This window comes from Bos indicus, chromosome 25 (genome assembly GCF_029378745.1).
Source record: "Bos indicus isolate NIAB-ARS_2022 breed Sahiwal x Tharparkar chromosome 25, NIAB-ARS_B.indTharparkar_mat_pri_1.0, whole genome shotgun sequence".
Classification (NCBI taxonomy): domain Eukaryota; kingdom Metazoa; phylum Chordata; class Mammalia; order Artiodactyla; family Bovidae; genus Bos; species Bos indicus.
The window spans coordinates 16,355,472-16,496,022 of record NC_091784.1 but is presented as its reverse complement, the minus strand read 5'-3'; the positions used below and the strand labels follow the sequence as shown (position 1 = coordinate 16,496,022).

The 140,551-nt window shown below is 42.7% G+C and overlaps 1 long non-coding RNA gene and 1 pseudogene across 1 annotated transcript in view; both read left to right on the top strand.

The window, feature by feature from the left end:
* Positions 1 to 590, top strand: part of LOC139179708 (uncharacterized) — a 10,007-nt gene extending 9,417 nt beyond the window's left edge. Inside the window, exon 3 of the long non-coding RNA XR_011564041.1 lies at positions 94 to 590. This is a non-coding gene — a long non-coding RNA (uncharacterized lncRNA). The remainder of the gene's footprint in view (positions 1 to 93) is intronic.
* A 28,942-nt stretch (positions 591 to 29,532) lies between these two features.
* On the top strand, positions 29,533 to 84,166 carry LOC109578117 (small ribosomal subunit protein uS10-like; annotated as a pseudogene).
* Positions 84,167 to 140,551: the final 56,385 nt, after the last annotated feature.

Below are 140,551 nucleotides of genomic sequence, written 5' to 3'. Positions count from 1 at the left end.
GCTCTTTTTATTGAGACTTTCTGTCTTATGCTAGGCACTGTGCTAAGTATTTTGCATACAGACTCTCATTTGTTCTTTTTTTTTTCCCAACAGCTCTGAGAGCTAGAGATGAAACTATTCCTGTGATGAAACTGAAGCTCAGGGAAGCTAAGACATTGATAAGGCTCTCACAAATGGTGTGTGACAGAACTGGGAGCTGAGTGCAGATCTTTCTGACTTTGGGAGATTTTTACTCCCAAAACCTGGAGTAGACTATTGTGCTGTACTGCCTCAAACACACACACACACACACACACACACGCGCGCGCGCACGCACATGGGCACAGGCACATGCAAGAACATATATATGTTTAAGAATATAAAAGATCAGTTATTTAAGCTATCATGTATACTGCAAAGTAAAAATCGAGTGCAATTGCTAGGAGGATAAGTTAGTTATATGTAGGCAGGAGACAGAGAGCTCCTGTTCATTACAATATGGCTACAGTGGATTTTTGAGGATTTGACTTTTATTAAAAATGTTATTTTAAATCAACAAACACTACCAAATAGAATCTAACAGCATATTAAAAAGGTTATATATCATGGCCAAGTGGTCCAGGAATGCAAGGGTGGCTCAACGCAAGAAAGTCAATCAATATAACACAAAACTGATAGAATGAAGAAAAACATGAGATCATCTCAGATGATAAAGAGAAGGCATTTGATAAAATCCAACACCCTTTAATGGTTAAAAAAAATCTCAAAAAACATAGAATAAAGGAAATGTCCTCAACATAATAGAGGGCATTCCTGAAAAACTTACAGTTAACACATTCAATGATGAAAGACTGAAAACTTTTTCTCTAAGACGAGGAATGAGATGAGGATGCCTGTTTTTACCACTGATAATCAACATTGTACTGGAAATTCTCATCAGAGCAATTCGATAAGAAAAAGAAATGAAAAGCATTCAAATTGGAAAAGAAGATGGAAAATTATCTCTGTTCACAGACAACATGACCTCATACACAGAAAATTCCCAGAGTCTACAAAGAAGCTACTGATGAGCTAACATAAAATTTATCAAAGTTGCAGGGAACAAAATTAACACAAATTGAATATATACACCTGCAATGAACAATCCAAAAAGAAAATTAAGAAAGCATGCATGCCTGCTAAATTGCTTCAGTTGTGTCTGACTCTTTGCAACACTATGGACTATAGCCCTGTCCATGGGATTCTCTAGGAAAGAATATTGGAGTGGGTTGCCATGCCCCACTCCAGGGGATCTTCCTGACCCAAGGGTTGAAGCTGAGTGTCCTGTATCACCTGCATTTTAGGTGGATTCTTTACCACTAGTGCCACCTGGGAAGCCCAATCCCTTGTATAATAGCATCTAAAAGAATAAAATATCAAAGGAAAAAAATTAACCAAGGTAAATATTTATGTCTTGAAAACTACAAAAAATGTAATTATTTTAACTACTGAAAGTAATTAAAGAAGATCTAAATAAATAAAAATACATCCTGTGTTCATGGATTGGAAAACTTAATATTGTTAAGAAGTCAATATATAGAAGTGATGTACAGATTCAATAGCCTATAAGTTTTATAATGGCCTTTCCATGGTGGCTCAGATGGTAAAGCATCTGCCTACAGTGTGGGAGACCCAGGTTCAATCCCTGGTTTGGGAAGATCTCCTCGAGAAGGAAATGGCAACCCACTCCAGTATTCTTGCCTGGAAAATTCCATGGACAGAGAAGCCTGGTAGTCTATAGTCCATGGGGTCACAAAGAGTCAGACATGACTGACCAACTTCACTTCACTTTCTTGCAGGAATGAAAAAGTTGTTCCTCAGATTCATATGGATTTGCAAGGAGCCTGAGTAGCCAAAACAATCTTGAAAAATAATTATGTTGGTGAACTCATACTTCCCCATTCCAAAGCTTATTACAAAGCTATAACAATTAAAATAGTGTGCTTCTGACATAGGATAGACATATAGAGCAATGGAATAGAATTGAAAGTCCAGAAATAAATCTATGGCCAATTGATTTTTGACAAGGGTGCCAAGTCTATTCAGTGGAAAAAGAATTGTCTCTTCAACAGCTGGTGCTGCGACAACTGGAATTTCACGTGCAAAAGAATGAGGTTAGATCCCAACCTCACACCACAGACAAAGTTCAGCTCAAAAAGGATCAAAGACCTAAATATAAGAACTAAAACCATAAAACCCTTGGAAGAAAACATAAAGGTAAAACTTCACAATCTCAGCTTTAGCACCAAATTCTTAAATATGATACCAAAAACATTAGCAAGAAAAGAGGTAAATTGTGTGTATGTGTGTGTGTGTGTGTGCGCGCACGCGCGCATGCATACACATATTTCCAGGACAAGGGGAGGACAAATGACAAAAATAATAGCTTTTTGGAGCACCTCACCCAGGAGATGAATCACAGCTCAGATGTTAGACAATGTCAAGAATATGTATAGATCATTTTCAGTATATTGACATCTTAACAGTATTAAATTTTCCAATCAATACACACAAGATGTTTTTGAATATGTTAAGATACTGAAACCCAGACAGAATAAGTGATTTATTCAAGATCAAACAAACACATACGGGAAAATATCAATTGGAACCCGGTTGAGTTTTCTTTCCCAGGGCTCAAATTTGAGTTCTCTCTCCCAGGGAGTGCTGGGATAATTATTAATTTGTAATTTGTTATAATTCAGGCAAACGGTTGGTCTCTGGTTTCCCCATTCTTGAGAAATGTAAACAGCATGGAGGAAAGGCTGCAAAGAGAATGCCTGAACTACTGAGAATCAAATTGCTTTTAAGCATACTTCAGCACTTTAGAATAACCCATTTATATATTAAGAATGAGTATGCTAATTGCAAACCATTCTTATGTGTCCTTGAGGGATCTCTATTGCCATCTTTGTGCGTCCTTGAGGGAATCTCTATCAGGCAAGCCTCATTTGAATTACTCTCGTCCTTTAACAAACATCCATACTTGAGACTTACTGATTTTTGGTATTGAGTCTGAATTACTAAGATTTTTTTTTTTTTTTTTTTTTGTAAAGGCAAAATGATGAAGGTAGAAGGGGAAGGGAACTAACTGTGGGTTGCCATTCCCTTCCTGACCCAGGGATCGAATCCAGGTATCCCACATTGCAGAAAGATTCTTTACTGTCTGAGCTATCAGGGAAGCCCAACTAGCATTTACTGAACCTTGAATGTGCCAGGCAAGGGATCACTTGTCCTCAGCTCATGCCTTAAAGCCCCCTAAAAACAAATGGATCCAACTCCCCAGTGCAGTAATAAGAAAGTCTCATGGGTAGTGAAGAGAGAGATTTTATATCAGATATCACATACAGCATGAAAATCCCTTTCAAATACCTGTTTTTATTTTTTTTTATCAAAATCTTCTCTTCTTGCCAGTTGCTTCATCTTTCTCTCGCCTCTTTCCCTAAAGCATTACAAAGAATGTCATCTGTTGTCCTGAGCAATTCAGCTGTGCCTCTAGACTGTAAACATCACTTGGGAGAACAAAAGCCAGGTTGTTGGCTGAGCACTGACAATCAAAACTGTATTTGCAGGGCATGTGCCTGCACATGTGTTTACATGTTTGCTGGGTGATTCTCACTTCGCCTGGAATCACTTAACATTGTCTCCTTAGCTCTTTAAAAAAAAACCCTAAGGGGTTTTGTTCCATTTTATGAGAAATAATTTGGTAACTTGTCCCTGGTAGCTCAGATGATAAACAATCTGCCTGCAGTGCGGGAGACCCAGGTTTGATCCCTGGGTTAGGAAGATCCCCTGGAGAAGGGACTGGCAACCCACACCAGTATTCTTGCCTGGAGAATCCCATGGACAGAGGAGCCTGGTGGGCCATAGTCCATGGGGTCACAAAGAGTCAGATGCAACTGAGTGACTAACACACACTTATGGCTGCATACCTTGTCTGTGGAGGAAGATGTAATAGATGAAAGGCTTGATTCAAACATTTATGATGTGAAAGACTTCTCTCAGAAAAGGAAGACCATGGAGAGGGCTTTCTTGATTGCCACAGCAGTGGGTAGAGTCTCATCTCTACCGTATTGGACCTTCTTCAGTGGGCCCTTAGTGAGTGGTGGCCAGCCTTGTATCAAGGTTACTCCTGAAACTTGTAGTTTAAACAGGGTTTAGAAAACTATAGCCAGTGGACCAGCTCCAGGTCAATAAAGTTTTACTGTCAATACGAGGCCTGTTCCTTTACATGTTGTTTATGACCTTTTGCATGACAATGGCAGCATAGAGTAGTTGTGACAGAGACTGAAGGCCTCCTGGAAAAGGCAGCATGGGTTCTCTGTCACAACGACTGAATGGGGCAAATGTTTACCATCCAGCCCTTTGCAGGAAAAGTGTACCACTTCCTCATCTAGAGAGTCCACCGACACCCTGGAAATTAACACCAGAGCATAAAGGGAGGGGGCAGAGGAGCTCAGTGAGCTATGGGGCTTCTCGTGAGTGGAGCTTTGTCATAAAACCACTCACAAGGGATCAGCGACCCTCAATTTCCCCGTTCTCCACCATCTTCTTAAGACTCTGACAATAACTGATTAATTGATCAAGTCAACACAGTAAGTACTTGCTATGTGCCTAGCTCTGTCATAGTGCTGCGGATGGACTGTTAGCAAAACAAGACTAAAAAAGGAGAGTGAAATGTGGGAGGGACAAAGGCCCAAGTGATGGGAGCCAAAGGAGAGTTTGGAGCAAGGTACTAGATAAGGAGTTGGTGTGGAGGACAGAGCCAGGTCTTGGAGGCTCTTGGGGATTTTCTGTCAAGTAGAGTGGGAAGGCACGGGGAACTCTAAGCTTAGTGGAAGTTGGCATGATCTGATTTAAAGTGATCACTCTAGCCACTCTGTAGTGAATGGATATTGAAGATTGAGAGTGGGAGCAGGGAGAACAAAGAAGTTGCTTTGTGCTAGCTCTTTAGGCGTGAAGTAGGGGTAGCTTGAGAAGGCTGGAAGTATCGGAGATAGAACTGTTTGAATTTGGGATAGATCTGGAGTTAAAAGCTTAGAGGACTCAAGGATGTTTAAGATACAGAGTGGATTCTAGTAAAGAAGCTGGAAGCTTGCTAAGGCTCTCCAAAGAACTGAGGATGGTGTGACAAGTTATAATGGGATTATGGTGATTCCACCCGCATGGCAGGGCGGAAGCAGCAGGCAGCGCCCAGGGGCCCCTGGGGTAGAGGACGCCATTTTGTTCTCCGCAGGCTCTTCCGGCGCCTGTTCACCTCCCCACAGCAGACCCGGGCAGATGCAGCATCAGAATAAATGAACCGCCTTGTGCCAGGCAGCTGGTCTCTTTGTAAAAGGATGGATAGGACTGGTTAGAGAGAGCTTGACACTTGTGTTGCAGATCCATTAATGTCAGCCACAGGTTAATTCTGAGCAATTTCCAGGTGATCCAATAATTCATTAAAGTGACGAAAACAAATCTTTGGAAAATCGAGCTGGTGACAGATAGAAAGCCAATGATTTATTGTCTGGAGAGGAATAAGTGTCTCCTGTTCCATTCCTCAGTCTGTTGAGTGAATCGAAGTGTGCAGGAAGTACAAGGTAGGTGTGAATTCCACTTAATAGGCATTGTTCCGGCCCAGCGTGGTGTGCCCTTCATAATGCTTGTTTCATTCAGTATTTAGTTGGAGGCAAGCATGATGTAGAAGAAAGACATGGACACTGAGATCAGGCAAAACTGAGTTTGAATGCCTGCTCTGCCAGTTTCTAGCTTCTGCGACCTTGGACAGGCACTTCACATTTCTGAGCCCCTATCTGATTCACCTCTTCACCTGGAGTCATAATATATTCTCTCCTATACTCAGAGGTAATTCTCATAAGTGAAAACTCTGGAGCCCGGGGCCTAGAACATTATCAGGGACTCCATAAATAGCCAATATGATAGATAGTTATTGGTGATCACAAAGATGAGTGAGCTTTTATCCTTTAGTGAACATAACACATTCAATGTGAACATTCATACTGCTGCTGCAAGAATGTTCAGAATGCTGACTTAGACCTGCAAGGACAGGAAAGTTTTCCAAGGAAAGTCACTGGGAAAATGAGGGAAATCAGAAAACTAGGAAGATGAGTGATGGGATTTGGGGTGGTGGTGGAGCTAGTGAATTGGAAGAAAAGGGTCCTTTGTTTGAATAAAATAGTTAATTAGGGACAGCTTGGGAGCTTCTTTCCTAGTGGCAGTGGGGAGAGTGAGTGGTGTAAAGGAAAGTATCATACTTAGAAAATGATTTTGCAGCTGGTTTGAAGTCTGGGTAGAGAAATTAATTTTTAAACTTAGACTTAAAGCATCTTAGATGTGGAAGAAATTTCAGGAACCAGTGGAAGAACTGGTGTTCCTCAATCCTTGTAGTTTTGGCTGTTCACCATCCTTTTTATTATTTGGTGACAGCATTTCTATATTCCTTTGGGGCCTGCTCCTCCCAAGGTGCATACATATTCACTATATGTCCTTTCATCTTTTACTAATGTGAAATCTGCCATAGCCATGAAAGAAAGTGAAAGTGTTAACCACTCAGTTGTTTCTGACTCTTTGGGACCCCATGGACTATAGCTCGCCAAACTCCTCTGTCCATGGAATTCTCCAGGCAAAAAAACTGCAGTGAGTTGCCATTCCCTTCTCCAGGGGATCTTCCTGACTCAGAGATTGAACCTGGGTCTCCTGCATTACAGGCAGATTCTTTTCATAGCCGTAGCAAGTCTAGAAAGAAATTGTAATAGTCCTCTGCTGGAAACGCCTAAAAGCCACAAAGATACCTGAAAAAGATGTTGTCATGGGTTATTGTCCCCATGAACGAATACCTCCCTGCTCTAGCAAAATAAATTTAGAGATTTGCAGGATCTGTTGGAAATCTGTTAGAAAGAGCCTAGTTGGAGTCCATAGACCTTAAGAACCTTCAGGAGGAACTTTGAGAGTGCCCCTTCTCATTGTGTGTATAAGAAGCCTTTCACTTGGTTTGTCGTCTCAAAATTGAAAATTTGTTTGAAATCAGAGAAGGCTTGGAAATGCTTGGAGCATAAGCCACCTCTACCCCACACATAATTCGGAGATGTATCCTTACATATTTACTAGTTCTTTGTGTTGTCTGACCCATTGATGTTAGATTTATCCACATGACTTGCTCTGCCCAATGGCATATGAGTAGATGTAATGCAAAGCATGTTCAAAGAACAGTTTTAAAATTGTGTGTTTCAGTCAGATCTCTTTCTCTTTCCCTTTGCCCCATGATTGTCATGAGGCTTTGTTTGACAGATGCTGTTCCTTCAACCTGTATCCTGAAATGAGAATATACATGGAATAGAGCTGAAGAAGATCTGTGACTCCAAATATAAAGAAATGGTGAAATAAAGCTAAGCTGTAAGCCACTGAGAATTATAGGTTGCTTTTACATAGCATAACCTAGTAAAAGCTTACTGATACAGGAGGTGAAAGGGGTCATTAGCCAAAGAGCTGATAGCTATTTTAAGAGAGGCCTGGGGAAGGAAGATCCCCTGGAGGAGGGCATGACAATCCACTCCAGTATTCTTGCCTGGAGAATCCCATGGACAGAGGAGCCTGCCGGGCTACAATCCATAGGGTTGCAAAGAGTTGGATCCAACTGAATCGACTTAGCACACACACACACACAGATTAGTTTCTCATGCTAAACTTAAACTTACTCCTTTGGAATATTGCTTCTGTTCTTTCCTCTGATTCAGGAGTTTGGTAGCCCAGTGGATCTGATTTTTCCGGCTGACCACATGTGCATGTGAATTGTATGTGGTGAAACTTCCCAGACTGAGCTGGACACTTGATCCTGCTTAAAGCCAGCATGGACTCAGAGGATCTGTGTTTCTCAAAGTGATTATACATAGTCAGATGTTCATTATTCACAGACTGACTATTCTACCTCTTTCCTTCTCTTAATATAAGGACCTCCCTGGTGGCTCAGACGGTAAAGGATCTGTCTGCGATGCGGGAGACCCAGGTTCGATCTCTGGGTCGGGAAGATCTCCTGGAGAAGGAAATGGCAATCCACTCCAGTACTCTTGCCTGGAAAATCCCATGGACAGAGGAGCCTGGTAGGCTACAGTCCATGGGGTCGCAAAGAGTCAGACACGACTGAGAGACTTGTACATGAGCTCTGTTCTTCAATTGTGAGAGCAAGAAGCTAAGCGAGAAGCCCAAAGCCACTTCTCTGCTTACTGACTCATCACTTTGGCAAAAGGGAGCCACCAGTACGTGCCAGGCACTATCTAGATGCTTAATAGTTTAGTTTAATCTTTATGGAAACCCATGAGATAAGTGGTACCACTCCCATTTTAAAGATGATAAAACAGAGGCTGAGACATTAAACCACTTGCCCAGACTCACACAACTAGTGGGAGAGTTGGAATACAAAGTTGGACATTTGTCTGTATTTTTCATTGCTTCAGTCAGTACCCAAAGAACCCCAAACTGATTTAAATGGGAGATGAAGTCAAGTGATATGAACACAGTATATATGTGCCAGGTAGAAGTAGGGCTGGAGAGCTTCTATAACAATGTTGTGGAAAAACTTGAAGCTAAGAGGCATGCTCACAATCCTGAGACCACAGGGAGAAGGAAAAAGATAAGCTGACTCTGAGGACCAGTCTTTTTTGTTTTTTGTTTTTTGTTTTTGTCTGCTGTATGTAAATTGACTTCTTGAGAAGATCTTGCAGAAAGTGGCAGGATTGGAGGGTGAGCAGACTCTGATTCTATTTGGGGAGATTCCTCTTTCCTTCAACATGAAAAGCAACAGCTTTTGTTTAAACCTCTAAACAAACTGTTTACTCTTATACCTCATGTGATATGAAACTGAGAAATGGGTAACAGTATACTCTGAATGGTAATATTGTCCTCAGTCAGTGCTATTAGTGATTCGATGGAGGTATTTAATTAATTACCACTGACATATGTTTGTACTAATTTATAAGACTGGTTAGCTTGCACATTGCATTTGAACTCTTGCCTGCTGAGAGAGCTTCCTGAATATAAAGCAATTCCTAAATTGAAGCTAAAGAAAGAATGAAAGAAATTATCTCAGAATATTTTAAGTTTGGCAAGTCCTGATGGGTGACTGCTCAGTGTTTCTTAACCAGGGAAGAGTCTGTCCTCCACATCTATGGTTATCACAATGGAGATGGGGGTGAGAGGAGGGATGCTCCTGCCATCTAGTGGGCGGAGGCCAGGAATGCTGCTCTACATCCTACGGTGCTCTGGACAGCCCCCGCCACCGGAATGTCAGTAGAGCCAGGGTTGAAAAATCCTGACCTAGCTTATTATTTCTGCTTTAATCAACACCCAGAGAGGGAAGGGGGCTGACTTGAGGTCACACAGCAATGTGGTGGTAGAATTGGGCAGCAGAATGATCAGCAGGCTTGTTAGAAGCAGGCTCTTGAGTCCAAATGTGTGTGGCTCCCAATCGTGGATTTGCCTCTCACTAACTTGGAAAACTTGGACAAGCTACTTAGCTGTGCCTCGGTTACCTTGTCCAGAAAATAGGAAAGGTACCACTAGTAGGCTTTCAAGGGTAATTCAAAGGAGATGAAGCACGTATAGACTTGGCACAGAAAGTGTGTTCTATTTGTTGTTAGAATTCTGTACTTCTTATCAGCAAGATTCATGGTAAGGTGAGACCCATTCTTGTAATGATTACTGATACAAGACAAGAAACTTCCATGCAAACCTTGTTAGCTCCTTTTCTGTCTAGTGGTGGAGAGGGCTGCAAGAAGACTGGAGTGGGTTGCCATTTCCTCCTCCAGGGGATCTTCGCAAGCCAGGGATTGAACCCACATCTCCTGTGTCTCCTGCATTGCAGGTGGATTCTTTACCTGCTGAGTCATTGTGGAAACCCTAGATGTGTGCAACAGCTTGTAAACATTTTTCTTCTTTAGTTTGATGACCTCAGCACTCCCACTCTCTTTTATAAAGTGGTGGAGAGTGTGGTGGGCTGACTGATACCCCTTCACCCACCCAAAGATACCCAAGTCCTAATTCCTGGATCCAGGGAATGTTCCTTTATTTAGCAGGAGGAGCTCTTTAGCCCTGGTAAGGATCTTGCTGGGGACGGCGTGACCCTGGATTATCTAGGTGGGCCCTAAATGTAATCATATGGAAGGGAGGCAAGGAGGTCAGAGGAGGAACAGGTGGGATGATGTTGGAAGCAGAGGGAGAAAAGACCATATGATGCAGGGCCATGAGCCAAGGATTGAGGAAGCTTCTAGAAGCTGAAAACAGCAAGGAAACAGACTCTTCCTTGGCGGCAACAGAAGAAATGAACTCTGTTGACATCTCATCTTTAGCCTACAGGACTCAATTCAGAGGTCTGACCTCCAGAACAATAGAGAATTCATTTGTTTGAGGCCACTCAGAGTGTGGCCACCTGTTACAGAAGCAACAGAAAACTAATACAGAGGGTTTTTACAGGGGGTAGGGCACAGCTGTCCAGGGGGCTGAGACCCCTTCTGGGGAGAAAGAAATTGACACTCTGACCCCTGAGTACCTGAGGGTCAAGGTTATAGGGTATCTCTGCTGACTCATGTGTTGTTTTTTTAAAAGTATTTTATTTATTTTGCTGTGGTGCACAGACTCTCTAGTTGTGGCTCGCAGGCTCAGTAGTTGTAACGTGGGCTTAGTTGTTCCACGGTGTATGTGATCTTAGTTCTCTGATCAAGGATTGAACCCCCATGTCCCCTGTATTTGGAAGGCAGATTCTTAACCACTGGACCACCAGGGAAATCCTAACTCATGTGGTCCTGCCTGATGTCACCACAAATCCCGAGGGATGCCCTGGGGGTGGGCAGTTGGGAGACTCACCGCAGAAGGGGAGAAGCTGGGCTGGGGAGGGGGCTGAGACCAGGTTGTCACAGGGGGCAGGTTGGTTCCAGGCGAGTATGAGGCCATGACTGAGACCTTTCTAGAACCAGATGCCCTGACACTGCAGGGATGAGTTAGGAACCAAGGCCCCGGTCATGAAAAACTTGGAACAGGTGTTGTCCTAACAGGGGTGTGATGACTATAAATGCTGTACTTGAGAAACCCCAGTCTGGGGTGGTTGGGATCAATGACCAGCGGATGTGTGGGGTGGACTTGCAATGGCCATACTTGAACAACGTCACCATGAAGACAGGAGCTGCCATGAGACAGGGAGAAAATGGAATCATACGTGATTTCCAGTGAATTATCGGGTGAAGCTGAGGCTGACAGCAAATTCTTGCCACAGATGCATAGTTAGGCTGGACAACACATCATGAAAACACGAAGATACCCACTCAAACTTAACAGCCCAAGAGGAAACTCACCAGCGGCCAGAAATGAAGACAGAGATGAAGGTAAGGGCAGTGCTTGGGAAGTGGATATTGAGACCTGCTTACAGGAAATGAGTACTGGGCCTGGTGGTCTGAACCAGAATAGAAGAGGTGAACTGAGGCTGATGGAAAGCTGGGAGAATGCTACCTGCAGGTAAGACCAGTGGTGCTCCTAGGAGTAGCACTGCCCCTTGGCCCTTGGGGGACATTTGGAGGACTTGGGGAGCATTTTTTGTTATCCTGATGGTGAAGGAAGGGCCCTAGTCATATTTGGTAGGGAGAGTCCAGGAAACGAGACCGCCAGTGATGCCTGGGACCATCCTGCCATCCTGCTCAACGTTCAGCAATTTGTAAAGGCAAAAAAGCCATTTATTACTAAGTCTATTGCTAAGAGAGCTCTTTTAAATTTAAACATGGTATCTTTTGCACTTTTAATATGTATCAAATTTTCCAGAAAGTTAAACACTCTAAAGATACTGTGAAAATCAAGGCATCTGTGTACTCTATACGTTCAGAACCATAGTAAGAGTTATTCACCATCTCAGAAAGTCATGTTACCACTGGCCACACTGCTCGTGAATTTGAATCACCAGATACAAGCCCCCTGACGCTTGTGTTTGCAGTTGTCACAGTCATGGTGCTGGTGTATGCAGGCTTATGTGTGTCTGTGCATGCTGAGTTGTTTCAGTAGTGTCTGACTCTGCGACCCTATGGACTGTAGCCCCCCAGGCTCCTCTGTCCATGGGATTCTCCAGGCAAGAGTACTGGAGTGGGTTGTCATCTCCTTCTCCAGGGAGTCTTCCTGACCCAGGGACTGAGCCCGTGTCTCTGATGTCTCATGCATTGGCAGGTGGGTTCTTTACCACTAACGCCATGTGGGAAGCCCGTGCAGGTTTACACATTTCATTATTTCCCTAAGCTTTCTAATTGTAATCATGTCTGAGTAGTTACACATCGAAATACAGAGTCTAATAGATTATTTTTATGTACATGACATTTTTAATAGTTATGAGTAGGGATAGGCTCTATTACGTGTGAGTTGCATTTGGGGACAGTAAGGAGTCCATTAATATTACTTATTATAACAAAGGCCTTTGGGTTAGATAAAACTGGCGGTCCTTGGTCCAGAGTCTCAAAGCACTGTCCTATCCATTATGGAGGAAATGGACAGATTCTGTCAACCAGACACGGGAGGAAAGAAGGCAGTTGTCTGTTGTCTGTCTGAATCCTTTAGATGAAATCCTCAAACACAGGAAAGTCAAGCCTCCAGTCACAGATGCTCCGGCAGCTGGAGGAACTGCAGGCTGGGTAAGAACAGACTTAAATGACATTGAAAAATCTTGGTGGGCAAACTGTGGCCAGAGAGGAGGTGGGAGACAGGAGGACCTTGGGGTGCCGTGCCCCTCTGCAGGGCTATCTGGCCTCCTGGAAGGGTTCATGAAACAGGGCACCATCTCTCAGAAACAAGTTGCCAGCCCCAGAGTTCTGTGACAATCAACAGTATCAAAGGCTCAGTAGAAAGGCACGGAAATCAGTAACTCATAAATTCTCACCCTGGGCATGCAAAAGAAGTTCTGGTCATAAATTCACTTCCTAGCAGGTGGGGTGGTTGCTTGACTCTCTAAATGTCATTTATTCATCTGAAAAGTAGCCATGAGAATTACAGCTTTTTAAAGATAATTTGAAGAACTGACTCATCAGAAAAGACCCTGATGCTGGGAAAGATTGAGGGCAGGAGGAGAAGGGGGTGACAGAGGATGAGATGTTTGGATGGCATCACCGACTTGATGGACATGAGTTTGAGCAAGCTCAGGGAGATAGTGAAGGATGGGGAAGCCTGGCATGCTGCAGTCTACGGGGTCGCAAAGAGTCAGACACGACTGAGTGACTGAACAACAACAAAAATGATGTAAAGCAGAGAGATTCTCAATTCGGGGAGACTTTGCCCCCTAGGGGACACGTGGCAGGGTCTGGAGACATCTATGATTGCAATGGCAGTTGGGGAGGATGGGATGCTCCTGGGACCTAATGATTGGAGGCCAGAGATATTGCTCAGCTTCCTAGTGCACAGGACAGATCCCCAGCAAAGAAATATTTGGCACTGATGTCAGTAGGGCTGCAGTTGAGAAAGCCTTGTTATGAAAAGAGCAAATGTTATGAGATCATGCTTGCAAAGAGCTTGCCTGGCTCCTGGCTCATAGAAGGGGCTCAGGAATTAGAACCTTTTTTCTGGAGTTTAGCCATCTACAGGTGGCTGTTTCCAGACCTGGGGCATGAGCTGAGGCTTGGGAAGGAAGGGAACAACACTCTCACATTGCTTTTACTGCCACTGTGGTTATGACTATTGCTAGTGACTGGTGTTTGCTGAGATCCTCCAGAGCCTTGTTTCCGGTGCTTGCCATGTAATGACTGACAACAACTCCACAAAGGACCTGCAGTTGACCTTAATATTACCTCTGCTTCACAGAGAAGGAAGCCAAGTGCCTGTCTGTCTGTCCAGGCTGCTGTAACAGGGAGGAAGCTCCCTGGGGTCGTTATCGTATGTTCAGTGTGCTCAGTCGCTCAGTCGTGTCCAACTCTGCGGCCCCACGGACTGTAGCCCACCAGGCTCCTCTGTCCATGGAATTTCCCAAACAAGAATACTGGAGTGGGGTGCCATTTGTTACTCCAGGGCATCATCGAACCCACATCCCTTACATTTCCTGTATTGTCAGGTGGATTCTTTACCATAGCACCCCCTGGAAAGCCCTGGGGTCCTTATTATAAGGACACTAATCTTATTCATGGGGGCTCCATGCTCATAACACAATCACCTCCCAAAAGCCTCACCTCCTGATGCCATCACCTTGGGGGTTAGGTGTCACCTTATGAATTTTGAGGGGACACCAATATTCAGTATCCATCCAGTCCATTGTGAAGGAGATCAGCCCTGGGATTTCTTTGGAAGGAATGATGCTAAAGCTGAAACTCCAGTACTTTGGCCACCTCATACGAAGAGTTGACTCATTGGAAAATACTCTGATGCTGGGAGGGATTGGGGGCAGGAGGAGAAGGGGACGACAGAGCATGAGATGGCTGGATGGCATCGCTGACTCGATGGATGTGAGTCTCAGTGAACTCTGGGAGATGGTGATGGACAGGGAGGCCTGGCGTGCTGCGATTTATGGGGTCGCAAAGAGTCGGACATGACTGAGTGACTGATCTGATCTTATCCGCACAGTACCTATGTGTTAGGGGCTGGTCACAGAGAGCACGCATGTGTCCACTGCTGATACAGCCATTCACAAGATCTCTTCCAAATCCTTTCTCTGATGATTTCAATGCTCAGGAAACAAGATTCCCCTCCTGATCCATCAGTGCTTTTCCAAAAGATCATGGGGCATTCCTTTGGATGGAGAGTGGAATTTAACATATAAGTTATAGCTCCCAGGGCTTCCCTGGTGGCTCTGCTGGTAAAGAATCTGCCTGCAATGAAGGAGACCTGGGTTTGATCCCTGGGTTGGGAAGATCCCCTGGAGAAGGGAAAGGCTACCCACTCTAGTATTCCGGCCTAGAGAATTCCATGGACTGTATAGACCACGAGGTCGCAAAGAGTCAAACACGACTGAGCGACTTTCACACAGATAGCTCCCAGGGTTCAGAGAAATTAAGCCACGTGCCTAAGGTCACACAGCTGGTGAGAGAGCTCTGCCTATGACCACTGAGACAAATTCCACTCTAGAAGCCGTAAGAAGAACTGCTGACGTTCTGTTTGTCTGGGACCACGTTCCTCGGAGGAGGGAGGCAAGGCTTATGCTAAGACCTGCCTGCATTCCAGCTGTAGTCCTTACTGCCTGAATCAGGCAGGTGGCCGTTAATCACCCACTCCCTGTGGCACCCCTCAGGCTGTAAGGGGCTGCTTATAATTCTCATCTTAATTAATTTTCAGCTGCTGTTTGTGTTTGTTTGTTGTTTTTTATTCCGCTGTTGACAACCTGGGATTGTACATGCTTGTCTCAAATTTCCTTGGTTTCCCAGCCATATCTAGCACACTATTGAGAAAAGAGAAAGAGGGAAACTAAGCATGTATTCAGTTCTGAGTACACACACGCAGATCTACCTATTTCAACACAATCTCATTATTTCCGTATTGTGTATCTGCAAATTTGCCTACTTGCTACAACTTACTTGTTGTTCACTGGCTAAGTCGTGTTTGACTCTTCGCAGCCACATGAACTGCAGCACATCAGGCTTCCCTGTCCTTCACCATCTCTTGGAGTTTGCTCAAACACACATCCATTGAGTCAGTGATGCCATTCAACCGCCTCATCCTCTGTTGCCCCCTTCTCCTCTTGCCCTCAATCTTTCCCAGCATCAGGGTCTTTTCCAATGAGCTGTCTCTTAGCATCAGGTGGCCAAAGGATTGGAGCTTCACAACATTAGTCCTTCCAGTGAATATTCAGGGTTGATTTCCTTCAAGATTGACTGGTTTGATCTTGTCCAAGACAGTGTACCCATCATCCCCAAACCAAAACGTGCAATACTTTGGTGATCCTTCACAGCCATGCACAGAGTTGCAAAGAATTCCAGTCACTCCATGTGCATATTCCAGCTGATGTACGCAGCTTTGATGAAACAGCCAGGTTTTGTTGTTTCAATTCTTATGCTGTAAACAAGTGCTCTTTTTGAAGCCTGTTTAGCACCACTGCTGCTTGCAGTTTTGCACTTTTTATTGGGGATTTTACTGTTTACAGTGATCCCCACGTGTCGAGCTGGGGTGCTATCTGGTGAGCAAGAAGGCGTGGATGTGCCTTACAGAGAGAATGGCTGGATGACGTGCTGGGGTCACAGTGCTGCCAGCCCTGAGAGCAACATTATTGGATCACCATTAATATTCAAGTGTTTTAAACACACACACACTGAAAACAAAGTGATACATTGATGGTTTGATGAAAATGCCATGACCAGAGTCTCACAGGACCCTAATCTGTATTTCCCCTAACAGCAACGGTTCAGTGTTCACTGAATCGGTTTTCTTACAACTTTATGGCACCTGACTCCTGCGAATAATGAGAATCACCTGGAGATGCATACATGCCCCCCCCCCCCTTGGTATCATTTGATGTTCCCAGTAGCCTGTAAGGTGGGCACCATTTTGGGAGACACCAAGTCCTCAGGAGCCAGAGGTTAGCAGCTTGCCTGCGGCCACCCAATACCAGAAGTCCAACGCAGCACTGCCAGAATGAATCATCCATGCTCTTTCTATACAGTTTTGCTGATTCCAGAATTTTCTGGTTGAATTGAATCATGTTGAACACTCGAAAGCACCTCATTTTTAAATTGGGGTCCAGGCATACCTCGGAGATATGGTGGATGTGGTTCCAGAAAAATGTAATAAAGTGAATATTGCAATAAATAGAGTCACATGAATTTTTTGGTTTCCCAGCACATACAAAAGTATGTTCCCGCTGTACTATAGTCTATTAAGTGTGGGAAAGCATTAAGTCTAAAAAAAGTCCTATGCTGTTGCTGCTGCTTCGAAGTCTCTTCAGTCATGTCCGATTCCATGCGACCCATAGACAGCAGCCCACCAGGCTCCCTCATCCCTGGGATTCTCCAGGCAAGAACACTGGAGTGGGTTGCCATTTCCTTTCCCCCCAAAAAATCCCACGTACATGCCTTAATTAAAAAATACTTTATTGCTAAAAAGTGCTAACCATCACCTGAGCCTTCAGTGAGTCATAATAACATCACAGATCACAGGTCACTATAACAAAGATAATAATAACAAAAAAGCTTGAACTACTTTGAGAATTACCAACCTGTGACACAGAGATGTGAAGTGAGCAAATGCTGAGCAAATGGTGCCAATAGACTTGCTCAACGCAGGATTGCCACAAACCTTCAATTTACAAAACAAATAAACAAACCATCTGGGAAGCATGGTAAAATGATGCTCAAGGAAACAAGGGATACCTGCAGCTTTTTCTTGTTTCTATCTCTTCTCATCTCAGAAAGATGTCAACTACAGGATGATGAGCCCAGGCAAAACAAGACACCCTCAGATAAGACTAAGTTCTTATAAAAATCTAAATATATCTTTTTAGGAACTTTCCTGGCAGCCCAGAGACTAAGACTCTGAGCTCCCAATGCAGGGGGCCCAGGTTCGATCCCTGGTCAGGGAACTAGGTCCCATGTACTGCAACCAAAGATCCTGCATGCTGCAACTAAGACCCAAAACAACCATGCTGCTAAGTGGCTTCAGTCATGTCCGACTCTGGGTGACCCCAGAGACAGCAGCCCACCAGGCTCCTCCGTCCATGGGATTTTCCAGGCAAGAGTACTGGAGTGGGGTACCATTGCCTTCTCAATGAACAGCCATATATATATATAAATATTCAAAAAATAAAGCTAAAAATAAATAAATAATACCTTGTGAGTCTTAAATCAGTACAACCAGTGCATTCTTGCCTTTTTATTGATTTCTTTGTTTCAGTTAGCAAGATTTTTTTTTTAACCTAGTTAGGCTCTAAGTTTTTAGGTTGAGATTTTTATGCTTTCACTTACTTTGTTTTCAGCACCTAACATCTTCTTCTATTGTCTTCTATGTCTGACTGCCCCAAAGAATCCTAAGAATGGTCCATAATCTATTTCCTCCTGTGATCCATGTATTGTAGTGTGAAACATTACAAAAGAAAGGAGCATGTGACTCACAATTCATCTGAGAACATCCTGCCCTGTTTTCTTACTACTGAGACAAACCCCCACCCCCACCTCCAACCCCATCCCACACTCAGCTGGAAAATTTAATCTCTGCTCCAAGATTTCTGCAGATTCCAGGGTCATATATTCTTAAGGTTATCTTTGAAAGTGAATGACAGTGTTAATTGCTCAGTTGTGTCCGACTCTTTGTGACCTCATGGACTGTGGCCCACCAGGCTCCTCTGTTCATGGGATTCTCCAGGCAAGAATACTGGAGTGGATAGCCATTCCCTACTCTAAGGGATCTTCCCTACCCAGGAATCAAACCTGGGTCTCCCTCACTGCAGGCAGATTCCTTACCATCTGAGCCACTAGGGAAGCTACCTCTAGTTACCTGTTAATCTCACCACAGTCTCACTCTGAGGATGACTCTGCAGATATGGACACCAGAAACTCTTCCTTAATTTTATGCACCCAGAATTCACAAAAAATGTCTATATGGTGTGTTCAGTTCAGTTCAGTTCAGTCGCTCAGTCGTGTCCAACTCTGCGACCCCATGAACCGCAGCACACCAGGCCTCCTTGTCCATCACCAACTCCCGGAGTCCACCCAAACCCATGTCCATTGAGTCGGTGATCCCATCCAACCATTTTATCTCATTGTCCCCTTCTCCTCCTGCCCTCAATCTTTCCCAGCATCAGGGTCTTTTCCAATGAGTCAGCTCTTCACATCAGGTGACCAAAGTATTGGAGTCTCAGCTTTAACACCAGTCCTTCCAATGAATATTCAGGACTGATCTCCTTTAGGATGGACTGGTTGGATCTCCTTGCAGTCCAAGGGACTCTCAAGAGTCTTCTCCAACACCATAGATCAAAAGCATCACTTCTTTGGCACTCAGCATTCTTTACGGTCTAACTCTCGCATCCATACATGACCACTGGAAAAACCATAGCTTTGACTGTATGGACCTTTGTTGGCAAAGTAATGTCTCTGCTTTTTAATATGGTGTGTAGCCATCTAAAAAGAAAGTTTAAGGTGATGGATGATTTCTACCCAGCACACAACTTGAAAATTGACTCTCAGGCACATGTGATCTAAAAAATCCTTCAGTTATGCCTATTTCTGATTTTGTTTTTTTTAATTGACCATTCCTGGACTCTTTTCAGGATTTCTTCTGTGACTTTTCCCATTTCCTTTCTCTCACTTTTCCCAACTCAAAATGTCTGGGGTACAAACCTGGTCATCTATCTCTCTTTTTTAAACTGTCCTTCTACAGTTAAAGCTTATCAAAATGTTTTTCCAAAAAAGATAGGATCCCCTAAAGAGTATTTTAGTACCTGCTATAAAAATAACATGTCACTCCTTTTTATGGAGTAGAAGGTTCATAGAAGGGAAAATTTGGATGTATTTATCCAAAGAATTTGGGATTCTTTGGGATTTAAAGAATCAAGATTATGAAAGTGAGTCAAAAATACTACCAGTGGAGAGCAAGTGGATTTTGCATCTTTGATATTCTGCCCCCTGCAGGTCAAACACTAACTGTCCAGTTTTCTAAGAAGAATGTAGGTCCTATCCCCAGCCTCAGGTGCTGTTGCTATTAAAGTGAGATGGTCAAATTCACTTCAAAATGATGAGATTACGTAGAAAATGTGAGCAGGTGAGTACTTGAGTGGTTAGCCCATTTGAGGCACGTGGTTTCTTACCATTTCCCAGAGAAGTGGGACAGATTTCAGGGAGAAGACCTGATCCTTCCAAATAACAGTATTTACTCTAATAATCACCAGTACTTATGTAGAGTTTACTGTATGACTGTTTCCCATTATTCAGTGATTTTTTTTTTTCACTCATTTGATCTTCGCCAGGAACCAACAAGGTAGGTGCTATTTTCATCCCCATTTTACAGATGAGAAAACTGAGGCAGAGAAGTCACCCAAGGTGGTAACAAACCAAGGTAGCTTGGCTTCACAATCCATGTTCCTATCTGCCATGCTGTTCCATCTGTCTCTGATTTCACAAATAATCATGCCAAGGAACTGCTGAACCCAGTGGCCCAACACACAATGATTAGAATACCGAGGTCATAGGTTAAACACCACCAGATCCTCCCAGCATCAGCTCAGATGCCACATCCACAGAGCAGTCTTCCCAGCTCCCACACTGGACCATGTACTTTGGTGTCCTGCACCATAACTCTTAAGTCAGTATTTGTGGAGTTACTTTTTCTCCTCAGCTTACAACTACTCTCCATAAGAGTAAGGCTCATCTCTTGGTCACTGCTCCTTTCTGTCATGCAGCAGAGTGTTGGACATGTAGTGTGGTTTCAACAAATATTGGTTTAAAGGATGCATGCGTGAGTAAGAGTGGACACGGGAGTACACATTGCCAACTCCCTCCACAGGAGGGCTTCTCAGATTCCACACTATTGACGTCTCAGCCAGATAGTTCTCTGCTGTGGGGGCTGTTGTACACATTTAACGGTGCCCCTGGCCTCTACCCATCAGATGCTGGTAGAAACCTCACAAGCAGGTGTGACAAACTGTCCCCAGGCATTATGACTGACTGCGCATCCACAGATGATCAAAATACCCTGTCTTATTCTAGGGAAGCAGAGAAAAGAATGGCTCAATTTTACTAATACCACCAGCTTTTTGTTGTTGTTGTCATTGCATTGGATCTTTATTGCTGCAATTGGGCTTTTCTCTAGTTGCGGCGAGTGGGGGCTACTCTTTGCTCCAGTGCTCAGGCTTCTCATTGTGGTGGCTTCTCTTGCTGCAGAGCACAGTCTCTAAAGTGTGTGGGCTTCAGTAGCTGCGGCTCATGGGCTCAATAGTTTGGGGCTCCAGGGCTCTGAGAGCACAGACTCAGTAGTTGTGGCACATGAGCTTAGTTGCCCCGTGGCATGTGGACTCTTCCCAGATCAGGGATTGAACCTATATCTCCTGCACTGGCAGGCAGATTTTTTACCACTGGGCCACAAGGGAAGCCCCTCTTGCTGCCTTATTTTTACACCTTATTTCTTCATTTATATTCATGGAAAGTCATCTGAAGATAGAAACACGGATCATTGCGCCTAGAGCAGTGCCTGCCACTTAAAGATGCTTGTTGAATAGATAGATGGTTAGAAAGGCCTTTCCCACTCCATTGTATGTTGTTAAAAGAAAGTTCCCATTGTTTATTAAAGAGTATGTCTATTCTTTTCTATTTCTTGTCTATTTCTAAACCAAACAGTTGAGCCAAGTCTTCCATCACTGGAGATTTGTAGTCTCATGCCTTCTGCCCTTGCCCTTTAAATCTAAAATATTTACCAAGATATTTTCTCTGAGATGAGACAGTCTTCTCCCAACTAAGGCAAATTCATACATCCCACTCCTCACACATACATTCTTTCGTGCAGTTGAGACCATCTCCCCCATTTTAACAATGGAAGAAATCGAAGCTGGCCCAGTATGTCCCCTAGATTCTTAATAGACATATATATATTGATTTATTTATTGCAGTAAACTCTTTTCTATATTTCTTTTGCAAGCCATGGAAATGGGATATGAAGACATCTCCCAGCAGTACAGGGCTTCCCAAGTGGTGCTATTGATAAAGAACCTGCCTGCCAACGCAGGAGACAGAACAGACATGGATTCCATTTTTGGGTCAGGAAGATTCCCTGAAGGAGGGCATGGCAACCCACTCCAATATTCCTGCTTGGAGAATCATGGACAGAGGAGCCTGGTGGGCTACAGTCGCACACAGAGTCAGACACAGCTGAAGCGAGTGAGCACACACCTAGCCGTACTGCCACGATGTTGCTCTCTGACGCTCTGGGTTTCCTCTTGTGGTGCAGCTGATGCTCTGAGATGTCCCTCCCCGCATGATTGCTGCTTCGAGACAGTGGGCGTGAGCCAGGAAAATCTACTCAGCCATTTGTTAGCTCCAAAAATGGCTTCAGTGAGATAGAAGGCCTCAAGCTACAGGGCCCAAAATGTGGATCTGAACATTCTGGTGCTTCTATTTTCAGAGGTGGAGCGGAGTAAATGGCACCCATGAGGTTCTGGATAGAAAATCTGCAAAAGAACAATGAAAATAGCTCTTGCTGTTGGTCCCCTCCCCCATCCCTAACTCCAGCCAGGGCCGGGGAGGGACATAAGTGAGGGAGGAGAAAACAGAGGAGTCACCAGAGGAAAGGAGCTTTTTACCCTGAGCAGCCGGTGAGGCAAGAAGTGTTCTTTAAGCGACTTACTCCTGTGATGAAATCAGCACAGAAAGACTACCCTTTCCAAAGAGATCTCCTCTTTGAGCTGAATACTTCTAGAAGAAAGTAAGCCACAAAAGAATACAATGACAGTGTCAATTCTCTGCTTCCCGGCAGTAAAATCCTGCATTTGAAAGCTATAAAGTATAGTCTCGGGAGCTTGCACAGAGCGCCTGAGTATCATTTGTAAGTTGCAAGAGTGTCTGATGAGTATAATGTCTGTTTGGGTACTTGTGCCCTTTCTGGAAAACAGGGTCATTGGGAGAAGAGGCTCTGGCTTGCTCATTTTAGAATCCAAGTTGCACTGAACACAAGGGCCAGATAAATAGGATGTGGTCATCAGGGAGGGAGGGTAGAGGCAGGGAGAAGGACCAGGTTTGCAGAATCAGTCTGGGCCTGGCTCCTCTTCAGTTTTCTTTGTTGATTCTTCAGCCATTAAACCAGAAAACTGAGCCTTTTTTTTTTTTTTTTTTTTGGCGGCTTGGACCTCTTTGGCTGGCAGATGAAGCTTGTGGATATCTTTGCAGAATAATGATTTTTAAAAAATCCATAAAAGGCATTGCCTTTGCAAACAAACTAATTTCATTTAAAAATAGTTATCAAAATATTTAATGAAACAAATGTGTGAAATGGTAATATATGGGCTTCTTTATTAACACATTAAAGGAAAAGATTCAGTGGCAAGTCTAAAGACTTCCTAATTTTTAAATAGTGATGTGTGAATGATATTTTGAAATATTGGTAACACTAGTAACATAATTAGCTGTGATTCCTATTGGTGATGTGGTCACTAATACTTAATGCTGCTGTGTTTTATTCCCTCATTCATAATTGAGGGACATATCAAATTTCAGTTAGGAGTTGGTGAAAATGAAGATGCATTTTATTACCCCCTTCTGAGTTCATGGCCTTCCTGGCTAGAAGCCTCTGCTTTTAGCATTGCAGTGGTCCAGGGAGCAATTCCTTAGAGCTTTTTTCTTCTTTGTCTGTCTTCATCCGGTCCAAGGTATCTTCTAGTCTCAAGGGTTGCAGAGTATTTGTTTATACATTGTTGCTGTTCAGTTGCTAAGTCCTAAGTCATGTCCAACTCTTTGCAACCCCATGGACTGCAGCATGCCGGGCTTCCCTATCCTTCATTATCTCATGGAGTTCACTCACACTCAGGTCCATTGAGTTGGTGATGCCATCCAACCATCTCATCCTCTGTCAGCTCCTTCTCCTATTGCGTTCAGTCTTTCCAAGCATCAGGGTCTTTTCCAGTGAGTCAGCTCTTTGCATCAGGTGGCCAAGGTGTATATACATTGATGGTTCTCAAGTTTCTGCTTCCAAATCTGGATGTCTCTGCCGAAACTCCTTCAGTAGCTCTGCAGGTGCCTTGTTGGCAGCTCACACCAAATGGTCCAATGGGTTCCAATCTACCTGCTTCCCACCTGTCCAACTGTAGCCTCTCCCATCTCAGAAAACAGGGCTCCATCCTTCTGGCAGTCCAAGCAAAACACGTGGGTCTCCTTGTCTCCTCCTTTTCTTTGACCCACATCCAACCAATCAGCAAGGCCTCTCAGCTCTACTTTCAAAACCTTCCTATTCTACCTGGCTACCTGCCACCTACTGCGGGACTGACACCTGGACTCAGGCACCCTTATTCCTTGCCCAGATTCTGGCAACAGCTTCATGACCAGTTCTCTTTCTCTTCCTTTGCCTCCCTGAATTCTACTCTCAGCATGGCAACCAGAGTAATCATCTAAAAGCAAGAGCAATGCAATCTGTATCACCCCTTTGTTCAAAACTCTCCAAAATCCCTTCCATTGCACCAAGAATAAAATGCATGTTTTAAGCACAGACTATAAGACTCATCCTCCCTGGTGGTCTCTCTGATGGCATCAGTCAGCTTTAGTCTCTCTTGTCTCCTGTTGTTCTTCAGAGTCACCCAGTCACTTCCTACCCAAAGCCGACCCTGCTGTTACTCTGCTGGAAGACTCTTCCCAATGTCCATGTGACTCCTCGCTTCCCTCAAGTTCCCATCATGTGTAAGCATATGAATGAAGCCTTCCGTAACCTGTTACAGACTGCATGGCATCCATTCCCCTCCTTTCAGATCCGTAGATTGACATTCTAACCCCCAGTCCCGTAGCATGTGACTGTGTTTAGAGATGAAGTCTTTAAATGGGTAATGCAGTTAGAATGAGGCTGTTAGGGTGGGGCCTAATCCAGTCTGACAGGTGTCCTTATAAGAAAAGATTAGGGCACAAAAAGAGACCCCAGGAGGCCTGTGACAGGGCAGCAAAGGGTCACCATCTGCAAGCCAATGAGAGAGGCCTCAGGAGAATGCAACTTTGCCGACACCTTGATTTTGGACTTCTGGCTTCTAGAACTGTGGGAAATAAATGTCTGTGGTTTAGGATCCCCAGGCTGAGGTGCTTTGTTGTAAATACAATATACTATATACGTAATAATTCCACTCTCCCTCCCAAGACTCATCTTTCCCACCTTATCCTGCTCTATTTTCCTCTGTTAGCACCCATCACCATCAAGTCCATTAAATGTTAATGCTGCTCAGTCATATCCGACTCTTTGCGATCCCATGGACCGTAGCCCACCAGGCTCCTCTGTCCGTGGGATTCTCCAGGCAAGGATGCTGGAGCCGGTTGCCATTCCCTTCTCCAGGGGATCTTCCCGACTCAGGGATCAAAACTGGCTCTCCTGCATTGCAGGCAGATTCTTTACCGTTCGACCTGAGACATGTTCTTTCTTACCTGGTCAGATAGCTGAGGAGCTATTGCCAACTGCTAATGATACGATTTTCCTTTTTTTGTGCATGCATTCATATTTACACAGTTCTCTTCTATACTTTCAGTTTAATCCTCTCTCCTGCGTCTCAGAAAAATTGCTTATTAACTCAGTATTTGCATACAATTTTATTCATACTGTGAGCAGAGCACTTTAAGTTAGTTACATGTTTATTACCTCTTCTGCTGGTCTGTGAGTTTCTAGAAGGGAATGTTTGTATTCTCAGTGCTGAGTATAGTATGTGCCAGATAGCAGGTGCTGGTTGACTGTTTGTTGATGGTACCATTATCTAATGTTTGTTGAGTTGTTCCAATTTCCCTATATTAAAATGGGGATATTATCAACACTGCTCAAAGTTTCTGAGTTTATGTAAGTAAACCACTGAGAATATGTCTGGCATCTAGTAAGCACTCAACAAGGGCCAGCCATTGTTGTCCCTGGTGTTGGTAATGATGCCATTTAAGCATCTATTTCACACACTAAAGTGCTTTCTTTGCAACAGTTATGTGAGATGATAAACAAGCCATAATCATGATAACAGTTAACAGTTATTGGGCGTCAAATAAATGCCAAATTTGAGGCAATCTAAACCAAAAAAAGCCTCATCTAATTTTCACAGCATTCCTGTGTCATGGATATTCTTGAGGCTCAATTTAGAAAAGCAGGAGCAGATTCGGAGAGGTTAAATGACCTGCCCAAGGTCACACAGCAGAGAAGTGGCAGAGCTGGGATTTGAGCCTGAACCACACTGACTCCAGGGTCTTAACCTCTACGTTGTGGTGAGTGGTACAGTTCTCACTGCAGAAAAAAGAAACAGAGAAGTGGAGAGCTCAGCTAAGCAAGCTTGTAAGCATCAGAGCAGAGACTTGAGATGGGAGAATTTCCTCTGTGTTGGTGCGTGAGGGTGCTGGCTGGGGTTCAGAGTGCCCTTCACAAGGACATGAGATGATTCAGGGGGTGTCAGGGGTCTGGGTGAGCCCCAGGAGTGAGTTAATTCAGCACTGCTAAATAAGTCTGAACTCTGAAAGCAGCCTGAGCACACCAGCCATGTCTCCCATCCTAATGGGGCATTGCGCAACTGCCTACATGATTAATTATTTAAATACAGAGTGATAAGTGCTAGAAGGTGTACGGGGCTCTGAGAGGTCACACCAGGAAGCCCTGACTGAGGCTGGGTCAGAGGAACCACAGCCACGAGGAGCAGGGCTTGCAGAGGGAGGCTGGGGGTGCTCTGCACAAACCTGGCTCCTGGGGGTGGGGGTGGGAGGCAGAGGAGAAGCATCTTCCCTGGGAAACAGACTTTGGAGAATTGAATGATCCCTTGCATTTCCTCTCAACCATATGATTTAATTACTAGGAAATGCCACATGCATCTTTCTGTACAGACAGATGTGTGGAAAGAAAGGCAGGCAGGTTTAATATTTTTTCTTCTGGTTTATGAGTTTCATTGATTTTTCTAGAAGGAAAGGCGTCCCTTTGACCTTGTTCCCACAAAGCAGGTTTGTTTGCAAGGAGGAGCCTGGCAGCCACTCAGAGACGGATGACCCTGGCTCCGTGTCCCAAGAGAAGTCAGGAGGCAGCCAAGCAGGAGGGTGAAGGTAGAGACAGCGCTGCATGTCTGAAACTGTCTCACCTGCTCCCCAAGCTCCCCATCCAACCTGTCACCAAGTCCTGTCAATTTGACTCCCAAACCTCCCTCCTATCTGCCTAGCCCACTGCGGTCTCCCCAACTCAAGCTGTCATCTTTCCCTGAAATAGACTCCTAACTTGACCTTCAACTTTCACTCTTGTTTCCTTCCAATAACTTCTCAGAGCCAGCAGAGTGACTCTCTTAAATGTAAATTAGATCACTGTCACCCCATCTTCCTGAAACTATCCAGTCACTCCCCATTGCACTTGAGAGAAACATCAAAAATCCTTTGCAGGTGGAAACAACCAAGATGTCCCTCAACAGATGAATGAAGAAAATGTGGTAGAGGCAAACATCACTATACTGTTCAGCCGTAACTCAGGACACTGTGCAATTCTGCAATCACATGAATGACCCCTGAGGATATGGTGTTAAGCAAAATATAAGTCCATCCCAGAAAGACGCACAGAAAGACCACTTATAGGAGGCATCGAAAATAGGCAAATTCATAGACTCAAGGAATGGCATGATGGTTCCAGGGTGTGTGGGGAAGGAAACAGGAAGTTGCTAATCAGCGGCTCGAGGTTTCCGTGAAGTCACATGGATCGGCTCTGGAGACCTGCCGTGCAATGTGGCACCTATGATTGATCATCCTTTGTTGTACAATTCAGTTGTGTTAAGAGGCCAGATCTCACTTTAAGTGGTCTTCCCACCATCAAATACTTTATTTATTCATGTCTATGCTGGGTTTTCACTGCTGCGCTCAGGCTTTCTCTAGATGCGGTGAATGGGGTCTACTTTTCGTTGTGGTGCACAGGCTTCTCGTTGCAGTAGCTTCTCTTAGGGCTCTAGGCGCTCTGGCTCAGTAGTTGTAGCACACGGGCGTAGCTGCCCCACGGCATATGGGATCTTGGTTCCTGGACCAGGGATTGAACCTGTGTCCTCTGCATTGGAAGGTGGATTCTTAACCATGGTCCCATGGACCACCAGGGAAGTCTACCATAAAAACACTTTAAAAAAATCAAGCCACATGTCACCACAGCCCGTTATTTTAAAACTTAAATTTAAGATGAACGACCAAGGTTTTGTGTGCTCCAGTTCATCTGGGAAATAGACGCTAATTCATTCCAATAATAAGATAAGCTGTGTGCACATCGGAGAAGGCAATGGCACCCCACTCCAGTACTCTTGCCTGGAAAATCCCATGGATGGAGGAGCCTGGTAGGCTGCAGTCCATGGGGTCGCTTAGAGTCCGACATGACTGAGCGACTTCCCTTTCACTTTCACTTCCGTGCATTGGAGAAGGAAATGGCAACCCACTCCAGTGTTCTTGCCTGGAGAATCCCAGGGACAGGAGCCTAGTGGGCTGCCGTCTCTGGGGTCGCACAGAGTCGGACACGACTGAAGCGACTTAGCAGCAGCAGCAGCATGTGCACATTATTAAAAAATTCTGGAAAGGTATTATTGAGTTGATAATTTGATGATCAAAGTTTTCTGTATGTCAGGATTATTGGACTAAATTTATTTAAAACATACACCACGTGTGACACAATTGGACATTTTTAACATGAAAAAATTCACTTTTTATATTAAAAAGAAAAAGCCTTCCCACAGTCTTCCAAGCCTCCTGTGGTCTGGCCCCTAGTCACCTCCCTGCAACCTCTCCCATCCCTCCTCCCCTTCCTCACTGTGTTACACCCCCAATGACTCTTTTCCAGCTCTTTGGAAAAACTCAATTTCTTCCCCTTGCGTGGCCTTGAGGGTTTTAATATACATGAGTGTCTTCCTCAGGGAGCCCTAGTCTGACCTCTCCTTCCACCGTCTAAATTAGATCCTGTGTTACACTCCTCACTGCATCTGCTAATTCCCTTTGTAGCATCCCCCACACTTTCCGAGCCTAAATGTCTGCAATCATTTGTTTACTGAGTCTCTTGAGCTGGAGTTGGTAAACCAGAAGCGTAGAAGGGGCCATTCTGTCTTGTTCACTACTTTATCTCCTGTGCCTCGAAGGCTGAGTTTTTTCCATGAATATTTATGGAGTTCTTAGGAGGTGCCAAAGGCTGTGCTAGATGCTAAGTTCACAAAAGGAATAAGAAGTAGTCTCTGACCACAGGCTACCTGGACAAACAGGTCTCTACTGAGATACAGGTACCATAGTGGAAGAGACAAGACTGGATGTGCTTTCTGGTACATAGACTATTTGAGGAAGGAAGGAGAGGAGGAAGGAAGGAGAGAAGGAGGAAGGAGAGAAGGAGGAAGGAAGACTCTGAAATGTATATGGAAATAGTACCACCTGTGGAACAGGAAAAGGGAGCTGTGAATTTTCCTGGGAAAACTGAGATGGATTCTCAAAGGACATGGCGATTGATTTTTGACCCTAAATGCTCCTAAAGGATGAATAAGCATTTGTCAGATGCACAAATTGGGAAGGAACATTATATCACAGAGGCTGCTGAGTGGGAGATAGTCTGGGTGAGAATGGAGGCAGGGAGGCTGGTTAAGTGGCTGGAGCAAAAGCTCAGATGAGAAAGATAAGCAGGTCTGAAGTGGCAAGGAACAGAGTTTGGTGAGGAAGAGATAGCTTCTGGGAACATTACAGGGGGATTGAATTTGAAAGAGTTAGGATTCTGTTTGGCTATAAGTAATAGAATTCTAATCAACAGTTGCCTAAACAATGTAAACATCCCTTATCTCACTAACAAGAAGGCTGGAGGCAGACACTCCTGGTTTGTTTCAGCAACTCAATTATGCCTAAAGATCCAGATCTCTTCCAGTAAGGACTCCAGTCTCTAGATTAATGGTTTTTTTATGCTCCTGTTTGTTGCGAAATGGCTGCCACAGCTCCAAGCACTATGGCTGCCTTCCAAGAGAAGAACAAGAGGTTAAGATGGGTGAGCCAGGGTATTGAGAAAGGATCATTCTTTCTCTTTTTATTAAGGAGGGACTATTTTCCAGTTTCCCAGCAGATATCTGCTGATGTCTCCAGAACAGTGTCTAGGACAGTGTCCTAATGATCACTCCTAGTTGCAAGGTGAGCTGAGAAATCAGGCACCCAGCAAAGGCAAAAAGGGGTATCTGAATGGCTTAGACCAGTCATGATTCATGCCCTAGAGCTTACAGAATGCCTCCTTTCAACAAAATCAAGATTCTGTTACTAGGAGGCCTAGCGTTGAGCAATGTCTGCCATAAGGTGGGAGGTGGGCTTCAGTTTTATATAAACTGTCTCCACCTGGAAATGAAAAATGGCAGCTCCCCCTTGGCTTCAGTGCTGTGGAAACGACCTCTTGTTCCAGCTGAGCCTGCTGTTCTTTACTCATACATCCCCAAGAAGATGATTATGCAGAACAGCGAGAGCTTTCTTGTTTCCCCGAATATTCTCCAGAAATAAGACTGCATTAATAATTTGTTTTCTTGGTATGGGCCATTCGGTTGCAAAACGACATTCCAGTCATAGCAAGATACTTCCCTTCCTCATTTACATTCACTGTTGGTTTAATTATGCTTTTCAGTCAGAATACTTATTAATTTTATAGACCTACCTGAAAATTAAATTGGATAAATTCCTTTTGGTTGGTACCTTGAAAAATACGTTTTTCCAAGCTGCTGCTGAAGCCCACTTTGGCCTGTGCAATTTTGTTCCTCTTTAAGTTCATTTGCAAACAACACTGTGTTGGTTTAAAGGGTATTCATCATTTCTGAGCAGGAGAAACACCGCAAAATGCAGCCCAATTCAAAACAAAGTCAGAAGACAATGGAGAAAATGGTCAAATATTTTATTTTCTCATTGAGGGGGATGCCATGGAGTGAGGCATAAAATCTCCCTTTGGATTCAATGAAGTTGCCTCACTTGTGAGGCAAAAGACCTCTATATGGTTCTGAAAAAAGCCAGTAAGACCCAAAAAGGACCTGGAATGGCCCTTCTCTACTAACTGGGGCTAAAGGGGCAAAATGTGATAACAGCAGGTGGAGCATTAAATGTTTACCAACCTGCACTGTGTCTCTGGTACCACAGTGCTAGAAACACAATGAAGACAAGTTACCTAACGCTCAAGCAACTCGCCTTTCACAAGATGGACTGGTAAACAGATGCTGATGATGAAACACGGGAAGTGTTGTGGTAGACAAAGCACGGAACACTGGGAGAGGCCAGAAGCAGGGAACCAGACCCCTGGAATCAGACCTGAGCTCTAGGGGCTGGGACTCCACTGCCCTGTGTATGAATGCTCAGTGACTTGTTGGGGTGAATTGGATTCAAATAAATCAGACCCAGTGCCGTGTATTGATTAAGGTCATATTAGCTGCTGTAACAACTAAGCCCCCAGATCACAATGGCTGTAACAGAGTAGAAGTGTGTATGTGTGTGTGTGTGTGTGTTTGTGATCTCCAGCTTGCTGACTGCCAGTCTTAAGACTTCTCAGCCTCTGAAACTGCATGAACTAATTTCTTATAACAAATTCCTATATATATATATATATATATATATATATATATATATATATCACCTTGCTGTTGGTTCTATTTCTCTGGAGAACCCTGGCTAATATGAATTGAACAAATGAATTGACTTTTGGGTCGCTGAGAGTCAGATACAACTGAGCGATTTCACTTTGACTTTTCACTTTCATGCATTGGAGAGGGAAATGGCAACCCACTCCAGTATTCTTGCCTGGAGAATCCCAGGGATGGGGGAGCCTGGTGGGCTGCAGTCTATGGGGTCACACAGAGTCGGATACGACTGAAGCAACTTAGCAGGAGCAGCGACTAATCATAAGATGACAAGATTATACTGATCACAAAAAATGCTGTATTTGGGAGAGGATAGCAAGACAAGTGGGGCTTACCTGGTGGATCAGTTTTCAAGAATCTGTCTGCAATGCAGGAGACCCTGGTTCGATCCCTGGGTTGGGAAGATCCCCTGGAGGAGGGCATGGCAACCCACTCCAGTATTCTTGTCTGGAGAGTGCCACGGGCAGAGAAGCCTGGAGGGCTACCGTCCATAGAGTCGCACAGAGTCCGACATGACTGAGCAAGTAAGCAGGAGCAGTAGCAGCAGCAAGACAAGTGAAGTAAAAACCAAAGAAGGTAACTGGTTCCACATCTTGCTGCTGCTGCTGCTGCTAAGTTGCTTCAGTCATGTCCAACTCTGTGCGACCCCATAGACGGCAGCCCACCAGGCTCCCCCGTCCCTGGGATTCTCCAGGCACGAACACTGGAGTGGGTTGCCACTTCCTTCTCCAATGCATGAAAGTGAAAAGTGAAAGTGAAGTTGCTCAGTCGTGTCTGACCCTTAACATGGACTGCAGCCTACCAGGCTCCTCTGTCGATGGGATTTTCCAGGCAAGAGTACTGGAGTGGGGTGCCATTGCCTTCTCATCTTGACTTTCACCCAAACCCTGAAAGTCCCTAAGAAGGTATTCAAATCTATGCAGTCTGAGTTATGCAGCATGAATGAGTTCTGGAAATCTAATGCAGTGCATGGTTACTATAGTTAACAATACTGCATTGTATATACTTTATATTTTAGTTTTCTCACCAAGAAAAGGGTAACTATGTGAAGTCACATGATCAGTCACTCAGTCATGTCCAACTCTGTGACCCCATGGACTGTATAGCCCACTAGATTCCTCTGTCCATGGAATTCTCCAGGCAAGAATGCTAGGCTGAGTAGTGTGAGGTGGTGTATATATAAATTAGCTTCATTGTAACCATGTCTGGAGAAGGCAATGGCACCCCACTCCAGTACTCTTGCCTGGAAAATCCCATGGACAGAGGAGCCTGGAAGGCTGCGGTCCATGGGGTCGCTGAGGGTCGGACACAACTGAGCGACTTCACTTTCACTTTTCACTTTCATGCACTGGAGAAGGAAATGGCAACCCACTCCAGTGTTCTTGCCTGGAGAATCCCAGGGACGGGGGAGCCTGGTGAGCTGCCGTCTATGGGGATGCACAGAGTCGGACACGACTGAAGCGACTTAGCAGCAGCAGTAGCAGTAACCATGTCATATTATATACCTTTATCAAATCATCACATTGTACACCTTAATTATATGCAATTTGCATTTGCCACTTACACCTCAATAAAGCTGAAAAAAGGGAATATTTGTTAACAAATGAAAGACACAAGTAGCCCAAGATTCTAATCCTGGCTGTGCCTCTGTATCATTTGTCCAAGCCCCAAAGGTGATCAGACTTCCATTTCCTCTGCGTAAAATTAAGGAACTAAATCATGTGGTCTCAGATGCCCCTCCAGTTCTGAGACTCTCTCACTCCTAAGGAGTTTATGCTTTTTCACAAAGTGTGGGTGGGTCCTGGCTACAGAATGAAAGAAATCAAGTGAATTCTTGTTTGTGATGGGACTCAGGGGATGGGGTGAATCCTGCCTGGGGTTCCAGCCTGGCTCCATGACTTTGTGGCATTACCTTTGAGCAATTTAGACAACTTCCTTGGGCCTCAGTTCCCTCAAACATGAAATACCTGTAGCACCATTAAGATGATAACAACATCTCCCCCATGATGGGGGTTGTAAGAATTAAGTGAGATGATGTTCATCAAGTATCTATAGCAGTGCCTGGCACAAGGTGTGGGCTCAGTAAATGTGAGCTGTTATCACTGCTACTGTTGGTAATCTCGTGACTAGATCCTGTTTAGAAAGCTTAATGGTTATCAGTTTGGTTTTTAGCCTATTTTTTTGTTTATCCTAAGTATTTTTTTCTTTTTTGAGGTTGGTCATTTTTAAAAAATATTTGTTTTTGGCTCCTTGGTCTTCGTTGCTGTGCACAAGCTTTCTCTAGTTGCATCAAGCAGGACCTACTCTCTAGTTGCAGTGCTCAGGTTTCTTACTGCAGTGTCTTCTCTTTTTGCAGAGCACTGGCTCTGGGGCACTAGGGCTTCGGTAGCTATGGTGCATGGGCTTTGTTGCCCCACGGCATGTGGAATCTTTCTGGACCAGGGATTGACCCCATGTCCCCTGCATTGGTGGGTAAATTCTTAACCACAGGATCACCAGGGAAGTCCCCACTAACTATTCTATACAATACTCAAGCTGGGGAATGATGTTGTACCTGGGGGGTGGTGGTGATGGGGAATAAAATAAAATATAAAAGTACATTTCTAGATACTTTGAAAACAGTAGAAAGGAGGCATAACCACAAGCTAGAATAATAAAAAAAAATAAGGGCACTGTTTGTGTATCATTCTCAAAATGTCAAAATTATTATGATGAAAAGCAAATCAATGGTCACAGGTGATTAAGGTTCAGGGTGTGGCTGGAAAGGGTAGTGAGGGAATCTCTTTGTGCCAGTGAAACAGTTCTGTACCCTGCTTGTGGTGGTCATGTGGACTTATTCACTTGATGAAATTTCATAGGTCTACACACACACACACACACACACACACACACGGATGAAAACATATAAAGACGCTGCTGCTGCTGCTGCTAAGTCGCTTCAGTCGTGTCCGACTCTGTGCGACCCCATAGACGGCAGCCCACCAGGCCCCATCGTCCCTGGGATTCTCCAGGCAAGAACACTGGAGTGGGTTGCCATTTCCTCCTCCAATGCATGAAAGTGAAAAGTGAAAGTGAAGTTGCTCGGTCGAACAAAATCCACATCAAATAATACCTGCGGTCTAGTTGGCAGTATTATACCAGAGTCACTTTCCGGATTTGGATGGTGTAGTCTGCTTATGTGAGATGTTACCACCAGGGAAGCTTGGTGAAGGGTACGCAGCAACTCTTTTTTACTATATTACTGCTTCTTATGAATTGAAAATTGTTTCAAGATAAAAGTTACAAAATTCCAATAGCAGTAGAAAGCTTAAAACTATCCTTTTAACAGTAACAGGTGAGTATCAGATATAATATAAAGTAAATTCTCAATGTTTCCAGTAGATTTGATCACAGACTCAGAATGGGGTGGTTCACAATGGAAAGGAAACAAATTACCTTAGGTTATCGAGTGACAGACTTGGTGGGCATCAGAGTGGCCACAGACACCAGATGCCACCCACGGATTGCCACAATAGGGCAGTCACCCGGGAAGTGAGGCCTGGGGGAGTGGTTCTGTGGGACCTTTCTGGGATGAAGCACATGGTCCTGTTGGAAACGTGAGGCAGATTTGGGCAGAATCAGCACAGGAAGCAGAAAGGAGAGGGCTTCAGATTTTGCATAAGCACCCAAGCCAAAGTGTGGGTGTTGGAGACAGTGGGGTGCTGCAGGACTCTCTCCCGGACCCCTGTGTGCACCACCGGTGCTTGCTGACTCCCTACACCGCATACCAGTATCTTTGAGGGACTGGTTTTGCACTGGGATCAAAGATATGGTGGACGCTCTCACTCCTTTTTTGCGGTGCTTGACTGTTGAAATGATGAGGGGGATGAAACTGATGAGAGCAGCAAATTCAGAAACAGTGTAGGTGTGCCTGGTATAGTTCTAAGCACACTGCACATTCCTACTCATTTAATCCTCACCATCAACCCTGAGAGTAGGTACTGTCATCCCCATTTTAAAAGTAGAATATACACAATGGAGTATTACGCAGCCATTAAAAAGAATACATTTGAATCAGTTCTAATGAGGTGGATGAAACTGGAGCCTATTATACAGAGTGAAGTAAGCCAGAAAGAAAAACACCAATACAGTATACTAACACATATATATGGAATTTAGAAAGATGGTAACAATAACCCTGTGTACAAGACAGCAAAAGAGACACTGATGTATAGAACAGTCTTTTGGACTCTGGGAGAGGCAGAGGGTGGGATGATTTGGGAGAATGGCATTGAAATATGTATAATATCATATATGAAATGAGTCGCCAGTCCAGGTTCAATGCACGATACTGGATGCTTGGGGCTGGTGCACTGGGACGACCCAGAGGGATGGTATGGGGAGGGAGGAGGGAGGAGGGTTTAGGATGGGGAACACATGTATACCTGTGGTGGATTCATTTTGATATATGGCAAAACCAATACAATATTGTGAAGTTAAATAAAATAAAATTAAAAATAAGTAAATAAATAAAAGTAGAATAACTGAGGTTCAGGGAAGCAAAATCCATTGCCCAAGGTCATACAGTTTATCGTCGACACCATTGAGTTTACTCTCATGGAGATCAAACCTTTTTCCTTCCTCCTTGCTTATGAGCTTAGAAGGCAGGGCTGGCGGACCACAAGGATTAGAAACCTAAATGGTTGCCTTTTTGCATTTCAGCCTTTTTATGGGTCTTGCTTCCTGCAACTCTTTTGTGCATGACTTCATGGCAACCCACTCCAGTATTCTTGCCTGGAGAATCCCATGGACAGAGGAGCCTGGTGAGCTACAGTCCACGGGGTCGCAAAGAGTCAGACACGACTGAGCGAGCTCACTTCACTTAAAAGGGAGAGGGGTGTCATTGTATGTAATGGAGAGTAAAATAAAGGAAAATATAATGTATTAATTAATGTAATTATAATGGATTGCATAGTAATATAACATATTACAGAGTCAAGATAAGTGTAAGGGTACTTTAAAAATAAGTAGACATAACTGGGAAACAGGCATAAGCAAAAACTAGCATCAAAGTACAAGCCACCATTTGCAGCAAATGGGTGGATCTAGAGATTATCATACTAAGTGAACTAAGTCAGACAGAGAAAGACAAATACTATGTGATATCACTCATATCGGAATCTAAAATGTGACACAAATAAACCTATTTATGAGACAGAAACAAACTTACGGACCTAGAAAACAGACTTGTGATTGCCAAGGGGGAGGGGATGGGGGAGGGAAGCAACTGGGAGTTTGGGGGTAAATGACAAGGTCCTACTGTAGAGCACAGGGAAATATATTCAATATCCTATGATCAACTATAATGGAAAAGAATATTAAAAAATGAATGTATATGTGTGTATGTATATAAAAAGGAATGTATATACATATATACATGTACAACTGAATCACTTTGCTATACTGCAGAAATTAACACAAAATTGTGAATCAAATATACTTCAATTAAAAAAAGTATAAGGGCACCATGTATATGACATTCTCAAAATGTCAAAATTATGCTGATAAACAACAAAATCAGTGGCTGCCAGGGGCTGATAAACCCGTGTGAACTTCCTGGGTAAAGATGAGAATCTCAATTCCTCTTTCTCTCTCTCTCTCTCAGTCATTTAGGGTAACTAATCTAGTAAGTGCCTAGCCCATATTCTGTAAAAACTGGTTTAAAAAGGAAAAGAACAGAAAACTGAAGCAAATTTAAATCCAGCAACAAGAAAGTAATTAAAACAGAGGACTGACTTTCCAAAGCAAACAAAAACAAAAAGAAACTCAATCCAACCTCTTCACAGAAGTTCATAAAAATTCCAACGTACTCCAAGACTTAGAGGATTTTCAATTATAAATGAGATGTTAAAAGGTAGACAGAAGCCCCAGAGCCCGCACACACCACGAAGCATTGTGTCGGATGGAAGGAAAACTGTCTGCCTGTATCGACAGTGTATTTATAATTGAAGAGTTGGAGAATGCAAATGCGAATGAATCACCGCCAACAGAGATGCCTAAAAGATGTAGGTGAGAATTACGGCAATTAAGAACATTGTCGAAAAGGAAATTAGACTGCCCGTTAATTACAGTGCCTTAAAGGGAAAGAGGGACCAATGAAATGCAATAAACTAAAATATCAAAAAGAAAATTAGTGTGAAGAGAAGATGGAAGTCAGAGGTGGTGATGAGGATGTTTTGTCTTGGATGTGATAATTCCTAAGAGCCAATGACAAACTAGGAGAAAATTAGAATGTGCCTTAGGCCCTCCCTAGCCTGCTGCTGTCTGATCATCTGTCTAAACTTCACCCTTTAAACCAGCTGCCAGGATCACCAAGGTGAACAGAAGTCACCAGTCTGTCCCAGGAGATTGGGTTCCTGATGTCCCTTACTTCAAGTTCTCAGAAATTATGTGTATTTCCTTGTCTCTTCAACTTGGTAATGAAAAGCATGAGCTTATGTTTTTCATATTGATGCTAATTGATAGTGATTGACATTCAGTTTGTTTGTATTAGCCTAGACCCTCTGGATGCGGTGTCCCCTCCACTCTGGACTTTCTCACTCTGACTCCACCCCTTGTAGACTAACTCCCTTTGTCCCAGGCAGGAATTATGAGTCCCGCTGCTGCTGCTAAGTTGCTTCAGTCCTGTCTGACTCTGTGACCCCAGAGACGGCAGCCCACCAGGGTCCCCCGTCCCTGGGATTCTCCAGGCAAGAACACTGGAGTGGGTTGCCATTTCCTCCTCCAAGGCATGAAAGTGAAAAGTGAAAGTGAAGTTGCTCAGTCGTGTCTGACCCTCAGCGACCCCATGGACTGCAGCCTACCAGGCTCCTCCATCCATGGGATTTTCCAGGCAAGAGTACTGGAGTGGGGTGCCATTGCCTTCTCCGATTATGTGTCCTAGTAACCTCTAAACTCCTCAGTCCTCATCTAGGACTCCATAAAACATTCTTAAGTCTCCCCGTGATAGAGATAGTTGCTTTCTGTAATGAAAACTGTCCAAACTTTAATTGTTCATGCTTTTTGCTACAAATACTTATCACCCGCAGGGTGATTTATTAATATGGCTCTAAGAAATTGCATTATATTTTAGAGTATTAAAATACTGTAGCCTCATCTGAGGCAGTATTTAAAATATTTAAATATTTTAGGCTAATCTAAAGTAAAAATGGGCTTCCTAGCTGGCGCTAGTTGTAAAGAACCCACTTGCCAATGGAGGAGACCTAAGAGATGTAGGTTTGATCCCTGGGTCAGGAAGATCCCCTGGAGGAGGGCATGGCAACCCACTCCAGTATTCTTGCCTGGAGAATCCTATGAACTAGAGGAGCCTGGATGCTACAGCCCATAGGGTCACAACAGAGTCGAACATGACTGAAGCTACTTAGCACGCACACACGAAGCAAAAATATCTGAAACCAAGGCTTTGTTATACTAACCATGTGTACTTTTTCTTATAAATATTAATATAAACCCATGATGACTCAGCCTTAAAATGCCCATCCAGGTGCTACTTGCCTCTCTCTATAGGAAACAAAGTTGGGATGAGAAGGCATGGGCTTTGAACTCATCACAATCAGATTTGGCTTCACTTTGGGACCTTGGGAAAAGTTCATATTCTCTCTGAAGCCACTGTTTTTCCATCTGTACATAGGGTGTAATTACATCTATCTTTCTAAGGGTTGCTTTGAGGCCCTGAAGGATGTATTAGGCTGTATGTTTATTGCCTTGATCGGAGCTTCTGTCTCTCTACCCTCTGTGTTCAATTCTTTGAGAAGCTTGGATAAACTTTGACACAATTTTTATTATAAATATTGATCAAATGTCTCTCTCCATATATCATGCTTACTTCTGGTGGCTCATTTGGTAAAGAATTCACCTGCAATACTGGAGACTGGAGTTCAATCCCTGGGTCAGGGAGATCTCCTGGAGAAGGGAATGGCAACCCATTCCAGTATTCTTGCCTGGAAATTTCCATGGACAGAGAAGTCTGGTGAGTTACAATCCATTGGGTTGCAAAGAGTTGGACACGACTGAGTGACTAACATATAACACACACACACACACACACACATATAGTGGAAGAGATGAGGACATTGGACTTTCTTTCATAGTAGAACATAAGCTTCTTGATACATGGGCAATATTTCATAATTCTTTGCATAACCTGGTGCCATGCATATGGCAGTGTTCCATCAATACCCGCTGACCATGTTGACTGATTTCTCATCCTGGCCAGAACCCTGAGTATTACCAAGGTGGGGCTCTGCTGGAGGTGTGGCAGTGAGATGGTCCAGCTCACGTGTTCCTTGTAACAGTTCTGGCTTTAAGACAGGGCCATAAGCAGATTCCCCAGCTCTCTCCCAGGCTTGCCAACTCCGGTACCATTTCCCATCTGTGTTTCTATTTTTCCTTCGAGAGTAGCTTTATTGATTTCATTAATTCTCTTTTCCATCTTTGGCATCAGGAGATGATCCTATCCATGCTTTAATGCCCCCTGTGTTCTGCAAATTACAAGATTATGATGAATAGAATGACAAGAAGTACTGTTTTCACCAAATCACAGTGAAAACCATGAACTGCCCTTCATTTAAATGGTGGGAAATAATCTGTCTTAGGGGGCAGAGGGTGGTCTGTTTCACCAAAGCTCGAGGGCTACAAACACAGATGTAGAATTTCTTCTCAGCTGAGATATTTCCAGGCAAAGCTAAGCAACAATTCCTTCACTTGAGAATTTTTATTTTTGAATTCTTAAGGCATTTATAGATTTCCTAATAAGGGGATTTCTTTTCTTTTATAGCAATTACATTTGGGTTTTTTTTTTTTTTTTTTTTCTTCCTTAGATTGAAAATTAGTTTGAGGATGTCTTAAAAGGAATTATCTGAGGGATGCTGGGGCTCACAATTTAGAACTCAATATGTACTTTATAAAAAAGATTTCTCTGCTCTGCTGTAAAGACAAGAAAATCTCTCTTATGCAAGTCCTTTTAGTTCGATAACTAATTAAAATCACAGCTACCACCAACAGAAAAGTTTCTCCTGATCTTATCGGGTTACTTAGAACTCTTTGCAAAAGAAGGAGAAAGAAGAAAATCAGCAGCTTCTCCATAGACTTGGAGCCCCAAGACCAGGGGTTCCTTCAGCTATATGGGTCTCCCCAGAGCTTAGTATGTAGGAGGAAATGGCAACCCACTCCAGCATTCTTGCCTGGAAATTCCATGGACAGAGGAGCCTGGCGGGCTACAATCCATAGGGTTGTAAAACTCAGACACGACTGAGCACAAATGCATGCAGAGCTTAGTAGCACATCCAGAATACAGTTGGCTCGTAGTAGATGTTGACTATAGAACAAAATGAATAAACTTTCTTTAAAAATGTTTTATTGAAGTATACTATTGTACATACTCAAACAGGCATGCATCCTAAATGTACAGTTAGATGAATTTCTACAAACTTTGAATTCACCTGCATAACCAGAGCCCAAATCAAGACACAGAAGAGTTCTGTGACCCCAGAAGTCTCCTTTATGTCCCTCTCTAATTGTTTTTCTCCAGATATGACCACCATCTTGACATCTAATAGCATAGATACATTTTGCTTATTGTGAACTTTATATAAATGGATCATAGAGTATGTTTTCTTTTATGATTTCCTTCATTCAACATTATGATTCTAAGATTCATTCCTATGGATGTATGCAGTTACTACTTGCTTATTCTGTGATGGCATGTTCTATATGGATGCTATGGAATCAATATGTGGTTTATGCCCCCACTGTATATGTTGAAGCCCTAATCCCCAGTTTTATGGTAATTGAAGGTGGGGCTTTGGGGAAGTAATCAGGGTTGGATGAGGTAATGAGAGTGGAGCCTTCAGGATGAGACTAATGTCTTATAAAAAGGCCTCAAGCCTGAACAAGGAAAGACCATATGAAAATATAAGAGAAGACGGCTGCCTGCAAACCAGGAAGAAGGCCCTCACCAGACACCAAAGCTATCTGCATCTTGATCTTGGACTTCTCAGCCTCCAGAATTGTGAGAGGTAAATTCTTGTTGATTAAGACACCCAGATTATGGTGGTTTGTTAACGCAGCCCACACTGAGACATGGGGATATACCACAACTCACCTATCTGTTCCACCCTCAATCCACTGGGCAGTTTCCAGTTTGGAGCTATTATGAAATGTACTGCTTCAAATCATCTAATATGTATGTTTTTCTTTTGGATTATATCCCCAAGAAGGGAAATGCTGGTTACATATATTTCAGCCTAGGTAGAAACTACCAAAAAATTTTCAGAGTGTTTATATCAATCCATACACCCAGCAAGAGTGTGATTCCAGTTGCTCTGTATCCTTGTCAACACTTAATGTTGTCTGTCTTTTTAACTTTAGTCATTTTGGCAAGTGTGTAGTGGGATCTCATTGCGTGCATGTGTGTGTGTGTGTGTGTGTGTGTTTCTTTTATTTTGAGAAAATTGAAGATTCACTTGCAGTTGCAAGAAAGAATACAGAGATCCCACATATTCTTTACTCATTTCCCCCCAGTGGTGACATTTGTGTGACAATAGCACAATATCACAGCCAGAAAACTGACGCTGGTACAATTTTACATTGATACATTTGTCAGATGCCATCAGTTTTACTTGTACTTATCTGTGTGTGTGTTGTCTAGTTTTATGTAATTTTACCATATGCATAGACTCATTGAGCATCACCATAGTCAGAACACAGAATAGTCTATCACAAGGGTCTCTCCTGCTGCCTTTTATATCCACTGCTGCCTCCCTCCCTTTCTCACACTCTCTCCTCTGCAACCATTAATTTGGTCTCCATCTCTTTATTTGCTATTTCAAGAATGTTACATATACCATGAAATTAAAAGACACTTGCTCCTTGGAAGGAGAGCTATGACTAGATAATATATTAAAAATGAGAGACATCACTTTGCCCACAAAGGTCCACATGGCCAAAGCTATGGTTTTTCCAGTAGTCATGTATGGATGTGAGAGTTTGACCACAAAGAAGGCTGAACACCGAAGTACTGATGCTTTCAAATTGTGGTGTTGGAGAAGACTCTAGAGAGTCCCTTGGACTAGGAGAGCAAACCAGTCAATCCTAAAGGAAGTCAGCCCTGAATATTCATTGAAAGGACTGATGCTGAAGCTGAAGCTCCAATACTTTGGCCACCTGATGCGAATAGCTGACTCTGATGCTGGGAAAGATTGAAGGCAGGAGGAGAAGGGGATGACAGAGGATGAGATGGTTGGATGGCAGCATCAATTCAAGGGGCATGAGTTTGAGCAAACTCTGGGACACAGTTAAGGACAGAGGAGCCTGGTGTGCTGCAGTCCATGGGGTTACAAAGAGTCAGACATGATTTAGAGAATGAACAACAATATACATAGAGTTATACAGTATCTAACATTTTGAGATTTAAAAAAAGTACTTATTTATTTTTGACTGCATTGGGGTTTAGTTTCAGCATTTGGAATCTTTTGTTGCAGCGCATAGGTTTCTTCTCTATTTGCGGTGCACTGACTCCAGAGTGTGTGGGCTCAGTGGTTGCGACATGTAGGCTTAGTTGCCCCGTAGCACATGGGCTCTTAGTTCCCCAACCAGGGATTGAACCCATGTCCCCTGCGTTAGAAGGTGGATTCTTAACCACAGGTGGTTGTTATTGTTCAGTGACCCCATGGACTGTAGCCACCAGGCTCCTCTGTCCATGGAATTTTCCAGGCAAGAATATTGGAGTCGGTAGTCATTCCCTTCTCCAGGGGATCTTCCCAACCCAGGAATTGAACCCGAGTCCCCTGCATCGCAGCCAGACTCAACCTTTTGAGCCACGAAGGAAGCCCCTTAACCACTGGACCACCAGTTTTTATACTTAGCATAATTCTCTTGAGGGCCATCCAAAGTATTACATGTGTCAGAATCATTCCTTTTAATTGCTGAGTAGCATTCCACGAAAGAGCTTTTGAAAAGAGAATAAGCATTCTTTCCCAAACAATCATAGTGGCTTAATTGAATTCTTTTATATTCAAGAGGCAATAAGCTAGGCTTTCACATGTTCTTTCATTTGTTTATTAATTCAACCAATATTTTTTGAAATATCAACTGCATGCCTAGCATTGTTCTAGGTCCTGGGCATACAAGAGTCACTAAAGGGCTCCACCTTGTAGGGGATTTTCTAGAGTCTGCATGGGGAGATAGACATACATTTAATGAGACAATACAGTATTACAGATACCAAGACAGCTATATATATATATATATATATATATATATATATATATATATATATATATATTTCACCTAGGAATGAAGAAGGAAATCACTGACTTTATGAGGGTGGGGATGGAAGATGAGTCTAGGAGACATTTTGAGGGGCATGACACATAAGCTAAGTCTTGGAAGGTAAATGGTTTCCCTGATGGCTGTTGATAAAGGAGGAGAGAAGAGAAAAAAGGCTGTCAGAGCAGAAAGAGCAGCTTGGGTATAAAATGGAGGTAATATACTCACTTCCTATTTCAGCACACCATGACTAGCTAAGCCTGAAAAGTGGGTGAGGGTGTTGAAGAGATGGAGAGTTGAGGAGTATTATCATCTTTCAGGAGCACAGTCTTAAGGCAGACAGTCCCAAGCTGATGCCCAGAAACCATCAGAAGAATCCTGGTACTTCAAGATCTGTCAACTCCGGCCATGCTGACTTTGCAGTCCCTCTAGACGTGGCCAAAGACAATTGCTTGAGTTACACACCTTTCACACCTTTGTCTTGGGAACGTTTACCTCTCAGTTGTGCATAGCAGCACGAAACACACACACACACATCCATCCACCTACCCTGATGTTAAACAGCAAGCTTCTTTTTATCCCTTTGCCTGAAATGGAAGTGAGGAAGATTCTCTGAGTAATAATCATATAGGTCTTCTTGCTGCTCCTCCTACAGGACGGGCGCTGCCCCATGCCTCCCATCTAGTCCCTCCTCCAAGTAGCCCTCTACTCTAAGGTAGGCATTATCATTATGCCCAATTTTTAGACAAGAAAACAGGGGCATGGTGAGGTTAAGTGAATCAGTCAAGGTTACAGAACTTATAAAAAGCAGGAAGTGAAAGCCGCTCAGTCATGTCTGACTCTTTGCGACCCCATAGACTATACAGTCCATGGAATTCTCCAGGCCAGAATGCTGGAGTGGGTAGCCTTTCCCTTCTCCAGGGAATCTTCCCAACCCAGGGATCGAACCCAGGTCTCCCGCATTGCAGGCAGATTCTTTACCAGCTGAGCCACCAGGGAAGCCCATACATGATTAGTCTCTGGAGTTCAGGCTATAGCCAGCCTTGTGGAAAAAGGGCATGGGAGTTCTTCCTGAGAACTGAGAGGTCTCTAGGGCTCTGGATTCAGCCAAGGTGGGGACAGCTCACCTGGCAGGAAGTGCTGCCAGGATGAGAGATCTGGAGATGCATACTGTTGCATGAAAGCAAGCTCAGTCCTCCTTTTAAGAGGCTAATAGGGTGAAAACACAGCTCTCACTAGTCTATGCATCTAAACCAAGACACTTGAACCAATCCTCCTGCTCTCATGACAGTATCCAGGCCACAATTATTTCTCAGTCATTTAAACAGAGTCCATTACTTGTATATAAGAGTGAGGCAAAATCATACCCAAGGGGCATTTCTGAATATTGGCACATGCTGGCCCTACCTGGATTGTTCAGAGGAAACAATATGACCTCCTCTGACCTCCTTAGGATCCCATCCCAGGCCCACTGCCCCACCCCCGCCCCCGATATTTACCTTGATTCCCCAGGCTTGTTCAGAGATCCTTTTTATGTGTTTGCAGAGTATTTTGTGTTTTTCCGTCTGAGTTCTGATCATAATTTATAACATTATTATCTACTTAATAAACATCTTTTCCAGTAAAATATAACTGTAGTAATACTGAGACGATGTTTAGTTTTGCTTATCATTTTATATCTGCGGTGCAGACCTGGCACATAGTAGGTACTCAATAAATGTCTCCTGAGTGGATGAATGAAAAACTGAGGGAATGAATGAGTCGGCAACAGCTTCAGGAAAAAGGACCAGGTGTCGTGTAATGACGTCAGTTCCCCACAACATCTTGGCCCCTCTGATGCTCTGGCCTGCCTGGACACCCAAGGCACGATATTTCAGACCAACTCACGAGGTTCCCAGGCTTCTGGGAGCCCAGCCAAGCCCAGCCCCGCCAGCCTGGCAAGCCTGTATTTCAGTTCCTCGGTTTGATTTCCATCATCATCCATTGCAAGTGGGAGTTGTTGATTTTCTTTAATTAAGGCTGGAGGGATGGCTTCCTGAGTGGGTAATATATTTCCGGAGTTCAGCATTTCATCCACACAGCCCACATTTCACTCAGAAATGGGGCAGATTCATTAAAAGAATGGCCAGACGGCTTCCTCTTTGGTTGCTTGTTTGCCTACGTTTAATGAATGAATAAATAACGTGCCTATTCATTACCAACTTTTGAGTGGAAATAATTGCTGGGTTCCCTCATCTGCTTGGAATAATGTTCTTCGCGTTTGGAGCAACTTCTGCCTCGGTCACTGCAGTATTTCCCCATCAATGGGCCACAGGCATCCTCCAGGGGCTGACGTTCACCTCCAGCTCACCTCTGTGAGAAGCAATCGCTCTTCCAGCCCTCCAGGGTCCCATTTGGTGCACTGGGAATGCTCATTTGTGGAAGGAGACCCTAGGACCCTAAGGAGTAAATGAGACTGGTAGGTCCATTGATTCTCTGAGCACACCCTGGGGGTCCCTGGGACATGATAGTGTAATTACTACTAAGAAAGTCTAAATTCCTGTGTACTTTGCCAAAAAGCATTTTCCAGACAAGAAAGCACTCATTTGTCCTGCCTGTGACCGTGTGCTTAACTTAGGCTACAGGAAGCCTAGAGAGTGGTCATGGTGACCCTTGGTTGATAAAAGGGGCAAGTGACCCCTGAGACTTCATCATGCATCTCAATCACTGAAAATTATTAGCCAAGTGCCTATGCCAGGCATGGATTAAAGATTACTGGATACAAATGGTACTGAAGAATTTATTTACAGGGCAACAATGGAGAAACAGACATAGAGAATAGACTTATGGGCATGGGGAGAGGGGAGGAGAGGTGAGATGTATGGGAAGAGTAACATGGAAACTCGCATTACCATATGTAAAGTAGATAGCCAATGGGAACTCTCTGTATGTCTCAGGAAACTCAAACAGGGGCTCTGAATCAACCTAGAGGGGTGGGATGGGGAGGAGGATGGGAGAGAGTTTCAAAAGGGAGGGGATGCATGTACACCTATGGCTGATTCACGCTGAGGTTTGACAGAAAACAGCAAAATTCTGTAAAGCAATTATTCATCAATAAAAAAATAAATTAATTAAAAAAAATAAAAAGATTACCGGATCCCTCATCTCTATCTGGGTCTGTGCTAATGCTGCTCAAATGGTCTCCCAGCCTCTTCATGACTCTGCCAGTTTTATTCTCTTCATGGTTGCACGGTGGTCTTTCAAAAACACAGGTATCATCATCACAATCCCCTGCTGAGAATCCAGAGTTTCCCCAGTGATTTCAGGATTCAGGACAAAATCCTTTGCATGACCCACAGGGCCCTCCATGAGTAATTCAGCCCTCACCTGTTCTCCAGCTTCTTGTCTGCCTCCTCTCTGTCTCACTTCATCATCTGCCTGCCACTGCCATGAAATGATATGCAGTGCCTTGAAGGGACTCCATGTTTCCCACCTCTAAGTTTCTGCCTACACATTCTTCTCCACCTCTGCCCTGTGCCCATCATGTATGCTTTGAGATGCTTGATCAGAGACTACTGATTCAAATCCCTAGAAAGGATAGGCAAATTACATAACGTTATGATGGGGGCCATGCATAAGGTGATAGGGAGTGGTGGGGTGTGCAACAAATTGGAGAATGCCTGCCCTTTCTAAAAGGCACAGCTACCACTCTGCCACACCTAACTGCAGCACACTGGGGTGCGGACCCAGTGTTTTCAGATTCACAGTTTTTCAAGAGAAGTTGGGAATCTGAATTTTTATTTGAAATCTTCCAATTTTTTAAATGTGGGAAACTACTTCTTATTAATTTAATTTTTAAGATTGTGGTGGGGTGAGGGGCAACCATAGTGGATCGGGGCTCTAAGCATAGATCGCAGATGTTGATCCTTGACTCTTACCCAAAACTCTTCCTTGTCATGGAAAGTTAGTAACAGGGAGCCTCCTTAGTGAAGCCATTGCTTCTCTGTGTCTGCCTTACAATTTATAGCTCAGTTGAGTACTCCATGGGCCAATCTTTGTGTCTCTGGAAGTTAGCATCATATATGGTGTATGTCATGCTCAGTAAATGTAGGATGGATAGACAAACAATTAAAAGAACAAATGAATAAAGACATATTTTTTCTCATCTGTAAGCTTATAAGTTACACCCACTTCAGAAAGACTAAGGGATATTGTCATATCTTTTTTAATGGTCAGGAAAAGAACAGTCTTATACAACCAACCTTCAACTCTGGTCATAAAAGGAGTTGGCACCCATCTGTGAAAAGCTATTTGAGAGAGAACACTCAGTTCCCAGTCCCACTGCCTAAAAATATCCACCATCTTTTGGATCTGAAATCTCACTATTAACACCTAAATGATTGCACCATAGAATATTACCTTCAGAGGCCTCCTTGGGCAAGTAGACCTTCCCTGGCAGGAAATGTAGGAACTATGGTCTGCTCCTGAGAGCTAATATAAAAATGTTCGTGGTCCTTTTCCCATTTATGTCTCAACTCGTGGTGTGACCTTAAACAACTTTCTTCCCTTCTTATGACCAAGTTGCCCATCTGTAAGGAGAAAATTGAGAACAGGTATTGTCTGAGGTCTCTATTATTCTTGACGTTTGATGTGAAATGAGATAAGTGCTAAATTAGAAACTCAAAGTCAAGAAGGAATTGGGTGAGTGAATGACATGGGCTGGGCGTGGAAGCCAACAATCCACGATTTTACATAAAATATATCCATTGTTTAGATGTCAGCAACTAAACATTTAAACAAGCCAACAAATCAAAACAGTTGTAGCAAAACAAAACATCTATATTAACAATATTGGCTCCATCTCTGAACCAATCACTGGGGGCGGGGAGGATGAAAGCTGATTGGCTAAACCTGTGCTGCAGGTCTACTTCTCTTGAGATGATTCTCTAAGTCCAAATCAGGAAAAATTAGACAAAAGCTACAGGTACTTTCTATAAGCCACAAACTGAAAAGAACAATATTATCAGGCTTCCTGCTGGTTTTTTTCTTCCTAGAGGCATGGCTTGTTTGGCTCAAAATGGCTTGATTTGAAGAAATCCATATACCTATTTTTAAGTGGATCTTTCTTTCCCCACAGAGGATTTCTGCAGCCTCTTCTCAAGGAGGCGGTGGTCCTTAATGATCCATGTACTTTCACTTCTAGAACTGCCAGTCACGGAGCAAGTCTGTTCTGGGAGACTCTGGTTCACTTCTCAGTTATTCCGGGGACTAGCTTTTGTTTATTTTCTTCTCTCCAAAGCATCTATATTTCATTCCTGCAGCGTCTCCATATCAGCACAATCGGTGGTTCTAGCAACCGGGTTCCTCTCGTGCACTGCCTCCTTCCTGATCAACTCTATTTATACTGATATAATTTACTTTGGTTGCCTGTTTTCCATTTGGGAGATCAATACACATTTAAATGAGAAGTGAGAGTATTTGCAGCCACATCAACTGTTGATCAGACACAGGGCAGGCTGCTTGGTTCTGTCTTGTTGATGAGCCCTCAGTGGGATTGTCCGGATCGCATTTTCCCACAAAAGGGGAGAGATGGAGAGAGAGGAAGAGAGAGAGAAAGGGAGGAAAGAAAAGAAGGAAGTGGACAGGAAAGAGAAAAGGAAAAAGGAGGGGGAAGGTGGGGGTTAAGGAGGGAAAAGAACAAAAAGGATAAGGAAAGAAAAAGGTGGCCAAACTAGCTTTCCAGTTTTGTTGGCAAATGCTGAGCACTTCTAGCCTTTTAACTTCTTCGTAGGTTGCTGTATGTTGAGACCTGACAGAGGATGAAATGGTTGGATGGCATCCCTGACTTAATGGACATAAATTTGAGCAAGCTCCGGGAGTTGGTGATGGACAGGGAAGTCTGATGTGCTGCAGACCAAGGGGTCACAAAGAGTAGAACACGACTTAGTGACTGAACAACATTCAGTAAATGCCTATGTGCTTGTCCCCTGTCCCAGACATTGGTTTTCCTAATAACTATTGAACCAATGAGACATCGATTCCCCCATAAATGGTAACCTCCTTCTCTCCCCAGTAGTGAAGATTGCTGCCATGTCCTTATGCTGTCTGCCATGCATGGTGAGGTGTCTCTCCAGGAACTGTGATTTCGACATGTAAGATTTAGATGTGTAAGACATGTAATACTTGTTCAATAAACTGTTCATGTCTCTGTTGCCGTCTCCTGGCTCCTCCTTCAGATTCAAGGCTGGGCAACTCCAAGGCTTATAGGTCTTTGGGGTGCAGTCCTTCAGATGCTCTCAACAGTGATGGGTTTGAGGCCCAAGTACTTCTGACTTGGGCCAGATCCTGTGTACCTGGGGGTTGTGGGGAGAGACAGTCCTTTGGTTTAGACTCCATGGCCCTCTTTCACTTAGTTCTCACTCTAGACACTGCCTGCTTTTTAAAGAGGAGCAGATGGTTGTAGCAGGCATTTTTCCAAAGAGAAGCCAGCCAGGTCTAGCGCATGTGGCCCATCAGAGGAGTGAGGAATTAAGAGTCATAGTTGACTCTGCTTCTCCAAGCTTCCACCCAGGCCTGTGATTCTGTCCTCAGAGCCGGCTGTGGCATTTCGATTGATGGGGAAGTTATGGTTAATTTAATCAACGGAACTGTATATTTGGTTCTCCATCTGGATGAAAACACTGCTTCACACATCAAATCAGATATAGAAATCAATTCTGAATAATTGAATATGTAAATATATAAAAGAAATCAGAAAGAAAATAAGAGACCATATGTATAAACTTGTGATGGGAGAGACCTTCTTAAGCTAGACAGAAAGTCCAGAAGCTGAAAAATAGATGATAGAAAAACAGATTACAATTTTTTTAAACCTGTTCAACCAAAGACCACATGAAAACAAAAGGCAATATTAGAGACAAATTGCACGTTTGCAATACATGTGACTGACAAAAGGTGAATATTCCTAACAGCTAAAGGGCTTCTATAACCCAATAAGAAAGGAAATAAACAACCCAGTTTAAAACTGGGCAAAACACATGAGCAGGAACAAGCAAATTGTGAGCAGGAGGCTATTAAACCTACGAACATTGGCTCAATCCCACTGATAATCAGAAAAAGGTAAATTAAGACAACCATGTGGCATCACCCATCTCCTATCTGTGGTATAATTGATAGACTGTCATGTGCCAGTGTTGGTAAGGGTGTGTGTGCGTGTATAGCCACTCAGTCATGTCCGACTTTTTGCAACCCCATGGACGGCAGCCCACCAGGCTTCTCTGTGCATGGGGATTCTCTAGGCAAGAATACTGAAGTGGGTTGCCATCACTTCCTCCAGGGGATCATCCCAACCCAGGGATTGAACCCAGGTCTCCTGCATTGCAGGCGGATTCTTTACCAACTGTGCCACCAGCTGGTAAGGGTGTGGAGGAATGCAATTACACAACTCCATGTACAACTCATTGGAAAAGACTCTGATGCTGGGAAAGACTGAAGGTGGGAGGAGAAGGGGAACGACAGAGGATGAGATGGTTGGATGATATCACCGACTCAATGGGCATGAGCTTGAGTAAGCTCCAGGAGTTGGTGATGGAAAAGGAAACCTGGCATGCTGCAGTCCATCGGGTTGCAAAGAGTCGGACACAATTGAGTGACTGAACTGAACTGATGTGCAGCGGGGGGCTTCTCTGGCGGCTCAGATGGTAAAGAATCCACCTGCCTTGTGAGAGACTAGGTTCAATCCCTGGGTTGGGAAGGTCCCCTGAAGGAGGGCACAGCAACCCACTCCAGTATTCTTACATGGAGAATCTCCCTGGACAGGAACCTGGTGGGCTACAGTCCACGTGGTCACAAGAGTCGGACACAACTGAGCGACTAAGCATAGCACATGTACAACTGATTTAAACTGCATAGGTCTTTTGCAATATAATTCTAGCAATATTTATTAGAATTCAATATTTTTTTACCATTAGGGCCAGCAATTCTTTTCTGGAAGTACCTATTTCAGAAATAAAAGTTGTACAAAGGTTCATTTGTAGAAGGACACAGAAGCAGATGAGAGAATGAGACAGAGAGAGGCTGAGAACCATTCTGAATGCCTATCAAAAGGAAGAAGACTTAATAAAATATAGTAAACCCTACAAAACAATATGATAGTAGTCATTTAGAAGAATGAGTCAGACTATAACAAAGAGCAAAGAGGAAACGATTTATTTAGCTTAGTTCCTGATACTGAAGATGGAGGTTCGGAGCCAGCCCACCTGGATTTGCTTCTCTCCTTCAGCATTGATGGCTCAGATGGTAAAGAATCTGCCTGCAATGCAGGAGACTGGGTTCAATCCCTGGGTTGGGAAGATTCCCTGGAGAAGGGAGTGGCAACCCACTCCAGCATTTTTGCCTGGAGAATCCCAGGGACAGAGGAGCCTGGTGGGCTCAGTCCATGAGGTCACCAAAGAGTTGGACACGACTGAGCAACTAACGCTTTCACTTTGTCATTTATTAGCTTGTAAGGTAATTAGCGTCACTGTGCCTAGGTTCCCTCTGTCAGCTGGGAAAACTACTGAGGAGATTAGAAGACTTATTATGTAAATTGCTTAGAACTGTGTCTGGTACCCAGTAAGCTTTAACAATTGTTAGGTGTTATTATTCATGACGCATAACTCCACTTTTTGTGATGCAGTTAAAAAGAAAAAAAAAAAAAACCTACCCATAGATATAGATGTTCCTAGTGTTTGAATGAGGGGCAATGTACCAGATTTAGGACAAATGAGATTTAAAGGGGAAGATGAATCACTTTATCACTATAGTCTCACTATTGAAATGTTACAACTAAGACAGTTGATATTCAGCAGTTAGGCAACCTTTGGGCTATAGCAGTTGAGAAAATACTGATTTTTGTACCAGTCAGGAAAGAACGTCCTTGCTATCCTGACCATCCAGGGCCCTTTCTTTCCCTGCAGCCTTCCCCACGATCCAGCAGGGAAAGGGTTACTGCTTTGTCTGCCAGATCCTTGTTCCAGTCTCAGGCTTTGAGCCCTTGTCTATCATAGTTGTGTATTCTGAATATCGCCCCTAAAGACAGAGATGTGTTTAATAATGTAATTTAAAAATAAATCAATAAACTGTAACATGGGATATGGTGCAAGCCTCATTTCTGCATCTTGGTGATCTTCACCAAAGCCCAGGCTGACTTGTGTGATTTGCAAACTGCTCCCCTCTCCACCCTCAGTTCCTCCTGACAGTGATATTCAAATTACTCTCCACCTGAAGCTAGCACAGTAAATAATTGAACCTCTGAAAGAATATTAAAGAACTTAAAAAAAACACCCTAACTATTACCTTCACACGCTTTTACTGCAACCTACAGGGTGTCTTCCTGAGATTCACTGCTCAAAATCTCTTGAGCCCCAGAAGTCTTTCAGAATAATACCAGGAAATGAATACCTACCTGGTAATGCATTATAATTTCTAGGTCTGGCTGTGGATGGAAGCCAAGCCCAGGTTTGTACAAGTTGGAAAAGGATGAAATGTCCCTGGCTCCAAGTAAACAGCAGTGCCAATAAGAGATTTTAATGTGCTTTATCCCCAGAAGCCTGGAAGAAGTGAGCAGAAAGATTAGATCATCAGTCTGAGAGGGCAAAGCAAGCCCCTGTAAGCTGTCTTTTTGTACGGGGGTGGGGAGCAGTGGGAAAGAGGGGGAAGCTTCTGTTTAAAAGCACTGGTGACAGCATTTCAATCCTGGAAACTATGTGTCAGGACTTTTGAGGATACTCTGAGGGCACCCATTTCACAGATGTTGAAACTGAGGTAGAAGGAAGGTAACTCTTTTGCCAACAGGTCCCCAAAGCAATACACCCTGGTAGGCAGGATGTGAAAGCAGTTGCCTCTGTCACTGAAGCCTGTCACTCGTCCTCTAGAAAGGTGTTTTCATCTCCAGGAAACAGAGAGTCACAGAAATGATGGTGAGACAGGTAGGTCTCTGAGATGTTTTAGGATCAGGTTCATTTGCTTCAGTCCCTGGATTAAATCTGTCCAGTCAAAGCAATGGTTTTTCCAGTAGTCATGTATGAATGTGAGAGTTGGGCTATAAAGTAAACTGAGCGCCAAAGAATCGATGCTTTTGAACTGTGGTGTTGGAGAAGATTCTTGAGTCCCTTGGACTGAAACAAGATCAAGCCAGTCAGTCCTAAAGGAAATCAGTCCTGAATATTCATTGGAAGGACTGATGCTGAAGCTGAAGCTCCAATACTTGGGCCACCTGATGCAAAGAACTGACTCATTGGAAAAGACCCTGATGCTGGAAAAGTTTGAAGGCAGGAGGAGAAGGGGAGGACTGAGGATGAGATGGCTGAATGGCATCACCAAGTCGAAGGACATGAATTTGAGCAAGCTCCAGGAGTTGGCGATGGACAGGGAAGCCTGGCGTGCTGCAGTCCGTGGGGTCCCAAGGAGATGGACAAGACTGAACGACTGAACTGAACTGCATTAAAAATTAGTCCACTTCTGGGTGAAGCAATTTCTAGCTCATGATGTGTCTCAGTTCACTCATTTGTTTATTCATTATTGTTAATGAATCTAGCTGATTCATTTGTTCATTTGGCAAAGCCTGGTCTTCCCCCAGCAGCACACACACACACACCTGCCTTCTTCTGGCCATATTTACCTGCCCTTTGCCACTGCTTGTGTGGCAGAGTGACTTTGGAATGAAGATACCACAAGGATCCCAGGAGTTCCCACCATGCCCTCAAGTGTGAGATTGAAGTGAGAGGAGAGGAGGAAAGATCCCGTGGGCACCTGGTGCTCCTTGGAAGAGATGTACCATGATTATATTTACATAGGACAGTAATTCTTCACCTCCTGAAATGCAATACAATGTTAGGCAAAAGTTCATTTGTATGCTCCAATTTCTTAGGAGAGATTTTTCCTGGGGCTATATTTCCTCCAATTCTCAAGGTGATCTGTAGCCCCTAAGAGGTTAAAAACCAACTGTTGTGGGGTCTCTCAATCAAATGTTAGGACATTCATGTCCATTCAGTCCTTTTTTACCTTAGTAGATACTAATTCTTCCTATGGGGGAGTCCAGGTCAGGTGAAAGGACTATTATGGGGCATCAGACTGATGCTCCCTCTTTTATGGAGCTTGCATGTGAGTTAGAGACACAGACATTAAATGATTCACCTGGTGGCTCATTAATATGATGGTGTGAAGAGCTTCAAAATATAAGGACAGGGAGCAATGGGGATGTTTCCTGGTCTAGTCTGGTTAGGGATGGATTCCTTGAGGCGGTGATATTTAAGCTGAGCTCTGAAGCATGAATAGTCAGGAGATGAAGGGAGAGCTGAGTAAACAGTGTTGTAAATTCTGGCGACTCCAAATGTGGTCTTCAGACCAGCAGCATCACCTGGGAATTGGTTAGAAACGCAAAATCGCAAGCCCTTTTCTGGAGGCAGTAAATAAGAATCTGAAGTTTTTAACAAGATCCCCAGGTGATTTATATTTGCACTGAAGGCTGAGAAGTGCTTCTCTGAAGAGAATGAACAGCATCTGAGGGACTGCCAGGAAGGTTGGGTGTTCCTAGAACTTGGAGAGAAAGAATTGGTGGTGATGGTAGAGATGAGGTTGGAGAGAAGAGGCAGGGGCAGACTCCATCAGATTCTCATAGCCACCGTGAGCAAAAAAGAAATATTTGAAGGCAAATAAATAATTAGGCTTTGGGCAAGAACTTTTGAAACCCTAATTTGGCAGCTTGAGTGATGGGATTGTATATACACAATAAGTGTAGAAAATAGCAAATACTGTGGTTATCCATCTTCCTTACTATACTTACCACACATCACCTGTTTCCTCATCTGTAAAACGGGGATAACAAAGCCTCCATTTCAGGGTTATTGGCTTCCCTGGTGGTTCAAACAGTAAAGAATATGCCTACAATGCGGGAGATCAGAGTTCAATCTCCCCGTTGGGAAGATCCCCTGGAGAAGGAAATGGCTACCAACTCCAGTATTCTTGCCTGGAGAATTTCATGGACAGAGGAGCCTGGCGCGCTACAGTCTATGGGGTCACAAAGAGTCGGACATGACAGAGCGACTAACTCTTTCACTTCACTTCACTTTGGGATAGTTTAATGGATCGTTGCCTACCACACTCATAGACGAAGGTTTGATGTACAGAAAGTATTTCACAAACGAGTTTGTTTCTCATTGATTCAACAGATATTTGTCCTGGTTCTTCATCTTAAGCCCTTGAAATAGGAGCTGAAGATGCTTCAAGGAATAAGACGTGACCTATAGCCTCAGGGAGCCAGCATCACGGTAGAGTAACTGGGACTCAAACAGGCAATTAGGATAGAGTGATAGGCATGAAGCAGGAGAGTAGAGGGGGCTGGAGGAGTGAACACGAGATGGATAACATGGACTCCAGGGAGCTTGGGCACTGCCTCGTGGAGGAAGGGATGTCCAGGCTGAGCCTGGAGAATCCTGGAAAGTGGAGTCAGGTAGCCCCAGGAAGAGGGAGGTGAGCATGAGGCCTGGAGAGGCACTGACAACATCAGAATCAAAAGGGAACCCAATGGAAAGATGCAAACAAAGAAATAAAGCCCATGAACAGAGGCTTCAGACAATGAGAAACCTGAATAGCTCTGTGATTGGAAGCAGAGCTCAGACACTTTCCTATCCAAAGAAATGCAAAGTGAAGCCCTGAGCTGCCACCTATCCATCAGAACAGCAGCGCAGTAAGACAGGAGGCAAATGCCAAGGGGCATGGAGCTGGGAACCCTCCTTCCTTCCTGGTGGGGATGTAAACTGGCAAAACCATTCAGCAAAGCTGTCTGGTTCTCTCCTATATGTACACCCTGGGAGAGTTCTCACATAGATTCATAAAGGGATGAGTTTATAGCATCAGGTTTGTTTGTACTATTAAGAAATTGGAGGGAACCCAGGTGTCCATCATTAGGAGTTTGGGTAAATAAAATGTGATAAATGCATGTTACAAAAAAAGCATACAACATAAGGAATTCTCAAGCTAAATATATAGAAAGCAATACAGATAGATCTTAAAACAGTGTTGAGTGAAGAAAGCCTCAGGATATGGGTTATAACACAATGCTATTTATGCTAATTAAAAACACATTCACAATCAAAATAACTCTGCATATTTTAGAATATTTACCAATATCTATCAAACAGATGAGAGAGGCAAATGATATTGGGGACTAGGTGTGCAAGGGAAGAAATAAATGAATAATACAATAAGACAGGGGCCATCCATTGACCAAGTATGATAATGTGCCATGGGCTAGAGAATATGATTAATTCAGCTCTGTGCTCCTGGGATCCAATAAACAAACAATCAGTCAATAAAAGGGGGGGAAAAAAGGATGGGAATAAAGTGTTGCAGGCAGAGAGAATAACAAGAATAATACAAGTACAGTTTCCAGAGGTGGAAGAGAATGTGATGCATTCTGGACACAAAAGAGTTCAGTCAGGCTGGAACAAACACTGTAAGGAGAGATCAGACTATTGAGGGTCCCTGCTGCTGCTGCTAAGTCGCTTCAGTCGTGTCCGACTCTGTGCGACCCCATAGACGGCAGCCCAGTAGGCTCCCCTGTCCCTGGGATTCTCCAGGCAAGAACACTGGAGTGGGTTGCCATTTCCTTCTCCAATGCATGAAAGTGAAAAATGAAAGGGAAGTCACTCAGTCGTGTCCGACTCTGTGTAACCCCATGGACTGCAGCCTACCAGGCTCCTCTGTCCATGGGATTTTCCAGGCAAGAGTACTGGAGTGGGGTGCCATTGCCTTCTCCGGAGGGTCCCTGAAACCATGCTAAATAATCGAGATTTATCTTAAGGTCATAGAGTATCACTGAAGGATTATAATTGATATGATTCTGTTTTCAGTCCAAACTCTAGCAACAAGAGGACAAGGCATTCAGCTTGAGTCAGAGTCTCAGAGCATTTATTTGTATTCACGTGGTATATTTATCAAGTGTTAATGAAACAGGCTTTGGGAATCTTAGCATCCAAATTATGGACTTAATTTTTTCCCACTTTTAAACAAATTATGAGATAGTTGTTGACATTTACATCAGTAGCAACACATAAGAGGCAATGCACAGAGTCATACTTATTATGTGACCTTGAGCATAAATAAGTTGCTTAGAGTCCTTATCAGTAACAAGAGCAGCAGAACACAAGCACTTCCTACAATCCAGTCACTACTGACATTAAGCAGACATTAACCCTAAATCTTCACAAGAACCTTATGAGATGGATATTATTTCCATTTTACATGAACAAGAAACCAAAATGGAGACAGAGGTAATAAGTGATTTGCCCAAGGTCATTACCATGAGCTAGGTTAGGCTGAAACAAGCAATTCCATTATTAGGTTGTTTAATATCTCATTATACTGCCCCTTACATGGCTCACTTCAGGGTTTGAGCCTTGAAGCAGTTCCTGCATATAGGCTAGCTGGCACAGTAGAATCCAGAATTCTAGAACGAATGATCTCTGGGCTCTAAGGGAACTGTACACATGTTTTATTCACCCTGAATAGTTTTTTAAAATGTTTTTTTATTAATGGTCTATATTTGAAATCAGATTTTACACAATAATCCAGAATTTTATTTTCTTGTAAAAAGTTAGAAAATTTGGAAGGATTGATCTCCCATACCCTTCTGGAAATAATCAGTGAGAGCTGAGTAGCAGCTACTTATTTATCAGGACATATACTTTCCAATTTTCCACATTCCTCACTCTTCTCTAGTGCACCAGTAATATTTTTCTTATTCTCTTTAACCACCTTAGCAGTAATAGACTTTGATGTTATGATGTAGGCAATAAATGATCTAATCATAGAGCAGATAAAGTAGTCCATGATTTAAAAAAACAAAGATTGACCTATCTCAAAACACGAAAATGGAAATCTTCCTGGAGACTTACTTCCCTTGTCTCAACCCTTATTGGTCATTTTCTCTTTGGCCTTAATTTCCTCTTTTATAAAATAGCCAAGTGATACAACAGTAAGTATCATCAAAGCATGAGCATCAGAATTGTTCCTTTAGAAGCTGAATGCTAGGCTCAACTTTCCCACTAACTCCCTGTTCATTCAAATCTAATTACAAAATGATTTTTAATCATTGTAAAATAAATTCACTCTTCATGTCTGGAAATGTTAAAGCCCTAATTTAACAGCAACAACCAAAAAAATACCTTCTAATGGATTTGCACTAAGAAACAGAACATGGCCAGTGTTGTCAGATGTTCAATAATTTAACTGCAAATGAAGTGTGCAAAATACAATATTTGTATCATAAACCACCCGGCTTGTCACATAATAGATTTTTGAAGAGTCACATTTCATGACACTGAACCATGTTATGCTGGAACAGTGGAGTAGCCAAATTGAGGTTTATAGGTTCCATTTGTTTATGTAGAAAAGGATTGAGACTCATTTCATCCAGTGGCAAGGAGCATGGAAATGCAATATTTCTCTGGATCCTGGCATTTGAAAGCAGTGGCTGGAATCTTTCCAAACAAATTGGAAAATGTAACTCATGTTCAAGCTTTCCTATATGATGAGATGTGGTTTGGGTTACCTTTACAAGTCTAGAAGGATTTTGTGGTTTCTTTGGTATCACTGACTCTGGTTGGCAGAGTAACAGTCCTCCCAAAGATGCCCTAGTTTTAATTGCTAGAACCTGTAATTATGTGAGGAAGTGGAAGTGAAAGTCACTCAGTCGTGTCTGACTCTTTGCAACCCCAAAGAATTCTCCAGGCCAGAATACTGGAGTGGGTAGCCTTTCCTTTCTCCAGGGGATCTTCCCAACCCAGGGGTCGAACCCAGGTCTCTCACATTGCAGGCAGATTTTTTACCAGCTGAGCCACAGGGAAGCCCAAGAATACTGGAGTGGGTAGCCTATCCCTTCTCCAGTGGATCTTCCCAACCTAGGAATTGAACTACGGTCTCCTGCATTGCAAGTGGATTCTTTACCAGCTGAGCTGCCAGGGAAGCATGAAATTTATGTGAGGAAACATGGCAAAAGGGTATCAGGGTTGTAGAGGAATTAAGTTGCTTATCAGCTGGCCTTATGACCAACAGATTATCCTGAATTCTCCAAATGGCCCCAATATAATCACAAGTGTCCTTAAAAGTAGAAGGCAGGCAAAGGAGCAGAGCCAGAGAGAGATGTGATTATGAAGAAGGGCAGAGTGAATGTGTTGTGCAAGGAACTTGACCTTCCATTGCTGGCTTTGAAGTAGGAGGAAGAGGACCATAGCCATGGAATGCTGGCAGCCTCTATAAGCTGGAAAAGACCAGGAAAATTGAATCTCCCTGAAAGAATGGAAGGCAGCCCTGTAGATACCTTCCTTTTAGCCTGATGACGTTTTCTGGGCTCTTAGCCTACAGAACTGTAAGATCATAAATTTGTGTTAAGCCTGTGGTAGTAGCGGTGGTGGTGGTTTAGTCACTAAGTCTTGTAAGACTTGTAAGACTCTTACAACCCCACGGACTGTAGCCTGCCAGGCTCCTCTGTCCATGGAAGACATTGAAGTGGGTTGCCTTTTCCTTCTCCAGGGGATCTTCCCAACTCAAGGATCAAACCAGGTCTTCCGCATTGCAAGCAGATTCTTTACTAACTGAGCTACGAGGGAAGCCCTGCTAAGTCTATAGCTGGGGGTATTGTCACAGCAGCAGTAGAAAACTAGTACACTGACATTAAAACCATATCCATAGGAAGAATAATAGAGGAGCACAGAGTCTCCTTTCACTCAAAATTAGTAGATTAGTCCCTGGTGGGTCAGTACTTAAAGAACCCGCCTGCCAAAGCAGGAGACGTGGTTCCATCCCTGGGTCAGGAAGATTCCTCTGGAGAAAGAAATGGCAACCCACTCCAGTGTTCTTGCCTGGGAAATCCCATGGACAGAGGAGCCTGGCGGGCTAGGGTCCATGGGGTTGCAAGGAGTCTGCCACGACTCAGCAACTAAACAACAACATACAAATATTACCGTTTATTTCTTCAATTTTGCAATGCCTGTTTTTTCAAATTTTAGCATTTTTCAAATCAGGATGTATCTTACAATGGAAAAAAACAGTTAATAGAGGTTTTTTCCCCAAATCTTTCTAACAAAATCGAAAGATGTTATTAAATAGATTGTACATTTTAAAATCTTTAGCACCTTAAAATCATAACAAAGAGTAGTCGTTGCATGAAGCAAGCAGGTGGAATTCAATTCAACAAGCATTGATTGAGTATCTTTTCTGTGCAAAGCATGTTGCTAGGCACCTGAGTGGGCTGGACCTGAAAAGAGGACCACTCCTTTCTCCAAGATTTTCTCACAAAAATGGAAAAATTGACCTCTGCATGATAAATTATACTAAAATGCAGACTCATATTGATTATGGCTTCAAAGACAAAATGTTAGGCTCAGGGACCAGGCCTGGCCAGTTTATCTCCAAGTTCCCTGGATCTAGCCTGGGGTCCTAGCACAGAGAAGGTGCTCCTTTGACTGACTACATAAGTGTTTTAGAGCAGCAGTCCCCAACCTTATGGTGCCAGGGACCGATTTTGTGGAATATAATTTTTCCACGATCTGGGGCTTGGGGGTATGGCTATGGGATAATTCGTGTGCGTTACATTTGTCGTGCACTTTATTTCTAATCTAATGTCACCACTGACCTTACAGCAGGTACTGGTCCGCAGCCTGAAATCTGGGGACCCCTGCTTAAGATGCATCATCTCATTTTTCTACCAAGTGGATGCACTGTGTCCCCATTTTACCACTAAGGAAATCAAGGCTTAGAATGAGCAACTAATTAGCCCAGACACGCAGCTGCTAACAGCTTATTCCAGGGTTTCTTAGCCTCAGTACTACTGATACTTTGGGCTAGAGAATTCTTTGTGGTGGGGAGGGGCTGCCCTCTACACTGTAGTATGTTTAACAGCATCCTGCCAGTAGCGCACTCCCCTCCACTTGTGACAACCAAAAACGTTTCCAGACACTGACACATGTCCCCTGGCAAAAGTCTCCCAACTGGGGACTTAAAGAAAAGGACACCAACATGAAAGTAGGTGAAGCCTTAAGATGTTCCCCAGATCTTTCATGCTCTTCCTTTAAAGAGTTGGAGCCTAATTCCTACCCTCCTGAGAATGGGGAGAACTTAGTGACTTGCTTCTCAGAAACGGAAATATGGTGGACATCATAGGGACATATGAGGTTAGTTACAGAAGGCACTTTGGGATCCTCTTTCTTCTCTCAAAGTGCGTGCTCTAGGGGAGGTTGCCTGCTATGTCAGGATAACACACAGGCAGCCCTATGGCCAGTGAGGAATGGGACCTGCAGCCTACAGCTAGTGAGGAGTTGAGGACCTAGTTAATTGCTTTGGAGTGAACCATCTTGGAATTAGGTCCTTCAGCCCCAGTCAAGCCTTCAGATAACTGAATCCTCAGCTGACATCTTGACGACACTCTCTTGAAAGACCCTGGGCCAGATTCACCCAACTAAGTCAGCCCGGGATTCCCGACCTTTGGAAATTCACTGGGGTAATAAATGTTTGTGTTTTAAGCTTTGCTAAGCTTTAGACTATTTGCTATGTGGCAAAAATTAACTAATACAAAACCAATGACATGTTGAGGGAAGGAGGAGATGGTCCAGAAGGTCTAGTATTTGGGGTGCCTAGCAGAGGGGGATGGAAAGAAGGCAAAGAAGATAAATTGGAAAGGCAGAGAGAAGTCAGGTTGTAAAGGATCTTGAAAGGCATGCTTAGGCACTGACCTTCCTTCTGATGGCAACTGGGGCCACAGGTCTTGTGCATTTTTCATCTGTGGTAACGCAAATCTGGACACTCTTCTGTTTGTCTCCCAAAGGCATCTCCTTGCTTTAAGCATAAAAGATAAACACTAAATAAAGCCGGGAGGGCCTTTCATTTTCTTTCTCCTAACAAGTCAGCCTCATCGTCTGCCGCTCTGTTGCAGTATCGTTCCCATCTGAACATAAACACACACACACACACACACACACACCCCACAGACACTCCTCTGTCTTCTACCCCTTCCACACTTTCAGTTCTCTTATGCATTGGTTTCTTTTTTGCTCTTATATGCTTGGCCTGGATACCTCTCACTATCTCTGCCTTCTGGATTCCCTGGACCAACTGTCCCTTTTTTGAAACCCTTTTCTGTCCTTCCCGGTCTGGGAAGGTGTCCCCCCAACCCCCTGCCTACATATCCCCGTACCCTCCCATTTTAGTCTGGGCAGATCTTTCTCCCAGTACTTTTGCAACTTTTCTGGACTAAATGGGCTGCAACTTATCCATTTCTGTAATTCTCTCCCCTACCTTGACTTGACATGGTCACTGGCTTCATTTTTTTTTTTTTTTAATCTCTGAAGAGGGTAGGTGTTTAATAAATATTTGTTGAACAAGTGAGTGAATAGATGACAGCTGAGTTTTTTTGACTGCTGCATCTGGAGAAATCTGTGTCCTTTGGTAGCCGGGTGATTTGTCTTTGATGGCTTCTGAAGAAAAATAAGTCTGGTATTAAGGAGTCTTATCTTGCCCAGTGGATGTATGTACCCTATGTTTGTGCTGGACATAAACACGGATATAGCAATTGCAGGCTCCTTCTCCACAAATCACTGGGCCAGTTCCCCTCCGAGCAGACCAAGAGGCATTACCCTCGCTTTGAAACACGACCTAATTTCACTGACTCACGGGCAGAAATCCTGAGATTCTGGTCCCTTTTCACCAATGTCCCCAATTTTTTCTCATATGACAGGGGGAAAAAAAATAAAACAATCTACCCATAACCTGATCATTTTCAAACAAGTTTGTTCCTATTAAGTCTTTGTTTAGTTGCTGAGTCATGTCTGACTCTTTTGCGACCCCCATGGCCTGTAGCCAGCTATCTCTCTTCATGGGGTTTCCCAGGCGAGAATACTGAATGAGTTGCCAGCTCCTGCTCCGTGTTAACTCTTTAGAGTCCATTAACTGTCGTGGCGTCTGTAAACTGGATTTGTTTCTGTAAACTTGGTTTGGCTTCAGGATATGAACTGGGAGAGGCTCTGAAGTGCTGCTGCTGCTGCCAAGTCGCTTCAGTCGTGTCCGACTCTGTGCGACCCTATAGACGGCAGCCCACCAGGCTCCCCCGTCCCTGGGATTCTCCAGGCAAGAACACTGGAGTGGGTTGCCATTTCCTTCTCTGAAGTGCTACCGAACTATTAAGGCAAATCAGTGAGCCTGAAATTTGAGAATTATGTAGGACAGAGGTCAGCAGACTAGTCCGCAGGCCAAATCCAGCTCTATTTTCATGACCTGGAGCTATGAATGAGTTTTGCATTTTTTTAATGGTTACATTTCAATGATTATATAAGTACCCATGACATAGCTTCGATTTTACCTCTTTGCTTGCAAAGCCTATTTACTATGGATGGTCATTGAAGAAGAAGCTTATTGATCCCTGATGTAGGAGAGAGAAAGATTCCATCAGAGACAGAATTTGGGGAGTAGACATATATATCATGGGTTTTGAAGTTGTCTACAATAGGTGTACCGTGTAACACCCTCTCTGTCCCCTAGGGAATCTGTGTTATTTCTGTACAGTAAGCCCCTTACATGTGAACAAGGCCCACTCCAACAGCATGTCTGTGAGTCCAATTTGTTAGTAAGTCCAATAAAGTTAGCCCAGGTGCCCAACTAACACGATCAGCTTTATAGTGCTGTACTACAATAGGTTTATAATACTTTGCACACAAACAATACATTAAAAACAAACACAAAAAACAAAGAAAACAGTTTTAATCTTACAATACCTTCAGAAGTACACTAGTGTGGTACAATAGCTGGCACGCAGGGGCTGGCATGTTTGTATCTTTAAGAGTTCACAGCTTGAGTGTTCATATGTAGGGGATTTATTGTGTTGGCCATTGAGACTTTTGAGTTATGGGTTCTTTGGTGGAGGGGTGGGGGGCACTCAATGAATGCATCTGAAAACAGAGATAGGGGATGCAGAAGTGGAGGCTTGGGTACCAGAGGGTGGCAGTCATCTGGTCACTTACAGCCTCCCTGTTTAGTGTCTGCAGGGTCTCCGATCAGGCTTGGAAGGAATGACACAGACTCAACACCTTTCTCTTCTTCCTACTGCCTATGTGGGCTCCAGCTTGCTGGGTCTCCCTGGCACTGTCCTTTGAGAGGGCGTGTCTGGCCTCCACTTAATCACGGGGCCCTCTCCTCTCCCAGCAGCCGATCATCCAAGCACACTGCCACTTCTCACAGAGAGCCCTCTTACCCATCAGGGGACCATAATGCCTGGCAATCATTTTGGCTTTTCCAGACTTAATGTTCTCTCTCCTCAGGTCCTTCCTGCCCCAGTGGAAAGCGTAAGCATGCTATTTTAAGACATCCTTTAGTACCAAAATACCACTTTGAGACACTCGTGTCCTTCCTTCCAATAATGTCTTTTGTTTAAAGCATAAAGAACTTATCAGGCAGGGGCGAGTCTTGGCTTCCTATGGGAAGCTAGCCAAAGGGCAGGTGGAGCCTCTAACCGGATTTCTGCTGCTCCAGGGCATCCAGGCTTCCCATCACAATGCTCGGGGCAGTGGAGATCCTTTGTCTTCTTCAATTACTCATTCTCAGCTTCACAGACTGAGGACTAAGGGAAGGGGGTCCCTGGGGACCAGGCTTCCCGTGGATGGAGCATCAAGGTGAAAAAAGGCAGACTGGTGATAATGTGCCAAGTGGGCACTCAGCCTGGCCATAGGGAAAGAACTGGAAAACATGAAAAATAAGAGAGGCTAGGCCATGTAAAGAGGTTTTTCCTACAACAGCAAAGATAATTGAGACTATCTGAAGGTAGTGCGAGTAGAGGGTGTCCAGTGACATCATACAAACTAACAGCTATTTGGGAGAATGAATTACAAGTAGAGCTCCCCACAGTTTTAAGTCTTACTTCCAACACTGTATTCCCCCCTCTTCATGGTAGCTAATATTTATTGAATGCTAACTATGTGTCTAACTATTGATGTTTTTGAACTTTGGTGCTAGAGAAGACTCTTGAGAGTCCCTTGGATTGCAAGGAGATCAAACCAGTCAATCCTAAAGGAAATCAACCCTGAATCTTCACTGGGAGGATTGATGCTGAAGCTGAAGCGCCCATACTTTGGTCATCTGATCTGAAGAGCTGACTCATTGGAAAAGACCCTGACTCTGGGAAAGATTGAAGGCAGGAGGAGAAGGGTACAACAGAGGATGAGATGGTTGGATGGAATCATCGACTCAATGGATATGAATTTGAGCGAGCTCCAGGAGATGGTGAAAGACAGGGGAGCCTGGTGTGCTGCAGTTCATGTAGTCGCAAAGAGTTGGACATGACTGAGGAAATGAACAACAACTCTGTGCCAGTTACTATGCTAATCCATTTATAAGATTCAGCTTACTTATTGCAAACAACAATCCTACTGTGTAAGATTTATTGTTTCCTGTATTTATAGAAGAGGAAACCAAATCTCACAGAGGTTAAGCCACTTGCCCACCATCACACAGCTCATGAGTGGCAGAGCTCAGGCTCACATCTGGCCTCGACCTCAGAACCTGAGCTCAGGATTTCTCCATGAGATCGGGTTTCCCAGGGAGTTTGCCTCTAGGATCTCATCTCCTGTGTGAGCCAGGCACCAGCATATGCTTTGGAGGAACCAACTCCCATAGACAGCTGTCTAGATGGTGTTGATATTATAAATGGTGTTGTAAAAAATCAGGATATGGCTTATAAATCAGGCAAAGGGAAGTTATGATTCTTCTGGACACTCTAATCTATCTCCCTATAATTGCTTGTATATGAAACGCCTGCATGAAGTTATCGGAGCCTTCCCTGAATCGTCTGCGAAGGTAAGATTGCAATTTCAGCAACCCTTGTTACACAAACTAAAGCAATCTGTTCTCCTTTGACACTCTGACACCACTGACTTGCAAAAGGGTTGGAGCCAGGGATGGAGAGGAATTTGTTCACGCTCCTGTTTCCAGTGAAAGTATGAAGGGTTAACTATAGAGCATCCTCTCTGCAGGTGAGGGCTCTGGCTTCTCAACAAACTAAGGAAGCAATCTTGGGGGTATGTAAGGAGAAAGTCACAGCTCCATTTCTTTAAACCATCTTTAACCTTTAGTTCTAGGAACTCTAATCAAAAATCAATTCTGTTTTTTGTAGTCGATTTGACAGTAATTCTATCTCTAATAGCAATGGCAAGAGGAATAGTATGTCAGATAAACTCAGCAGCAAAATGACATATTCATTAGCAATTTACTAGGTGTGAAATTTATATCATGAGAAAGCATTCCTGAACAATACAGGGTCACCGTCCCCCTAGGGCGGGCAACCCATTCTACTAATTAATGGGGAACACTGGTGGGATTAAATGTCTGCTACCCAAATTATTTGAGTATTTACAGCAGAGTTCTTTTGTAGATACCTTGCACTCCGAAAATAAGTCAGGATCCAAAACAATAAACAAGCTGACATAACAAGATGATTGCAGCCTATTGTAGCCCAGAAAAATCTAATCTGGTCTCCTAACAGCATCGCAATCTTTATTGAGACTGTATGTGCCCCAATTCATCAGCCCACTTCGGCAAACTCTCCCTGCCCATAATCATTCACTTTCAGGGTAGGCTCTGAACAGGTATCGACTTTAGAGCCTGGCAATTCATCCCTGCTTCTGCATCCCTCCATCAACATTCTTTGACAGTCTCTGAAGCAAGTTGGGAGAGAAAAATGTGGCCTCTGCAGGCAGGACCTCCAGAGACACTCTGGGAGCAGGCAGAAAGAGGGCAAGCAAAATTCTCCAGCTCAGTGCAAAGGGAGGACAAAACACTGGTGTCATATCTCGTCCCTGTTTGGATGTTAAAATCCAAACAACATTCCCTGTGATCTACAGATCAAGTGGAATCATGAAATATCAGGACAAAAAGTATAGAGGGGAGAGATGCTTACGTTTAATGAAGGCCTTCAAAATCACTGTCTCATTTCAATCTTACATCCAACCCAAGATATAGGCACAATTATTAACCCCTTTTTCAGATGAGGAAACTGAGACTGAGGGAGGTAAAGAGATTCACACAGGCTAACAAATGACTTCTAAACAAGATTATTTAAACTAGCAGTTTTCCAGCTCTTTTTATTGAGGTAAAATTGGCATGACATAAACTTAACCGTTAACCATTGGGAAGATCCCCTGGAGGAGGGCATGGCAACCCACTCCAGTATTCTTGCCTGGAGAATCCCATGGACAGAGGAGCATGGTGGGCTACAGTCTATGGGGTTGCAAAGAGTCAAATACGAATGGGCAACTAAGCACAACACACACAGGGTCCATCCAGCAGCAATTGGTGCATTCACAGTGTTGTGTAGCCGTCACTCCTATAGGGCTTAAAATATTTTCATCGCTCCCAAAGGAAACCTCATGCCCATCCCCCACTCCCAGTCCCTGGATCCATTAATCTGTTTTGTGTCTCTATAGATTAAAAAACAAAAACTCAATCTACAAAACAAAAGTTGTTGCTGTCCAGTCAATAAGTCATATCTGACTCTTTGTGACCCCCACAAACTGCAGCATGTCAGGCTTCCCTGTCCTTCCCTATCTCCAGGAATTTGCTCAGGTTCATGTCCATTGAGTCAGCGATGCCATCCAACCATCTCATCCTCTGTCATCTCCTCCTCTTGCCCTCAATCTTTCCCAGCATCAGGATCTTTTCCAATGAGTCAGCTGTTGGCATCAGGTGGCCAAAGTATGGGAGCTTCAGCTTCAACATCAGTCCTTCCAATGAATATTCAGGACTGATTTCCTTTAGGATTGACTGGTTTGATCTCCTTGCTGTCCAAGCGACTCTCAAGAGTCTTCTCCAGCACCACAATTTGAAAACATCAATTCTTCGGTACTCACCCTTCTTTATGGTCCAACTCTCACAACCATACATGACTACTGAGAAAACCATAGCTTTGATTATATGGACAAAATAAAAGCAGAGCTGCTAATTGGAATTGGGGGCAGCATCTTGGAGATTTGTGCCTTTAACCTTCCCAGACTCTAGTGGGGTCCCACTCAGCTCTAGAGGACTATTATGGGGGACTCTTGGGAAAATCTGCTATAAGGGCTTCTGTCACAGTGCCATAATTATTTTTCCCTCGAGGGAACAGATGAGACTATTAGACTGTGTGAAGTGTTGTTAAGCTGAGACAGGACAAGGTTTGCTGAACCCCTGCCGAGCAGGAGCCCACATATCTCCACTGGGGACAGATGAGTGATACACCAGGGTGTAGACCTCAGTCAAAGCACCGTTTTTAGGAATCCTGCTTGTCTGCTTTGCTTGTTATACACATCTCAATGGACAGATGGGGAAGGAACTTTGGGTCCTTCCCAAGATAAGACAAAAGGAAGATATCATTGGATTTTGCCATGGACTCAACATTTGGGCCACAAAAAATGTCAGAATACAGCCCTCTTTCTTGCTAGAAAGGTCACCTGATATTCCAACCTGTCAGGTTTGGAGTTGAAGTTGGTGCAACTCTGTGTGATTTCCTTCCCACCTGTACTTATTAATGGTGAATTGGAGTCACTCATGTAAACTTAATGCTGACCACTCGGTGTGCTGTACCTCCCCAACTCCGTCTCTTTGTGAGCTTCCATACAGCCTGCCTAGTGGAAAATGACCCTTGCATCCTGCCCCTTGATTACAGATTGGGCCAAGTGTAGATGTAAATCTAAGTCTAAATTTGGATAATGGCAGCATCGCTTGGGGATTGAGAATGCAGCTCAGTCTAAGTAATAAAACAAACAAATGTACATAACAAAACAGAAACAGACTCACAGATACAGGAAACAAACTGGTGGTACCAGTGTAGGGGAGTGAAAGGGGAAGATAAAGTAGGGGATTAAGAGATACCAACTACTATGTATAAAGTAGATAAACAATAACAATCTATTGTGCAGCACAGGGAAATACAACTATTATTTTGTAATAACTTTAAATTGAGTGTAATCTATAAAATATTGAATCACTCTGCTGTACACCTGAAACTAATATAATAGTGTAAATCAACTATATTTCATTAAAAAAAAAAAAAACAAAACAGCATGTGGCTCAGGAGCTCTGCATCGTTGCTGTCATTCACTTGAATGAAGAGCCACACAATTCTGAAACCTGCCTCAGAAAGACACAGCTGCTACCAGAGAGAGAAGGAGAAGAATGAAGCAGACAAGCCTGCAGAAAGACACAGGGTGAGAAACTTGGGTCCCCATCCAGGAAAGACAGGTACCTGGTCCCAGTTCCAGGCCCCTGGGAGACACGGCTGAAATTCCTGCTCTTAGTCCAGAACGATGCCCTGCCATTCTAGTCAGGGTTGCTTTGCTTGCAAGTGCCAGAAACACAACTCAAACTCACTCACGCATCCAAGGAGGCTATTAGCTTACGGAGCTGCAAAGACCAGGCATGAGGGCTGCGGTTACCAGGTCGATGTCATCAGGGTCCTCCTTACCCAGCTTTCAGCTCTGCTTTCCTTGAGGTAGGCTTCATTCTCTGGTGGGCTCACCAAAAGCTCCCAGATGTTCTGGCTGAGAAATGGTAATGGAGGAACTACTCACATTCCCAGGAGGTTTAGAAAAACTGGGAAGCTGATGCCCATTGGATGGTTTTGGTCATAAAACCACCAGGAAACCAAGACACTGACACTGAGTTATATGTTAACTCATCAACCCATCCTTAGAACTCACCATGAGGTGGAATCAGACCCACACAAACCATGAGGACTAAGGGAAAGAATGCAAAGGAATGCCACTCAAAATGATATTAGGGTGCTGTTCCAGAACATGGGTTCTGGGCAGCAAAAAGAGGGAACCTCTGCCATATCCTAGTCTCCCTACCAAAAAAAAAAAAAAACCTGTTTTAAGTTAGTCCAATAAGTTTCTGTTTCTTGTCATCAAACAGCCCTTGACTAAATATCTAGAAAAATGTGGGAAATAAAAATTATTAAGACAGATTTCAGCTGTCAAGGACCTTATCTTTTTATAAGGAAGTTAAAACCCAGTGTATGCAAATTGTACATCACAAGTAAAAGTTGATTCCAGAGGCACAGAGAACCCCAGAATTTCAAAGGCAGTGATATCGGCTGAGATAAGCAGGAAGTTCCTTACGGTATTTATTTGGCTTGGGGTTTAAGTGAAGACCATAAGGTTTCAAATAGACGGTGTATTTCTCGTTAAAGACAATGGTGTCATCAAACACCTAGAGGCTGACAAGTACAAGGTGTAAAGAGAGATGGTCAAGTTTATCTCCTAAAAATCTCTTAGATCTATTTCTCTCCAGTTCTCTCACCTCCCGCTTAGCCTAATGTCTCACCAGATTCCTGGGGCAACCACTTTTGCTCCATTCTAAGCCTTTCACCACTTGTCTGCTAGAATGATCTTTTTCATCTGTTGATGACATACCCTACTTGCCTTCCAATAAGTCTCCCATTGCTCTAGGCTAAAATTCTTCTCCTGCCTCCTCTCTTTGCACTCCAGTCCACCATGTTCTCTGAGTTATATGAATTCTCCAAAACTTCAGATGTGCTGGGGAGGCCACCGTGTTGGGGAAATGCTTTCATCCCCACCCTTCGTGTGGTGATTAATTTACACCCTACCTTTAGATCTCTAGCTAAGGAAGACCGCTTGAGCCAGGCCATTCAGATTGCCCTGTGATGCACACTCAATGTCACTGAGTATTTATCATTATTGGCCTTATTTCAATTAGTAAATAAAACTTCATTTGAGTGATTATTTCATCAATGCCTCTGCACTCTACAGCAAGTTTCTCAGTCTTGGTTCTATTGACATTTTGGACCAGATAATTCCTTGCTATGTGCAGGGGAAGAGGCTGCCATGAGTGTTGCAGGATCTTCAGCAGCATCCCTGCTTCTGCCAGCATCCCTCAACCTTGAATACTCATTGGAAGGACCGATGCTGAAGCTGAAACTCCAGCATTTTTGTCATCTGATGCAAATAGCCAACTCATTGGAAAAGTCCCCGATGCTGGAAAAGATTGAAAGTAAAAGGATAAGAGGGTGTCAGGGGATGAGATGGCTGGATGGCATCACCAACCCAATTGACATGAACTTGGGCAAACTTTGGGAGATGGTGAGGGACAGGGAGGCCTGGCGTGCTGCAGTCCATGGGGTCTCAAAGAGTCAGATATGACTGGGCAACTGAAAAACAGCCTAGGTGACAGGAGCACACCCTTCCCACTTTAGTTGGAACAACCAAAAATATCTCCAGACATCACTCCAGGTCTCCTGGGTGGGTGGGGACCAAAATAGTCCCCCATTGAAAACCGCCACTGTACAGTCTAGTCCTATAGACTCCATGAGGAAAGAACCAATCCAATGCCTGGTAAATGTATCTATTTGGTTTTCAATACCAGCATTTCACTTAGAGAGCTCTAAAAATTATTAATATGATGCATGATCTGACCCCCATACTAAGTAAATAGGAATCTCTGAGGGAATGAGGTGAAGGGATTGAGATCTGGGCATCCATAAAAAACAGAAAACTTCCCAACTGAATCTCTTGTGAAATTGGGGTTGATAATCACAGAAGCAGGTGACCATTGCTGAAATCTTTGCTTACTGAATGGAAGGGAGGGATGGAAATAGAGAGGAAGCAATAGAAGGGAAGGGGAATAAGGGGAGAGATGAAAAGAATACAAGGAGAAGAAGCAAAGGAAATAGAGAAAAGAAAGGAAAGGGAAAGAAACTCTTGTTAGTTTGGGGTCACAAGAAAAATCGGGCTTATTGAGGCTGGAAATCTAATTTGGACCATATGTGAAGAGCTACAAATATTATTTTGCTGTTTTGGTGTGTAGGCGATAGGAAGCCAACGAACATTTCAGAGCAAGGATGCTTTAAGTTCAAAGCAACGTGTTAAGAAGTTGAATGGGCCATGCAGCACAAGAGGAACTGGAGTGAGGAGACCCAGGAACCAACTGTATTGTATTAAAACATTTGGGATAATGATAAATGGAAAGGAAATAAAGAACACCAAGGAAGGTGATGTTCTCCACAGGAAGAAGAACTAGATGATTATAGGTGCCAAGTATTGGGCTGTATTTGAGAATATGACAGCCACGTGCCCATCATTCTGCAGTCTAGTGAGGAAGATGGACATGGAAAACCAGTCCTAACGTAACGTTAAAAAGGGAAGAAGAGGATGCCCCTTGGACCACAGAGAAGGTGCCTAATCTGGTCTCAAGGATCAGAATACACTTCTCAGCAGGAAAGCCCTTGATGCTCAGATCTCTGGAGTAAAGGGGATTGGGGTGGATGAGTGAGGGTAAGAAGGAAGGGAATTAAGAAAATATAACTGGGTTGGGGTGGGCAAGAGCAAAGCTTAAGAGTGTCAGGTGAGGCAAGAGAAGATGTGGATGATCCTGGAGGGCTTTGTAAATCATGTCTCAGGATTTTAGACTTTATTCTTAGGGTCAAGATAAGCCATAGAGGTAAGTGTTTCTTAAATTTTTATTTATTTTATTTTTTATTGGAATATAATTGCTTTACAATGTTGTGTTACTGTCTGCTGTATAATGATGTGAATCAACCAATTGTTGTTCAGTCACTCAGTCGAGTCCAACTCTTTACATCCCCATAGACTGCAGCATTCCAGGCTTCCCTGTCCTTCTCTGTCTCCCAGAGTTTGCTCAAACTTATCTCCACTGAGTCAGTCATGCCATCCAACCATCTCTTCCTCTGTCACCCCCTTCTCCTTTTGCCTTCAATCTTTCCAGTGTTAGAGTCTTTTCCAATGAGTCAGCTCTTCAAATCAAGTGGCCGAATTATTGGAGTTTCAGCTTCAGCATCAGTCCTTCCAATGAATATTCAGGGTTGATTTCCTTCAGGACTGCTGGTCTGATCTCCTTGCTGTCCAATGGATTCTTAAGAGTCTTCTCCAGCACTACAGTCCAAAAGAATCAATCAACCATACATCTATCCCCTTTCTCTTGGACCTCCCTTCCACTCCCTCCATCCCACCCCTCGAGGTCTTCACAGAACACCAAGCTTCCTGTGCTTTATAGCAGGTTCCTACCAGCTATCTATTTTACACATGCTAGTGTGTATCTGTCAATCCCAATCTCCCAATTCGTCCCACTCTCCCATTCCCCAGCTGTGTCCACAGATCCATTCTCTGTCTGCATTTCTATTCCTGCCTTCGAAATAGGTTCATCTGTATCATTTTTCTAGATTCCACATTTTTGCATTAATATATATTTGTTTTTCTGGCTTACTTCACTCTGTATGACAGACTCTAAGTTCATCCATGTATCTACACATGACCTTATTCCATTCCTTTTAGAGACTAGGTAATATTCCACTGTGTATATGTACCACATCCTCGTTATCCATTTATCTGTCCTTGAGCATTTAGATTCTTTCCATGTCCTGGCTATTGTAAATAATGCTGCAATGAACATTGGGGTGTATTTGTACTTTTGAATTATGGTTTTCTCAGGGTATATTCCCAGTAGTGGGAATGCTGGGTCATATGGTAGCTCTTCTGTTGTCGCTGTTCAGTTGCTAAGTCACGTTCAACTTTTCATGACCGTATGGACTGTGGTAGTTCTACGTTTACTTTTTTAAAAAAAACGTTTATTTTTTTTTAATTGAAAGGTAACTGCTTTACAGAATTTTTCTGTTTTCTGTCAAACCTCAACATGAATCAACCATAGATGTGTGTGTGTATATATATATATATATATATATATATATGTATATATATGCAGACTGTTGCAGACTGTTGTTGGGGCCAAATCTTGGTAAGAAAATGACAATCTCCAGCAGGGCTCACACCAATGCATACTCCTCAGAACTGCTACCAACAATGTCTTTGACCCTGCAGTGCACCACAACTTCCCCCTGTCTCAGCAGGTGACCCCCCCCCCAATACTATCAGACAGTCTTGTTCAGTCTCTCATGAGGTCACTGCTTTTTACCCTGGGTCTTAGTGAACACAAGACCTGTGGAATTCCTGTGATCAAACCTCACTGGCTTTTAAAGCCAGATTCTCTGAGGGCTCCTCTTCGCATTGCCAGACACCCAGGCTAGTTAGCCTGACATGAGGCTTAGAACATCTACTCCTGTGGGAGAACTTCTGGGGTATAATTATTTTCTAGTTTGCCCACCCAGCAGGTATAGGATTTTATTTTGTCATGATTGCCCCCTATACAGTCTCACTGTAGCTTTTTCTTTATCTTTTGATGTAGGTTATCTTTTTGATAGATTCCAGAATTTTTTGACAATGGTTATTCAGCAGTTAGTTATGAGTTTGATGTTTTCATAAGAAGCACTGAACTCACATCCTTCTACCCTCCACTTTTGTCTCCATCTCTATATATTTCTTTAAATAATTCACAGAACATAAATATTGCACTGGAACTAAGAATGGTAAGTTGTTCTATGGGGTGGTTTATAGCTCATGCTACTCACAGATTGCCAGGAGAAATATCAATAACCTCAGATATGCAGATGACACCACCCTTATGGCAGAAAGTGAAGAAGAACTGAAGAAACTCTTGATGAAAGTGAAAGAAGAGAGTGAAAAGTTTGGCTTAAAACTCAACATTCATAAAACTAAGATCATGGCATCTGGTCCCATCACGTCATGGCAAATAGATGGGGAAACAGTGGAAACAATGACAGACTTTATTTTGGGGGGTCTCCAAGATCACTGCAGATGGTGACTGTAGCCATGAAATTAAAAGACACTTGCTCCTTGGAAGAAAAGCTATGACAACCATTCAGAGCATATTAAAAAGCAGAGACATCACTTTGCCAACAAAGTTCTGTCTAGTCAAAGATATGATTTTTCCAGTAGTCATGTATGGATATGAGAGTTGGACTATAAAGAAAGCTGAGTGCTGAAGAATTGATGCTTTTGAACTGTGGTGTTGGAGAAGACTCTTGGGAGTCCCTTGGACTGCAAGGAGATCCAACCAGTCCATTCTGAAGGAGATCAGCCCTGGGATTTCTTTGGAAGGAATGATGCTAAAGCTGAAACTCCAGTACTTTGGCCACCTCATGTGAAGAGTTGACTCATTGGAAAAGACTCTGATGCTGGGAGGGATTGGGGGCAGGAGGAGAAGGGGACGACAGACGATGAGATGGCTGGATGGCATCACTGACTCAATGGACGTGAGTCTGGGTGAACTCCAGGAGTTGGTGATGGACAGGGAGGCCTGGCGTGCTGCGATTCATGGGGTCGTAAAGAATCGGACATGATTGAGCGACTGAACTGAACTGAACTGAAAGATGAGTGTTGTTGAGCATCTTTTCATGTGTTTGTTAGCCATCTGTATGTCTTCTTTGGAGAAATGTCTGTTTAGGTCTTTTTCTCACTTTTTGATTGGGTTGTTTGTTTTCCTGGTACTGAGTTGTATGAGCTGCTTGTATATTTTGGAAATTAACCCTTTGTCAGTTGTTTCATTTGCTATTATTTTCTCCGATTCTGAGTGTTGTCTTTTCACCATACTTACCGTTTCCTTTGCTGTGCAAAAGCTTTTAAGTTTAATCAGGTCCCACTTGTTTCCTTTTGTTTTTATTTCCATTACTCTAGGAGGTGGGTCATAGACGATTTCACTTTGATTTATGTCATTGAGTGTTCTTCCTATGTTTTCCTCTAAGAGTTGTATAGTTTCTGGTCTTACATTTAGGTCTTTAATCCATTTTTAGTATATCTTTGTGTATAGTGTTAGGAAATGTTCAAATTTAATTCTTTTACATGTACCTGTCCAGTTTTCCCAGCACCATTTATTGAAGAGGCTGTTTTTGCCCCATTGTATATTCTTGCCTCCTTTGTCAAATATAAGGTGCCCATAGGTGCATGGGTTTCTTTCTGGGCTTTCTATCTTGTTCCATTGATTTATATTTCAGTTTTTGTGCCAGTACCATACTGTCTTGATGACTGTAGCTTTGTAGTATAATCTGAAATCAGGAAGGTTGATTCTTCCAGCTCCATTCTTCTTTCTCAAGACTGCTTTGGCTTTTCAGGGTCTTTTGTGTTTCCATATAAATTGTGAAATTTTTTGTTCTAGTTCTGTGAAAAATGTCATCGGTAATTTGCTAGGGATTGTATTGAATCTGTAGATTGCATTTGGTAGTATAGTCATTTTCACAATACTGATTCTTCCTACCCAGGAACATGGAATATCTCTCCATCTGTTTATGTTGTCTTTGATTTCTTTCATTAGTGTCTTATAATTTTCTGTGTACAGTTCCTTTGTCTTCTTAGGTAAGTTTATTCCTAGATATTTAATTCTTTTTGTTGCAATGGTGAATAGGATTGATTCCTTAATTTCTCTTTCTGATTTTTCATTGTTAGTATACAGAAATGCAAGTGATTTCTATGAATTGGTTTTGTATCCTGCAACTTTGCTAAATTCACTGATTAGCTCTAGTAATTTTCCAATACTATCTTTAGGGTTTTCTATGTACAGTTTCATGTCATCTGCAAACAGTGAGAACTTTACTTCTTTTCTGATCTGGATTCTTTTTATTTCTTTTTCTTCTCTGATTGCTGAAGCTAGGACTTCCAGAATTATGTTGAATAATAGTGGAGAAAGTGGTCATTCTTGTCTTGTTCCTGATCTTAGGGCAACACTTTTGGTTTTTCACCATTGAGATTAATGTTTGCTGTAGGCTTATCATATATGGCCTTTACTATGTTGAGGTAGGTTCCTTCTATGCTCATTTTTTGAAGAGTTTTAATCACAAATGGGTGCTGAATTTTGTCAAAGTATTTTTCTGCATCTATTGAGATTATCAGTTCAGTTGCTCAGTCACATCTGACTCTTTGTGACCCCATCGACTGCAGCACGCCAGGCTTCCCTGTCCATCACCAACTCCCGAAGCTTACTCAAACTCATGTCCATTAAGTTGGTGATGCCATCCAACCATCTCATCCTCTGTTGTCCCCTTCTCCTCCCACCTTCAATCTTTCCCAGCATCAGGGTCTTTTCAAATGAGTCAGTTCTTCACATCAGGTGGCAAAAGTATTGAGATTATCATTTGGTTTTTATCTTTCAATTTGTTAATATGATGTATCACATTGATTGATTTGGGTATACTGAAGAATCCTTGCATCCCTGGAATAAACCCAACTTGATCAGCTTTTTGATGTGTTGTTGAATTATGTTTGCTAAAATTTTGTTGAGGATTTTTGCATCTATGTTCATCAGTGATATTGGCCTGTAGTTTTCTTTTTTGTGTTGTCTTTGTCTGGTTTTGGTATCAGGGTGGTGGTGACCTCATGGAATGAGTTTGGAAGTGTTCCTTCCTCTGCAAATTTTTGAAACAGTTTTAGAAGGACAGGCATTAGCTCTTCTCTAAATGTTTGATAGAAGTGTCCTGTGAAGACATCTGGTCCTGGGCTTTTGTTTTCTGAGAGATTTTTGATCACAGCTTCAGTTTCATTACTTGTAATTGGATTGTTCATAATTTCTATTTCTTCCTGGTTCAGTCTTGGAAGATTTAACTTTTCTAAGAATCTGTCTATTTCTTCCAGGTTATCCATTTTATCCATATAGTTATTCATAATAGTCTCTTATGATCCTTTGTATTTCTGCATTGTCTGTTGTAACCTCTCCTTTTTCATTTCTAATTTTGTTTATTTGATTTTTCTCTCTTTTTTTCTTGATGAGTCTGTCGAAAGGTTTGTCAATTTTGTTTATCTTCTCAAAGAACCAGCTTTTAGTTTTGTTAATCTTTACTATTGTTTCATTCATTTCTTTTTCATTTATTTCTGCTTGGATCTTTATGATTTCTTTCCTTCTATTAATTTTGGGTTTTATTTGTTCCCCTTTTTCCAGTTGTTTTAGGTGTGAAGTTAGGTTCTCTATTTGATGTTTTCCTTGTTTCTTGAGGTAGGATTGTATTACTATAAACTTCCCCCTTAGAACTGATTTTGCTGCATCCCATAGGTTTTTGAGTTGTCGTGTTTTCATTGTTATTTGTTTCTAGAAATTTTTTGAGTTCCCTTTTGATTTCTTCAGTAACCTGTTGGTTATTTAGAAACGTATTGTTTAATCTCCATGTGTTTGTGTTTCTTACAGTTTTTTCTTGTAATTGATATCTAGTCTCATAACATTGTGGTCAGAGAAGATGCTTGATATGATTTCAACTTTCTTAAATTTACTGAGGTTTGATTTGTGATCCAAGATGGTGTTTATCCTGGAGAATGTTCCATGTGCACTTGAGAAGGTGTATTCTTCTGCAATTGGATGGAATGTCCCGAAGATATCAATGAGATCCATCTCATCTAATGTATCATTTAAGATACATTTTAATGTATTTAATGTGTTTCCTTATTAATGTTCTGGTTTGATGATCTGCCCATTGGTGTGAGTGGGGTTTCAAAGTCTTCTGCTATTATTGTGTTGCTGCCAATTTCTCTTTTTATGTCTGTTAGTGTTTGTCTTATGTATTGAGGTGCTCCTATGTTGGGCGCCTATGCACCCAACAATATTTACAATTGTTATGTCTTCCTCTTGGATTGATCCCTTGAACATTGCATACTGTCCTTCTTTATCTCTTGTAATATTCTTTATTTTAAGGTTTATTTTGTCTGATATGAGGATTGCTACTCCAGCTTTCTTTTGCTTCCCATTTACATGGAATGTATTTTTCCATCCTCTCACTTTCAGTCTATATGTGCCTTTAGGTCTGAAGTGGGTTTCTTGTAGACAGCATATATATGGGTCTTGTTTTTGTATCCATTCAGCCAGTCTGTGTCTTCTGGTTGGAGCATTTAATCCATTTACATTTAAAGTAATTACTGATATATATGTTCCTATTGCCATTTTCTTAATTGTTTGGGGTTGATTTTGTAGATCTTTTTCCTTCTCTTGTGTTTCTTGACTATATATGTCCATTTAATATTTGCTGTAAAGCTGGTTTGGTGGTGCTGAATTCTCTTAGCTTTTGCTTGTCTTAAAAGTTTTTTATTTCTCCATCAATTTTGAATAAGATCCCTGCCAGGTATAGTAATTTTGGTTGTAGATTTTTTCCTTGCTGTACTTTGAATATATCCTGCCATTCTCTTCTGGCCTGCAGAGTTTCTGCTGAAAGATCAACTGTTAAACGTATAGAGTTTCCCTTGTTTGTTACTTGTTGCTTTTCCCTTGCTGCTTTTAATATTCTTTCTTTGTGTTTAGTCTTTGTTAGTTTGATTTGTATGTGTCTTGGCATGTTTCTTGTTGGGTTTATCTTGTATGGGACTCTTTGCACCTCTTGGACTTGATTTAATATTTCCTTTTCCATGTTGGGGGAATTTTCAACTATAATCTGTTTAAAATTTTTCTTTTTTTTAAATTTAATTTTATTTTTAACTTTACAATATTGTATTGGTTTTGCCATATATCAACATGAATCTGCCACAGGTATACACATCTTCCCCATCCTGAACCCTCCTCCCACCTCTCTCCCTGTACCATCCCTCTGGGTCATCCCAGTGCACCAGCTCCAAGCATCCAGAATCGTGTATCGAACCTGGACTGGCGACTCGTTTCATATATGATATTATACATGTCTCAATGCCATTCTCCCAAATCATCCCACCCTCTCCCTCTCCCACAGAGTTCAAAAGACTGTTCTGTATATCAGTGTCTCTTTTGCTGTCTCGTATACAGGGTTATTGTTACCATTTTTCTAAATTCCATATATATGCGTTAGTATACTGTATTGGTGTTTTTCTTTCTGGCTTATTTCACTCTGTATAATAGGCTCCAGTTTCATCCACCTCCTTAGAACTGGTTCAAACGTATTCTTTTTAATGGCTGAGTAATACTCCATTGTATATGTGTACCACAGCTTTCTTATCCATTCATCTGCTGATGGACATCTAGGTTGCTTCCATGCCCTGGCTATTATAAACAGTGCTGCGATGAACATTGGAGTACACGTGTCTCTTTCAATTCTGGTTTCCTCGGTGTGTATGCCCAGCAGTGGGATTGCTGTGTGATAAGGCAGTTCTATTTCCAGTTTTTTAAGGAATCTCCACACTGTTCTCCATAGTGGCTGTACTAGTTTGCATTCCCACCAACAGTGTAAGAGGGTTCCCTTTTCTCCACACTTTCTCCAGCATTTATAATTTTTCTTATACCCTTTCTTTTTCTCTTCTTCTGGGACCCCTATACTTTGAATGTTGGTGCGTTTGGTATTGTTTCAGAGGTTTTTGAGGCTATTCTCAGTTCTTTTCATTCTTTTTACTTTATTCTGCTCTTCAGAAGTTATTTCCACCATTTTATCTTCCAGCTCATTGATTCGTTTTTCTGCTTCAGATATTCTGCTATTGATTCCTTCCAGAAAGTGAAAGTTACTCAGTCGTGTCAGACTCTTTGCAACCCCATGGACTATACAGTCCATGGGATTCTCCAGGCCAGAATACTGGTGTGGGTAGCCTTTCCCTTCTACAGGGGATCTTCCCAACCCAGGGATCAAACCCAGGTCTCCCACATTGCAGGTGGATTCTTTACCAGCTGAGTCACAAGGGAAGCCCAAGAATACTGGAGTGTGTGGCCTATCCCTTCTCAGAGGATCTTCCTGACGCAGGAATTGAACTGGGGTTTCCTGCATTGCAGGTTGATTCTTTAACAACTGAGCTATGAGGGAAGCCCGATTCCTTCTATAGTATTTTTAATTTCAGTAATTGTGTTGTTTCTATAATTCTTCTAAGTCTTGGTTAATTGATTCTTGCATTTTCTCTATTTTGTTTTCAAGGTTTCTGATCATCTTTACTATCATCATTCTGAATTCTTTTCCAGGTAGTTTGCTTACTTCCTCTTCACTTATTTGGACTTCTGTGTTTCTAATTTGTTCTTTCATTTGTGTAATATTTCGCTGCCTTTTCATTATTTTTTAAAACTTATTGTGTTTGACGTCTCCTTTCCAAAGGCTTCAAGGTTGAATTCTTTCTTCCTTTTGGTTTCTGGCCTCCTAAGCTTGGTCCAGTGGTTGTGTAAACTTTGTATAAGGTGAGATTTGTGCTGAGTGTTTTGTATATTTGTTTTTCCTCTGAAGGGCAAGGCTGAGTGAGGTGGTAATCCTGTCTGCTGGTGACTGGGTTTATATTTTTGTTTTGTTTGTTGTTTAGATGAGGCATCCTGCACAGGGTGCTACTGGTGGTTGGGCGATGCTGGGTCTTGTGTTCAAGTGGGTTCCTTTGTGTGAGTTCTCACTATTTGATACTCCCTAGGGATAGTTCTCTGGTAGTCTAGGGTCTTAGAGTCAGTACTCCCACTCCAAAGGCTCAGGGCGTGATGTCTCTCTCTCTCTCTCTTTTTTTTTTCTTTAATGCTTAGTCTGGTTTCACTTGCTCAAGCAGAGGCCTTGCACCCAGCTCTTCAGACCAGAGCTCCTTCTGGAAAATGGCCAAGTGGACACCCCAGCTCATACGTTTACTTTTTTAAAGGAATCTCCATACTATTCTCCACAGTGACTGTATCAATTTACATTCCCACCAACAGCGCAAGAAGCAAAGTAGGGACATCAGGCAGATTCACAGTTTCTCAGATCTCATTTTTGCTCTGGGGTACAAAATAGAAATTTGGTAAAGAAAGCAGTCAGCAAACTATTTCCGAGGCTTTGGACCCAGCTGAGTGGGAAGGAGAGTGTCCATATTAGCAGCAGAGGGGAGAATAAGCCAGGAACAAGAATTTCGGGACAAAAGGTAGTTGAGCATTTTCTTCTGTTATTGTACAAAAATGGTAGGTTTCCGACATGGAGTTTCCATGTTAAAAAGAGGGAAGTGTCCTGGGGTGCAGTAGGTCCTATAGACTGCAGGCGCTCATGTTTCAGTAAGGAGAGCCTGGTTTGAATGAGCCACGACTTCCTTCAACTCTGGGCAGTCAGGAATTTCTCCTGGGCAGTCTCTCTGTGTCCCTCAAAGATCTCAACAAAGAGGGAACACGGGCTATAAAGACAGAAAAACCAGAAAAATCCAAATTTCAAGCCCTGCCCCATAGCTGATCAGTTGGACCACTTCCTTAACTAATCTGAGCCTCAGCTTCCTCTAAAATAGGGTATCAATCCTTGCTGTGTGGCTGTGAGCATCACATTTGCTATGTTATGACAGATAATAAGAAGTGGACAGTGCCTAGAAAAGTGGTCAGCAGTGGATAAAGGGTGATTTTCCTTCCTCTCTGAATGGAGGCTTCCAGATTATGTGGTTTCATTGGCAGCTTGGGCTATTTGCTGCCACAAACTGTTACACCATGGCCTGCCATTTCCACAGAGGAGCATTAATTCAAAGTCATACAGGTAGGAAAGGCTTAGGAGAAAGACTCCCTCATGTTCAGAAGACAGAGAAAAAAATTCAGGAGTCCAGGCAATAGAAATATTTGAATAATGACAGAGCCAGAACATTTGTAGCAGGTCAATAGACTGCTCTTCTCTCTCCAGTAAATTCTCCATCTTGAGTTTCTATAATATTGGCATCTTTGTTACAAAGCGACTTCTGAGCTATTACTCTTATGAAGGTGTATTGAATGCATTTGAAGGAGAATGCTGCTTTATTACAGACCAAGGGCCTTGTGTTGATGATTTACAGTGTGGAGGTGTACGCCTGCCTGATACCATCCACAGAAGTGACAAATCAGGCAAAGGGAATGAACTTATCTTGATGCCTGGCCTGTGTGTTCAGCCAGGACTCTGTTGACTGCAACTGACAGACACACAACTCAAAATAGTTTAAGGAAAAATGGAATTATAAGGACCTGGAGGGATCTCGTGAAGAACGGATGAATCAAGCCCAGGAAAAGGCAGGGATACAGGGAGACCTCAGGAACCATAAAACCAAGATTCAGATACACTGAGATTCTTCTTCCATTTCCTATAGCATCTGTCTGCTTGTTTCCTTTTTTCTTCTCTCTCATTGTACATGGTTTGTAGCTACACAGCAAAAAACACAGCTCCTGCTCTTTGAGGAAAATGCAGGTCGCTGCTGCAGTGGAGCCCCAGGCCACCCGCTTCTGTTCCTGACCCACCACTGTTCACTCTCCCCAGGAACAAGTTGGTCAGGAAGCCTCACCTTACCTGTGGCTTTTAAAGATACTGTAAGTTGGTGCAGTGGTAAGGAATCCACCTGCCAATGAAGGAGACACAGGTTCAATCCTTGGGTTGGGAAGATCCCTGGAGGTGGAATTGGCAACCCACTCCAGTATTCTTGCCTGGAAAATTCCATGGACAGAGGAGCCTGGCAGGCTACAGCCCATGGGGTATAAAGAGTCGGACATGACTGAGCAACTGAACACACACACACACACACACACACACACACACACTACTCCGTGGAGCCAGTGGTGGTGATTCACCAGATTAGAATCACCCTCAGCCGCAACATGAAGTCTTTGGAGAAGGTTAGTGCTGAGCTGACCATAGGTGTGAAGGAAAAGAACCTCAAACTGCAAGCATGGGTTCAGATGCCTACTGAGACTCTGAGAACAACTACAAGGATACAAGGAGGACTTGGAAAAGGTGGTTCTAAGACTTGGAATTATTTCCAGGCAAGGATGCACAAGCAACATTGACTTGCACATTCTGAGATTGTCAAACAGATCACTTCTATCATCACTGAGTCAGGAGTTGAGGTTGAAGTCACCATTGCAGATGCTTAAACCTTTTTAATAAATTGATAAAGTGAAAGTGAGAAGTGAAAGTGTTAGTCGCTCACTTATGTCTGGCTCTTCATGATGCTGTGCACTGTAGCCTGCCATTCTCGCCCCTCTGTCCATGGAATTCTCCAGGCAGGAATACTGGAATGGGTGGCCACTGCCTTCTCCAAGGATCTTCCCAACCCAGGGATGAAACCCAGGTCTCCCATGTTGCAGGCAGATTCTTTTACCATCTGAGCCACCAGAGAAGCCCCCAATAAATTGATAATCAGTTGTTTAAAAAAATGGCTCCTGCTAACTCCTGATTTTTCTACTTATGATGTCAGTCATTCTAGAGATACTGAACTCATTTCCTCAATGCCAGTCTAAACAGCCTCATGAATGGACTCACTGGCTTAGCAGGGGTCAGGGACACCTTCTTTGGTCACTCAGTTCTTCCGGTGCAGAGAAGTATGCTCTGATGGGCCCATTCTGGATCAGATGTCTGCTCCTGGACCAGCTACCAGTGACAGGAGATGCAGGGTCATGTGAGAACACGGTCCCTCTAAAGGAAAACAAATGGATGTTGTAGGTGGAGGGACAATTTGGAGAAAAAGAGGCAGGCTGGCCAGACAAAACCAAAGATGGAATTTACCCTTCTCTTCTGGAAGTAAACACAGGAAGAACTTACTTGCTTCAAGTTTTACTCACTTATTTACTTCTCTTCCCTTATGCATTAATTCATTCAAACACTGAACACTTGTTAGAGCACTACCTGTCAGGTCATGATCATTTTCTTGGTTTAGAATAAAGGAAAGATTCCTCCTCCTACTGCGGCTACGTTCCCCTCACACTTTTCTGTTTCCGCTAGAGAAACTCTTACCCCACTTGCCAGTGAATGGCAGCTTCTAGACCATTTCAAGTCCATGACCACCCTTGTCGAGCAGTCTGTTCTCTTTGAAACAGCCAGCAATGGGCAAATATCACAACAGATATTGCCAATGTCTCAATAGTCACATAGACGCACATACATATACACAGACAGACACACACACACATAAACACACACAGAGGCCAGGATGCAGTACTAGAAACTGAGAAATCACTGTATTTTCCTCTGGTGAATAGAGCATTTTGTCAGCCACATTCAGTTTATTGGATTTATTTGCCTCCTATAGGAGGCCTAAAGGCTTCCCAGGTTGTGCTAGTGGTAAAGAACTCGCCTGCCAATGCAGGAGACAAAAGACATGGGTTTGATTCTTGGGTTGGGAAGATCCCCTGGACGAAGGCATGGCAAACCACTCCAGTATTCTTGCCTGGAGAATCCCATGGACAGAGGAACTTGGCAGGCTACGGTCCAGAGGGTCGCAACGAGTTGGACATGACTGAAGAGACTTAGCCTACACACACACACACACACACACACACACACACACACACACGAGACCTATAACATAAAGAAACTCTGAACTCAGGGAAGACTCACTGGGTTTCTTTGAACAAGAGTTACTATCTCTTTGTCCTCAAATTTTCTAGTCTGAAAAGTAAAAAGATTGAATATGAAATAGATCCTTACAGCCAGTTTTGGGAGAGGAAAAACTAGGTCCTAAATTTTCAAAACTCTGAGTCTCACAAAGGAGTCTTTCCGATATTCCAGGTTGTGTTGGGTGGTCAAGTTCTACTCTGGCCTTTCCTTCCTTCCTTCCTTTTCTTCTTTCTATCTTTTTCTTTGCTTCTTTTTTTCTATCATTCTCTGCCATATTCATTTTTTCTCTCTGTGTGTATTTTCTGCCACACTGTAACTTCTAGAAGACCAAGATGAACACTTATCCATTGTATCCCAAATGCCCATAATAGACACTGAATAAATGTTTATTGGGCTTCCCAGCTGGCACTAGTTTTAAAAAACCTACCTGTCACTGCAGGAGACTTAAGAGATGTGGGTTTGATCCCTGGGTGGGGAAGATCTCATGGAGGAGGGCATGGCAACACACCCCAGTATTCTTGCCTGAAGAATCCCATGGATGGAGGAGCCAGAAGGCTGTAATCCATGGGTTGCACACAATCAGACACAACTGAAGTGACTTAGTATGCATGCAAATGTTTATTTAAAAAAAGGATGGGTAGATATGAGACATACTCTGCTGGTCAGCCTCACTTGTCCACAAAAGTATCTTATCCTGCTGTGAGCAAGATATGTGATTACACTGACTATTGTGAGTGTGCAGATTAGGGAATTTAGGCTGTCGGGTCACACAAAAGCCACCAGAATTCACATCTCCTTAGATGTTCTCCTAACCTGGATCCACAGACAATCCTGGTCTAGCGGGTATAACAGAGACCCATGAGCACACATTCAATCCACTATTAATGAGAAGGGTCCAGGCTACTCAGATACTTTTTAAAAAGAAATCTTAATAACAGTTACTGAGCCCTTACTATGAGTCTGGCACCAGCTAAGAGCCTTGACATTATCAAACCAGTGGGTCTTATTCAGAGTGACTTTGCTTCCAGGGACGATGGGCAAGGTCTGGACACAATTTTGATCGTCACTCTGGAGGGGTTTAATGCTTGTATGTAGTGGGAAAGGCCAGGGATCCTGCTAAACATCCCGTAATACGCCAGACAAACCCCCGCAACAATGAGTCCATCCCCAAGTCAATAGTGCCAAGGGTGAGAAATTCTGATCTAAATGAATCCCATCGACAGCATTATTATTATTATTTTCCTGATTAGACTAAAGAGAAATCTGATAAATATGTTATTTGCCCAAGTACCACTGAAGTTTTGGGTCGAAACCCCCTGCTCTTACTACTGAGCCTATAACTCTTGGCAGGTCTTACCTACAAGGAAGAACTAAACAGGGAACTTGACAGTGACAATCCCGAACCTACTTAGCATGCTGGGCCTTGAAGATCACCCGCTGCTCCAACAGCAGATTTTTTACCTAGTTTCGTGTAAGGAACTGAAGATGTTACAGTGGCCAGACCTGGGAGTATCTTTAAATTGAATCCAGTTCCTCCTATTGAAACATAATAACTTTCAAACTAATCTAGTCTCTTCATTACCAGTGCTATAGCCAGTTGTCGAAATCTCTTTTGAGTTAGTAGTTAAAAGGCCCAGCCACACATCCGTAACGTTATTGTTGCTGGCTAAAATCCTTTGCAACAACACAAACATCACTCAGAATCAAATTATCAGATGTGCCGACAAGATGCTTCTCGATTTAATAGTGTGGTAAATGATGGCTGGGAGATGTTCTTTGAAGCTGTGGAGGCAAATGTGAAAGCTAATTCAATTCTCAAATGAATAAAAGTGAGAAACTGTTCTTATAAACCTGATATTACCAGAGATAGGGCCAGAGCCTGCTGCTGTCTTGCATGGGGGAGGAGAGAAGTGTAGAATTTACTTTATTTCTGATAATAAAGAGTTGGGATCTGCGACCACATAGGTTTGACCTTGGTCCCCGGCAGAGGACTTGAGCAGGAGTGAGGGCTCATTTCCAACTCAGTTGAGAGGCGGGCATCGTCTGTCATCAGTTCCCCTGGGGGCCTCTTAAGAGAGGAAGGGGTCCCCTGAAGCGGCATCCAAGGCCTCGGGGAAATCACATTCCTGCTTATTAGACTTGGAGAGTATATAATAGGATTTCCTGAGAGCAAAGGGGATCTCAGATTACCTAGGCCACTGACTCTCCAATTACTCACCAGGACCCCAGGTTTTCACATAGGCATCTCAGGAATAAGGAGAAGGAAGCTTTGGAAGACACTTGGGGCCTGGAATTTGCTTTAATTTATTATACATACAGCTGACCCTTGAGCAACATAGGCTTAAGGCACACAGGTGCACTTAAATGCGGGTTTTTTTCCTGCAGGAAATAAATTCTAAAACACTATGTGATCTGTGTTTGGTTGAATCGGTGGACATGGAACCATGGGTGTATGTGGACTAGAAAGCTGTATGTGGATTTTTGACTGTGTGGGGGTCAGCACCTCTATGGCCTGCTTTGTTTGAGGATTGGGTGTATACATATTGGGCTTTGTTTCTAAGTCACTCAGTCGTGTCCAACTCTTTATGACCCCACAGACTGTAGCATGTCAGGCTTCTCTATCCTCTGTCATCTCCTGGAGTTTGGGCAAACTCATGTCCATTGAGTCGGTGATGCCATCTAACCATCTTATCCTCTGTCGTCCCCTTCTCCTCCTGCCTTCAATCTTTCCCAGCATCAGGGTCTTTCCCAATGAGTCAGCTCTTCGCATCAGGTGGCCCAAGTACTGGAGTTTCAGCTTCAGCATCAGTCCTTCTAATGAATATTCAGGACTGATTTCCTTTACAATTGACTGCTTTGATCTCTTTGCTGTACAAGGAACTCTCAAGAGCCTTCTCCAACACCACAGTTCAAAAGCATCAACTCTTTGGCGCTCAGCCTACTTTATGGTTCAACTCTCACATCCATACATGACTATTGGAAAAACCATAGTTTTAACTATATGGACCTTTGTTGACAAATAATGTCACTGCTTTTTAATACACTGTCTAGGTTTGTCATAGCTTTCCTTCCAAGAGCAAATGTCTTTTAATTACATGGAAGCAATCACCGTCCACAGTGATATTGGAGCCCAAGAAAATAAAATCTGTCACTGTTTTCATTGTTTCCCCATCTATTTGCCATGAAGTGATGGGACCAGATATCATGATCTTTGCTTTTTAAATGTTGAGTTTTAAGCCAGCTTTTTCACTCGTCTCTTTAACCTTCAACAAGAGGCTCTTAAGTTCCTGTTCCCTTTCTGCCATAAGGGTGGTGTCATCTGCATATCTGAAGTTATTGATGTTTCTCCCCTGCAATCTCAATTCCAGCTTATGCTTCATCTGAATTAGATCTGATAGAATGTCTGAAGAACTATGGACAGAGGTTCATGACACTGTAGAGGAGGCAGTGATGAAGACCATCTCCAAGAAAAACAAATGAAAAAGGCAAAATGGTTGTCTGAGGAAGCCTTACAGACAGCTGAGAAAATAAGAGAAGCTAAAGGCAAAGGACAAAAGGAAAGAAATACCCATCTGAATGCAGAGTTCCAAAGAAGAGCAAGGAGAGATAAGAAAGCCTTCCTCAGTGATCAATGCAAAGAAATAGAGGAAAACAATAGAGTGGGAAAGACTGGAGATCTTGTCAAGAAAATCAGAAATACCAAGGGAACATTCCATGCAATAATGGGCACAATAAAGGATAGAAATGGTATGGACCTAATAAAGGCAGAAGATATTAAGAAAAGGTTGCAAGAATACATGGAAGAACTATACAAAAAAGATCTTAATGACCCAGATAACCACGATGGTGTGATCATTTACCTAGAGCCAGACATTCTGAAGTCCAAAGTTAAGTGCGCATTAGGAAGCATCACTACAAACAAAGCTAGTGGAGGTGATGGCATTCCTGCTGAGCCATTTCAAATCCTAAAAGATGATGCTATGAAAGTGCTGCACTCAATATGCCAGCAAATTTGGAAAACTCGGCAGTGGCCACAGGACTGGAAAAGGTCAGTTTTCTTTCTTTTTTTTTTAACTTTATTTTATTTTTAAACTTTACAATATTGTATTGGTTTTGCCAAACATCGAAATGAATCCACCACAGGTATACCTGTGTTCCCCATCCTGAACCCTCCTCCCTCCTCCCCCCCCCCCACACCCTCCCTCTGGGTCGTCCCAGTGCACCAGCCCCAAGCATCCAGTATCGTGCATCAAACCTGGACTGGTGACTCGATTTATACATGATATTATACATGTTTCAATGCCATTCTCCAAAATCTCCCCACACTCTGCCTCTCCCACAGAGTCCATAAGACTGATCTATACATCAATGTCTCTTTTGCTGTCTCGTACACAGGGTTATTGTTACCATCTTTCTAAATTCCATATATATGCATTAGTATACTGTATTGGTGTTTTTCTTTCTGGCTTATTTCACTCTGTATAATAGGCTCCAGTTGCATCCACCTCATTAGAACTGATTCAAATGTATTCTTTTTAATGGCTGAGTAATACTCCATTGTGTATATGTACCACAGCTTTCTTATCCATTCATCTGCTGATGGACATCTAGGTTGCTTCCATGTCCTGGCTATTATAAACAGTGCTGCGATGAACATTGGGGTACACGTGTCTCTTTCCCTTCTGGTTTCCTCAGTGTGTATGCCCAGCAATGGGATTGCTGGATCATAAGGCAGTTCTATTTCCAGTTTTTAAAGGAATCTCCACACTGTTCTCCATAGTGGCTGTACTAGTTTGCATTCCCACCAACAGTGTTAGAGAGTTCCCTTTTCTCCACACCCTCTCCAGCATTTATTGCTTGTAGACTTATGGATTGCAGCCATTCTGACTGGCATGAAATGGTACCTCATAGTGGTTTTGATTTGCATTTCTCTGATAATGAGTGATGTTGAGCATCTTTTCATGTGTTTGTTAGCCATCTGTATGTCTTCTTTGGAGAAATGTCTATTTAGTTCTTTGGCCCATTTTTTGATTGGGTCATTTATTTTTCTGGAGTTGAGCTGTAGGAGTTGCTTGTATATTTTTGAGATTAGTTGTTTGTCAGTTGCTTCATTTGCTATTATTTTCTCCCATTCTGAAGGATGCCTTTTCACCTTGCTAATAGTTTCCTTTGTTGTGCAGAAGCTTTTAAGTTTAATTAGGTCCCATTTGTTTATTTTTGCTTGTATTTCCAATATTCTGGGAGGTGGGTCATAGAGGATCCTGCTGTGATGTATGTCGGAGAGTGTTTTGCCTATGTTCTCCTCTAGGAGTTTCATAGTTTCTGGTCTCACGTTGAGATCTTTAATCCATTTTGAGTTTATTTTTGTGTATGGTGTTAGAAAGTGTTCTAGTTTCATTCTTTTACAAGTGGTTGACCAGTTTTCCCAGCACCACTTGTTAAAGAGATTGTCTTTAATCCATTGTATATTCTTGCCTCCTTTGTCAAAGATAAGGTGTCCATATGTGCGTGTATTTATCTCTGGGCTTTCTATTTTATTCCATTGATCAATATTTCTGTCTTTGTGCCAGTACCATACTGTCTTGATAACTGTGGCTTTGTAGTAGAGCCTGAAGACAGGTAGGTTGATTCCTCCAGTTCCATTCTTCTTTCTCAAGATCGCTTTGGCTATTCGAGGTTTTTTGTATTTGCATACAAATTGTGAAATTATTTGTTCTAGCTCTGTGAAGAATACCGTTGGTAGCTTGATAGGGATTGCATTGAATCTATAAATTGCTTTGGGTAGTATACTCATTTTCACTATATTGATTCTTCCAATCTATGAACATGGTATATTTCGCCATCTATTAGTGTCCTCTTTGATTTCTTTCACCAGTGTTTTATAGTTTTCTACATATAGGTCTTTAGTTTCTTTAGGTAGATATATTCCTAAGTATTTTATTCTTTCCGTTGCAATGGTGAATGGAATTGTTTCCTTAATTTCTCTTTCAGTTTTCTCATTATTAGTGTATAGGAATGCAAGGGATTTCTGTGTGTTGATTTTATATCCTGAAACTTTACTATAATCATTGATTAGTTCTAGTAATTTTTTGGTGGAGTCTTTAGGGTTTTCTATGTAGAGGATCATATCATCTGCAAATAGTGAGAGTTTTACTTCTTCTTTTCCAATCTGGATTCCTTTTATTTCTTTTTCTGCTCTGATTGCTGTGGCCAAAACTTCCAAAACTATGTTGAATAGTAATGGTGAAAGTGGGCACCCTTGTCTTGTTCCTGACTTTAGAAGAAATGCTTTCAATTTTTCACCATTGAGGATAATGTTTGCTGTGGGTTTGTCATATATAGCTTTTATTATGTTGAGGTATGTTCCTTCTATTCCTGCTTTCTGGAGAGTTCTTATCATAAATGGATGTTGAATTTTGTCAAAGGCTTTCTCTGCATCTATTGAGATAATCATATGGTTTTTATTTTTCAATTTGTTAATGTGGTGTATTACATTGATTGATTTGCGGATATTGAAGAATCCTTGCATCCCTGGGATAAAGCCCACTTGGTCCTGGTGTATGATCTTTTTAATGTGTTGTTGGATTCTTTTTTTTTTTTTTTGGACCGGAGCTTCTTGAACTCCTCACAGGCCAGCCAGAACTCCAGGTTCTCCTCGCTGAACTCTGTCTTCAGGAAGGCGTGGAAGGGGGCCACTCCATTTTTACTGCTCAGCAGCAAGTCAAATGACTCTTTCCATCCCAGCACGTCTTCTGAGAAGTATTTGCCTTCTTGCTGTGTTTACTGCCCCACTCGAACTTGCCAACACTCCCGGTATCAGAGCCCAGTTCTGACTTATGAAGAAAGATCCCCAGCCGTGTCTTGAATTCTTTGGCTCTCTCCAGGCAGGAGGTGGGGAAGGCGGCCAGGGTCCGACACATGGCTACGGATGCAGGGCAGCACGTCTTGGGGACGATGGTAGCGGGCTCCAGCAGGCACCGCAGAACGCGAATACAGATGAAAGGCGGCCAGCGCTTGTCTGGGTTTACTCTGTTGTTGGATTCTGATTGCTAGAATTTTGTTGAGGATTTTTGCATCTATGTTCATCAGTGATATTGGCCTGTAGTTTTCTTTTTTTGTGGCATCTTTGTCAGGTTTTGGTATTAGGGTGATGGTGGCCTCATAGAATGAGTTTGGAAGTTTACCTTCCTCTGCAATTTTCTGGAAGAGTTTGAGCAGGTTAGGTGTTAGATCTTCTCTAAATTTTTGGTAGAATTCAGCTGTGAAGCCATCTGGACCTGGGCTTTTGTTTGCTGGAAGATTTCTGATTACAGTTTCAATTTCCGTGCTTGTGATGGATCTGTTAAGATTTTCTATTTCTTCCTGGTCCAGTTTTGGAAAGTTGTACTTTTCTAAGAATTTGTCCATTTCTTCCACGTTGTCCACTTTATTGGCATATAATTGTTGATAGTAGTCTCTTATGATCCTTTGTATTTCTGTGTTGTCTGTTGTGATCTCTCCATTTTCATTACTAATTTTATTGATTTGATTTTTCTCCCTTTGTTTCTTGATGAGTCTGGCTAATGGTTTGTCAATTTTATTTATCCTTTCAAAGAACCAGCTTTTGGCTTTGTTGATTTTTGCTATGGTCTCTTTTGTTTCTTTTGCATTTATTTCTGCCCTAATTTTTAAGATTTCTTTCCTTCTACTAACCCTTGGGTTCTTCATTTCTTCCTTTTCTAGTTGCTTTAGGTGTAGGGTTTGGAAAAGGTCAGTTTTCATTCCAATCCCAAAGAAAGGCAATGCCAAAGATGTTCAAACTACTGCACAATTGCACTCATCTCACACACTAGCAAAGTAATGCTCAAAATTCTTCAAGCCAGGCTTCAACAGTATATGAATCATGAACTTCCAGGTGTTTAAGCTGGATTTAGAAAAGGCAGAGGAACCAGAGATCAAATTGCCAATATCTGTTGGATCATATAAAAAGCAAGAGAGTTCCAGAAAAAACATCTGCTTTATAGACTATGCCAAAGCCTTTGACTGTGTGGATCACAACAAACTGTGGAAAATTCTGAAAGAGATGGGAATACCAGACCACTTTACCCCTCTCCTGAGAAATCCGTATGCAGGTCAAGAAGCAACACGTAGAACCAGATATGGAACAATGGACTGGTTCCAAATTGGGAAAGGAGTACGTCAATGCTGTATATTGTCACCCTGCGTCTTTAACTTATATGCAGAGTACATCATGTGAAATGCCAGACTGGATGAAGCACAAGCTGGAATCAAGATTGCCAGGAGAAATATCAATAACCTCAGATATGCAGATAACACCACCCTTATGGCAGAAAGCGAACAGGAACTGAGGAGCCTCTTTATGAAAGTGAAAAAGTTGGCTTAAAACTCAATATTCAAAAAACAAAGATAATGGCATCTGGTCCCATCACTTCGTGGCAAATCGATGGGGAAACAATGACAGACTTTATTTTATTGGGCTCCAAAATCACTGTAAATGGTGACTGCAGCCATGAAATTAAAAGATGCTTGTTCCTTGGAAGAAAAGCTATGACCGATATAGACAGCATATTAAAAAGCAGAGACATTACTTTGCTGACAAAGGTCCATCTAGTCAAAGCTATGGTTTTCTCAGTAGTCATTTATGGATGTGAGAGTTGGACCATAAAGCAGGCTGAGCACTGAAGAATTGATGCTTTTGAACTGTGGTGTTGGAGAAGACTCTTGAGAGTCCCTTGGACAACAAGGAAATCAAAGCAGTCAATCGTAAAGGAAATCAGTCTTGAATATTCATTGGAAGGGCTGATGCGGTATTTGAAGGTCCAATACTTTGGCCACCTGATGTGAAGAACTGACTCACTGGAAAAGACTCTGATGCTGGGAAAGGTTGAAGGCAGAAAGAGAAGGGGACAACAGAGGATGAGATGGCTGTATGGCATCACCAACTCAATGGACATAAATTTGAGTAGGCTCCTGTAGTTGGTGATGGATAGGGAAGCCTGGTGTGTGGTAGTCCATGGGGTTGCAAAGAGTCGGACACAATTGACCAACTTAACTGAACTGAAACGGGGTGACAATATCCAACCTTTACATACTCCTTTTCCAGTTTTGAACCAGTCCATTGTTCTATGCCTAGTTCTAACTGTTGCTTCTTGACCTGCATACAAATCTCTCAAGAGGCAGGTAAGGTAGTCTGGTATTCCCATCTCTTTAAGAATTTTCCACAGTTTGTCATGATCCACACAGTCAAAGGCTTTAGTTTAGTCAATGAAGCAGAAGTAGATGTTCTTCTGGAACTCTCTTGGTTTTTCTATGATCCAATGGATGTTAGCAATTTGACCTCTGGTTCCTCTGCTTTTTCTAAATCTAGCTTGTACATTTGGAATTTCTCCATTCATGTACCGTTGAAGCCTAGCTTGAAGGATTTTGAGCATTACCTTGCTAGCATGTGGGCTTCGGGATAAGATATTATCTAGAGAAAAAGATATTTTGCTGCTCAAAGTCATAAACTCCACTAATCTCTTCACTTAGATGAGGAAAACTAGGCCCAAGGCCACCCAACCAGTCAAGGGCTACACTCCAACACCAATTCTCTGACAGCAACTGGGTACCCAATGATTCAGCTCAAGTCTGATACTAACTGCTTGGAGTTTGCTCAAACTGCTGATGCTGGCCACAAGTCCCAAGAGCCACCCACATGTCTCCCTGACCAACGTGGCTATAAATTTGGTGGTCCCTATGATCCCCTGGGAAGGACAGGGAATCCTGTGTGCTGCAGTCCACGAAGTCACAAAGAGTTGGGCACGACTTAGCAACGGAACAGCAACAATAATGATCCCCCTTCAGGTGTGATGATTACCTATTAATAGAAGGACTCAAAGAACTCAGGGAGTACACATTTGTGATTATTATTTTAATATAAAGGATAAAAATGTATGGCCAGATGAAGAGATTCATAAGATAACAAAGTTTGGGAAGACCCCAAGAACAGCAGGTTCTGAATCTGTGAAGTCTGGGGATGTACCATCCTACCTGTGCAGCCACAGGTCACCAACCAGGGAACCTCTGTGTCTTCTTGGTCAGAGTTTTTGTCCAGTTTTATTAGTTAGGTGCAATTGATTAAGTCATTGACCTTGTGACTGAACTCAACCTTCAGCAGATCTCCCCTCCCAAGGAGGTCTGAGCAGAATGGGCTGAAATTCTTGAGCACACATTTGGAGAAAACTCTAATTTGACAAGATAAATGTGCTCCAGTGTTTATAACAGATTTATTCATAATAACCAAGACATGAAGATAACCTCAATATCCATTGGCAGATGAATGAATATAGAAGATGTGGGGTGTGTGTGTGTGTGTGTGTGTGTGTGTGTGTGTGTGTGTGTGTGTATAAATGGGTGCTCAGTCACTCAGTCATGTCTGACTCTGTGTGACCCCATGGACTGTAGCCCGCCAGGCTCCTCTGTCCATGGAATTTTTCTGGCAAGAGTACTATAGTGGATTGTCATTTCCTACTCCAGGGGATCTTCCTGACCTAGGGATCCAACCAATGTCTCTTGGGTCTCCTTCATTGGCAAGCAGATTGTTTACCAGCTGGGAAGCCTATACACACACACACACACACACACACAATGCAATATTATCCAGCCACAAAAAAGAATGAAAAAAAATTCCATTTGCAGCAACATGGATAGACCTGGAGATTATCATCCCAAGTGAATTAAGTCAGATAGATAAAGACAAATATCATTTAATATCACGTATGGGCATGCATGCTAAGTCACTTCAGTCATGTCCAACTCTTTGTGACCCCGTGGACTATAGCCCACCAGGTTCCTCTGTCCATGGGACTCTCCAGGCAAGAATACTGAAGTGGGTTGCCATGCCTTCCTTCAGGGGATCTTCCCAACCCGGAGACTGAACCCGCGTCTCTTATGTCTTCAATGTTGGCATGAGGGTTCTTTACCACTAGTGCCACCTGGGAAACCCGATATCACTTATATGTGGAGTCTAAAAAAAATGATACAAACTAACTTATTTGCAAAACAGAAATAGACTTACAGACCTAGAAAGCAAATTTATGGTTACGAAAGGCAAGTGGTGGGGGAAGAGATGAATTACGAATTTGGGATTAACAGATGCAAACTACTATACTAAAATAGTAAACAACAAGAAAACAAACAAGGGCCTCCGATGAAGAACAGAAAACTGTGCTCAATGTCTTATAATAACCTATAATGGAAAAGAATCTGGTAACAAATACACACACACACACACACACATATAACTGAATCTCTTTGCTGTACACTTGAAACTAACCCAGCATTTTAAATTAAATTCAGTTCAGTTCAGTCGCTCAGTCGTGTCCAACTCTTTGCGACCCCATGAATCGAAGCACGCCAGGCCTCCCTGTCCGTCACCAACTCCCAGAGTTCACCCAAACTCATGTGCATTGAGTCGGTGATGCCATGCAGCCATCTCATCCTCTGTTGTCCCCTTCTCCTCCTGCCCTCAATCCCTCCCAGCATCAGGGTCTTTTCCAATGAGTCAACTCTTCACATGAGGTGGCCAAAGTATTGGAGTTTTAAGGCAATGGCACCCCACTCCGGTACTCTTGCCTGGAAAATCCCGTGGATGGAGGAGCCTGGTGGGCTGCAGTCCATGGGGTTGCTAAGAGTCGGACACGGCTGAGCAACTTCCCTTTCACTTTTCACTTTCATGCATTGGAGAAGGAAATGGCAAGCCACTCCAGTGTTCTTGCCTGGAGAATCCAAGGGGCGAGGGAGCCTGGTGGGCTGCCGTCTATGGGGTCGCACAGAGTCGGACACGACTGCAGCACCCTTTATGTTTTATGTTATAACTAAACTTTAATAAAAGAAAAATAACAGAGTGGGGCTAGAAGTTCCAATCCTCTAATCTCACACACAGTGTTTCTTATGTGGCCAGATCCTCCCTTGAAACTTAGTTTCAAGGGAAACTAACTATCCTCCATGAATCACCTCTTTACATAAACTCAGGTGCACTCAAAAGGGGCTCCTTAGGAACAACAAGGTTCTCCTAGCACTTAGGAAATTCCAAAGGTATTTGAAGCTCTGTGCCAGGAATCAGAGACAAAGACCAGATTTTTCTTCTTTATAATCATACCCCCAGGGCAGAGTTTGACACCATCACTCTTCCTTTCTCTCACCCCAGATTTCCTCCAGAGAACTACCTGAATGTTTTCAGAGTGTAGTGATCTGTTGTTTTACAGAGGAGTAAAAGAGACTGAGAGACGCTGAGACCTCCGTGGCTAAGCTGCTGTGAAACTTTGGTCTCTAAATCTGAATTCCCTGAGATTCTCTGGAGGGTTCCATGTTTGTGTCCTGTGGTTACTCTAGCCAGTTATCACAAACTTAGTGACTTTAAAACACATTTATTAGCTTACAGATCTGAAGGCTGGAAGTCTGAAATGAGTCCTCAGGGCTATGTTCCTTCTGGAGGCTTGGTGAGAACCTGTTTCCTTGACCTTTTTGTCTTCCAAGGCTCTTTTGCATCTTTTTATTTATGATCTTCTTCCTCTGTCTTCAAGCCTGCAGTGTAGCATCTTCAAATCCTTTCTTTCTCTCTCCCTCTGTTTCCATCATGACATGACTTTCTGACTAACTCTGACTCTTCTGTACCTCTCTTTTAAAGACCCTATAATTGTATCAGGCTCACCAGAGCTTCCCTGGTGGCTCAGATGGTAAAGAAAATACCTGCAATGCAGGAGACCTGGGTTCAACCCTGGGTTGGGAAGATCCCCTGGAGAAAGGAATGGCAACCCACTCCGGTATTCTTGCCTGGAGAATCCCATGGACAGAGGAGCCTGGTGGGCTACAGTCCATGGGGTCTCAAAAGAGTCAGATGTGATCGTCTAACACTTTCACTTTTCACTTTCACCAGGATGATCTTCCATCTCAAGATCCTTTACTTGATCCCATTTGTCTTATAAGGTAAGATGCAGTTTCTGGGCAAGAGGACATAAATAACTTTAGGAGGACCCTGTTCAGTGGACCATGGTTCTGTGGTTCTACCATCATGGGCTTGGATTTTTTTTTGGCCTCAGCCCATTTTTTTTTACATCACAGATGAATGGTAACCACTGTTGCAGAGGAGGAGACCTTGTCTCCTTTCTCCAAGTTTGTTTTTCTGGTTGGCTCATTCCAAGTTTTGCTAAGGGGTGAGGATCTCTCACTTGAAAGGAGAGAACTTCTTTCAAGGCTAATGTGCTCTTCCTTTAACTCCCCCAGACTCTGTGTTGCTGGTCTGGGTTGCATTCCTGGATATCCCACATTGTAGCTGGGATAGGATGCTAAGAAATATTGTCCAGTCATCCTGAATCTGCTAGCTCAGCCCTCACTGGAGAATCCTGCAAAACAGTTTTGGTATTTTTCTGACTAAATCAATTGGTGATTTATTTCCTACTTGGACAAAGTCTGGCCCAAATGGTTAACTGCCCAAGCAGCATTTACAAACCCATTTTTTCCCTCTCTTGTCATCCATTGATTTGCTGTGTGAAATTCAGGAATTTGCTTCCTTCTCCCATTTTTCTAGGAGAAAGCTGTAGTGAGAGCTCATGAGAAATGCTTTTACTCCCACGGTTCTGCAGAGGTCAGTGGTTTTCGACCCCCAGGGGGTTTTGCACGCCCTCCCTGCCCAGGGGATATTCAGCATTGTTTGGACGCATTTTGGTTGTGATGACGTGGGGCGGGGGTACTCTTGGCATCTTGTGGGTAGAGGCCAATCTGACAGTGGCAGAACAGACCCCACAACAAAAGAATTATCTGGTCCAAAATGCCAGCAATGCTGCAGGAGGAAAAAGACATATCCTGATAATTTCAGTTTCTTTGTGTGGATTTACTTGTCCTCTCCATGGCAGGGAGTGAGTAACCCTGTTTGTCAGATTATGGGACAATTATTGAGGCATATTAATAAGCAGGCAGGATCTTTGGGCTCCAGAAGCTTCAAAATCAAGAGCCAGGCTGTCTACTTCCTCTGATCTCGTCTGCCCCCAGACGCAGTAAGTCTTCTTTCTCCAGTCCCGTTGCTGACCCCTGCAGTGAAAACAAGAAGCAGGGCATTGCTGCGGAAGACGGTGGATGAGGGAGGAGCCTGCCTTTCACTGGTGTCTGTGAGTGTGGACTCCAAGTCTGTTCGGTAAGTTTTGCTTCCATACACAGAAGTCACGTCCCTTTCAGGGTTTAGATTTGGGGAGGGGGGGTCCATGAGCCCCTGTCTAAGCCACTTTCTATAATACGGTTTTATCGAATGATGAGGATTGGGTGATGATGGGAGTGGGAGAGTGCAAACCATCAATAAAGCTCATGGAAACTATACTGTGTATAAAGCTCATGGTCCCAACTCTTCATGTCAGTTTTCATTAACCTGGAGCAGAGGGAGGAAGGCATTTGAATCCCTTGCATTTGGGTGTCTTGGTGACTTTGAGGTGAGGCATAAAGAAGGATAAGTACTCGGGGTTATTTATTTGTTTTTATTCCCCAGGCCCCGGGGAAGGCAAGGCTTTGAGCAGAGCCAGTTAAAGCTCTCCTCCAAACAAGCTTTTTCTCAAGCAAGGCTGTAATCCTCATGGGCTAGGGGAAGCCAGCAGATTCCAGCCAGGCAGACTTCCTTGGTCTTGTCTCGACTTGAACTGTGACTGCTATCCGGGGAAGTCAAGTCCTTCCTCAGCTAGCAGGAAAATAGATGGTCAAAAGGAATTTTTACATTAGATTGGAGCAGAAAATCCTTCCTTCTACTGATGACAGAAAGAAAAAAAGGGAGGAAAAAAAGATGGGCCACTGCTATTTAGGAGATAAGTTATGTTGTCATATAAGCTATATAGTTATAGAGGATTCTAATTCTTCCTTTAAATGCAAAGGAAAACAATAATTTTGAAATGGCTTCATTGATCAGAAAATAACTACCGGCTGCAAACATTTATTCCCACTACAAAAGGCACTAGCCTCCTTTATCTTAACAAGAATATTATCTTGTTACAGTTAATAGTTATTGAACTGCCGGCTATGTCCCAGGCACTGTTTGAGGGTGCTGGGAAAATAATATCTAGTTGAATTTTCACTCTAATCCTTAGCCATAGGTCCTCTTATTACCTTGATTTTATAGATAAGGAAACTGAGGATCAGAGATGTGAAGCAACTTGTCCAGGGTCACATAGATGGAAAAGTGTCAGAGAAGGACTTTTGAACTTAGACTGGGCTGACAGAATGATCCCTCTTAATCATTGTCTTATAGAATTTTTATCCAGATTGCTGTTGTTTTTCAGTCACTAATTCATATGTGACTCTGTGGCCCCATTGACTGCAGCATGCCAGGCTCCCTTGTCCCTTATCATCTCCCATAGTTCATGTCCATGTCAGTGATGCCATTCAACCATCTCAGCCTCTGTGATCCCCCTTCTCCTCCTAAGTTCTCTTTCCTAGCATCACGGTCTTTTCCAGTGAGTCAGCTCTTCATATCAGGTGGCCAAAATACTGGAGCTTCAGCTTCAGCATCAGTCCTTCCAATGAGTATTCAGGGTTGATTTACTTTAAGATTGACTGGTTTGATCTCCTTGCTGTCCAAGGGACTCTTACAGGTCTTCTTCAACACCACAGTTCAAAAGTGTCAATTTTTGGGTGTTCTGCCTACTTTTACGGTCCAGCTCTCACATCTGTACATGACTACTGGAAAGATCATATACAGACCTTTGTTGGCAAAGTGATTGATGTCTTTGCTTTTTAATGCACTGTCTAGGTTTGTCATAGCTTTCCCGCCAAGAAGCAATCGTTTCTAATTTCACGGCTGCAGTCACCAGTTATCCAGGTTGGTCTTCCATATTTTCACATTCGGACTTTCTTGAGAGTGACTAGAACTTCACTATGTGATTTTGTTTTCCTGTAATGTCTTTGATAAAGTTTTGGTGTCAGGGTAATATTGGACTCTTACAATGAATTAAGAAGTGTTCTTAAACTTTTCAGAAGACTTTGTGTAGAATTGATATTGCTGCTGCTGCTGCTGCTAAGTCACTTCAGTCGTGTCCGACTCTGTGCGACCCCATAGGCGGCAGCCCACCAGGCTGGGATTCTCCAGGCAAGAACACTGGAGTTGGTTGCCATTTCCTTCTCCAATGCATGAAAGTGAAAAGTGAAAGCTAAGTCGCTCAGTCCTGTCTGACCCTTAGCGACGCCATGGACTGCAGCCTACCAGGCTCCTCCGTCCATGGGATTCTCCAGGCAAGAGTATTGGAGTGGGGTGCCATTGCCTTCTCCAGAATTGATATTATTACCTTCTAAAATGTGTAGGAGAGTTCACCAGTGAGGACATCGAGTCTAGAGTTTTCTTTGTGGAAATTTTTTTAATTAATTAATTAGTTTTATTTTTGGTTGTGCCAGGTCTTTGTTGCTGTGCATGGGATTTCTCTAGTTGTGGGGAGCGGGCTTCCCGTCGTGGCGGCTTCTCTTGCTGTGAAGCACAGGTTCTAGGGAGCTGGGGCTTCAGTCGCAGCATGAGGGCTCTAGAGAGTGGGCTCAGTGGTTGTGGCCCACAGCTGGCTTAGTTGCTCCCCAGCATGTGGAATCTTCCTGGGCCAGGGATCAAACTCATGTCCCCCGCCTTGGCAGGCAGACTCCTATCTACTGTACAACCAGGGAAGTCCTGTGAAAAAGTTTTAAGCTATGATTTCATTTCAATAGATATCACTATTTACGTTATCAATGTCATCTTGAATGAGCTTTTCTAGTCTGCGTCCTTCAGGAAATTTGTCCATTTCAACCAACTTGTTGACCGTATGGACATAAGACTGTTCATAATATTCACCTTCTTATAGAATCTGTAACAAGATCACTTTTCTCATTCCTGATAGTGGTATTTGTGTCTTGTTTCTTTTTCTTGATCAATCTGGCTAGATGTTTATCAAATATTTGATGGCCTCAAAGAATCAGGTTTTGTTGTATTAGTCTTCTCCCTTTTTTTTTTTTTTTCCTGTTTTCTATTTAATTTGTCTCTGCTCTTGTATTATTATATCCTTTCTTCTGCTTACTTTGTGTCTAACTTGCTCTTCATTTTTATTTTAAGGTGGAAAATGAGTTCATTGATTAAGACTGTCATAGCTTGCTGATGAAGGCATTTAAATACTTCAAATTTCTCCCTAACTACTGCCTTAACAATATTCAATATCTTACCATATGTTGTTTTCACTTTCATTCAGTTCCAATACTTTCTAATTCCTTGTTTTCATTTCTTCTTTGACCCATGGGTTATTTAGATGTATGCTACCAAATTTCCAAGTGCTTGCAGTTTTCCAGAGATCTTTCTGTTATTCTGTTAATATCTAATTTAATTCCAAGAGAGTCAGAAAACATATTTTGAATAACTTGAATCCTTTTAACCATATTGGGACTTGTGTTTTGGTTCAGGGTATAGTCTATATTGCTAAAGGTTCTGTGTGGACATTGAAAACAATGAAAAGAACATGAGCTCTGCTACTATTGAATGTTCTGGAAATGTTAATTCAGTAATGCTAGTTCTGTGCTGTTCAAATCTTCTATTTCCTTGCTGATTTTCCCTTTACTTGCTCTATCAATTATTGAGAGAGAGTTTTATTTTTTGAGCTGTAATTGTGGAATACTTTGTTTCTCTTTGCATTTTCCTATTTTTGCTTTGAGTCTTTTCAAGGTCTGTTTATTGGATGCATAAACACATATGTCCTCTGAAGTAATCGACTCCCTTGTTACTACAAAGTAAACTTCTGTATTCTTTGCTCTATTTTTATCTGATAATAATATTGCCCTGGCTTTTTGTAAAGATAGGGTTAACATGTTATATCTTTTTCTATATTTTTACTTTTAACCTATTTATGTATCTACATTTAAAGAACATTTCTTGTATTTGCAGCATAAATTAGGTCTTAAAAAAAAAAAAATCCAAACTGATCTTCTTGCCTTTTAATAAGGATTCTTAAGCCACTTAAATTTAATATAATTATTAATATAGTTAAGTTCATGTCTAGCGTCTTGCCATTTTTTATTAGATCCATTTGTATCTATTTCCTTTCTGCTTCTTCCCTTTGTTGGGTTAATTGAGTGTTCTTTATGATTTCATTTTTTAAATCACAGCTTTATTGAGATGTAATTCACATATCATAAAACTCAGTCTTTTAAAGTGTGCAACTCAGTAGGTCTTAGTAAATTTAGAATTGTTCAACCATCATGACTGTCTAATTCCAGAACATTGTCATCATCCCCAAAAGAAAGCCAAAACCCATGATGTAGTCACTCCAATCCCCAGCCTGAGGCAACCCCTACTCTACTTTCTGTCTCTATGGATTTGTTTGTTCTGAACATTTCACATAAATGAAATCACAAAATATGCATTCTTTGGTGATGGGTTCTTTCACTTTGCATAATGTTTTCAAGGTTCACTCATGGGATAGGATATGTCTATACTTCAGTCCTTTCTATAACAGAATAATATTACACTGTATAGATATGCCACATTTTACTTCTGCTTTCATAAATTAATAGATACTCGGATTATTTCAATTTTTTGGCTAATGTGAATAGTGCTGCTATCATTGTTTATATTATATATATTATATACACATTTTCACATGACTGTATGCTTTCAAATCTCTTGGAGATATACCTAAGAGTGGAAGTGCTATCATAGAGTAAATATGTTTAACACTTTGTGAAATTACCAAACTGTCTTCTAAAGTGGCTGGATCATTCTACACTCTCACCAACAATATGTTAAGGTCCATTACTCCAGATCCTCACCTACTCATTATTGTCTGTCTCTTTGATTATAACCATTGATGTAGGTATGAAGAGGTATCTCATTATGGTTTTGATTTGCATTCCCTAATGATTAATGCCATTTAGCATCTACCCATCCATGTACCTAGTGGCCGCTTGCTTATCTTTGCTGGAGAAGTGTCTGTTGAAATCCTTTCCTCATTTTTAATTTTTTTTTTTTGTTGTTGTTGAATTGTAAGACTTCTTTATGTATTTTGGACACAAGGTCCCTATGTGACATAAGATTTGCAAATATTTCTTAATCCGAGTACTGCCTTTTAACCTTTTTTCATGCTGTCTTACAAAGCATAAAGTTTTTTTATTTCAATGAAGTTTGATTTCTCTAATTATTTTTTGGTCTCTTTTGTTTAATGTCATATCTAAAAGGCTTTGCCAACGTAAGATTACAAAGATATACCCCTTTTTTTCTAGTGGTTTTATACTTACAACTCTTACATGTAATTTGAAATGTTGTGAGTTAATTTTTGGTGTGAGGTAGGGACAGAGCTTCATTCTCTTACTTGTGAATATCCAGGTATTCAGTATCATCTGATGAAAAGACTGTTCTTTCCCACATTGAATTGTCTTGGTACCTTTGTCAAAAATCAATGGACCACAAATGTGAGGGCTTATTTTTGGACTCTCAATTCTATTTTCTTGATCTATATGTCTAACCTTATGTAATACCACACTGCCTTGATTCTGTAGCTTTGAAGTATGTTTTGAAATCAAGAACAGTAAATCCAACTTAGTTCTTCTTTTCAAAATTGTTTTGGCTATTCTAGGATACACAGATTTTCATATTAGCTTGAAAGTTCCTGAAAAAAGTCCAGCTTTGATAGTGATAAGTAATGAATTAACACTGTAGATCATTTAAGAGAGTGTGATAGGTATAATAATGACCCTCCAAGAAGTCAGCCATGTTCTAATCTTAACCTGTGAATATGTTACCTTACACAGCAAAAGGGACTTTGTAGATGTGATTAAGTTAAGGATCTTAAGATAAGTAATATTGGATTATTCTGGTGGGTCCAATGTCCTTAGGGAGGAAGGAGGGTCAGAGTCAGACAAGATGTATTGTTGGAGCAATGGAGTCACAAGCCAAAGTCTGTGGGAAACCACCAGAAGTTGCCTAAAAAGTCTTAAATTGGGCTGGAAATGGAGGATATGGAGGTGAGCAAAAATAAACAACAAAACAATCTGCACTCTAGTGGAGCTTAATCAAATACACTTATCTATTTACAAAGTGCTTGCAGGGGGAGATAAGAGTTTATAACAACTGTCTTGGATTTAATATGTTGGGAGAAGGCGGTTGGCATCAGAATTAGTTGCCCAGAGGAAATATGAAAGAAAGAGGAGGGGCTAACTGATGAAACAGGTGAGGGGAGTACTCCAGGCAGAAGAAACTAAACATGCAAAGAGGCCAGGAAGCAAAAAGCAGACTTCAGCTCTGCCTCCAGGCTTTCATCTCAGAGCGTGTTGTAGCAAGAGCTACTCCTTGGCTTCATTTTGCCTCATCACCTTGGAGGCCCCAGCAATGCTGGAGTGAGCTAGGGGCTGGCTTGCTTGCTTTTGGAAGACAAATGTCTCTTTCCCTACTCTCTTGTGACACCCCCTACCCTAAATCACTTTCTACTGCTCACAGGGTCCCACAAGCACCTGGCTTCCAACACGCTGTGTGAACTGACGGAGGGTCCTGCATGTTAATTTTCTAATTAGCTAGTGCACCTGTGCTCCCGGAGACTTCTCCTGAGCCCATAAGGCCACCAGAGGTCGCATTAACAAGCTCACTATAATAAGTCTTTGCCATGAAAGCTCAGGGTAATTAATTCTAACACTGGGAAGGGCTCACGACTAATTCTACTAAACTGTATTGTGAAATTAGGGCACACACACTCACACACAAATCATACTGTCACTTAGCAACTTCTTCTGATGCTTTTCGTTACATGGCTTCCTTTTCTTCCCATAATCAGCCCATCCATTAGGTACAATGGTATTCATGGCTCTTCTTGCTTTACAGACTCTAAGAAACTAAGGCCCAGAGAGGTCTCTAAAGTCACACAGCTTCAGTGCTGGAGTTGGGATTTCATCTCAGTGCTAAGTTATTACCAAACTCATGTTCTTTCTAATATCCTTCATGAGCTATGGTTTTGGTACTTTGAACTATGTTTTACATTCAGAACTTAACTAACCCTTCCTATTACCAGAGAATTGATGCAGCAGGCTCTTGCAGTTGTGTGTGTGTATATATATATATTTAATTGGATGATCTCTGTTTAAATAAAACGTTTTGGCCTGGCGCATGTCCTGGCACTGTTGAATGTCTGATCCAGGGACAGACCCTTAAAGTCTCTGTCCAAAGCCTTCTGCCTCTCAGAAGACCTAACTAGGAAAAAAGGGTACAGAAAGTAACTTGCTGATCCTAATTGCTTTGCCTGCTCTACATGTCTCAGATCAAATACCATTTTGTCCTCTTTTTCCCCTTTAGGGGGGAATTAATTAAGCTCTAATTACACCGACAGAAAAAAATAGAAGCTACAATAAAATTATTATTTTTTTTTAAAAAAAGCTATTAACAAGGTCTGTGCACAGAGCTTGTTATAACCCAGGGAATGAACCTCATTTGAATTTTATGGCCTTTCCATTTACATTTTTTTATTAAACCTTTTCTTACAATCCTTAATATGTCTTCCATGGTATAATCATCCTTGGGAATTTTCAGGTGTTAAATTAGATACTCGGGGGCTCCCTGACTCCTCCTGCCTTTGGTCAGAGCGTGCTGTATTCCATGAGGCAGATTAATAATAATTTTTTAAAAACTGATTTAAGAGTTCACACCAATTTTTTGTTTTCCATCTGGAAGGAAGTCTGACTTGCAGAGCCCCTCTGGTCCAGGCAAATTAAATGGGAGTGAATGTTTTCCTTGTCAGAGAGAAGTGGATTGCAATCAGGACATGCCACTTTAAGGGAGAAACACAATCCTTTCTCCCCATCAAAGGAAAGCCAGCCATGCAGACAGGCCTGGGCTGCTGTGAAGGTGGGAAGGACCTTCCCACCAGCAGGGATGGGAGAGGACTGCTTGCCCTGCCATGCTTCACAGCACTTTCTTGAATGTCAGAGCTTCAGACATAAACCATTCCAGAAGGAGATGTGACCCACCAACTGACCCTATGAAGGGTAGAACTGTGACTCAACCTAGACTTGGACCTGTCCTGTGGTTTCACTGTCACATGTGGCTGGGTCACTGGGATAAGGTCTTTAGAATTCAGACTGTCAATCCCAAGTCTCCGTCTGCTGAATTAGAGCATCTAGGAATGGGGTCTTGGAATCAGTATTTTTTCAAATGCCTCCAGGCAGATTCTGATACTAGTCAGACATGGGAGTCATCTGATTAAAATGTCAAGTGTTAATCACTCAGTTGTGTACAACTGTTTTTGACCCCATGGACTGTAGCCCACCAAGGTCCTCTGTCCATGGAATTCTCCAAGCAAGAATACTGGAGTGGGTAGCCATTTCCTTCTCCAGGGGGTCTTCTGGACCCAGGGACTGAACTCAGGTCTCCCACATTGCATGCAGATTCTATACTGTCTGAGCCACCAGGGAAGCCCTCTAAAATGCCAAGAGTAGATGAAAAACACAAGCTTTCAGGGAAGAGAAACACATTATATGTCTCAAATAGCAGAGAAGAATGAAACATACTCCCAAGAGGTTGGAACTTTGAGCCTAGACATTCCCACAGGGGAATTTCTTTGAAACTTTCTCGTTTATCCTAAAAATGATACAATTTTGGATTCTACTTTAATAATAAGAATTATATACATATATGCATATATTCATATCCCAGATATTAGCTGGCTCCAAAATATGCTACCTTTCCTAGAATAGCCCATGCTGTAGCCAATGCACGCACACAGACTTTTCTCAGATTTCTAAAAATCCCTGGTGGGATAAGGGTGGGTGCTTATAGCCTCAGGTTCATCTCCAGGCTCTAAATTCCTTCTTCCACTAAATTCACTTCTGGACCCTCTCACCATTCCGTTGTCACCATCTCTACTTTTTGATGCATGGAAAGTGATCCATATTTGATTTCCACTAAAATTAATTCTCAGAAGATACTGGTATGTACAGTACATTCTAATAATGATCATTTAGGAAAGAACAGGGGCAAAATAGAAGGGAGGAGGAATAGTGATGTGCAGGAGCAGGCTCATTTGGCTCACAAGAGCCAGCTATTAAATTTTCAGGATTTTTGCAATCTGGTTGGTAAACATAGTTATTATTAAAAATTAAATTCTCCCAAATCATCCCCCGCTCCCTCTCCCACAGAGTCCTAAAGACTGTTCTATACATCTGTGTCTCTTTTGCTGTCTCTCATGCAGGGTTGTTGTTACCATCTTTCTAAATTCCATATATATGCGTTAGTATACTGTATTGGTGTTTTTCTTTCTGGCTTACTTCACTCTGTATAATAAGCTCCAGTTTTATCCACCTCATTGGAGAATGGCATTAAAACGAATCACCAGTCCAGGTTCGATGCAGGATACAGGAAGCTTGGGGCTGGTGCACTGGGATGATCCAGAGGGATGGTATGGGGAGGGATATGGGAGAAGGGTTCAGGATGGGGAACACATGTACACCCGTGGCGGATGCATGTTGATGTATGGTAAAACCAATACAATATTGTAAAGTAAAAAAAAAAAATTAAATTATATAAACTTATAATTAAATAGAAGAATTGATGCTTTTGAACTGTGGTGTTGGAGAAGACTCTTGAGAGTCCCTTGGACTGCAAAGAGATCCAACCAGTCCATTCTGAAGGAGATCAGCCCTGGGGTTTCTTTGGAAGGAATGATGCTAAAGCTGAAACTCCAGTACTTTGGCCACCTCCTGCGAAGAGTTGGCTCATTGGAAAAGACTCTGATGCTGGGAAGGATTGGGGGCAGAAGGAGAAGGGGACGACAGAGGATGAGATGGCTGGATGGCATCACCGACTCGATGGACGTGAGTCTGAGTGAACTCCAGGAGATGGTGATGGACAGGGAGGCCTGGTGTGCTGCGATTCATGGGGTCACAAAGAGTTGGACACGACTGAGCGACTGAACTGAACTGATAATTAAATAAACTATCCCAACCACATTACTTATCATTCATTTCACTACATCTCATTATTATCTATACCACTGAAGTTGTCTACTACACTTGGGTGGCAGAAATATTATAAAATGAGCTGCTATCACATCTCTTCCCAATTCTATGTTTAGTGGTTACATTGGTAGAAAGAAATCAGCCATGGTAGAGTCTTTATATCACATAAATTGATAAATTCAATAAATCAAATCTTGTTCTTTATCTAGACTTAAAAATTAATGAAGATGATATTATAAGGTCAATTAAACTTAAAATGTGTTGTATGTGTGACTCACATAAAAGGCTGAAGAAATTTTTGTCAATATTTGAAAACTATTACCTGTGTCAACGAAGTAGTCACTCATGTCATTGACAAATGAATGAAGTTCCGACAGGGCTGTTACCCTTGTTTCACTTCCATCTTATTCATCAACATAAATGAAAATGTCAACCAACATTCATGTCAGAACTACACTTGTAATCAAGTATTTATTTTTAGCCTCATTTTGTCAAATCATGGTTGAATTGCAACCATTGATCAGATAGAGATACAAGAATTCTACAAAATCCGTGAATGCATTTTGTGAGAATCAAGTGGTTAGATGGGAAAGAATAGCCTATATTTTGTTCTCATTTGTAAATTGTGCGCTACACATCCTTCATATCAGTAAAGATATGAATAAGCTTACGTGTTTCTCCAGAGAGCTAGTTGTTAAACATTTAGCAGCCCACCATAATAATATAAACACATTGAATAGTGAGTTTGTGTGTGTGTGTGTGTATATATATATATATATGTATACTTTCTCACCTCAAAAATAGTTAATTTTTCTTCTCCCTCCCTCTCTATCCGGTGCGAAAACTAATTGCTTTCTTTATCTTCTGCAGAGCTATTTAATCATATCTTTTACTGGGGTTTCCAGATGGCTCAGATGGTAAAGATGGTACTTCCTGCTTGCAATGCAGGAAATGTGGATTCGATCCCTGGGTTGTGAAGACCCCCTGGAGAATGGAATGGCAACGCACTCCAGTATTCTTGCCTGGAGAATCCCATGGACAGAGGAGCCTGGTGGACTACAATCCATGGGGTCGCAGAGAGTCCCACACGACTGAGCAACTAATACTTTACTTTATTAGATATTCGGTGTTTGTGGGTTATCACCCAAACATCCATGTCCCTTTCTCCATCAACAGACTATTACATTTTCAATGTAGAATGCACCCCTCCTCCGGTCTCAGTTTTATGTGAGCAGAATGAACCCTTCCCCAGCTACAGGGATTAGCTCTGAGAGACTTAGCCAATCAGCATGTCCCAGCTTCCTGGCTACAGTGATTGGCTCAGAGTTGAACATGACCCAGTGCAGGCAAATGACAGAGAAGGAAAGCCAGGTCTTAAGGAGGTGATATTAGAAGAGATAAATTCCTTTTCTCTGGACAATGTATTTTGAGATAGGAACTACTTCAGCCTCTTTATTATCCCAAGGAGAGAACTCAGAACTGGGGTATGGGAAACTACCAGAACTTGAGGATGAAGCCAGACACCATGGAAAGTAAAGTGTGTGTGTGTGTGTGTGTGTGTGTGTGTGTGTGTGTGTGCGCGCGTGCGCATGCGCACACACACGCGAATGCAAACTCAGTCCCTCAGTCATGTCAGACTTTGTGCAACCCTATGGGCTGTAGCGGCTCGTCTATCCATGGAACTTTCCATGCAAGAATACTGGAGTGGGTTGCCATTTCCTCCTCCAGGGGAATCTTCCCAATCCAGGGATGGAACCTGAGCCTCTTGTGTCTCTTGCATTGACAGGCAGATTCTTCACCACTGTGCCACCTGGGAAGTCCCCACACTACACTTGATCTTAGCCAAAAGGCAAGAAAGCAAAGAAGATACACAAAATCTGGGTGCTTGGTAAAATTATTTGAAGATAAAGTCTTACCCAAAACCAAATTTTCCTGACTGTTAGGTATAAGAACTAATAAATTCCCTCTGTTTTTAATGCCAATTTGAGTTCATTTTTCTGTCACTTGAAACCAAAAATATCCTTCATTTTTACATTTGTTTTGACTCTTTACGTCAGGGTCCTCACTTTCTACCCCAGGAATTTCTTCTCTAAGAGAAATTCTATTCAAGCTAATAAGATTAAAAAAAAATAACTTCAGTACATAAAAGTTGTGTTTCTAATAACATTGTCAAGCAAAATTCACATTTGAGAAAGTTGCACCATATTTATTCCATGGCTTCTGAGTGCTTGTTAGCAGAATTGTATACTAAGGGACATGCGCACTTCAATTTGAGAAGCCTGGTGCTAAAGCATTAAGACACCACTTACATCTCAGAGAGTCAACTCTTGGTTGACTGTTTATGTGTATCATGTCAGTCACAGAGTAGGATGTTGAGAGTTGGATGTAAAATGCAGTAATTTGAGGAAGATGAAGGGTAATGATTATGATAATAAGAGCAAAAGATATGATAATAAGATCTTGGGATAATAAGAGCACATAGCTCTTCCTTTGTGCCAGGTTCTGAGTTAAGTTCTTTCCAGGAATGAATCCTCACTGCCATCCTAGGAGGCAGGCATTTCCCTCCTCAGTTTGTAGGTAAAGACATAAAAATGGTCGCCCAAGTTCACACGCTTTGGCTCCTGGGCCTGTACTCTAACCAGTAGCTTACACTGTTTCTCCACTGCACACTTGGAAGAAAATGAAAACGTGTGTAGACCCAACTCACAGGAATAGGTGAGCCCAGTAGGGATCTGCCTTTGAGGCTCTGAGTGTCGTTGTGAAGTCCCACACTCACAAATGATGCATAACCAAAGCCAACACTGAGACCTATGTAATTCCTGCCAGAAGGGAGCGGAAGGCAAATCAGAGAGGCAGCCAAGAGCACAATTTCCGTGGAGCAGATAAGGCCATCAACAGTCAAGGAACAAAGGTGGGGAAGATGAAGAACATGTCAGCAAGGAGAGCAAGCAGGTTGAAGACACTATTTCAGAATGGAGACCATAAACAATGAAATGGCAGCAAAGGATGATTTTTCTGTATCAAAGCAGAAAGTGAAGAGGCAGTAAGGAGCCTCTTAATGAGGGTGAAAGAAAAGAGTGAAAGAGCTGGCTTGAAACTCAACAATTCCAAAAGCTAAGATCATGGCATCTGGTTCCATTACCTCATGGCAAACAGAAGGGGGAAAAAGCAGAAGCAGTGACAAGTTTTATTTTCTTGGGCTCCAAAATCACTGTGGATGGTGACCACAGCCATGAGATTAAAAGACACTTGCTCCTTGGAAGAAAAGCTATGACAAACCTAGACAATGTATTAAAAGCAGAGACTTCACTTTGCTGACAAAGGTTCTTATAGTCAAAGCTATAGATTCCCTGATAGCTCAGATGGTAAAGAATCGGCCTGCAATGCAAGAGACCCGGTTTGATCCCTGGAGAGGGGAATGACAATCCACTTCAGTATTCTCACCTGGAGAATTCTTTGGACAGGCCACGGGGTCACAAAATGTCAGACACAGCTGAGTGACTTTCACACATGGTTTTTCCAATAGTCATGTACAGTTGTGACAGGTGGACCATAAAGAAGGTTGAGTGCTTAAGAATGAGAATTAGAATTGTGGTGCTGGAAAAGACTCTTGAGAGTCCCTTGGACTGCAAGGAGATCCAGCCAGTCAATCCAAAAGGAAATCAACCCTGAATATTCACTGGAAGGACTGATGCTGAAGCTGAAGCTCCAATACTTTGGCCACCTGATGTGAAGAGCTGACTCACTGGAAAAGACCCTGATGCTGGGAAAGACTGAAGGCATGAGGAGAAGGAGGCAGCAGAGGACCAGATGGTTGAATAGCATCACCAACTCAGTGGACATGAATTTGAGCAGACTCTGGGAGGTAGCAGAGGATAGGGGAACTTGGTGTGCTGCAGTCCATGGGGTTGCAAAGAGTCAGACACGACTCAGAAACTGGACAACAATGGAAAAGGTCCAAAGTTGAAGGCCATGCACTTAATATATAGTTAATGTCAAAATAACAATGCGTCCCAAGCAATGCTAAAATTCAGTTGCATACAGTAACAAGTATTTATTTCTGATGCAGAGATTTGTGGGCCAGCTAGCTATACCCGTTACAAAGTAGTAAAGGTGTAATGTTAGTGGTGATTGATAGATGAACTAGGCCAGGGGTCCCCAACCTCTGGGATCGAATTCCTGATGATCTGAGGAGCTGATATAATAGTAATAGAAATAAAGTGCTCAGTTAAACATAATGTGCTTGAATCATCCCGAAACCATCTCCCCACCCCCTTTCTGTGGAAAAACTGTCTTCAGCAAAACCAGTCCCTGATGCATAAAAGGCTGGGGACCACTGCTCTAGGTTACACTCTGCTCCAAGCTGGAAGCTGGGTTCAGGTCAGTTCCACACAGCTCTCATTCTCTTTGGACCAGCAGATGAGCCAGGGCAGGTGTATGTCATGACAATGACAAACGCACAAGACAGCAAGTGTAATCAATCACAAAAGCACATTTCAAGTCTCTGCTGGCACTTTTTATCACCCCACTGGCCAAGGCAAGTCACACGACCAAGCCTGAAGACAGATGGTAGGGCAACACTGTCCACCAGGAAATCGTGGCAAGGAGGTGGGTGTCTAAATACTGTTCCAAAGGAGCACATGATTAAGACCAATAATTAAATCTACTATAAGCCCCAAAGATAAAACTTGCCTTATAGTGATGTAAGGATCTGCCCCCCATGAGAGAAACAAGTTGTGATACAATGTCCTTGTCACTGGATAAGAACAATGGGGACGGGCCCATAGAGTGGCCATGTGTATGAGAGACTAGAGGAGGGGCTGGGGAGCAGAGGTTGCTTTTCTCAGACCCTGATGAACATAGGCAGATGAGCCTTGGCTAGTTGGAAGGTTTCCCAGTGTAAAGACCCACTCCTTATCGATCAAAACTGTGCTCAGGACACTTAAAAAATTAATAGTTTAAGGTGTAATGTTAGTGGTGATTGATAGATGGTTTTTGTTTCTGAGGATTCGCCGGTCACCTTACTATGGACCAAGCACAGCCAGCACAACAGATGGTTAAGTCTGTGCTCAGAGGGTTTCTCTCTGTCACGCTGGCTGCATTAGGTCTGTTTCTTAGAGGAAGCATGCAGTGATACAGAGTGGTTGCATTTCCTTGCCAGTTTCACCTCTTCCTTGTTGAATAAGTCTCTTTCAGTCTTTTCATCCCATCAGAGAATGCAGCTATGGCCAATGGCAGGTTCCCCATTAGAAACCTTCTCCCAGTGAATCTGCATTTGTTAAATGAGCTTTATGATGATTTTATTTTGTCTCTTTGAATCTGAGACCACATCCAGTATCCCTTGGGGATCAGGACACCTTAGCTAGCTTTTCCTGGAACTCAGAGTCAAAAAGGGTAAGGTGTCTACATTTACATAAACATCAATCTCTGATGTTTATTTTGCGCTGGCAGCCACAAAAAGCCCCAAAGGAAACAATTTTAGAGCAGTGGTACCAAATCTGAAGTTCATGTTAAAGTCTCTGTGGGAGCCGTGAAGCCCATAGATGTCTAGGCTTCCCTAGTGGCTCAGATGATAAAGAATCTGCCTGTAATGGCTTTGATCCCTGGGCCGGGAAGATCCTCTGGAGAAGGAAATGGCAACCCATTCCAGTATTCTTGTCTAGAGAATTCCATGGACAGAGGAGCCTGGTGGGTTTGGTGGCCTACAGTCCATGGGATCACAAAGAGTCAGACACAACTGAGCAACTAACACTTCCACTTTCACACTTCCCAGACCACATAAGTCACCATCTCAGGGTTGGGAGAGTGCCTGGACATTGTGTGTGTGGGGGTAGTTATTCATTTTTAAGCTCTCCAGATGTTTCTAATGTGTAGCCAGGTGTGAAAGATCACTCTTTTAAAGTCTCCAGTTTAATCAGCATAGTGTTGTGTTGGTCTGATAATTCCTGTTATAAAATTCACTGTGAAAATATGTTCGTATTCATTCTGTGTTCAGTCTTGGGAAAAAAGCTAACTTTTTCTGAAGAAGGTCATTTTCTTTGTTCTGAAAGTTCTGCTCCAGTCTTCAGCCAAAAGCAAGGTGGAGGAATGTCTTTTTAACCATAATGTTAATAATCAGGAATCACGGTGTTCGCAAGTGGGTTTTATAAAGTGTTGGGGTGTTTTGGCCAACCATGTTCAGACAGAATGTTGTTTTTCTTTCTCCTTAGAAATTTATGTTCACCTGTTGATTTACATGGGCTTCCCAGGTGGCACTAGTGGTAAAGAACCCACCTACCAATGTAGGAGATGCAAGAGATGTGGGTTAGATCCCTGGGTTGGGAAGATCTCCTGGAGGGGGACACAGTAACCTACTCTAGTATTCTTACCTGAAGAATCCCATGGACAGAGGAGCCTGGCAGGCTACAGCCCATAGGGTTGCAAAGAGTTGAACAAGACTGAAGTGACTTAGCACACACGCACGCATTGATATACATGGAGGCTTTTGTTTTATAATCAGGGAAGAACTGGGGGCCAGTATTTTGTTCCATCAAAGGGAGAAAGGGAACAACCATGGAAGGGCCTGCGTGGTATCTCCCTTTCCCTGGCTCTGGGACTGCTCTTCTATGAGCTCAAAGTTTAAAAACTGCCTTATCTTTAGACTTTGTGGGTTCTGAGTTCTTTGGGAGCAGATGACAAAGTATAAAGTAAAGCTGGAGGAGGGCCATCTTCCCTTCCTCTGAACTGAGCTCTCTAGAGCATCCTCAGTCAGCAATGATCATTCCCATTTTACAGTTGAGACTGGAGGCACAGAAAAAAGTAAGAAATTTGCTCAGCTTCATTCAAGAGAGAGGAGCTGAGATCTGAACTCAGATGTTCCAAACTCCAAACTCTTTGCTGATTCTAAGATAGAAAACCGTAGTACTTGAGGGACAGAAAAAAGAAATATATATATGATGTTTTTCAATCACCCAGTTGGGTCTGACTCATTGCGACCCCATGAACTGTAACACACCAGGCTTCCCTGTCCCTCACCATCTCCTGGAATTTTCTCAAGTTCATGTCCATTGCATCGGTGATGCCATCAGCCATCTCATCCTCTGACACCTTCTTCTCCTTCTTCCCTCAATTTTTCCCAGCATCAGGGATTTTTCCAATGAGTCTGCTGTTGGCATCAGGTGATGAAAATACTGGAGCTTCATCTTCAGCATCAGTCCTTCCAATGAGTATTCAGGGTTGATTTCCCTTAAGATTGACTGGCTTGATCTCCTTGCTGTCCAAGAGACTCTCAAGAGTCTTTTCTAACAGTTTGAAACCATCAGTTCTCTGGTGCTCAGCCTTCTTTATGCTCCAGCTCTCAAAACCATACATGACCACTGGGAAGACCATAGCCTTGACTATACAGACCTTTGTCGACAGGGTAATGTCTCTGCTTTTCAACACACTGTCTAGATTTGTCATAGTTTTCCTGCCAAGAAGCAATTGTCTTCTGATTTCATGACTTCAGTCACTGTCCACAATGAATTTAGAGCCCAGGAAGAGGAAATCTGTCACTGCTTCCGACTTTTCCCCTTCTATTTGCCATGAAGTAATAGGGCTGGATGCCGTGATCTTAGTTTTTTTAATATTTAGTTTTAAGCTGGCTTTTTCACTCTCTTTCACCCTCATCAAGAAGTTCTTTAGTTCCTCTTCACTTTATGCCATTAGAGTGGTATCATTCACATATCTGAGGTTTTTGATGTTTCTCCCGCCCATCTTGATTCCAGCTTGTAACTCATCCACCCTGGCATTTCTCATGACGTGCTCAGCCTATAGGTTAAATAAACAGGTGACAATAGACAGCACTGTCATAGTCCTTTCTCAATCCTGAACCAGTCCTTTGTTCCATACAGTGTTCTAACTGTGGCTTCTTGATCTACACACAGGTTTCTCAGGAGACAGTTAAGATGCTCTGGAATTCCCATTTCTTTAAGAGCTTTCCACAGTTTGTTACGATCCACAAAGCCAAAGTCTTTGTCAATGAAACAGAGGTAGATGTTTTTCTGGAATTCCCTTGCTTTCTCTATGATCCAACAAATGTTGACAATTTGATATCTGGTTCTTCTGCCTTTTCTAAACCCAGCTTGGACATCTTGAAGTTTTTGGTTCGAATAATGCTGAATGCCAGATTTTAAGCATGACCTTGCTAGCATGGGAGATAAGTGCAATTGTCCGATGGTTTGAACATTCTTTAGTACTGCCCTTCTTGGGGATTGGGATGAGTATTGACCTATGCCAGTCCTGTGGCCACTGTTGGGTCTTCCAGATCTGTTGACATACTGAGTGCAACACTTTTATAGCATCATCTTTTAGACTTTTGAACAGCTCTACTGGAATTCCATCACATCCACTAGCTTTATTGACAGCAGTGCTTCCTAAAGCCCACTTGACTTCAAACTCCAGAATGTCTAGCTCTGGGTGACTGACCACACCATAGTAATTATCCAGTTCATTAAGATGTTTTTTTGTACAGTTCTTTTGTATATTATTTCCCTCTGTTCTTGATCTCTTTGGCATGTATAAATATATGTATGCTTCTACATATATATGTATTTATTTATATATATATGCTGTACTATGCTCAGTCTGGTGGCTCAGATGGTAAAGCGTCTGCCTACAATGTGGGAGACCCAAGTTCGATCCCTGGGTGGGGATGATCCTCTGGAGAAAGAAATGGCAACCCACTCCAGTACTCTTGCCTGGAAAATCCCATGGGAGGACCCTGGTAAGCTTCAGTCCATGGGGTCACAAAGAGTCGGACACAACTGAGCAACTTAACTTCACTTCATGCTCAGTCATGTCTGGCTCTTTTTGACCCCATAGATTGTGGCCCACCAGGCTCCTCAGTCCATAGAATTCTTTAGGTAACAATACTGGAGGCATGCCATTTTCTCCTCCAGGGCATCTTTCAGACCCAGGGATCAAACTCATGTCTAATAAATATATAATATATTTTATCTTTAATTAATAGCTCCCTGACATCAGTTACTCTGGACACTTATGGTGACTTCTTGTTGACAAATCCCTTTGAGTGATTTCTAAAACATCAGCAAATCTTATGACTTCATTTTCTACCAAAAACTCACTGCTGTGGAAAGAATGAAAATATTGGGTTCACTATCGTGTGAAAATATTGGGTTCACAAGGAATGGAAAGGCTTCCTTACTGTAAAATATTTTTGTCTTTTAGTTTTCTCCACCAGGAAGTGAAAGCAGAAACACAGGAAGCAGAGACGTAGGGGATCAATGACTTTTCTCTACCAAGACTGCTGTTCCTTAGGGTCTAGAGGCTGCCTTGGGGGCCACCTCCACAATAAAGATGTCTACAGTGTACGAGGGCTTCCTGGGTAGCTGAAATGGTAAAGAATCTGCCTGCAATGTAGGAGACCTGGGTTTGATCCCTGGGTTGGGATGATCCCCTGGAGAAGGGCATGGCAACCCACTCCAGTATTCATACTTGGAGAATCCCATGAACAGAAGAGCTCGGTGAGTTAGCGTCATGGGGTCGAAAAGAGTCAGACTGAACTGATAGACTAACACTTTCACTTTCACTGTTTTTCCCCTACAACAAAGAATAGCCATCGTATCCATTTTCCAACCAGGAGGCTCCTGGATGGTTTGAAATTTGCCCTGAATAGCCAAGTCGAAGAAATTATTTTCAAAGCTGACCTCAACTTGGAAATCTTGCAGCCGAGATTCTGGGAATAGTTTGGTTGCTTGCATCTGCATTCTTCGCTGATCTCTCTCTCTCATGCTCTGAGCTGGCTTGGTTACAGTTTGACTTTTTATTTTTCCTCTACATTTCCCAAATGAAGCCTTGGCACACTCTCCTCTAATAAAAACCCCATTTTGCCATAATCAGGGGTCAATTAGTTAGACAGTCTTAGATTGTGCTGCAACACCCCAGTCAATGGACTTGACCGGGTGCCAAGGAAGCTAGTGGGTGTGCCAGTGGTACAGAAATGCAGCTCTCTGCTACAAACACATTTAGTGTATTACCCTGGGTTTCTTATTGCTTTCCTGAAGCACGAGAGCAGCATGGGAGATGATACAGACATTCCAGAAAGGAAAGGTGGGGGTGGGGGGAGAGCCAGCCTTCCCGTGATGAAGCAAATTGTTCCACCTTGCTGATTTACCCGAGAGATTATTCTGCATTATCTATTATTGGAATGGAGTGTCAAAAATATTTCTTTTCCTCAAACATGTTAGAGGTTTCAAAACTCATTTCCATTGAAAATACCCGGCCATGATTTCTCAACTAAGGAAATAACCCATCTCTAAAGTTATCTGTGGAAGTCAGGGAGCCAATAATGTTTGGCTACTGTGACGTTTATTTCGCTTAATGGGTTCCTTCCTGAGAATTTAATGTCTTATCCACATGTGGCGGCTACAATGGAATTGAAACTGACATACTTCTACCCGCAGGTCCTTTCTTCTCCTTAGATTATGTGAAAAATGAGCCCAATTGCAATTCTTTCATTATGTTCACTCACCTAACATTGAACAAATGTCTCTTAGAGGACCCAGTCTGCTGAGCACCCCGTTTTCTCTTTCTGCAATGGCACTGATTTCTTGTCTTCCTGAGTCCCTGGAAGTTGGTCCCAGGCTTCCCAAAGTCCACCCTGCTGCACCACCTCCAGGAATTGGTTCTGGGTCATATCTGCTCTGTCTCCTGTCTGTGCAGCTCCTTCTTCCAACACATATGAGAATAAAACTCATACAGTTGGGATTAAAAAAAAAAATCAATTCAATGAATATTTGACTATGCGTAGGGTCCCGTTTAGAATGGAAAGACGTGCCAGTCATCTTTGCTGACTTCCAGGGTAGGTGATCTCAAGAGGGAGATGTACTCATGTACATGGTGATATTCAAAATCCTTGATAACAGATATGTTCGATCAACCACAAATTAGGACATGCAATGGCTTCAGCATTGGAGCAGACCCTTGAAGACCCTGAGTGAGCTGGGAACAGCCCTCTACTAGCTGGAGTTCTTGTTGAGTGGCTGGAATGGTGCAGGAGGAGGCTGGGGCACCAGAGATTGGGGTGAGCACATTTCTACCAATCAGGATGGAGAGGTGCTGATGTTTCACCGACTTAGGTAAGTGTGCCAGGGTACAGCAGCAGCCCTGCATGGACAGAAATAGAGGGTGTAAGCCTGTCTGCACATCACATACCTCCTGGAACACTTATTAAAAATTCAGAATCTGGGCCCTTAATTCAGATTCTGATTCAGTGATTCTAGGGTGAACCTGGGAATATGTATTTTAACAAAAATCTTAGTGACCATGATGGGACCAGCTGGTAGACCTGGATCTGGAAATGGTTGCTAGTATGCTGGACAAGAGGGAGGGCGCTGGGGGCTGTTTTTTGTTGCATTTGTCTGCCTCTTTGTGACCCCCTGCACTGCAGCATACCAGGCTTCCCTGTCCTTCACTATCTCCTGGAGCTTGCTCAAACTCATGTCCATTGAGTTGGTGATGCCATCCAACCATCTCATCCTTTGTCACCCCATTCTTCGCCTGCCCTCAGTCTTTCCCAGCATCAGGGCCTTTTCCAGTGAGTCAGCTCAGGGGGCCAAAGTATTGGGGACTGATAAGTCTGGGTTAAACTCTCTGAGTCTCAGCTTACTCATTTGTAAAATGGTGCTAAAGACGGTGGTTATGAGGATGAAATGAGAACGTGTTTTTGAAATGCTTAGTCCAGACCTGGCCCAGAGAAAGTGTCCTGTGGCCATACCCACTTCCCACCCAAAGCAAAGTGGAAGGAATGCTCTCAGCTGCACCTTCTAAAATATATCTTGGGGATAAAGGATCCTGGAATTGCTCTTGCTGGTATAAAGTAATATTTCTTAGTAGGAGAATCTACACTTTTAACAAGTACCCCCACATAATTCTCATGCTCAGTAAATTAAAAACAAATGTTGTTCTAGTTGGAAAAAGGATAAACAGTAGTTTCAGATCACAGAAGTGGCTTGTACCTGCTCTGCCTGTATATGAGGGGCATCTGAACAAGGTCAACATGAATGATTTAGGCCCTAGAGGATTGGGGCTCCAGCATCCTGGCTGGCTGTCACTACATTCTCTGCATCCACTTCCCTCTGGGATGTTTAATCTCACTCCAATATGGATATAAGCTCCCCCTCCCATACAGTGTGAAAACAAGATGAGCTAATGAGGATGCAGTATCTGTGCTGAAGAAAGCATTTTAATTAATGACACAAATCCATAGTCCCTTTGGTTGAGTGGGAAGCATCAATGTATCTTCTCCTTTAAATTTAACTAGCACTTGTTTTTATTTACCACTCTTTGTCCAATTATAAAAAAACAAAAACAAACAAACAAACAAAAAAAACTAGAACAACTGTGGAAAACTGGAAAATACAGAAAAGCATAGAGTGGTTAAAAAACTTATTTATTGGGGCACAGTGATTACATCACCAAAAAGCCTTACCTGCTAAATCAAAGAAGATGGGCGTGTCCCTCTACAGAGCCTTGAGCAGAATGGAATGGGATGACGGGAACAGTCTGGCAGAGGGTCATGGGAACAAGCTGTGGTGTGAGGTTCAATGCTGGAGGTGTGCCTTTGGCCAACTTGTTTAATTTCTCCTTGCCTTGGTTTCCTCATCTGTAATGTGGGGATAATGCTATTCCCTGCTACATAGGTTTATCACAAGTATTAAATAAAATGAAATGTGTAACACTTTTAGCCTACTCAAAAATTGCTGAGCTATTATTTGAATTATACATTTTGATCAAGTGGGAAAAATCAGGTCAAATAATGACAAAATCTGATTTTCCATTCAGTTCAGTTCAGTTCAGTCACTCAGTCGTGTCCGACTCTTTGCGACCTCATGGACTGCAGCATGCCAGGGCTCCCAGTCCATTACCAACTCCCGGAGCTTACTCAAACTTATATCCATCGAGTCGGTGATGCCATCCAACCATTTCATCCTGTCATCCCCTTTTCCTCCTGCCTTCAATCTTTCTCAGCATCAGGGTCTTTCCCAAAGAGTCAGTTCTTCACATCAGGTGAACAAAGTATTGGAGTTTCAGCTGTAGCATCAGTCCTTCCAGTGAATATCCAGGACTGATTTCCTTCAGAATGGACTGGTTGGATCTCCTTGCAGTCCAAGGAACTCTCAAGAGTCTTCTCCAACACCACAGTTCAAAAGCATGAATTCTTTGATACTCAGCTTTCTTTATAGTCCAACTCTCACATCCATACATGACTACTGGAAAGACCATAGCTTTGACTAGATGGACCTTTGTCAGCAAAGTAATGTCTCTGCTTTTTAATATGCTGTCTAGGTTGGTCATAGCTTTTCTTTCAAGGAGCAAGCAAACACTTCATGGCTGCAGTCACCATCTGCAGTGATTTTGAAGCCCCCCCAAAATAAAGTGTGTCTCTGTTTCCATTGTTTCCCCATTTATTTGCCATGAAGTGATGGGACAGATGCCATGATCTTAGTTTTCTGAATGTTGAGTTTTAAGCCAACTTTTTCACTCTCCTCTTTGACTTTCATCAAGAGGCCCTTTAGTTCTTCTTCACTTTCTGCCATAGGGGTGGTATCATCTGCATGTGTGAGGTTATTGATATTTCTCCCGGCAATCTTGATTCCAGCTTGTGCTTCATTCAGTCCAGCATTTCTCATGATGTACTCTGCATATAAGTTAAATAAGCAGGGTAACAATATACAGCCTTGACATACTCCTTTCGCAATTTGGAACTAGTCTGTTATTCCATGTCCTGTTCTGACTGTTGTTTCTTGACCTGCATACAGGTTTCTCAGGAGGCAGGTAAGGCGGTCTGGTATTCCTATATCTTTAAGAATTTTCCACAGTTTATTGTGATTCACACAGTCAAAGGCTTTGGCGTAGCCAATAAAGCAAAAGTAAATATTTTTCTGCAACTCTCTTGCCTTTTTGATGACCCAATGGATGTTGGCAATTTGATCTCTGTTTCCTCTGACTTTTCTAAAACCAGCTTAAACATCTGGAAGTTCATGATTCATGTATTTTTGAAGTCTGGTGTTGGGGGCCGGCATGAGGCACTCCACCCATGGCAAAGGTCATGAGGAAGGAGGCTCGACATACACAAAGGCGGGATCGAGCCTCAGGAGTACCCCTGGAAATTCTTGAGCATCTACCCCCATAACCAGAGCCTGCCTATTTTACTACTTTGTGCTCTCCCCTACACCTCTGACTTTACGGGGGGCTGTCCCCCACCACCTCTTTTGGAGAAGGAGTTAACTTAGAGCTCCAGTTAATAATAATTCCTGGGCGTGACAGGAGTGTTTCAACTTACAAACTCCTCTGAAGGTTCTCTAGCCTGCCTGATATTCTTGTCCGGCCACATGTGATTGCTCACAGCCTCCCAACCGTGAGAGGCATGAGATTCTTTAAATCTTCTAAAAACAGGTTCCTTAGAAAAGTTAGAAAACCTTTAGTATAAGTATAGTGGGCTGATTAGAAATTGTATTGGTGAAGGATTTTTAATTTGTTGAGCCAATGTTTGTTGCTAAGACTCCACATCCCCTGCCCTTACACACATTAATGAATATATAGAAGAAATAAGTATTAACCTTTGATATAAATCACATTAGACCTTAGGCTAAGTAAATTCTTTCTTTAACTAAAACCCACTACACCCTCACCCTATAGGAATGTAACTTTATTTGGGTGGCGTCTGTTTTAAGAATAATCACCCTTGGAGGAAAAAGTGTTCTGGTTGACTGAACACTGTCACAAGGAGAAAGTCATAAATTGTCAGCAGGCCCCCCTGGCCAGAAGATGATGTAACACCCCTAAGACCTCTGTATACATTTGTATGAAGCACCTGACTTTAATAAAAGTCAGGACTGCTGTCCCCACGTGACTTTTGTATAACATCTCAGTGTATAAAAACAGACTCTGGAAAATAAAGAATTGGGATCAGTTTCTCGAAATACTGGTCTCCCCATGTCGCTCTCTCTATCACTCTGGCTGAGTCTCCATCTGGAGCGTGGAACCCGCCATGCTTACTAATTATGCCTGGGCTTCTAAGATCCGACCAGGGAGGCCTCAGTGTCTCCTCTCCTTCGGGAGAACAGAAGGACGCCTGCGGCCTACGTAAGTGGTGCAAACTTCTTGTCTTGAAGTTTTATTGGTCTCCCGCATAAACCAAGCTACTCAGCCTCTTTTCTCCACTGAATTTTCCTACTGAGCTATCCTCATTCTATTACTCTTTACATCTCTAATTAATGTCTAAATGAAGCTATTGTATCCTGATCCTCGCCGAAGCCGTCTCCCCTTCGAATACCCTGGATCAGCCGGGGCTGGACCCCGGCAGTCTGGCTTGAAGAATTTTGAGGATTACTTTGCTAGTGTATGAGATGAGTGCAATTGTGTGGTAATTCGAACATTCTTTGCATTGCCTTTCTTTGGAATTGGAATGAAAACTAACCTTTTCCAGTCCTGTAGCTACTGCTGAATTTTCCAAATTTGCTGGCATATTGAGTGCAGCACTTTCACAGCATCATCTTTCAGGATTTGAAATAGCTCAACTGGAATTCCATCACCTCCACTAACTTTGTTTGTAGTGATGCTTCCTAGGCCCAATTGACTTCGCATTCCAGGATGTCTGGCTCTAGGTGAGTGATCACACCATTGTGATTATCTGGATCGTTAAGATCTTTTTTTTTTTTTTTTGTATAGTTCTTCTGTGTATTCTTGCCACCTCTTCTTAATATCTTCTGCTTCTGTTAGGTCCATACCATTTCTGTCCTTTATCAAGCCCATCTTTGCATGAAATGTCCTCTTGGTATCTCTAATTGTCTTGAAGAGATCTCTAGTCTTCCTCATTCTGTTGTTTTCCTGTTTCTTTGCACTGATCACTGAGGAAGGCTTTCTTATCTCTCCTTGCTATTCTTTGGAACTCTGCATTCAGATGGGTATATCTTTCCTTTTGTCCTTTGCCTTTAACTTCTCTTCTTATTTGTAAGGCCTCCTCAGACAACCATTTTGCCTTTTTGCATTTCTTTTTCTTGGGGATGGTCTTGATCACCGGCTCTTGTACAATGTCACAAACTATGGACAGAGGTCCATAGTTCTTCAGGGACTCTGTCTATCAGATCTAATCCCTTAAATCTATTTCTCACTTCCACGGCATAATCATAAGGGATTTGGTTTAGGTCATACCTGAATGATCTATTGGCTTTCCCTACTTTCTTCAATTTAAGTTTGAATTTGGCAATAAGGAGTTCATAATCTGAGCCATAGTCAGCTCCCAGTCTTGTTTTTACTGCCTGTATAGAGCTTCTCCATCTTTGATTGCAAAGAATATAATTAATCTGATTTCACTGTTGACCATCTGGTGATGTCCATTTGTAGTCTTCTCTTGTGTTGTTGGAAGAGGGTGTTTGCTATGACCAGTGCATTCTCTTGGCAAAACTCTGTTAGCCTTTAACCTGCTTCATTTTGTACTTCAAGGCCAAATTTGCCTGTCCAAGTCCAAATTTGATTGTCCATAGGTATCATCCATTCTGATTGGTCCATTTACAAGTATGTTGGCTGTCACCTCGAATAATGACAGTTGTGACTCACATTATTGAGTATTTACCATGGTTAGCCACTATTCTAAATGCATCACCACATTTAACTCTCAACCAAGATCCCCTTCATGGATCATAGCCTTGTGGCTAAGGGGCTTTTGTAACTCAGTGAAGCTATGAATCATGCTGTGCAGGGCCACCAAGACAGACAGGTCATAGTGAAGAGCTCTGACAAACCGTGGTCCACTGGAGGAGTGAATAGCAACCCACTCCAGTATTCTTGCCACAAGGACCCCATGAACAGTAAGAAAAAGCAAAAAGATATGACACTGGAAGATGAGCAGCACCCCCCATTCTGAAGGTGTCCAATATGCTACTGGGGAAGAGTGGAGGGCAATTCCTAATAGCTCCAGAAAGAATGAAGCACCTGTGCCAAAGTAGAACCGATTCTCAGTCATGGGTGTGTATGAAATGGTCAACTAGCATCTCTGACTCAATGGACGTGAATTTGAGCAAACTCTGGGAGACAGTGGAAGACAGAGGAGCCTGGTGTGCTGCCGTTCAGGGGTTACAAAGAGTTGGACATGATTTAGTGGCTGATCAACAACATAGCCATTGGAGTATAAAGGAGTTGGTGTTTTATTTATTTTATGGTTTTTATTTTATGTCATTTTATTTCATTTTATTTTCCCTTTCATACCTGAAAATGTCACCTGTCATAGAAATTTATCCCGGTTTAAGTCACACCACCGCCATCCAGATGAGCACACCTAGAGGTATATTTCAATGCCTGCTGTTGCTTTGAAGGAGTGACGTCTGTAAAGGCAGCTTCTGATTGTTTGCTGCATGGCTAATTTTAAATATTTGTTTAATATGCAAATGATACCTCCCAGTGACAGCTTGGGGAAAACTGCAGATGTCTTTCCCTCAAAATGACACAGCCCTGCCGCTGTTTCCACTCAATTACTGACACTGCGCTACTTCAGTCCCGGGCTTTGACTTACACAACTTGATCGCCAATGTCCTGACTTGAAGCGAGGCCACTGCTAACAAGTACCTTTGTGAGAATGAGAAAATGGAGCCCCTTGAGACTGATGAGTTAAAAGAACACACCACAACAGTTTCCACCCACCCATCGTCCCCACCCAAGGAGAACAATGCATGATACAGGATGCTTGGGGCTGGTGCACTGGGATGACCCAGAGGGATGGTCAGGGAGGAAGGTGGAAGGGGGGTTCAGGATAGGGAACACGTGTACGTCCATGGCAGACTCATGTTGATGTGTGGCAAAACCAATACAATATTGTAAAGTAATTAGCCTCCAATTAAAATAAATAAATTTATATTAAAATAATAATAAAATAAAATCTAATGTAAAAAAAAAAAGAAAAAGCAATTTCTACCTCAGTGGTTGACCTAGGGAGAAGTACCCTAACATGAAGGGACACACATCTTGGAGAGTGAACTGGCTACCTTTTGGCCCCTACTTACTTTCTCAGCCAGACACCTTTGTGCACTGCACAACTCACAAAACCTTATATGGTGGGCTTGACCTGGAGTCCGAAAGACCTTTGTACTTCTGAGTTTCCCCCACTTTGTGGAATAAAAAACGTTTTTTTAACAGTGGGCACCAGAGACCCTCATATGCTGGAACCATGTTTGATTAGGAAAATATTTTGTGTGGGAAGGTCCTCCATGTGGGATGAGAGAGATGAAAAGGAAGAGGAAAAGAGGGAGAAGCAAAGGGTACTGAGTGACAGGTGGGAAAATGGAGCCTGCTGAGAAACATGTGAAAGTGAAAGTCGCTCAGTCGTGTCTGAATCTTTGTGACCCCCATGGACTATACAGTTCTATATACAGGACTATAAAATTCTCCAGGTCACAATACTGGAGTGGGTAGCCTTTCCCTTCTCCAGGGCGTCTTCCCAACCCAGGGATCAAACCAAGGTCTCCTGCATTGCAGGCATATTCTTTAGCAGCTGAGCCACAAGGGAAGACCAAGAATACTGGAGTGGGTAGCCTATCCCTTTTCCAGTAGATCTTCCCAACCCAGGAATCGAACTGGGGTCTCCTGCATTGCAGGCAGATTCTTTACCAACTGAGCTATCAGAGAAGCTGAGAAACATAATCAGTGATATGTTCCCAATGGCAAGGGGTCAGAGAGCATTATTTAGGAGCAGGGATGTCTAACTTTCCAGCATGGATTTGGGAAAATTGCCACACGAACCTCCTCGGCTGCCTTAAAGCTTCACCAACAATCTGATGAACACAACCTTGTCTCAGGGATTGGAGGAAGTGAAAAAAAAAAAGCAAAAAAACTGAGGTTTTACTTTTTGTGGACAGAGCTTGCAAGACAGTGAGGTACTCCCTGTGTGTTCAGTCACTTCAGTCATGTCCAACTCTTTGTGGAACATAACCCACCAGGCTCCTCTGTCCATGGAATTCTCCAGGCAAGAATACTGGAGTGGGTTGCCAGGCCCTTCTTCAGGGGGTCTTCCTGACCCAGGGATCGAACCCTAGGTCTCTTGCACATCTCCTGTACTGAAGGCAGATTCTTTACCCTTGAGCCACCAGAGGTACTCCCTAAGCTAATCTAATTCCACAAAGAAAGAAACACAGGAGAGTGACCAGAGAAGCATAGAGCTGATCCAAATCAGGCCTGTGAGAGTCCTTGAGAGAGACAGGAAGGGGCAGGGGCCCTTCCACCATGTGTGGGATGAAGGAGAAGCCAGTGTCTTTGGAATTTCAAAGGACAAAACAACCCCAGTAGACATCAAGGACACACATGTGGGTGATGATCATGGAATTTTGGCTCTGTTTGCCCTCTCTGTTCAAATCATGATGAATAATTAGAGTTCATGGCTACTGTGTCTAATAGGTACCAGGGGCTGAATATACATGATTTCAAACTTAGCCAAGTAAGTATTTAGGTCCACCTTTTAGAAATCAAGGGCTTCCCTGGTGGCTCAGACAGTAAAGAATCTACCTGCAGTGCAGGAGATGCAGGTTCAATCCCTGGGTCAGAAAGATCCCCTGGAGGAGGAAATGGCAAGCCACTCTAGTATTCTTGCCTGAAGAATCTGATGGATGAAGGAGCCTGGAAGGCTACAGTCCATGGGGTCGCAGAGTCAGACACGACTGAACGACTTCACTCACTTCACTTTAGAGATCAAGGAACATGATAATCAGATTCAGGTAAGGACTGAAGGGAAATTCTTCCTCTAGTGACAATGGAGGGCTTGCTGAGTCAAGATCCTTTCCCAGAACCTGCATTCCCTCAACTCTAGGAGCACATGACTCAGTGCTTTGAAGAGAGGAATTGGAATCACTTTTATTTATGAGATGAGCATGTGTTTTATGCCTAACTGCCCTGCAGCATGGCAACAGTGATACGAGGTGTGGGATCACCTTGGTTAGAAGTTGATGTCAACATGAAGTTCCATTCATGTGTGCTCAGAGGTCATAATTTTAAATCACGTTGTAGTGTAGTTGCAATTAAAATAAAGGCTAGTGGTAAATATGCTACTCAGCAATGCCAAGGAATGGGAGAAGGAAAATACTGTTTTCTGTGTGCCCATCATCCTGTGATAAAGAAAACAAAAAACAAAAAACCTGTGGTTTTCATTTGAGTTGCCAAAAATATGGCAACATTTTTAATCACTGCACTCTCTAGAAGATGCTATTCCCCCTCCCTATGAGTATTATTGTATGTATTGCATGAGGGTCTTCAGGGAGAGGGCCAAAGGGAATCTGGGCACATCCTAATACGTTGCAAAGAGAAGACCAAGGAGATGCTGAGAATGTGGTTCATAATGACATTTCAGAGAGAGAAAGTAGAGGGAGGTTCTGATAATATGACATTCCTAAGAAAGAGAGCATCAGATTAGATTCTGGGAGCACGGCAAGCTGAATGAGGCATCTTTCTGGTCTACCCATGAGTCTAAAGAATAGACATCTGAAAGTGAAAGTGAAGTCGCTCAGTCATGTCTGACTCTTTGCAACCCCATGGACTGTAGCCTACCAGGCTCCTCTGTCCATGGGATTTTCCAGGCAAGAGTACTTCAGTGGGTTGCCATTTCCTTCTCCAGGAGATCTTCCCAACCCAGGGTATGAACCCAGGTCTCCTGCATTGTAGGCAGACACTTTACCATCTGAACCACCAGGGAAGTCCAGTAGACATCCAGGTGTAGGTAGAAGCAAATGAAGCCTTGGGATCTGCTTCAATCCTTCTAGACAGAACCGGGGAAGAGATTTCTTATCCAAAGGATGGGCGAGCCCTAAAGCTGCAGGACTGGGAGTCCTAGAGAGTTATGGCTTTCTGGGAGGCCACCATTGCCGGGGACCAGCCCCGGCTGATCCAAGGTATTCGAAGCGGGGATGGCATCGGCGACCTATTTATTTAAATATTCTATCAAAGATATAAAGAGTAATAGGATGAGGATAGCTCAGTAGGAAAATTCAGTGGAGAAAAGAGGCTGAGTAGCTTGGTTTACGCCAGAGACCAATAAAACTTCAAGACAAGAAGTTTGCACCACTTACGTAGGCCACAGGCGTCCTTCCGTTCTCCCAAAGGAGAGGAGACACTGAGGCCTCCCCGGTCGGATCTTAGAAGCCCAGGCATAATTAGCAAGCATGGCAGGTTCCGCGCTCCAGATGGAGACTCAGCCAGAATTTGAGAGAGCGAGCGACATGGGGAGACCAAGTTTCAGTGAACAAGGCCCACACTTTATTTTCCAAAGTAGTTTTTATACCTTAAGTTGTGCATAGAGGATAATGAGGGAAGGGGTGGAGTCATGCAAGGACAGCAGTTCCTGGTCCTAATCGAAGCCAGGCTTTCAAACTTATCATATGCAAAATTCAGGTGAATTACATCATCTTCTGGCCAGGAGGCCTGTTAACATTTTAAGAAACTTATCTTTCTCTAAAGGTGATTATTCCAAAGTCAGGCACCAGCCTCCAAAAAAGCACTGGACAAAGCTGCATTCCTATAGGGCAAAGGTGAGGTGGGCCCAATCAAGAAAAGAATTAACTCAAGGGTCCAAGGTTACAAACATTGAGCTAATACTTACATGTCTATACACCCATTATATCAATCAATACACTGCCAAGGACACAGTAGGTAAGGGGTATGGAGACTTAGCAGCAAACTCTGGCCCAATAAGTGAAAAACCCTTCACCAATACAATTTCTAATCAATCTTTTAACTACTCAAAGGAATCTGTGTTTAGACAGTTTAGAACATCTCCTGCCTCTCACAGTTGGGAGGCTCTGAACAATCACATGTGGCCAAAAAAACCTATTCAGGCAGGCTAGAGGATTTCCAAAGGAGTTTGTAGTTGAAACACTGTCACACAAAGGAATTATTAACTGGAGCTGTAAGCTAACTCTTTTTTCAGAGCGAGGTAGTGGGGGACAGCCCCCCGTAAAGTCAGAGGTGTAGGTGAAAGCCCAAAGCAGAAAGTAGGCAGACTCTGGTTTTGGGGGTAGATGCTCGAGAATTTCCAGGGGGACTCCTGAGGCTCGATCCCACCCTTGCGTATGCCGAGCCTCCTTCCTCATGACCTTTGTCATGGGCGGAGTTCCTCACGCTGGCTACCGGCAGTGATAGAAATCCAGTTGAGCTATTCCAGATCCTGAAAGATGATGCTGTGGAAAGTGCTGCACTCAGTATGCAACATGCCAGCTCCCGGCACACCATTAGTCTGCAGTGATATGCAAAGCCCCCTGGAGGCCAAGAAAGAGATGAGCAGAAGGGATGGGCTCTCTTGATCCCAAGACAGGGAAGGTCATGGATATTAGAGAGTCTTTCTCTAGGTACCGCCACAGGGACTGGCCCACTTAATCCCCTCCTTGTCTTCATCCTACAAGGGTAGATTATTTCTCTATTATCGATGGGATTGGAACACAGTATATCTGAAAAATTAACATACTATCACTACTAATAATAGCAAATGCTTAATATCTCTGGCTTTGTGCCAATCACTGTTCTGAGTACTTAATGTATATTAGCATTTTTACAAAATTAAACTTTTTATTTTTAGATAATTGTAGATTCACATGCAGTTGTAACAAATAATAGAGAAATCCATGTGCCTTTTACTCACTTGCCCCCAGTGGCAATTCTTCACAAAACTATTGCATGGTATCACAACCAGGAAACTGACATTCATACAGAACATTTCCATCACAAACAGGAACCCTCATATTGTCCTTTAATAGTCATGCCCACTTCCCACCTGCCCCATCCCCTCTTTATCTTCTGGTCATTACTAATCTGTTTCCTGTTTCTATAATTTTTCCATTTCAAGAATGTTATATAAAGGGAATCATATAGGATGTAACCTCTTGAGATTGAATTTTTTGCATCAGCATATTTCTCTGGAGATTCATTCTGGTGGATTCATGAATCAGTTTTTTGATCCTTTACATTGCTGAGTTATATTCCATGGTATGGATGTATCCCATGGTATAGACTGTTTAACCATGTGTCCCTGAAGGATATCTGAGTTGTTTCCAATTCGGGGCTTTTAGAATAAAAGTATTATATGCATTTGTGGACTTATGTGTAAACATACATTTCTCTGGGATCCATGCCTAGGAGTGTAACGGCTGTGTCATAATGTAGCTGCATGTTTAGTGTTTTTGGAAATTGTCTAACTATTTTGTAGGCTGGCTGTACCATTTTATATTCCCACCGGCAGTGAATGGGTGATCCTGTGTCTTGGCATTCTCGCCAGCACTAGATTGAACTTGGCATGCATGACAGAATCAATATGCCATCCTTGGACTGAAGCAACCAGCTTTCCAGAAAGCCCTCATTAGAATGTTCCTAGAATGGAGAACAAGTTAGTCCACAGATGTGTTTGTCAGGTTAGCAAGGCAGAGAAAATTCGGAAAGAACAGATCACAGGAGCGGTGAGTCTTGATGGGGGTACAGGGCAAAGAGAAGGGCTCCTTGGTTGCCTCGGGCTGTCACAGCACAATTACCAGAAGAGCTCTGGGCCTCTTGATGGGAAGAACTAAGGTGTGAAGTTTTAAAAAAAAAAATAGAAAGCAGCCAAAAGCAAACTTCAGGAACTCTGAAAACCCAGATCAAACTCAGGGGTCAGTTCCCCATAGTCCACTCAATGCTACTGTTTGCAGAACTCTTACAATCGATAGTGTAGTAAATATGAGACTTCATTACCCACGCACTCCACTGTTAATCAACTAGTGACCCAGTCTCTCCACCGCACAGGACTTTCCCACACCTGTCTGGCTTCTCCTCTCCTCACTTCAATGATCCCTTGCTCCTGTCTCTTGAGCACTGTGACTCTCATGGAGACAGCAGGACCTAGTGGTCTCTGTTGCATGGCATCTTCTCCTCCATCAGTCATCTTTCCCGTTCACTCAGAACATTCTTTGTTCTTGTGCTTCCAAATTGTTTCTCCATATCATCCTCTAAAACTTTAGTTTTAGCATTTCTATTATGACAAAGAGTAGCGTGGTAAACAATTGAGATCTGGATGAAATTATGAAACGATGGATAGAGTATGGTTAAACAAGGAGATTAAAAAAAAAAGTGAAGGGAAAAATGCCATAAGACTTTTCACTCTGGGGATATTAAGGTTACAATTAATTTTTACTGAGGGCTCATAAATGTGCCAGGCATTGTGTTAAATACTGTATCATATGCAATTCTCAGAACATCCCAATAAAGCATGTTCTTTTCTCACCACCTTTGAAGTGAGGAAAGTAGATTTGAGAGATTAAATTACAAGCTCAAGGTCACAGTACTGACAGTAATGGAGCCAGGATCCAAACTCAGGCAGTCTTATTCTAGAACCCATCTCCAGTCCATGATAGATCAACTAAGAGAAAAAGCAAGTATGCCAGCTCAGAAATTGAGATGAGTCTTGTGAAGCTGGAGACTCTATTATAAGAGAAGAAGGCAAGACAGGGCTGTTCCAATATGACTTGCCTGTGTGTAGATCTAATCTAGGCTCTGAGATTGGATCTGGCCTCCTTGATCTTGTTAGATGCTCTTGGATGCCACTACTTGGTCTGGACAACGAAACTTCACTAGGCATGGCTCCTGATACCCAACTGAAAGAAAGATGAGCAATTCTTACGACTGCAAAGAGTGACAGTATTTCCACAAAAGCCTACATAGAATAAGATCATGTTGAACTTCCATTTCTGACCAGAAGGAAGGCCAATATTACCACTGAAAAAAATGTAAAAATGCTGATGGTGAAGAATTATCAAACCAAAATCTAAGGGATGGCAGAAATTCAGAATGGTAAGCACAGTATCGAACCATTTTTTTTGCTGAAAGCATTTCCCCAAACTGATTAACTTAGGCTTCAATTTTCAAAATCTCATGGGGCACAAGTAACTAAATACCAAGCCTAGGGCCATCCAAGAATACACAGAAGAATTATACAAAAAGTTCTTAATGATCCAGATAACCACAACAGTGTTGTCATTCACCCAGAGCCAGACATCCTGGAGTGTGAAGTTAAGTGGGTCTTAGGAAGCATTACTACAAAGCTAGTGGAGGTGAAGGAATTCCAGCTAAGCTATTTCAAATCCTAAAAGATGATGTTGTTAAAGTGCTGCACTCAATATGCCACCAAATTTGGAAAACTCAGATCACTATAGGACTGGAAAAGGTCAGTTTTCATTCCAATCCCAAAGAAAGGCAATGCCAACAAAATGTTCAAACTACCATACAATTGCACTTATTTCACATGCTAGCAAGGTAACACTCAAAATCCTTCAAGCTAGGCTTCAACAGTACATGAACCAAGAACTTTCAGATGTACAAGCTGGATTTAGGAAAGGCAGAAGAACCAGAGATCAAATTGCCAACATTCACTGGACCACAGAAAAAGCAAGGGAATTCCAGAAAAACATCTATTTCTGCTTCATTGACTATGCTAAATCCTTTGACTGTGTGGATCACAACAAACTGGAAAATCCTTAGAGAAGGGATTGAGCTGCAAGAGTTGCTTGTATATTTTTGAGATTAGTTGTTTGTCAGTTGCTTCATTTGCTATTATTTTCTCCCATTCTGGAGGGATGGTGGGAGGGGGATTCAGAATGGGGAACACGTGTACACCCATGGCGGATTCATGTTGATGTATGGCAAAACCAATACAATATTGTAAAGTAATTAGCCTCCAATTAAAATAAATAAATTTAAATTAAAAAAAAAAAAGAGAGAGAAGGGAATACCAGACCACCTTACCTGTCTCCTGTGAAACTTGCATGCAGGACAACAAGCAACAGTTAGAACCAGACATGGAACAACAGACTTGTTCAAAATTGGGAAAGGAGTACATCAAGGCTGTATATTATCACCCTGGTTATTTAACATCTTTGCAGAGTTCAGTTCAGTTCAGTCACTCAGTCGTGTCCGACTCTTTGTGACCCCATGAATCGCAGCACGCCAGGCCTCCCTGTCCATCACCAACTCCGGGAGTTCACACAGACTCATGTCCATTGAGTCAGTAATGCCATCCAGCCATCTCATCCTCTGTCGTCCCCTTCTCCTCCTGCCCCCAACCCCTCCCAGCATCAGAGTATTTTCCAATGAGTCAATTCTTCGCATGAGGAGGCCAAAGTACTGGAGTTTCAGCTTTAGCATCATTCCCTCTAAAGAAATCCCAGGGCTGATCTCCTTCAGAATGGACTGGTTGGATCTCCTTGTAGTTCAAGGGACTCTCAAGAGTCTTCTCCAATACCACAGTTTAAAAGCATCAATTCTTTGGCACTCAGCCTTCTTCACAGTCCAACTCTCACATCCATACATGACCACAGGAAAAACCACAGCCTTGACTAGACGGACCTTTGTTGGCAAAGTAATGTCTCTGCTTTTGAATATACTTTCTAGGCTGGACATAACTTTCCTTCCAAGGAGTAAGCGTCTCAATTTCATGGCTGCAGTCACCATCTGCAGTGATTTTGGAGCCCCCAAAAATAAAGTCTGACACTGTTTCCACTGTTTCCCCATCTATTTCCCATGAAGTGATGGGACCGGATACCATGATCTTCGTTTTCTGAATGTTGAGCTTTAAGACAACTTTTTCACTCTCCATTTTCACTTTCATCAAGAGGCTTTTGAGTTCCTCTTCACTTTCTGCCATAAAGGTGGTGTCATCTGCATATCTGAAGTTATTGATATTTCTCCCGGCAATCTTGATTCCAGCTTGTGTTTCTTCCAGTCCAGTGTTTCTCATGATGTACTCTGCATAGAAGTTAAATAAGCAGGGTGACAATATACAGCCTTGCCGTACTCCTTTTCCTATTTGGAACCAGTCTGTTGTTCCATGTCCAGTTCTAACTGTTGCTTCCTGACCTGCATACAGATTTCTTAAGAGGCAAGTCAGGTGGTCTGGTATTCCCATCTCTTTCAGAATTTTCCACAGTTTATTGTGATCCACACAGTCAAAGGCTTTGGCATAGTCAATAAAGCAGAAATAGGCGTTTTTCTGGAAGTCTCTTGCTTTTTCCATGATCCAGCAGATGTTGGCAATTTGATCTCTGGTTCCTCTGCCTTTTCTAAAACCAGCTTGACTATCAGAGTATGTCATGTGAAACGCTGGGCTGCATACATCACAAGCTGGACTCAAGACTGCTGGGAGAAATACCAACAACCTCAGATATACAGATGATACCACCCTTATGCAGAAACCAAAGAGGAACTAAAGAACCTCTTGATGAGGGTAAAAGAGGAGAGTGAAAAATCTGACTTAAAACTCAACATTCAAAAACTGAAAATCACAGCATCCAGTCCAATCACCTCATGGCAAATAGCGGGGGAAAGGCAGAAACAGTGACCAATTTTATTTTCTTGGCTCCAATATCACTGTGGACAGTGATTGCAGCCACAAAATTAAAAGATGCTTGCTCCTTGGAAGAAAAGCTATGACAAATCTAGACAGTGTATTAAAAAGCAGAGACATTACTTTGCCAACAAGGGTCCGCCTAGTCAAAGCTATGGTTTTTCCAGTAGTCATGTATGGATGTGAGAGTTGGACTATAAAGAAAGCTGAGTGCCGAGGAATTGATGCTTTTGAACTGTGGTGTTGGAGAAGACTCTTGAGAGTCCCTTGAACTACAAGGAGATCCAACCAGTCCATCCTAAAGGAAATCAATCCTGAATATTCATTGGAAGGATTGATGCTGAAGCTGAAACCTCAGTACTTTGGCCACCTGATGCAAAGAACTGACTCATTGGAAAAGCCCCTGATGCTGAGAAAGATTAAAGGCAGGAAGAGAAGGGGATGACAGAGGATGAGATGGTTGGATGGCATCACTGACACGATGGACATGAGTTTGAGTAAGCTCCGGGATTTGGTGATGGACAGAGAAGCCTGGCGTGCTGCAGTCCATGGGGTCACCAAGAGTCGGACACGACTGAGTGACTGAACTGAACTGAACTGAAGCATGCAGGAAGTAAGATATAATTAGGAGAAAGTAAGAGAAAGAAACAATTGTGGGGTTCTCAGCAGGTGGCAGCAGTGGCAGGTTAGTTTTTCAGTCTCTTCCGATCCCTGCACAATAACAGAGCAACTAGCTTGCAAAGCTAGAAACACATGAACAACATTTCAAAAGAAACCTAGTAAACCAAGACAGGAGGGTGTGGACAGACCACGAACAGATAACAGGAATGCTTGGTACTTGAAGTCTGTGGGGGAAGACTAAGAGGGAAGGAATGGAGGCAGGATCTAATTGGCTTGAGAAAATAGAATCCCATTGTAGGCATTAGAAAGAATAAAAGAAATGATGCCTTAAAGACGCAGATGATGAAAAGGAAGAAAAATTCCACAGTTAATAAGAAACAAAGAGCACAAACCAGTACTGTCCTCCCATGATCATAGCAGCATTATTCACAGTAGTCAAAAGGTGGAAGCCATCCAAAAACTTATCCACAGATGAACAGATAAAATGTGATCAGTCCTCACCATGGAATAGTATGGGAAACATTCTGCCACAGGCTGTAATATGAATGAAACTTGAAGACAGTGAAATAAGTCAATGAAAAAAGGACAAATATTGTATGATTCCACTCATATAAGTACTTAAGAGTAGTTAAATTCATAGGGACAGAAAGTAGAATGGTGGTTGTCAGGGGCTGGAGAAAGTAGAAAATAGGAGTGATTCTTTAATAAATGCCAAGTTTCAATTTTGCAAGATGAAAAACATTTTAGAGATGGAAGGTGGTGATGATGGCATAACAATGTGAATGTACTTAATGACACTGAGCTATACACTTAAAATGGTTAAAATATGAAAATTTATGCCATATGTGTTTTACCACAATTAAAAAATAAAATAAACAAATGCAAAGAAATTTTAAAAGAGAATATGAAGAGAGAAAGCATTGAAGTATTGAAAGCAGGCAAAAAATGATTGACCACATGGATGACAGGAATTTCTGAAGATGGAAACCCAAGGGAACAGAAGAAATACTAAAAGCCTTAATTTCAAGAAAACACTCCTGAAGTTGAAAAATAATAATTTGCATTACATTTTAAAAGAGCACCACACACACACAAGAACATCTGACCTAAAATGATCACAATCAAGACATAGTCTAGTCAGAAAGTGAAAGTGAAAGTCACTCAGTCATGTCCAACTCTTTGCGAGCCCATGGACTATACAATTCTGGAATTCTTCAGGCCAGAATACTGGAGTGGGTGGCCTTTCCCTTCTCCAGGGGATCTTCCCAACCCAGGGATTGAACCCAGGTCTCTCTCATTGCAGGCTGAGCTACAAGGGAAGCCCAAGAATACTGGAGTGGGTGGGTAGCCTATCCCTTCTCCAGCCGATCTTCCTGACCCAGGAATTGAACCAGGGTCTCCTGCATTGGAGGCAGATTCTTTACCAACTGAGCTATCAGGGAAGCCCACTATTCTAGTCTGCTCTGGGATTTAAAGCATCTAGCAAGAAAAGCATGTGACTTTTAAGGGAAAGAAAATTAGATTGTTATTAGGCATTGAAAGCCATGCTTTATGTCAGGAGAAAATTGAGTAATATATTTAAGATACTCAAGAAACAGAGCACCAGGGATTTTATATGCAGCAAAATTGATTTTTTTAAGTACAAAGGGCATAGACAAACTTATCAAAACATAAGAACTCAAGAAATATTGTTCCCACAAGCCCCTTCTGAGCAATCTACCGTGGAATGAGTTTTAGAAAACCAAAAATAACTAAGGAGCCAGTGACATAATGACTGCTAATGAGCATTAAACAATTAGCAACTGAGACAGAGAAAACCAAGACAAATGAGGACCCATAACAGGAGTGTATTATGAAATGGCTACACGCTCTAGCCATGTAGATACAGTACAATTATTAAGATTTGGGGGGGGGGCATCTTTATACGTTTGTCAAAATTTAGAGAGCTGTGCACCTAAAGCAGGTAACCTTTGCTATATGTAGGTTTTATCTCAATAAACTTGAAAAAAAGGAATGGGGTAAAAATACTATAGACCAAAATTTCTTAATATTTTCAACAATCATAATGAGGTGATATGAGTAATGTTATTCCAAGATTGTCATATATTTAAAATTGTGTAAAATGAATGTGAAATTGTATAAAACATATACAGATGAGAAATTATGACATATTCCAATTCTATCACCTCTGGTGCAATTGAAAGCCAGTATTCTTGAACTGGAAGAGGACATGTTGATGTAATGGGAAGAGTTTATATGAAAGAAGTCTTCACTTAAAACTGGAAATATTAATTCCCAGAGGGGGAGGAGCCAAGATGGCGGAGGAGTAGGACAGGGAGAATACTTTCTCCCCCACAAATTCATCAAAAGAGCATTTAAACGTCGAGTAAATTCCACAAAACAACTTCTGAATGCCGGCAGAGGACATCAGGCACCCAGAAAAGCAATCCAACTCTTCGAAAGGAGATAACCGAGTGGCGGGGAGGCGATAAGTCGCAGCATTGGCGCTCGCCAAACACCTCATCACTTGAGCTGCTCGGACCTGGGAAGAGCACAAAACTCAGGCCCAACTGAGTCTGCGCCTCTGAGGACTCCCGAGTGCCTGAACCTGAGTGGCTTGGACCTGGGAGGTACATGCAACCCAGGGCCAGCCTCGGATTGTTCCCGGTGGAACAACCTAGAGCCCGAGCAGTGTGGGCAGGGAGGCTACACGCGCCGTGAGCGGGGGCAGACCCAGTGTGGCTGAGGCATTGCGAGCGCACGCCAGTGTTATTTGTTTGCAGCATCCCTCCCTCCCTCCCCACAGCGTGACTGAACAAAGAGAAGAAACACAGCTCCACCCATCAGAACACCGACACAAGCTTCGCTAACCAGGAAACCTTGACAAGCCACCTGTACAAACCCACACACAGCGAGGAAAAGCCACAATAAAGAGAACTCCACAAACTGCCAGAATACAGAAAGGACACCC